General features: G+C 40.4%; 2 protein-coding genes and 1 long non-coding RNA gene across 13 annotated transcripts in view; 1 reads left to right on the top strand and 2 right to left on the bottom strand.

Annotated features, from left to right (window-relative positions):
- Nucleotides 1–13908, bottom strand: part of LOC309868175 — an 18278-nt gene extending 4370 nt beyond the window's left edge. Inside the window, exon 1 of the long non-coding RNA XR_014313548.1 lies at nt 13854–13908. This is a non-coding gene — a long non-coding RNA (uncharacterized lncRNA). The remainder of the gene's footprint in view (nt 1–13853) is intronic.
- Nucleotides 13909–23210: 9302 nt separating this feature from the next.
- On the bottom strand, nt 23211–35151 carry GPR65 (G protein-coupled receptor 65). Of its 9 annotated transcripts, none has more exons than XM_082737705.1 (5): nt 35044–35151; nt 32877–32952; nt 32516–32605; nt 26483–26625; nt 23211–24893 (listed from the first exon to the last, which is right to left on the bottom strand). In XM_082737705.1, exon 5 carries the CDS (start codon nt 24436–24438, stop codon nt 23416–23418), a length of 1023 nt encoding a protein of 340 aa, XP_082593831.1. In that variant the 5' UTR covers nt 24439–24893; nt 26483–26625; nt 32516–32605; nt 32877–32952; nt 35044–35151; the 3' UTR covers nt 23211–23415. The 9 variants fall into 9 exon arrangements, with proteins under 9 accessions (XP_082593831.1, XP_082593834.1, XP_082593836.1 ...); XM_082737708.1 differs by having other exon boundaries at nt 23211–24975; nt 32436–32605; nt 35044–35149; XM_082737710.1 differs by having other exon boundaries at nt 23211–24975; nt 35044–35149.
- A 15667-nt stretch (nt 35152–50818) lies between these two features.
- Nucleotides 50819–118297, top strand: GALC (galactosylceramidase). Of its 3 annotated transcripts, none has more exons than XM_082735623.1 (17): nt 50819–51392; nt 58209–58277; nt 58514–58577; nt 60780–60893; nt 62851–62990; nt 65188–65226; nt 67688–67818; nt 85576–85731; nt 89122–89246; nt 91133–91260; nt 102634–102723; nt 103459–103545; nt 105927–106077; nt 108331–108511; nt 110738–110901; nt 112264–112340; nt 116362–118297. In XM_082735623.1, exons 1-17 carry the CDS (start codon nt 51078–51080, stop codon nt 116506–116508), a joined length of 2178 nt encoding a protein of 725 aa, XP_082591749.1. In that variant the 5' UTR covers nt 50819–51077; the 3' UTR covers nt 116509–118297. The 3 variants fall into 3 exon arrangements, with proteins under 3 accessions (XP_082591749.1, XP_082591750.1, XP_082591751.1); XM_082735624.1 differs by having other exon boundaries at nt 51171–51618; XM_082735625.1 differs by having other exon boundaries at nt 51217–51392; nt 58514–59097; nt 59322–60893.
- The last annotated feature ends 25882 nt before the right edge of the window (nt 118298–144179 follow it).

The raw sequence follows: 144179 nt of genomic DNA, 5'->3' as shown, positions 1-144179 counted from the left end.
AATTGTATGATATTTGTCTTTCTCTGACTTATTTCACTTAATCTAAAACTCTCAGGCTCCATTATGTCATTGCAAAAGACATTCTTTTTGATGGCTGAGTAGAATTCCATTTCTCTCTCTCTCTCTCTCTCTCACACACACACACACACACACACATACACACATCTATTTATATACACTATGTCTTCTTTATCCATTCATCAGTTGTGGACACTTGGGCTCTTCCCATAATTTGGCTATTGTTGATAATGTTTTTACAAACATTGGGGTCTATGTATCCTTTGAATTAGTATTTTTTTATCTTTTGGTCAAATACCTAATAGTACAGTTGCTGGGTCATAGGATAGCTCTATTTTTAACCTTTTGAGGAACCTCCATACTGTTTTCCACAGTGGCTGCACCAGTTTGCATTCCCACTAACAGTGTATGAGGGTTCCCCTTTCTCCACATCCTCGCCAACATCTGTTGTTTCCTGTGTTGTTAGTTTAACCATTCTGACAGGTGTGAGGTGATATTTTATTGTCATTTTGATTAGCTTCTTTGGAAAAGTGTCTTCTGCCCATTTTTATTATTTATAATAAAAATTCTAATTCTAATTCTAATTCAGGCATCAGAAATTTTGTTTGAGAGAGATCACAAGTAGGCATACAGGCAGGCAGAGAGAGAGAGAGAGAGAGAGAGAGAGAAGCAAGTTCCCTGCTGAGCAGAGAGCCCGATGCGGGGCTCAATCCCAGGATCCTGAGATCATGACTTGAGCCAAAGGCAGAGGCTTTATCCCACTGAGCCACCCAGGTGCCCCATATTTTAGATACTAATTCTTAAAGGATGAATTTTTAAAAATACTATTTACAGTATCAAAAACCCGTAATGGCAAAATCTGGAAGTGACCTAATAAATCTATAATGCTTAAGATCTTTACGGAGAATATCATAAAACTTTATTGGGGGCATAAAGGAAGATTCACATGAAATACAAACATGCACTGCATTCTGGATGGAAACTGAGAAATATCTAAAGTTTCCCAAAATTTATCTATAAAATTTAATGAAGTTTGGGAAAGTTTTGGGAAGGGGGTAAAAGAACAAGGTTGAGATTTAATGCAATGTCAGGTCACTTCAGACTATAAAGTTCTTGTGGGCCATGTTATGAGTTTTGGAATCAAAGATCAATGGAAGCCAAGAGAATTTTCAGTGGGATGAATCCTGATCAGGCTTGTAAAAGATCCCTCCCACTGCTATGTGAAGAATGAGTAGGAAGGGGCAGGGATGGACATGGAGAGATCACACTAGAGGTTGTATCAGGTGTCAGGGGATGTATGGTATTATGAAAGAGATATTTTAGCATGAGATATCTATAATGGGGAAAGGCCTCATGAGCAAAAATGTGTTTTGTTACAGCTCTTCCCATAATTTCACACAAGAAGGCTAAAGCTCCGAATGCACTGAAATTTTCAAAGATTGCTAAGGCCAACAAAAGCGGCCTGCCTCTTTATGTTTGGAGCTGGAGGGTCAAGGAAGGACACTGGCTTCAAATTTGGGTAAAAAAGAGTTGAGATGAAAGAGAGAATGCTAGAATCACTCGGGAGAGCTCTGTTCCCATTATATACATTCTGGCCACTCTAACCTTCTAATTCAGGCATCAGAAATTTTGTTTGGAGGACAAGCTTAGGTGAATTATTGAAAATTTAGTATGATAGCATATGAAAATCCAATCATATTATTGTCTTACTATGAATAAGAAAGGGTATGGGGACGCCTGGGTGGCTCAGTTGGTTAAGCAGCTGCCTTCGGCTCAGGTCATGATCCCGGCGTCCTGGGATCGAGTCCCGCATCGGGCTCCTTGCTCAGCGGGGAGCCTGCTTCTCCCTCTGCCTCTGCCTGCCATTCTGTCTGCCTGTGCTCGCTCTCTCCCCCTCTCTCTCTCTCTGATAAATAAATTAAAAAAAAATCTTTAAAGAAAGGGTATGCTGACCATTCTTGGGTGATGGGACAAAGGTTGTTGCACTTGTAAAGGCTGAGCTCTTTGCAACGCCCAGAAAAATTTGCTCTATTATGAGACCTTCAGTCGTCCATGAGGAGGTAACAGGCAGAGGGAAAGAAGGTGGCAAGCTTTAAGTCAGGGACAGCTGCAATTATGCTGGAGAGGACAGAGTAGGCACAAAGGGTGACAGCCTGGGCATCATGGAGTACAGGAGCTTCCTGCCTGGACACCCAAGGGAAGGGCCAGAGCTGGATAACAGCATCATGTGGGACCCAGGGCCTAGACTTCTCACCATTTTTCTAGCATTGTGTGGAGTAAGTGAAGGTGCCCCAAGAATGACTGAAGCTTTTTTAAACTCAGCATCCCTCTATCCTCAACCCCAGGCCCACTGAGAACATTGGCTGTAAAAATTCTGGAGCCTCTTTTTTAAGAACGGATCTTTCCTAAGGAGGACCCTTTTTGTAGGTTCTGAGTTTTAAAGTTTTCTCTAGTAACTTTGGAATGGCTTCCATTTATTACTCAGATACACTGAGATTCAATCTAGAAGAGATCTCCAGGCTCATCAAACCCTCACTTCAGAGATGAGACAGCCCAGTGTTTGGCCAAGGTCACATAACAAGAGTAAGATTTCCCTGGTACTAGAATTCAGGTCTCCTGCTTCCCTCTTCATAACTACATCCATCACATGCTTTCCACTTTAGTAAAGGTAACTTGATCCAGAAGCACAATATATTTCTAACCTCCTGCTATTAAATGTTAACTGCTTCTCAGTTTGCATTCAACTTACAGAATCACATCATGACTGTACAATGGGAGAAATTCAGCCCGATGAATTCTTTGCTTCTGGGCTCCCTATTGTTCTCACATACATTATTACAACCCCCAATGAGGAATTTGAGTTCCAGGGAGCCAGTGAAACAAATCCTGCAGAGTCATTACATCAGGTACAACAACTGGGGGATAAACATTCATAGAATACACGGTGCCTCTGGCAGGCTCACAGCTTGTATGGAAAGAGGCTTGTTCCTAGCAAAAGATATTGAAAGGGAAAATAACTTACTTTTGTTTTTGAATGAGAAAGAAGGCAAATTTAAAATGTGTTAGTGTGTGTCCTTGTGTATTTGTGTCTGGTCATTTCTTGCAAAAACATCCGTGTGTTACAGGTCATCCATATATAGGTCTATAGTAGTATTTCCCAAATGACTCTCATGGAGTTTGGGTCTGAGACACTTCATGAGAACACACACACACAGAGCCATAGCCTGTGCCTCCCTCTTGGAGTGTCACTATGCCCAGTTAGCATACTGAAGATTTTGGAGGTCCTTTCATTTAGTCCATTTGCAAGACTTCTTTGGCTACAGAACCCTTGTTAATTTTTTCCACTTAATATCCTTAGAATCAAGTTTTACAAAACACTCTTTGGATGGTGCTGGTTCATGATTACCCCCAGGAGTTTAACATTCTGGAGAGACATTTTGGGTCATAAAGGCTTTCTGTGGGGTCCCCTAAATACAGCTCTAGCTGTGAGCCCATCACCAAGGTGACCTCTTGACATCAGTAGAGGGCTTGCTTCTGGGCTCCCTACTGTTCTCACATACATTATTACAACCCCCAATGAGGAATTTGAGTTCCAGGGAGCTCTTACATCACAATGCAACAGACCTCAGCAGGCCTCCAGCCCCTGCTTTCATACAGACTCTGTCACCTGAGCAGAAACCTCAGCATTATTCTGTGTCAAGAGGTCCTGACCCTAAGTACCAGGAGTTCAGTCCATGGAAGATTTAGATATTTTACCCTTTATTCTTTTTTATCCCTCTTCATTCTTTTCTCCAGCCCCCCAAAGGCCATCTAATTTCTCTCCTTGTCATAGGCATGCAAAGTGACTTTGTTTTGAGCATGCCTTCAGGAGGACTCCCCCTTTACCCAAGCACCAAATACTTCGAACAAAGTGTTTCTACCAAACTGATGGAATGTTCCTCAAAGAAGAATTCTGATTACATTTCCCCATAACACCATTATTGGAACTACATGTTTATAAAAAGAGAGGGAAGAGGCCAATATAGTGCTTGTTCAGTGAATGCAAGTTCCTCTCTCCCTTCCTCTATCTGTTGGTCTAGAAATGCCATAATCAACTCTGGCTGCACATTAGAACCATGAGAAGACCTTTAAAAATACAGGCATCTGGGCTCAACTTGAGAGATTCTGATTTAAATGATGGATTCCATGCATCAATTTTTAAAGCACCCCAGGCTATTCAATTGTAGACATCAGGGTAGCGTTTTACTGATTTAGAACATGAAACCAATGAAGGTGAAAGATGCCATCACTTACTAAATTATCAGAAGAAACATTGAAATAGTCCACAGGCAACTAATACACCTGGTGACTCACAGCCTCTATTAAGCTATCTATTTGACCAGCCAAGCCTCTTCAGATACAGCTTTCCTACCAGATGCTCAGAAATGTGTGACAACATAGTGAATTATCTCCGCTTTTGCCCATTGAACTCCAACCCAGTGAGAAGAGGAAAATAAATCTAGAGCTTTGGGACACTTTCTTGATAGCTCTCATTAGTATGATTTCATAGTTAAAATTTTACAAACTGGAATGAATATTCAATCAGTTCCCATGCACCCAGTGCAGGGCACTAGTAACTACCACTAGTAATATAGCTTGAAAATCTCATCGTGATGGTTGATTGTTAGGGTTATTCCTTGTACCTACCATTTCAACCTGAGCTTCCTTGGAAGAACAGCTTAAAGCAAAGGGCTTGAGTATAATCCCAGAGATCAGGAGGGAAGGATAAGAAGAAAGTAGAAGGAATGTAAGGCGAGCTCACATGAGGATCTGTTAACAAGCAGGCTACCCCTGGGTGTGACGAATTGCTCAGTTCTTACCCAGTGGGAATGGGCACCAAGTATGCAGATCTTATTGCCCACAGAAAGCATCTGCTGCAGAGGGCTTTTTTGATACCCCCAGAGAAAGGTGGACTCATTTTGGGTATGTCAGCCAGTCCCTCTTGTCGCTTTACGTCTGTGCTGGACAATGGGCCCAACAAAAGTATGGTCATGGGGCAGAGACAGAGGCTTGCACAGGCTCCCTCTGATCCATGCTACTCACTGCATGCCTAATGTGCGAGGCAAGGAAATCAGCCAATCTTTTGGAACAAGCGGACTATAATAAACATCTTCCATTTTTGCGGGGACAGAAACTTGTCCTTACTGGAATTGATAATTTCATACGAACATAAGTCTGCTGTATATAGTATTTACACATAGTTGTATTACAACAACTACGGGCAAACAAAGGCAAGGTAAATAAAGGCCCAGACCACTGGAGATGACGGACAGTATCACCCGTCTCACCCACCAACCCATACCCATGTCCTCTCACCCACCAACCCATACCCATGTCCTCTTGGACACTGAATTTCCTAAAGCATGAATTTGATCATGTCATTCACTTGCTTAAAACTTTTTAATGGCTGCTTCTTGACATTACCATAAAAGTCCAAATTATTTATCTTAGCTGAAAGACTTGTTAAGATTTAACTTCTGCTTCTTTGGACTCTTTATCTTTTGCCACTTCCTTTCTTACAGTCAGTTCCAACAACACTGAACTACTTTCATTTCCTTAAAATGTAGCCAGGACTTTCTATGTGCTGCCCCTCAGCCTGAACCCTCCACCAGTTGATTAATGCCTACTCAGGAGGCAGAAAATGTTCTTGGACGTTTTCCTGCATGTTGCAAGATTGAGCTAGCATCGGTCATGCCCACCCACACTTCTAACTGTTACTGTAACACTCATTATGTCATATTGTGTATCCCCAGATGCCCTCTTAGATGATAAACTTCCCATATTCCCAACACTGAGCAGAAATTAGGCCTTTGGCAAATGTTGAAAGAATTAAAAAAAAAAAAAGAATTAATAGGTGAATTGACCATTTTTCTTTTCTTTCTATTAAATTATTCACTACTCCTTATGATCATTTGAAAAGAGAGTGTATGATCATTTAAAAAGAAAGTGTATTGGGCGCACCTAGATGGCTCAGTGGGTTGGGCCTCTGCCTTCAGCTCAGGTCATGATCTCAGGGTCCTGGGATCAAGCCCCGTATTGGGCTCTCTGCTCAGCGGGGAGCCTGCTTCCTCCTCTCTCTGCCTGCCTCTCTGCCTACTTGTGATCTCTCTGTCAAATAAATAAATAAACTCTTTTAAAAAAATAAAAAGAAAGTGTATTACCATTTAAAAAGATCCTAGCTAATAGGATCCAATAGTACATTAAAAGGATTATCCATCACGACCAGGTGAGATTTATTCCTGGGATGCAAGGGTGGTTCAACATTTGCAATCAATAAGTGTGATAGAACACATAAATAAGAGAAGAGACAAGAATCACACGGTCCTCTCAACTGATGCAGAAAACGCACTTGACAAAATACAGCATCCTTTCCTGATTAAAACTCTTCAGAGTGTAGGGTAGAGGGAACATTCCTCAATTTCATAAAAACTGTCTATGAAAAGCCCCCAGGAATATCATTCTCAATGGGAAAAAGCAGAGTGCCTTTCCACTGAGATCAGGAACAGGGCAAAGAAGCCCAATCTCACCACTATTGTTCAACATAGCACTGGTAGTCCTAGCAACAGCAATCAGACAACAGAAAGAAATAAAAGGACCACATCTTCCTTATCCATTCGTCCGTTGAAGGGCATCTTGGTTCTTTCCACAGTTTGGTGACTGTGGCCATTGCTGCTGTAAACATTGGGGGTACAGATGGCCCTTCTTTTCACACTATGGAATATTATGCCTCCATCAGAAAGAACGAATACCCAACTTTTGTAGCAACATGGACGGGATTGGAAGAGATTATGCTGAGTGAAATAAGTCAAGCAGAGAGAGTCAATCATCATATGGTTTCACTTATTTGTGGAGCATAATAAATAGCATGGAGGACATGGGGTGTTAGAGAGGAGAAGGGAGTTGGGGGAAATTGGAAGGGGAGGTGAACCAGGAGAGACTATGGACTCTGAAAAACAATCTGAGGCTTTTGAAGGGGTGGGGGGTGGGAGGTCGGAGTACCAGGTGGTGGGTATTAGAGAGGGCACGGGTTGCATGGAGCACTGGATGTGGTGCAAAAATAATGAATACTGTTATGCTGAAAATAAATAAAAAATAAATTTAAAAAAATAATAAAAAAAAGAAAGAAAGAAAAGGTATTCAAATTGGCAAAGAAGTAGTCAAACTCTCTTCGCAGATGACATGATACTTTATGTGGAAAACCCAAAAGACTCTATCCCCAAATTACTAGAACTCATACAGCAATTCAGTAATGTGGCAGGATACAAAATCAATGTACAGAAATCAGTTGCTTTTCTATACACTAACAATGTAATTGTAGAAAGAGAAATTAAGGAATTGATTCCATTCACAATAGCACCAAAAACCTTAAGATACCTTGGAATAAACCTAACAGAAGATGTAAAGGATCTGTACTCTAGAAACTACAGAACACTTATGATGGAAATTGAACAAGACACAAAAAGATGGAAAAACATTCCGTGTGCAGGGATCAGAAGAATAAACTTTGTTAAAATGTCTATGTTGCCCAGAGCAATCTATACTTTCAATGCCATCCTGATCAAAATACCAATGGCATTTTTCAAAGTGCTGGAACAAACAATCCTAAAGTTTGTATGGAACCAGAAAAGACCCCAAATCACCAACGAACAAGAAAAAGAAAAAGAAAAAGCTGGGGGCATTACGTTGCCTGATTTCAAGCTACGTTACAAAGCTGTGAACACCAAGACAGCATGGTACTGGCAGAAAAAGAAACATAGATCAGTGGAACAGAATAGAAAGCCCAGATATGGACCCTCAACTCTACGGTCAACTAATCTTCGACAAAACAGGAAAAAATATACAGTGGAAAAAAGACAGTCTCTTGAATAGTGCTGGGGAAATTGGACAGCTATATACAGAAAAATGAAACTCGACCATTCTCTTCCACCACACACAAAGATAAACTCTAAATGGATGAAAGACCTCAGTGTGAGATAGGAAGTCATCAAAATCCTAGAGAAGAACATAGGCAGTAACTTTTTGACATTGGCCACAGCAACTTCTTTCAAAACACATATCCGAAGGCAAGGGAAACAAAAGCAAAAATGAACTTTTGTGACTTCATCAAAATAAAAAGCTTTTGCACAGCAAAAGAAATTGTCAATAAAACAAAGAGACAACCCACAGAATAGGAGAAGATATTTGCAAATGACACTATAGATAAAGTGCTGGTGTCCAAGATCTATAAAGATCTATAAAGATCTCAAACTCAATACCCAAAAAATGAATAATCAAGTCAAAAAATGGGCAGAAAACATGAAAAGATGCTTCTCCAAAGAAGACCTACAAATGGCTGGCAGACACATGAAAAAATGTTCAACATCGTTAGCCACCAGAGAAATTCAAATCCAAACCACATTGAGAAACCACCTTATACTAGGTAGAAAGACAAAAAGAACAACAAATGTTGGAGAGGTTGTGGAGAAAAGGGAACCTTCTTACACTGTTGATGGGAAGGCAATTTGGTACAACCACTTTGGAAAACAGTGTAGAGGTTCCTCAGAAAGTTAAAAGTAGAGCTACTCTAGGACCCAGCAATTGCACTATGAGGTCTTTACCCCAAAGATATAGATATAGTGAAAAGAAGGGCCACATACACTCCAGTATTCATAGCAGCAAAGTCCATAATAGCCAAACTGTGAAAGGAGCTGAGATGCCCTTCAATAGACGGATGGATAAAGAAGATGTGGTTCATATAGACAATGGAATATTACTCAGCCATCAGAAAGGATGAATACCCAACATTTGCATCAACATGGGTAAACTGGAGGAAATCATGCTAAGTGAAATAAGTCAAACAGAGAAAGTCAATTATCCTATGGTTTCACTTATTTGTGGAACATAGGGAATAGCATGGAGGACATTAGGGGATGGAAGGGAAAAGTGAGGGGGGTTGGAATCAGAGAGGGTGACAAACCATGAGGGACTATGGTCTCTGAGAATCAAACTGTGGCTTTTAGAGGGGCTTTGAGGGGTAGGTGGGTTAGCCTGGTGATGGGTATAACAGAAGGCACGGATTGCATGGAGCCCTGGGAGCTATATGCAAACAATGAATTATGGAACACTACATTAAAAACAAGTGATGTACTGTACAGTTACTAACATAACATTATAAAAAATTATAAAAAATAAAAAATTTTTTGAAAAAAGTGTGTATTCTTTTTTCTTCATACACTTCTCCAAAATATTTAAGAAGTTAATGAAAGTATGAACAACATGAAATTGATTGAGAACTTTATGAGGGGTTAATTTTATATCATTGGGATTAATCTCTTATAGTCATTATGCAGGAAAAATAGACTAAATTTCATATATGTACTAAATGCAATAAGTCAGCAAAGAATGACAAATATACGACTTGTGGAATCCAAAAAACAAAACAAACCAATAATTTTTTTAAAAGCAGGCCATGAAAATATTGAGAATGAACTGATTGTTGCCAGAGGGAGAAAGGTGGCGGAGATGGGAAAAATGGGTGAAGGGAAGTGGGGGATATAGGGAGATTCTAGTTATGGAATGAGTAAGTCACAAGCATGAAAGGTACAGCACAGGGAATACAGTTGATGGCATTGTAATAGCAATGCATGGTAACAGAGAGCAGCCACATTTGTAGTAAGCATAGTATAGCATACAGACTTACTGAATCACTATGCTGTGCACCTGAAACTAATGTTACATTCTGTGCCAACTATACCTCGAAAATAAATAAATTTCATATATAGATTCCCAACTGTTTAGCTTTCTTCCTCATTTTTATATTTAAAAAATCCCGTGTTATATTTTTGTCATAATAGTGATTGCAAAGCTGATCACACTACCTCTTGACCATTTATCTCACCAATGGCCTGGCACTTTAAATGATATAATAATTAGAATGTAGACTTCATAGTGACTGATAAGAGAACAGCAATTCAATATGGTTGTTCCTTGCTCCACTGTCAAGACGGGGTCCTTAGGAGATAGTCATAGTTTCTTTCCCAGTAAAGTTATCTGCAATATATCGTAACGCATACACAAGTGTCTCCTGAAATTAGAGGAACAAAACTTCCTCAGTCTCCTGACCCAAGTGAGATCCATTTCTCAAAGCAGATCAGTCAAGTTTACACAAGAGAGAGGGAAGGGGGAAAAAAGCCTGCTTGAACAAAATGGAAACAAACCTTATCCAGTATGGTGGTTAGAGTCATAGACTTTGGACTCAGATATTTGAGTTCAAATCTTGTCCTGCTCTAGCTTCTCCAAACTTCAGTCCTTTTATGTACAATGGAGACAATCTGGCTCATAAGACTGTGGGAGGCATTAAGTAAAATATCAGATGTAGAGGACTCAACACATGGTACACTCTCATCATCTTCAGGGAGGCTATCACTGCTGAATTCCCAAAAACCTGGGACAATAAAGAATTTGATCAAAAGAGTCTCAGGAACCAGAATATTTAGAGAGGGATGAATGGAGTAGGGTGGATGACGAGGGTGAACAGAAGGAGGAACTGAGAGGGGGGTGAGAGAAATGGGGCCATTTTCTCCAGTTTTTATCAAACTGCAGCTTCCAATCTGGGGTTTAGAAATCTAGGTGATCATCCCAGGAGCCAGGAGTGCATAAATGAATTGTGATCAGCTCAGCTGTATTATGGCAAACATTCTCAGCAAACGGCAGAGGACAGATAGCAAAAAGATCCATGGTGAATGCGCTGCTCTTAAAGGACTTTCATAATTCACTGGGACACATGGGGATGTTTCGTGCTTTTGCCTACTCATAAACAGATAATAAGCACAGTGACTCATTTGTCAAGCAGAAAACGTGAACTTTTATAGTAAATCATCTCTTTGCTGCAAGCCTGGAGAAAACTGGAGGTTAATTTATCCTCAATTCATTTCAATGTTTGCATGGTGAAAGATACTGCCATATATGGAAAAGAGTCAAATGGGCTTTGGAACTTTTCCAGAGGTAAGAGTTATAAAAATTCATACCCATAAAGAATGCATATTAATATAGTTCTTATGCTCACATACAAAGGTTGAAATGATCAATATAAAATTAGTACTTCATTTTCCCCCCAAACACTTTTATATCCAATTTTTCATTTGTATCAAATAGCAATTACCATTAGATGGGCAGGGGAGATGCTATCTATCTCCACATTAAAAATGAGGAAATTCTGCTTCTGAGAGGTTATCTGGTTTGTTCAAGGTTTCAGGGAGCTAGTAAATGAAGGAACAAAAACTGTAACCCCAAACCAAGAAGACGCTCCAGTGGATGTCACCGATGCTGCTGTCACGTATGTTCACATCCCATGTGCGTCGAAAGATTTTTATTACAGATGTTTGGCAGGCAATGCTGCAGTATAGAAATTTAGACAAGGACATGTGTTCAGACATCTCATGGATATTCCCATGATTTGGACCTTGAGTAGAGTGCCTGCCTCTGATCTTTCCTGATACCACCTTTCAGGATGGACATTGTGGAAAGTGTCTGCTCTTGATGCAGAGGAGTCCATTTTCTCCCTTTTCAGAAATTAAATAAACCTACATCCCTTTTCATTGAGAATAATGCCAGGTGTGTGTCTGATGTCACAGGTGTATCTGGACCACACCATCTAGAAGGATACAGTCATAGAAACAGACTCTCTTCTCTCCTTCTCTGGATAACAACATTCTGATTTTCCTTTGAGAAGCTGCCCTCTCCTCTCCTTTCAGTCACCAAAATGAGGGTGTGACCACCCTACACTCTAGAAGCTGGCATAGTCTCTGAGAACGGACCATTGTGCACCTCTAACCATAGCGACTGTTCAAAGTGGGGAACAAGGGCAGGGGAACCAGAATCATGACTTTGGCCAAAACTACCAGGAACGAGACTCCATCCATTGGATTTTTTAAGCTGTGGATCCCAAGCCTGGAGGTGCCGGGAGCCCTCTCTGACATGACAGAAAATCTTTAACTACAAAAGGCAGAACAGGAAGATGGCAAAAATGTGCTCCTAGCAACATGAGTTGAGCATTTGATTTCAGCCAGACTTGAAATTGCCCCTGGACTTTTCCTCTCTGGGCCGATAACCTTTTCCCCCCTAGGACTGTGTGATTTGTCGTGGGCCTCCAGAAGAATCTGCAATAAAGGAAAAACTCCTGACCTGGGAGACGTGAAGCCTAGGCCAGTCTCTGTCATTGAAGTTTGGTAAATTATTTTGTGTCGCTGGGCTGAGATCCCTCTATTTATAATATTAGAAATCAGTACTGGATGTCCTTTAAATGCCTTTCTAGAGTTGAATGTGGAAGAGGAGAAACTGTGGTCAATCTTCCACCTTGGGATAGAACTAGGAAGAAAGTTATGTCTTTTCGTGAGCTCTTTCTCTGTTACTGGCACTTTCAGGATAGCAGAGGGGCAGACCTGTCCACCATCCAATAAAGGCTACTGCAGAGGAAGGCCTTGCCCAGACCTTGTTGGCCACACTGATGTTCCAAAGAGATGTCATCTCATCTTCCCCACTTCAATTCACTCAACCAAGTGCACCACATGATTTTCATATCTCTTCAAATCTAATCAGCAGACCAAATGACGGAGTAATTATTCAGTTCCTAACTCTAAGCAAGATGTGGTGTTAGGTACTATGATTATTAGCAGTCTGTTCTTATGTGTTTCCTCCTTGAAAGGACCAGATACATTTTCACCAAATGAATGCCAAAGACACAGATGAGCTTTGGAGTAAAGAGGAAGGAACATCTTGAAGAGTACTTAATCCTCCCTATTATCCACCCACCCATTCTTCTAGCACCCAATGACCAGGATATTGTTTCTGGGCTGTTCGTTGACAGTAGTTCTATTCTCTGCTATTGTTCCCAAGTGGATGAAACAAAGTAATATCTTCTTGGGGCACCTGGGTGTCACAGTCAGATGAGCATCTGCTTTCAGCTCAGGTCATGATCTTGGGGTCCTGGGATTGAGCCCTATGTTGGGCTCCCTGCTCAGTGGGAAGTCTGCTTCTCCCTCTGCCCTTCCCCCTGTTTGTACATGATTTCTCTCAAATAAATAAAATATATATTTTTTTAAAGATTTGAAAGAGAGTGAGAGAACATGCACAGAGGGAAAGGGAGAAGCAGACTTCCTGATGAGCGGGAGCCCTATGTGGAGCTTGATCCCATGACCCCAAGATCATGACCTGAGCTGAAGGTAGACAGTTAACTAACTGAGCCACCCAGGCACTCTAAAATAAAATCTTTTAAAAACAATATTCATTCATGAATTATGACTTTTTGATACCTTCCTCCTTTTTCCTGAGCAATAAACTAAGCTTTAATGAAGGATGGGCATTGAGAGAAGATCACTTATATGGGAATGGAAAGTAAATATTTTGGTATTTTCTAAATAAGATTCCTTTTACATCTAGAATATATAGAACTCTATGCTCATTTCCAGGAAGGGAGCCAAACATGGGCTTGAAGGACATACAGAGATGAATAAAACACGGTTTCTGCTCTCAAATAGCTTTTGACCTACTGGTGAGGATATAGCCACGGGCTTAAGGCATGGCAAAGAACCACATGTGGCCTGTACCACAGTGCTGTGAGCTCCGAGAGGTGAATGGCTATCCAGCTCCCTTAATTTGGCAGCTTTTAGTCTAATTACTTCTCATAAATTCTGCAAGTTAGGGACTACAGCCAGAAACGTGATTGGTCACAGTGTTTGAGCCTTGATGATTTCTGTCTTAGCGAACACAGGGTAGAACTGAACTTGAGAGTGGAAGGGACCCACAACTATACTCCTTACCTGTGGGCTGATTATCCGTGGTATCCTCACTGTGGGAGAAGCTGTCCCTTTATTCTGGGTAGGGGTAATTGATAAAGAAGATAAAGAAGGGGTAATTGATAAAGAAGCCCTGGAATAGGGCTGCATTATATTAGAGCAGGAGTTCTCAAAGTAAGACCCACCCACATTAGTTACTGGGGAACTTATTAGAAAGGTCCCCACTCTACCCCTACTGGATCAGAAGCTCTGGGATTGGGGATATAAAGGGAAAATTTACCCAGTTTTCCCCTATGGTGTATGTCTTATGTGACTTTTGTACTACTCACACAAAACACTCCACTTCTGACACTTTGGTTGCTCAGCATGTGAGCCCCCCCCCCCCCCCCCCCCCCCACCGCACAACCTCAATGGCAACAGGCAATTCTGCAACACCAGCTCCATATCCCACAATTTCACACTTTCTGATGCTTTCTACCTGGGGTAGGGTCAGACCCCGCTGGCGGAGGACTCAGCTCCACACGACTGCCCCCAACCATTTCAGATGCCGACAGCAGGCAGTAGGTCCCAGGTTACCCACAACTTCTGTTCAATTTGGCTAAAAAGGAGGTGCCTATAATCTCTTCTTGGGTTCCATTAATTTTCTAGAGTGGCTCCCATGATGGCTCTGGAGTACAAGAGGCTTACAGGCCCTTGTAGTGACAGGGGTGAGGCCAGGTTAAGCTGCTGAAACAGCATTCTATGAAAGTTAGGGGGAAAAAAAGTGTCTTCCTTAAGACATTTTCTTTCCTGTCACACTGATTTTATTAGAACACTTTGCTGCCAATGCTCTAAAGCTGCCATAATAAATGTACAAATCTATAATGTCTGTGAAATGAATGGTGCCCGTTAGACATAGGTTTCTTGTGCAGTGCTCAACCTGCTCAACTTTATGCTAATCTCTATTTTTGCACCACATTGATATACCTCATTATGAGTATGGGGTTTCTCCCATACTCAGAATGAGTTTCTCCCAGAAGCTTGCAACTGCCTGTAGGGAAAGCAGGTTACCAGCATTGACTATTCTCCCCCACCCACTCTGGAAGATCCTACTGCTCCCCTGGTCATGAAGTTCAACACTTGTCTCTGATGTATTTATTCTAACTCTTCTTTGTCTCCTCCCCACAGTCCATGGGTTCAGGAGGTTAGGCTTTTTAAAATTTCTTGCATAACAAGAGCTTTGTTTATATCTTATGTCCTCCCTTCCCTTGGCTTTTTGAAGACTCCAAGTTTAAGTCACCCAATCTAGTTCTTTATATGAAATGCGAGCTGAAGGAGTTTTAAAAATTCTTTTCTTTCTCCATAATGTCTAGCTTTCGAGACTCTGCTCACTAGTGACTCACAAATAATATTGACTTCCTTTTTCTAGCTAAAGTTCACCCTTTTCCTGAAGCATGAAAACACATCGGTTTTGCCTGGGCCCCTCAGATCAGTGGTATTTACTAGATTTGAAAACATATCAGGAGGGGGCTCCTGGGTGGCTCAGTGGATTAAAGCCTCTGCCTTCAGCTCAGGTCATGATCCCAGGGTCCTGGGATTGAGCCCCACATTGGGCTCTCTGCTCAGCAGGGGGCCTGCTTCCTCCTCTCTCTCTGCCTGCCTCTCTGCCTACTTGTAATCTGTGTCTGTCAAATAAATAAATAAAATCTTTAAAAAAAAAAAAGAAAACATATCAGGAAAGGTCTCAGGAAAATTGAATCATTTTACCTTTCTTTTGCAGAACCTTATCAAAGCCTGAAAAAAGAAGCTCAAAAACTCCAATGTCATGATTTTTTAATTTAATTTTTTTTTTAGCAATTACCTGATATAAGAGCCTTGGTAGGCATTTTTGAGTCCCAGCTTGTAGCAAGAAACAGTTTAAACCGTTATTATTATTATTATTATTATTTCGCCATTTACTAACAAGGGCTGCTAACTTCACGGGCTAGGTGCGTCCCCACTGCCGACTTCTTCTTTCTTCCGTGTGATGGCAAATCCCTAACTGCAAGATGACCATCTAGATTCCAGCACTGCAGCCGTGGGGCACATTATCCAGGGCAGAAGTAAAAGCCTTTGTCCCAGCATTACAAGCAGGTTAGGTAACATGCCCACCACTCAGCCCACCATTGGTCCAGGGCATTGGGCTGCTCTGATTGACTTAACTGAGGTTTGGAGGCCAAGAGCTACATGGATTCTGAAGGGAGTGCCATTTCAGTCAACCTGATGCACAGGCATCTGGGTCATTAGCCAGGATATACTCAATCTTATCAATGAGCCTTATGCCCCAAGATAGGGAGGCAGCAAAAAACCAGCGAGGTGTAAAGGACCATGACAGCTTAGATAACGTCCCTGGTAATTGTTAGCCTCTATTTTCTTAGCCTCCTGTAATCCCTCTCTGATTCTGATATAAACCTGAAAGAGGAGGGCATCCCAGGAATGACGAGGTTGGAATTTCCTATAGCTTGGTGATATCTGGGCTGGGAGTTACAATGAGGTTGACTTAAAGAAAAGGCAGCAATATTTTTCTGTAGCACTGAATCAGTGAACAAACTCATGGCATTGTGGAGTCTTCAATAAGAGCAAGTCAATTTTTTAACATCTTACTAAAAGTTTTAGGCAATGAACATCTTAAAATTTCTTGAGTAAGGGATGATAGATGGAAATCAACATGACACTTCCTGTTTTTATCCATTTAAGATGAGTAAAATGTCATTGATAATATGTGCTTCTGTTTTTTTTTTTAAAAATTGAAAGATTGTATTTATTAGAGACACATAGAGAGTACAGGAGTGGGGGGCGGCAGGCAGGGGGAGAAGCAGTTTCCTCGCCAAGCAGGGAGCCCAATGTTGGGGCTCAATCCCAGGACCCTGGGATCATGATCTGAGCTGAAAGCAGATGCTTGACTGACTTAGCCACCCAGGAGCCTCTATCATTTCTGTTTTAACAAATTTAACACATGTTAATTAAGGCTTTCTTAAAAGGAAACTCTTTCTCTTTAAACTTATTTTCCCGTATAATCTTAAAAAAAGTTTTCAACCCCAAATACAAATTCTTCCAAGGATTTCAGATACTCAACTTCAGGGTTAGGACAAAGGGTGAAATTGTACCATTCTTGGTTCACTCCACTAATTGACTTATTACTTATTCACCCAAAAGGCAATCTTGATCACCAGTGAGAATAACGTTTACAGTAGTTCTTTTAGGGGCCAGAACAAGATCTGTAGAGCAAGGAGAGTCTCTGCCTATCTCAGACACTGCTTTGCTTTGGCAATCGTTTAATCCAGGGAAGATGGGGCAAGTGCTATAATCCAGCAGGTTCTCCTTTCCCGTAGTCCCTTTGAACACAGAAGTCACACTTTCCCTTCTTGGGTGAACTTCCAGGGATGTCACTGAAGGCCTTTCCCTGAAGATTCACAGCAGCATTCCTTAGCATCAGCAACTGTCAATTCCACGAAAGGGTGAATGGCATGAGAAAGGATATTGTTCAGTTATCAATGTTTTTAAAAACACTAATAGAACCTAATAGATCTGGCAGTCATGTTCAGACTTCCAAAGGCTCATGGTACCCTCTCTGAGGCATTTCTACAAAGTCATTTTTAGTCCATTATTTTAATCCTTTGAGGTGATATAATTAACTGTGAAATGAAATCAGGTTTTCCAAGTTAATCCATTTATAAGTAAGTGTCAATAGTCTTGGGACCAAGACCAGAGATTTTATAATAATTTTGAAAAGATTTCTGTTAGAAGGATGTTTATGAGTTCCATTACACATCCAAGAAGGATCAATGCAGTGACGAGAGCTCACGTTAATATTTTTCATAGCACTGGCAAGTCAAATCATTGGAGAGCAAGATTTCCTGATTGTATTTGATTCAAAATTTATTGAGCACACATTCCCTAGATAACAAAATTTATATTTTTATTCTCATACTTACACCAAACAATATGGAGACTTTCTTAGCTCATTTCTTTATTGGCTTGCTTTTTTCAACGCATAATTGCAACATCATTTGAGGAATCATAACCTATTTCTTAAATGTGTAAAAATTCACTGATGTTTCATAAAGGATTTGAGAAAATTATAGGCAGAAGCAGCAGATTGTAGGCCATTACATATTTAATGATATGCAAATACTGTTAAATGATGACTGCATTACTCTTCTTTGGGGAGGAACAGGTTCCACAATTCAACATAATGTACATTTTTAGTGCTGAGATATATCAATAATAAATTTGAAATGGAAAATCATACATATATGGAATTACATCTTGAATTTCGTAGATAATAATTTTATTATAGTAGACAAAATTGCAAACTTCTGATAGCTCAAATATTTTGTTTCTACTTATGTGAAAGGGGATGAGTATTTTCTAACACGGGTAAGATAACCAAACAAATTATCCATGTTGTATCCACATCCTGCAGAAATTACACAGTTAGGTTCTCTTACATGTGGACTGACTAATTCTGAGCAGCTGGAAAAAATGATACTAAAATGATACATGGAGTTTAAACCAAGTGAAATTACCTGACCGATACTAAGGTTGCCGGAAAGCAGGAAGACAAAGAATACAAACTGAATTTCACCATTTCCTCTCCTTCGTTTCTAATGTATAGGGGATATTTCTTGTTTCTTGGGTAGAACATCACCATTACACTACTCTGCCCTTTGGGAGTGACCGTGGGAGGGGTGGAGGGAGTGGAAATACAATGTTCTAAATAGAACATGATCGACATCTAGTGGCCACAGGCAAGGCGTCTGTGTGATTTTTCTTGGCCAGCGACAAATGATGTAGCAAAAAAAGGATCTTTGGAGGAGAAAAACTCTCATCTCCTCCATGGCTTTTTTCTCCCTCACCCAAGTTTGACCCAATTTTGCCACGGTCTGCTTATTCCTGCAAACAAGGGGCATTCAGCAAATGCAACTAAATAACATGAACTTAATCACGTTGTGCTCTATCTTTAAGCTTTACGAAATGCCAAAGAATAAAAGAAATGAATGGTCATTAAAAAAAAAAAAAGTTGAATCCAATCAAGTGTTTATATTATGAACAAAGAACAACACAGGACATTCCTGCTTTCTTTTAAATTAACCTATTATTCTCCCCCATAGGTGTCTGCCCAGAAGATGTAAAAAAAAAAAAAAAAAAAAAAAAATCCCAGTCAGAACTGGATTTTTCCAGAATACCATTTTCCAGAATAGTCCTTGGTAGCCACTTCTGCCTGAGGAAAGAGACGGGAGTAGGGATTGGCAGGGAGGATCTTGACAATGTCTCTCCCCACCCCTGACTTCTGATCTAGTAAACAACAAAATGAAAACACCCACAAGGAGAATTATTTCAGAAATTAAGGAGGTAGTATGTGTTCTCCTCATTGGTACTAGGCATCTTACGCAATAGCACAAACACATGTTCAAAGATCCCGGGAATTTTCGTTGGTTTGTTTTTGTGACACGGGACAGGTTGTTTGTATCTGAGAATAAGTGTTATTCGTGTGTGGGTGTGTCTGTTGGAGGAACAGCCTACCGATTCACCGCAGGGTCACCAGATGGACCTGGACAAAGAAGTCTATTATCACAAAGGCCTTCTTGGGTCAAGGAGTTACAGTAGCCATTGTGTTTCCATAGCAACCTGTGGATGGGCTCAGCCAGGAAGGAACAGAGGCCCCATGCATAAATGACAGAACGATGACAGTAGTGTCTAGACTAAAGGAAACCCAGGGTGAGATAAAAGTGTTGGAAAAAGAAATGCTTATATGCCATGCACCACAGATTCTATCTTACAGTTGGTACTGCGTATTTCTAAATAAGTAAGTCAAGTTCACAAGGTCAACAGAGGCAATTGGCAAATAATTGTTTATCTGATCCTAACATTTAGGAATGAAAACATGTCTTGGGGAGAATTTATGGCTTAAACTGCAAAGAGAAAATGAAATAATTGATGTTGGGGAAGCAGATTTGCTCAGATTGCCCCTATGGAGAGAATGCTGTATCGTTTGGTCCAAGTGAGATGGTTATTTTTGATGTGTTTTCACATCTCCTTCATTCATGAAGCTTCTTCAGATGAGGTGGGAAAAATAGATGTTTTAAAATCTTGTGCTCAGTTTCCTCAGTGGCTTATCTAAGATGTCTGAGTCCATTAGATTAAAAAAATCGGAGTGCCTGGGGGGTGCAGTCAGTTAAGCGTCTGACTCTTGACTTTGGCTCAGGTCATGATTTTGGGGTCGTGAGATCAAGCCCCATGTTGGGCTCCCCATTCTGCAAGGAGTCTGCTTGAGCTTCTCTCTCTCCCTCTGGTCCTCACCCTAGACATGTGCTCTTTTTCTCTCTCTCTAAAATAAATGAGTAAATCTTAAAAAAATAACATTCTGAATAAGGAAATAAAAAGTCTGGAATTTAAACAAATTAAAAATGGATGTCCAACCCTCTGTTCATGGTGACGTCCTCAGTGTGTCTCCTTAGCACTATGAACTCCCAGGAGCAGGCACTACGGAGAAGATGCCACAGAGCCAGGAACAACGAAGGCCCTTCAGTTACCTTGACGGGTGTGTTCAGCTCCCTGGAAGAAGTAACCAGAGCAGAGGTGTACTGGAGCTGGCCCCGGTCAGCTCACATGGCTACATTCCTACCCCAGGGTCCTGGGGACATCTCTATCTCTTGGATAGCTGTCCACTAATCCTGATAAAGATGAGAATAAGTAATAATGAACATCTAGACATCTCATCACCTTCTGCAAAGTTGTTTTCACATCTACTTATTAAAAGCAAGTGTTATTCTTGCCCCTGCAGTGGACAGAAGCTGAGCCTTAGGGAGAACACAAAAATTCTTTAAGGTCAAATGGTGGGTGGTCAGTGGTGCTCCTGTCTGGGTCTTCTGCCAACAAAGTCCCAGGTGATATTAGATGTAGGGTCTTTCTCCTTCCAGACATACTTACAGTTTATTTATTTTTTATTTTTTTACAAGATTTTATTTATTTATTTGACAGATAGTGATCACAAGTAGGCAGAGAGGCAGGCAGATGGGGGTGGGGTGCGGCAAGCAGGCTTCCTACTGAGCAGAGAGCCCTATGTGGGGATCGATCCCAGGACCCTGAGATCATGACCTGAGCTGAAGGCAGAGGCTTAACCCACTGAGCCACCCAGGCACCCCCATACATACAGTTTAGTGGAGGATAGTAATTAGGAACTAAAAAAGCTTCTCAAAACTGAAGCCTAACTTCCCACTGTCAGAACTGTAGAAAATTTTAGATCATATCTAGCATGCTTTGCCTTAATATCTGGACAGCATCCTGCCACTGTGGGTCCTCCAAGACTGGCTCTGCTCGGACAGGATGGATACACTGCTCAAAGATTTTGGCAGCCTGGTTCCTTTTTAACTTATCCTACAGCATTCCAAATCATTGATTCTTTGTTAATCATTAGGTAGGACGTTCTTACTAAGAGTGTCATGAATTTGTATTTGCCACATCTCTTTATATAACCAGCTGAGGTAAAGTCCTAACCAGCTCTCCGTAACAGATGCACTTAGTTACTATCCATATGATTTATTATATTTCCAGAAGTGTTCATTAATAAAATAACCCCTTTAATAAAATAAAATTAAATAAAGCATTCATTAATAAAATAATCTTCCTTATCCTGATCTAAGTCCAATGACTCTCCTGAACAATTCTTCATGCGTATAGACCTTTTGCATCCCTTAAGAAAGAAATGGTAGAAATGTTAAAACAAATAAATATAAAGGAGGAAAAGCAGCTCTGGAGGGAAGTGATTTGGGAGTTCAAGCCTGGCTTTGTTTCCAACTAACTCTGTGATCTTGGACAAGACACTCAATCAACATCAGAGTTTCTAGATATGGGCAAAATTGTTTTTGGAACTCTTAGTTTTATAAGCATTCAGCTTATAGGCTGCCAATAATTTGTCAATAATTAATCAAACAGCTAAACTATTTTAATTACTCTTCATTTTAATGGTGTATATTTAGGTTTTAAGCATATGTAGATGTATCTGTGTGACCAGACAGAATCTATTAATTCTCCAGAAACTTTATGATCCAAAAAATACAAAGAACAGAGGATACACAAGTGACTTCAAAGCGAGGTGGTTTTCTTTTGTGTACCTGAACCATCACAGAAAACCTTAATAGAAAATGTAGTCCATTTGTGAACTCAGTAATTTTACTATTGAAAAGATAGTCTTTCTTCTTCCCAGGATGTTTGTTTTCTAAGGTGAGGGCACTAAATGGGACCAAGACATTTGTTATCAGATCACTTTGTAAGCGGGGGGAGAAGGACCAGAGAGGAAACAAGAAAGAGAAAGAACGAGAGAAGGAGTAGTGTAGGATTAAAAAAAAAAAAAAATCTTTAAAAATCTGGAAAAATACTTTGGTTCATAAAAAGTTTGCTTAAGGAATGCCTACCTAAAACTAGGCAGGGTAATTTCCACAACGAGAAAACATAAACATAAAAGAATATATTTTATCAAGATTCTTTAAATATTCTAAATCCAAAAAGAGTGCCTGACTGTAAGATTTAAAGGAATAAGTGCCTTTGGTGTCTATGTCTTTTTGTGTAGACATTAACTTTCTGGTAATTTCAGCTATGTTGTACTCAAATGTAAATTTTTTTAAAATTATGATTTCAGAGAAATGAAGAAGACCTCTAAGCAGCCGAAAGAGTGTACACATAGCCCATAGCTTTATATTCTGGAAGAGGCCTTCAGACTCCTATTTGCTTTTCTTTAGTAAAAAGTCTTACAAGCTCAATGACTAGGTTTCCAAACTGACATAAGCTTTCATAAGGCTTCGTGAGACCATTTCTTTCTTTCTTTCTTTTTTTTTTTTTTTAAAGATTTTCTTTATGTATTTGACAGAGAGAGATCACAAGTAGGCAGAGAGGCAGGCAGAGAGAGAGAGGAAGGGAATCGGGCTCCCTGCTGAGCAGAGAGCCCGATGCAGGGCTCGATCCCAGGACCCTGGGATCATGACCTGAGCCGAAGGCAGAGGCTTAACCCACTGAGCCACCCAGGCACCCCTCATGAGACCATTTCTTTTGTAACCCCAGTACTTAACACAAAGCCTAGTACATAGAGGGACTCAATCAGTATTTGTTACCTAATGAGAAGATTAGAAGCAGTATTTAGTAGTTGGGGTTGCTGGAGACAGTTACATACAGTTGGGAAAAGTGATAGTTGGTGGTCTGAAATCTATGAAAGAGTGACAAAAGTCATGAAAACTGGACACAAAGCTCACTGAATTAGGGCACAGATTTCCATATATCTAATAACCTCTGAAAGGTTACAGCATAGATAAAACAAAACAAAACAAACCAATTTTTATTGATAATAATGATCTTGAGTCACTAAAATACTATTGAATTTTGTAATACTTTGAATTTTATTTAATATTCAATTTAATAAAAGGGAGCCATACAGTACACTTCCAAAAGATTTCCATTGAATAGAATTAAAATATTCAATTGGAACACTTTGTCCCCTCCTATGCTTAATTTCCTCTTCAGAATGTAACCTTGATGTTATGATACTGTGTACCTTAAAAAAAAGTCTTTGCTTCTATTCCAGGATTTCTAATTCCATGGTGTCTCTTGTAGACATAGAAAGTATGCTTTTTCTTTGTACTTTTGGGTTATTAAGCTTCCCAGTACAGAATTTTAATATACTCCACATATCAGATCTTCCCGTTTCAGTGACAAAACAGTACAGAATGGGATCTGCAACACAGTTTAAACTTGTTAATGCAACCGTGATTCTGTATATTTTGTAAGTCTGCTTCCCAGACTTGTGGTTAAAGGTAAGTTTACCGAAGTTCCCATCGCGCTCTAAGATGCTGCGAATCAGCAGCATCACGTGAAAGGGAGTAAAACACAAGACAAAAGTCAGTGTTATGCTAACAAGAAGTTTTATGATTCTCTTCTTTTCATTGTTTTCAGTGGCTTGGTTATGCTGCACGGCTTGGTAGACCTTCTGGTTGCAAATCATGATAATGACCAAGGGTATTGCATAGCCTGTACACGTCCTAAAGAAGTTGAAGCAGATTTGCCATTTCTCCAGGGGGTACTTGTCGTAGCACAAAGTAAAATTCGACTTTTTGGCATCACAATATTCTATAGTGGTTTCATCTTCCCACAGAATGATACCATTGAACAAGGTTTCCAATACCCAGATGGATAGGCTGACCATGAAGGCAAATCTTCTTGTCCTTAGAAAAGAAAACCTCAAAGGGTAGACCACTGCTAAGTACCGATCAACGGCGATGCAGGTGAGGAAGGCCGTGCTGCTGTAGAAGTTCATGTACATGAAGAAAGCGCTCCCCTTGCACACGGCAGGAGAGAAGGTCCAGTTGTCATTATTCCAAGTGTAATTAATCCATAGAGGGAGAGTTAATGTGTAGAGCAGATCTGAGAGTGATAAACTGAAGAGGTAAATTCCTAGCTCATTCTCCTTCTTTGCTTGTAGAAAAGACACACATAGAGATCCGATGTTGGCTGGGATGCTGACTATGACCACAAAGATGTAAACAATCGGAAACAGATAGTGATCGAGGTCGTGCTGCTCTTCAATACACGTGCTGTTCATTTTCTCGTATCAAGGTGGCAATTGCATTTGTTCTTAGAAGGTACACAGCAAGGTAAGTCTTGCCTCCTTCCAGTTCGCTTTCAGCATCTCCTTCTTTTTTATGAATGTGTGTCCATTTTTCTTTGCTTTCAAAAGTTCTGATTCAATCATTGGTGCTTTTAAGAGGCGGATATAGATCAATTTTCACAAAGATATCAATAGTTGGAGGCCAGAATCCAGCCTCCTGGTGATTAGCCACAATGGTCAGTAAATTTTAACAAGCAGAAGTCCATGTTTTTATTATCACAGGACGCTGATGAAGAACCCCAGCGACCGACCGGGCCATCCCTCAGCATCGGCAGAGTGTCATCGTCATTTTGTTTTCCTTCACAAAACTTGGGAGATTGGTGCATACGTGAATATAGAAGGCTTTGTTTTCACGGAGATTGACATCTGTTTTTAACATGCCTTTGTTTCTGTAACGAAAGATGAACTTGAATAGCTTAGGTCTTTAGCGGGTGCCTCATGCTTTTGAAACAATCTTCTTTTATTTCATTTCTTGGAGATATAAAAAATGTATTAAATGACAATGAAGGTGTTTAAAAAGGTAAATTATTTAATTGACTTCAGTGAATAAAATCAAGCTGAGACATTTTTCTCTATTTCAAATAAGAATTATCCACAAGGTGATAGATGAGAGGGAATTCTATTACTCATTGGACACCATCACAAAACTGAAGTTACATTTTCAGAGCTAATAAAAATGGCAGATGTAATGACTTGTTTGTAATCAGTAAATGCTTTTGAGTTATATGAACTGTATAGTTATACGATTTCAAATGTTTCATTTTGTATGCAATCTAGGTATGAGGTGCTTTCACTATCTGCTCATTAGTCAAGAAAATAGAGTCACAAGAAATTTAATAAACTGAAATATTGTAAAATATAGCGGCTTGATGAAAGTTCATAAATAATTAGACAACACTGCCTCTTTTGTATTCCCATTGCTTCCTTCATGGGTATTTTACCTTTCCTGTACTTTTGTGAAAGAGAGGGCAGAATGTTCTTAATTCTTGGCAAAATCTACCTTTGTCACTGATTATTTATTAGCTTAATTTTTTAAAGGTCTGCTATTATAGATTCACATGGGAACAGAGACCCCATCCCTCTTTTCATAGTGGAGTAGAGAACTATTTTAGTCTCTATATCTTTGCCAGAGAGGCCTATTCCTTCCTTGGATGACTTATGTGGTGGGGAGCTTACACTCTGTAGAGTCACTGTGCAGGGAAAGAAAGATTTGCCTTCTTGTTATGTGCCTGAGGACACCAAAACCACCCCTTTCCAAGTATGAATGAGCCCTGAGCACAACAGAGGCCTTGCCACCACAAGCCACAGGATTCTGGTAGCAGAAAAAACCATATTCAGAGTACCTATTTTTATGTCAGTTTTAAAGTAAAGACCTAAATTCCTCCAAATCTTGTTTTACTACACCTAGAAATATGAACAAAATGTGAAAAAACAACTTTTGAATCAATAGGTGAACTTCCAGAAAGGAAAAAAAAAAAATTGGGATGGAGAAAAAAGAAGTGGGAGCTAAGATCAGGAAGGTATGTGAGCAGAAAGCTCGGGACGTCCTGGAGGCCTCTGTGAGTTGGAAGATGTGACTAGAGCCTCTAATGCAGAGAGCTAGAGGCAGAATGCAGACGTGTGTAGGCAGGAAGTGGTTCTCACCATAGCACATGTGTGGGGTTGCTGGAGCCTCTATCCTCACGCAAAAGGTGAACTAGAAATTAAACATAGGAAACAACAAACTGGATAGCTTCTTGCAGACGGTGGGGAGAGCTGGCAAGTTCCCTGTCTCTGCTGTGTTTCTGTGAGGAGCCAAGATGAAAAATCCCTGAGGATTCATGGCCTCGGGTTGGTCCTTTCTTGGGAATGGGGCCTGAGTCTACACTCTTAGTTTGGTCCTGTGATCTGCACACCAGCCAGGAACTCGTGCTGGATCTCTGTGCTCAACTTTGTCAGTCATCAAGGAAATACAAACGAAAACCACAATGACACCCACCTGAGTGAATAAAATGAAAAAGGCAGAAGTTACCAAGTTGTGGTGAGGCTGTAACGTGCCTGGGACTCTTATTTACCGGTGGTTGGAAAATGGTTTTGACATTTACTTATACCGTGTGGTTCAGCAATTCCATTTCCAGGTATCTGGTCAACAGGAATACATACATGTGTTTACTAAAAAGACGCGGGGTAGAATAAGAATGTTCCCAGTAGCCTTGTTTGTAGCATCCCCCAAGTGGGATGAGCACTTGCAGAATAGAGAAGTAAATAGATAAGTATATATTAACACAGTTGAAATCTATACGTCACTGAAAACGAACAAATTATTGCTGCGGACAATAACACAGTTGAAGCTCAGAAACATAATGCAGAGTGATGGAAAAAGGCAGACACAAAAGAATATCTAGTAGGGGATTAAAAAGTTAATCTACTCTGTCAGAAATCAGAGCAGTGGTCCATTTATTAAAGGCTTTCTATGCGCTAGCACCCTTTAAAATGGCATGCACATTTGTTATAACTTAGGTGTTACTACAGTTCTGTGCCATTTATTATAAACTTATATTACAAATAAAGAATTGAGCCACATATTAAGCCATTAGCCCAGAAACACCTATTTAATCATGGGTGGAACTTGGCCACGATCCTAGGTTGGAATGCTAAATAAAGCTTCTTGGATGTTAAGGGTTTTGCTTTCTACTTTTTACATAAAAATGCCTTAGAAAGCTGAGGTGTTTTTGCAGCAAAGTAGACCAGCTTTGTTGAGAAAGAAAATAATTATTTTCTATTTTCCACCAATAGATTAATACAAGTCTTCTCACCATAATAACAGATCTAATTAAAGGAAATAATTTGTGGGGCGCCTGGGTGGCTCAGTGGGTTAAGCCGCTGCCTTCGGCTCAGGTCATGATCTCAGGGTCCTGGGATCGAGTCCTGCATGGGGCTCTCTGCTGGGGAGGGGGGGAGCCTGCTTCCTTCCTCCTCTCTCTCTGCCTGCCTCTCTGCCTACTTGTGATCTCTCTCTGTCAAATAAATAAATAATATCTTAAAAAAAAAAGAAAGAAAGAAAAAGAAAATAATTTGTGAGTAATCATTTCTGTAAATCAGATGGAAGATGACCGCAGGTTTTCTAGAACACATCACTTTCATGCTGTCTGTTAGACTCTACAGGCGTCAAATACACTTGTAAAAATCATCATCTCACATCGTGTCCTCCCACTTAGTAACAATGTGTTGTTATGTGCCCACGGATTCCTTTTCTATAATGGATCATGTATTGGATTTACTTAGACAGACTAATTTTTCCTGTACTTGATGTGAGAACTAGATGGCTAAAAGGAACATTTATCCTGCTACCACACTCAAAACAATCTCCCAGTTCTTGAAGCTGAGCTTCGAAGGGTCTATTTTGTTGAGTTTGGGAATCCTCTGTGAATTATCTCAAAGCTGAAATTAAGTATCTTTCAGCACTCATAATGTGGTAAGGAAGAAAACGTAGAGAAGACCGATTGTGAGATTGATGTATATGTAACGTGGTATGTTTGCATGGTTGCAAAAATCATGTGGAGTTGTCTTGTCAGTTCAGATGCAAGAGTGAACCCTAGAAGGGTGCCCGGGTGGCTCAGGGCCCTGGGATTGAGCCCCCATCAGGCTCACTGCTCAGCTGGGAGTCTGTTTTTGCTGCTCAGTGGGGAGTTTGCTTCTCCCTCTCCCTTACCCCTCCCTCGCTCACGCACTTCGTCTCTCTCTCTCTCTCTCTCTCGCTCATTCTCTCTCTGAAGTAAATACATAAAATCTTTAAAGAAAAAGAAAAAAAATGAACCCTGGAGGTTATACCACCTGTAGGCATGACTGGACTGGCCAGAGAACCTGTAGGAATGCAATCCCCCTGGCTTACACGTAGTTAATCGGCACTACCTTAAATATATAAGTACTATATGTACCTAATGAAATCTGTAACAGAAGGATTGAAGATATTTTTCAGAATCTAAGTCTCATGAGATGGAAAAGAGCTTCAAGAGGCCAGCTGAAGCAGGATCAGAGTACCTATTAACATGAGCTCATGGGCCTCCTCTCAATAGAGTCCACCTCTGGGATGCCTGGGTGGCTCAGTGGTTAAGCATCTGCCTTCAGCTCAGGTCCTGGGATGGGGCCCCACACTGGGGTCCTGCTCAGCAGGGAGGCTGTTTCTCCCTCTCCCTTTCCTTCCCCTGCCCCACACTCCTCACACACTCTCTCTTCTAAATTAATTAATAAATTCTTATAAAAAACAAAAACAAAAACAGCAACTGCCTTCTCAGGAGACCTTTGGTAGCATGATCTCATGGCCTCCACTCAGTGATGTCCGCTTCCTCAAAGACCTTGTCCCAAATTTTGCCCTTCAGAGCCCTCACTTGCAAGCCATTGGGCAGTTCAGGACTCTAGAGAATGAGCTTCCCATTCTCCTGGGTGGTACCACACCAATACCTAGCCTACCTTTCTTCACTGCAGAAGCTCCATGACAGTTTTAATTGGCTTGCTGCACATTAGGTGGACAACGCCTTGTTTGATTTGGTTGTGGAGTATCACAGTAAACATTTAAATGCCGGAAAAAAAAAAAAAAGAAGTCAGGTAGTGGTTGCCTTGGGGGAGGGGCCGGGTAATGACTGGAAGAGGGCATGAGGGGGACTTCTGAGAATTTGCCATGTTCTGGTTTTGTTCTGAGTGATGACTCCATGAACATGTTCAGTTTGTAGACATTCATCAAACTGTACCCTTAGGACACGTGCATGTTTCTGCATGTATTGTTATCTTGCATTTAAAAAGTTAGAAAGTGGAATCAAAGGCTCTGTGCGATGAGCTTGAAAGAATCTTGAGAGTCAAACAGCATCTATATTACCTGCAGCAGAGCACACAGCCCTTCTTAAGAACTGATACCATTTTACTTCTTTTCTCATATATAAACACAATTCATGGAAACCAAAGCAAACCATAAATCATTTAAGCAAGATGAAAGTGAATTCACCAAAAATGAGAGTTTGCTATATGAAAAAACAAATATCCTAGGCACCTGGAAAAAGTAAATAGAAATCATCCCTTGAGGGACCTTCTCTCCACGTAGGCTTCGAAGAACTCTCTCAGAAGGAATGGGTGGTTGCCAGTAGGGAGGGGGCGCAAGGGTGAGCCAGCTGGGTGAAGGGGAGTGAGAGACACAGGCTTCCAGTTGTGGAATGAATAAGTCACAGGGATGAACAGTACAGAATAGAGACCAGAGCTAGTGTTACTGTGAGAGAGTTGTGTGGTGGTGACAGAGGGCAGCTGAGCTTGTGGTGAGCATAGAGTCAGGTTTAGAGTTATCGAATCACTATGTTGTCCACCTGAAAATAATGTAATATTGTGTGTCAACTCTATTTCAGTAGAGAATATGAAATAAAAAAGAATCCTCTCAGATAAGAGTTTTAACAAATATGAGCTCATGAAAACACACACACGCATACACACACACACATACATTAACCACTATGCCTCAGAGTCATCAAAAATGAGGAAAGTGAGTAGCAGATCCACAAAAGCTTTAGAATAAACTTAATAGATTTACAGCACAAAATAATTATGTTAATAAGAAATAAAGGAAGGGTGCCTGGGTGGCTCAGTCGGTCAAGCATCTGCTGTAGCTCAGGTAGCTCCAGGGGACTGGGATCGAGCCCTGCTCAGCGGGGAGCCTGCTTCTCCCTCTGCTTCTGACCCTTCCCTCTCCCTCTCAAATAAATACAAAAAAAACTTTTGAAAAAATAAGAAATAAATGAAGGGATTTAAACTCATGATCAAGGAACAAGAGACTACAAAAGACGGATTGGCATATTTTTAATAAGATCGAAATAAATTTTCCAAAAATAAAATATGTAATAATTTAAATTTTAAAAAATCAACACAGGGACTAACCCACTGATGAGCTTTAGCTGAAGAGGAAATTAATATACTGCAAGGCAGACCTAAGGAAATAATAAATTATCAGAGTGTTAAAGAGATGGGAAAAAACAAAAAGCCATGGAGAATAAAGCAAACACGTCTGCATATATTTAATTGGAATTCCATAAGGGAAAGAAGAGAGAAAATAGGGAATGTTTGCAAAGATAATGACTGACAGCTGTCTAGGACTGATGAAGGACATGGAATCCTTAGATTTATGAAACCCAGCAAATTCCAACAAGGATTAAACACAAAGATGGAAATCAACATCTGCTTAGACACACTGCAATGAAGCTGTGATTCAAAACAAAGAAAAAATGACCAAAGAGAAAAAATGGAGTACCTACAAAGGACGAACTGTAAAGTGACAAAGGACTTCACAGTAGTAATAACCGAGACCAGGAGACAGTGGGTTGATATTTCCAAATGGCCATGAAAATTTATGTCATCCTATAGTTATATACATGACAGAACCAAATATCAAATCCAGAGCAAAATTAAGGACAATTTAAGATAAACCACCCCTGAGAAAAGTGACCCCCAAAATCCTCATGAAAGAGACCTCTAAAGGATAAAAGTGCAGAAGGAAAATGACACTAGAAAAAAGTCTGAGTGAAGGAGGATGGGACTCTGCTCTGATGGTTGCACAGGGTCCCACCTATCACTAGGCTCATTTGTCTGGGAAGAACACCTCAGCCTTGAAAACATCCTTCCTTGGGACCAGGACTGAGAGGTCAGGGCAGGGATGGGCCAGGACTGGCAGTGGGTGCCCCTTTTTCCTCTGTTCATCTTAAGAAGTATTCATGTTTTCTCTTAAGGAAGAAAAAAGATGGATAAATGGCAAACGTGATTTTAGGAGGATTTGTAAAGTTCTCAATGGACTGAGTTTCTTCCTCTGTAAAAATGTTTCCGCTTTGACTAAAACCACCAGAAGATCAAATAGTTTGATGAAGCAGAATCAGAGTGTCTTCTCTGTGGGATAACAGAGCAGTGGTTGGTTGTGAGGCTTTCGCTAGGCGTGTGGCTCCGGAGACTTTTTGAAAGGTTCTCATAGCCCTTGGGGGATTTATGACCCTGGTGCTTCTTCTTTAAGTTTCAATCTTCATAGGTAAAATTAACACCCACTTTGTAGAGTATCGTGACAATAAAATGAGAACACACATAATATTCCTGGAACATGAGAGGCCTTCATTATGTATTAGATGATAGTACTGTTTGAATGAATGACCCACTGCTAGTCTGTGGGTGTCCTTGTGCTGTCCCCGACATGTCCTGAGTGGAGATCATCTTTTGTCATCTACCTAGAGCATAGCAGAGACACCAGGAGCACTCAGAGTATAATTTGTATAGCAACGTTTCAAATATGATACCAAGCTCTGCAGCTAATAGTTGTTGAATTAACGTGGGTGAACTGAGATTTTTTTTTTTTTTGCTTCTGAGATTTTATTTTATTTTTTAAAAAGATTTTTATTTATTTATTTGAAACAGAGAGGGAGAGGTCACAAGTAGGCAGAGAGTCAGGCAGAGAGAGTGGGGAAGAAGGCACCCCGCTGAGCAGAGAGCCCTATGTGGGGCTTGATCCCAAGACCCTGGGATCGTGACCTGAGCAGAAGGCAGAGAATTAACACACTGAGCCACCCCGGTGCCCTGCTTCTGAGATTTTAATGGAATACATGGTTCTTATTATTTATACCTCTTTTCAGATACATTTTACTACTTTAATACAATTTTGACAAAATTGTTTTTAGAACCAGGGCTGAGAAATTTGCATAAGTTTCTAATTTTGACTTCAATTTTTACCAAATGCCAGAAGGAGATAATCCCCAGTGTATTAAAATATATCTATTTTTAACCAGCTACTCAAATAGTACAAATCATTGATGACAATGTTTTTCTATACATTATAGGAAACACTTCCTGACCTTCATTGATTGGTTTAATAGCTGCTTATTAAGACTACTTTGTGCAAGATACTGATAGCCACTTGTTAAGTAAGAATTATAACTTACTACTTATTAACACTGGAAATCCTATTTCCAAATTTCACATTATTTCTGATGACATAGAAAGTATCACGAGCCCATCCTACCAACTAGGAAATGGTGCGGGATGCCTCTACAGCTGGGAGCTGGTAGACTCCTTCACAAACCCTTAATTCAGTTTGCAAATATGATGCTTCCTGAAAAGAGAATGGAGCATAAATATTCCACTCTTGTATATCGGTAGATTTACCTAACTATTTCTAAACAGCAATTTTGACATCCTTTTACCACTGCCCAGAGAAAGGGAAACCACGTGTCATTTCTCTCTCTCATAAAGTTCTGCTTCATCGCATAAAGTTCTGCTTCATTAGCCTAAATTCGATTAAAGGGTTGTGAACATTACTGATAATCATGTCAAAGTATGTTATCTAATAAAAATCTTTTTTTATTCTTTAATCTTACACTTACCCATGTTTCTTGGGGTGATGATCTTGTCCACCGAGGAGTGGGATAGATCTGCTTGCACCGAGATGAGAAACTAACCCTAGCGAGGGGACAGGAAATTGCATTCATATTTCATCACTAAAGAGGAAGCAGCCTCTTAATGAAGATTTACATTACCCAAGTTTGAACAAAAGAAGTCTCTTAAATATTTTAAAAGATGTTTTTGTTTATTAGTTATGGTGGAATAATTTTTATGATTCACTTTCCTCTTTGCATCTCAATCACAATGTATCCTGATATAGGTGTTTAGGTAATAGAAAACATGCTAGAATTTCACATAATCCCTCGCTCACTCATTCATATATTCTGTCTGCACGTGTATCTGTTATACTCGTAGGGCGTTGTGCTGAGGGTGATGGAGGATCTGGCTGTGGGGCGCGAGGACCTCATCACCCAGTGAGAGAAAGGCATGTTCAGTAATAACCATAATACAAGGCAAAAAAAGATAAGTACTCTAAGAGATGTCCAAAAAAAGAAAGAAGAAAGAAAGAAAGAAAGGATGAATCACTGAATGTGTGACGTAGGAGAGGAGTAGGTCTACTTGGATTCAGCGGGATGAACTTCCTGGGAGAAAAGGAGTTGGGGAAGAATGGACATTGGTTCTGTAATTAACACCTTTCGTTGCTTAATGGTGGCAACTTTGTGAAGACTTTTTCTCTTCTTTCCCTCCTTCCTTCCTTCCTCTTTCTTTCTTTCTCCCTTCCTCTTCCTTCCTTTTCCTTTCTTCCTTTCTCCCTTTCTTTCTTCTCTCTTGACCAGAAGGATTAGCTACATAGTATTTTTTTGTAGACCATTTTCTCCTTTCATTGCACTCTCAGAATAGAGATCAGAGATTGTTTAAAACCAAGCTACAACCAGCTGACCTAACTGGCTTAGACAAATCAATAATTCTTTAAAGCTTGAAAATTTATTTGAGAAAGACAGAATTGTTTTAATAAAAACTTGTGTAGTACTTTAACATGCTGACCTTTGCTGGCAAATCCATAAATGGTTTAATATGAGGTGGAATTAACTCCCAGAACTTCTGAGACATAAAATAGAGACGTCACATTTGAACCTGGCCCTCGTAAACTTTTATTACAAAGGAAGGGGAAACATTATAAGGACAGAATTAATGTGGGTTGGATACATTTGATTTAAATTGAAAAGCTGTAATCAGGACAATCTGAATCTGTTTTTGTAAAAAGAAATCAGAGGATGCTATTGGTAGGGTTTTTGTTTGTTTGTTTGTTTGTTTGTTTTTTAAATTTCAACACAAAAGTAGCAAAGATGATCTAGTGATAGAACCAAGACTTTTAATCTTGGAGTTATTCAGGACGTAACACAAATGTAACAGATTTTCTCTACTTCCTTTGCGGGTTTCTCATGGAGAATACGATAAGTAAGAATGCATATTTATAAAGTACATGAGAGCTTGCAAAATAATTTAGCTTATAGTAACTTAAAAATTTAGAATACTTTATATTTTTCTTGAATAATGAAAAATTTAAGTATAATAAGGAAAACTGATAATAAAATCCTTAAGACTATATAAAATTGAAAAACTGATACCATTTTCCTTGTGATTCTAATCCAAAATTCTCACTTTTGTTTGGTTTTATATATCCATGTATCTGTGCTTTGCTATTTCATGACTCTCACAATCTCTTATTTTGCCTAAATGCTATACTTCTGCTAGGGGAAAGGTATATTCATATCCATAATCAAAATACTTGTGTATTTTACTCTTCAGGAAGAAAAAAAGGACATAGTTACAAGGCACAAGAAGCACAATCAAACTTTCAATTTTGATTAAAAAGGAGAAAAACCTCTGCACTCACCTATGCTAAAACTTGGCCAATTCTACACCATAAGACATTTAACATTCTATAGTAAATTTTAAAAAATATTTTATTTATTTATTTGAGCAACAGAGAGAACAAGCATGGGGGGTGGGGTTGTACACAGGAGAAGGGAGACGCAGACTCCCTGCTGAGCAGGGACCGCCTGAGATCCCAGGACCAGAAGATCATGACCCAAGCCCAAGGCAGACGTTTAACTGACTGAGCTACCCAGGCGCCCCAGTAAATTTCCTTCTCATGTGGTCTAGAATAGACGTCCATACCGTGTTTTCCACCATAGGGCTACCTACCAAACAGCTGGACATTTCAGGGCATTGAGCCTCTGTGATATTTTTAACAGCTCCATGGTGAGAAAAAGCCACTTCGTAGCTATTCAGAGCACTGCCTGAAGGAGCTGAGGTTGCTGATGTGCCAGCTGTTTGCTCTTCTGAGGCCAGCACTAGCCAGTGGCAGGGCACTTGGTCCACCCACAGGGAAAAGGGAAGAGCATGTGGTTCTGCCCAGTTCCAACTTCTCCATGGGGCAGGCAGTGCAACCTGCTGATGGAGGGGCCTCTGTGAGGCCATGTGGCCTGTTCAGTGCAATTTCACTAGTGAAAGCAGCTAGCAGACACGGCAGGGTGTGTTCTGAAACACTGACCAATGTCCTTGTCCCACCCCGACCCAATGCAATTAGCTGTTTTGCATATCTTGCGTCAGAAGAGGAATTCTTGGCAGAAAAGTAGATGGGTAGATGGGAGGGAGAAAACAATCCTTGGGTTTGAGATTCAAAAAATTTCTGTGGGGTGTAGGAGAGTGGAAATTACTGAAGCACAGAATCTGCTGGGGAGTGTACCTGCGGAGACAGGGCAGAGCTTCCCACCCCCAGGAGCAGAAAAAGGGTTTTCCTCTCAGGGTGGTGAGAGAGGAAGTTGTGAGAGCTCAGATGCCACATCTGAGACAGGGCTTGGCATCCTGACTGCTTGCACCTCCCCTTCCCAGCAAGCCCTGTGGGGAGGTGAGGTGGCAGTTACTCCAGATGAGATGTCAGATCTGGGGAGGAGGGGAAACCTGTGGCTCAGGTCCAGGGTCAGACTCAAGGGTGTGGGGGAGAGGCGTGGGACAGCCTCAGCAAGATCCCCCATGCCTAGCACAGCATAGGGGGAGTAGAATCATTTCTGGAAGGCCACAGAAGGCACACAGAAGTGACAGAGGGCCTCAGCCCATGTCACGGTGCTGCCAGTGTCCTGGTGTGTCCCATGAGCTGCCTTGCAACCATTGATGAGAAACAGGTTGGGTGAGTCCTGTAGAGGCTAACGACTGAAGACCAGAGGGAACGAGGGAGGGCATCTCAGGAGAGGCCAGCTTTGATAGAGGGTCAGCTTGAGATCCAAGGATTGAGCTACTACCCTCCAGCATTGAAGACATGAAAACGTCCCAGATCTTTCTTTTTCCATTTTATTTATTTATTTTTAAAATATTTTTACCTTTTGCCCCTAGATTAGGCATTTACATTTTTTTTTCAAGTTTATTTTATTTTTTGGTAATCTCTACACCCAACACGCGTCTTGGATCACAACCCTGAGATGAAGAGTCACATGTTCTTCCAACTGAGCCAGCCAGCTACCTGGCTATTTTCATTTTCTTTTATTTATTTTTCTTTCCTTTCTTTTTTAAACTTAAATTCAATTCGCCAACATATAGTACATTAGTTTCAGAGGTAGAGTTCAATAGTACATCAGTTGAATATAACACCCAGTGCTCATCACATCACATGCCCTCCTTAATGTCCTTCACCCAGTTATCCCATCCCCTACCCCTCTCCTCTCCAGCAGCCCTCAGTTTGTTTCCTATGGTTAAGAGTGTCCCATGGTTTGTCTCCCTCTCTGATGACTTCCCATTCAGTTTTCCCTTTATTACCTTATGATCCTCTGCACTGTTTCTTCAATTTCCCATATGAGTGAGACAATATGATAATTGTCTTTCTCCGAGTGACTTGTTTCGCTCAGCATAATACCCTCCAGTCCCATCCACATCAATGTAAATAGTAAGTATTCATCCTTTCTGATGGCTGAGTAATATTCCATTGTATATATAAACCACATGCTCCTTATCCACTCATCTGTCGATGGACATCTCGACTCCTTCCAGAGTTTGGTTATTGTGGACATTGCTGCTATAAATATTGGGGTGCATGTGCCCCTTGGGATCACTACATTTGTATCTTTGACAACTCCCTGGATCTTAGCTGGTATTGTGGGCTGAATTATGTCCTTTCATCCCTCTTCCAAAACTCACAGGCTGAAGTCCTAACCCCCAGTACCTCAGAATGTGACTGCATTTGGAGATGGAGCCTTTAAAGAGGCTATTAAGTGAAAATGAAGGGGCCTAATCCAACATGACTTATCAGAAGAGGAGATTTGGACACATAGTGACACTGGGTTGCATGTGCACCCAGGAAAGACCATGTGAGGACCCAGGGAGAAGCTGGCCACCTGTGACCCGTGGAGAGAAGCCTCAGAAGAAGCTCACCCTTCCAACACTTTGATGGTAGACTACATAGCCTCCAGAACTGTGAGAAAATTAATTTCTTTTGTTCAACCCCCCAGTCTGGGGTACTTTGTTGTGGTAGCCCTAGCAGGCTAAGACGGGTGGGGCCCAGAAGAAGGTGAGGTTGGACCCCAAATGAACTGCGATTAGGTTTCCACCACCTTGGCAGGTGGAAAGAGATTGAAACACCATTTTAGCTGAGTTACAGAAAGATAAAGAATGTTCTTATTCTTGCATCTGGGGTTCTGGCCCAAGACTGGAATCATTTACATCCGTGGTTCTCCAGGTGTCATCTCGGATTAGCAGCGTTAATGTCCCGTGACTCCTGTCATGTTTGAGGGCTACAGTTACCCATCCCTCCCCAGGCGTAGGGTGTCGGAAGCTCAGGTGGGAGTCCAGCGATGTGTGTGTTCTAACGAGCCCTCTGAGTAATTCTGATGCTTCCAAGTTTGAGAACAGCTCGTGTCTAGGATGGGTGCCTGGGTAAGAGACTGTGAGGAAGAGAATGGAACCTCTGAAAACAGAAGAGTGAGGAAACACCCTCTTTTCGAACTCTTGCCTTTGGTTGCTTTTCCCACTGTCCCTTCATCAGTGATTCGATTCCATTTCGCACCATTATACCTTTAGTTTATGTGGCCCCACATTTTCCAAAAACTAGAGCTGATAGAGCTTGTCATTTCAGACTTGTAAATGCTTTTGACCTCAACATCAAGTCAGATCACCTTAAGTATTGTAACAGTTCAAAGGAAGATATGTTATCAAACTAGACATTAGAAGCTTTAATATGTTAAATACCTTTTTAGGAGAACTAATATGTATTTCTTTTTTTAAATTTTTTATTTTTTATAAACATATATTTTTATCCCCAGGGGTACAGGTCTGTGAATCACCAGGTTTACACACTTCACAGCACTCACCAAAGCACATACCCTCCCCAATGTCCATAATCCCACCCCCTCCTCCCAACCTCCCTCCCCCCAGCAACCCTCAGTTTGTTTTGTGAGATTAAGTCACTTATGGTTTGTCTCCCTTCCAATTCCATCTTGTTTCATTGATTCTTCTTCTACCCACTTAAGCCCCCATGTTGCATCACCATTTCCTCATATCAGGGAGATCATATGATAGTTGCCTTTCTCCGCTTGACTTATTTCGCTAAGCATGATACGCTCTAGTTCCATCCATGTTGTCGCAAATGGCTAGATTTCATTTCTTTTGATGGCTGCATAGTATTCCATTGTGTATATATACCACATCTTCTTGATCCATTCATCTAATAGTATTTCTTAATGTCTATAAATTACATAAATAATTTTAATGGCCTGTATTATGTCCACTAATGTTAAGAAGGGTATTAATTCCAAACCGTTTTCTCTGATGTATTGTACCTATAAAGACTGCTGATTCACTTAACTTTTGAAGTCAGGCTAATAAGGGTATATCCTTGTCATCCTTTGTGGAAGCATCTCTTCTGTTGAGTCTGCTTATGGTAGGGATGGCCAACAAACAATTTAAGATTTAAGATCCAAAAATTATTTCATGAATCCAGGTTTAACTAAAGCAAATATGTTATGATATCTAAGAAAGTTCAAGTGTCTAAAATAAATTTTAAAAAATCTTTAAATAAAAAGAAGTGTCTGCAATTTTTAGTATATGTGCTGCCGAAGCGAGCACAAGAAATGTCTGCAATTTAATAGAAAATAATGCTAGTCTTTATTCTCCTTGGCACTTTTTTCGAGGTTTCTAAAATATTTTGCAAATGTGTGGTAATTGAGCACATTACTTAAGGTGTTTTATAATACTGACTTCTTTAAATTAATTCACCACATATTAGTTACTGCAATATTTAATATTGTATCATATGAGTGGTTTGCTGAAATGTGTTATGAGTATGTGTAATGATTTTAAAACATATTCACACAGTCCTGACACTCTTCCTTTTAAGAGGTAAAGCCTACTTTCCCATCCCTTGAGTGTGGGCTAGACTTGGCAACTCCCTCCTAGTGAAGAGAATAAAGCAGAAGTCATGGTGTGCTATTTTGGAGACAAGGTCAGAAAGATCCCGTGACTTCCTCCTCACTCTCTCTCTTTGGTCTGAGGGAAGCCAGCTGCCGTGCCATGAGAAAAGGTCCACATGGTGAGCCTCTGAGTGTGCCATCTTGGAAGTGGATTGTCAAACCTTCAGATGATCACAGTTCCTTCTCACATCATTATTGTGACCCTATGACAAATCCTGAGCTAGAACCACCCAGCTAAGGTGTTCCTGAATTCCGGACTCAAAGAACCTGAGACACACTAAATATTTGTTGTTTTAAGCTGATTTTTCAGGCCATTTGTTACAAAGCAACAAGTAACTGATTCAGTATATATATTGTTGAGTTCATCTGAATGTTGTGACATGGAAAATGGGTGCCAGTAGTCTGATGTAGGAGGAAATTATGAAATCAGGATTAATTCAGGCAAGTGTCAATATTCAAAAAACTTTCTCTTTTTATTATAGCCTAAGTACGCTGTTAACTCTCCAGATTTATGGCATGTTTTAAGTCATTTGAAACTGAAGTTTCTAATAATCATGGTTACTTATTGCTGATTTTAAAGATTTTTATTTATTTATTTATTTATTTGACAGACAGAGATCACAAGTAGGCAGAGAGAGAGGAAGGGAAGCAGGCTCCCCACTAAGCAGAGAGCCCAATATGGGGCTCAATCCCAGGACCCTGGGATCATGACCTGAGCTGAAGGCAGAGGCTTTAACCCGCTGAGCCACCCAGGCACCCAGTTATTGCTGATTTTAAAAAAGTATCATATGTTGAGAAAAAATAAATTTTGAGTCCATGGTTTGAACACGCAAGAAGTGTAGACGGTAGGTGTTTTAGTCAGCTCAGGCTGCCGCGACAAAGTACCATAGATTAGGAGGCTTAAACTGATTTTCTCAAAGCTCAGAAGGCTGAGAGTCCAAGAGCAAGGTGTCTGCTCTTCAGTTTCTGGTAGGGGCTCTTTTTCTGTCTTGCTCTGTCTTTACCTGGTGGCGTGGGAAATAGAAGAGGGGGTGGCTTGTGTGCATGAGAGTGTGCTGGTGTGAGCACTCTGGTGTCTCTTCTTACTAGGACACTAATCTTACTGTAACAGGGCCCTACTCTTATGATCACATATTACCTTATAGACCCTATCTCTAAGTACAGTCACCATAGGAGGCTAGGGCTTCGACATACGAATTTTAGGGACAACAATTCAGTCTATAGTATTAGGCAATAAAGTCTGAGAGGGAATGGGAAAGCATGCTTGTCCAAAATCTTTCCTGATGTTGGGAAGGGGGGCAGTAAGGGGTAGTAGGAATCCACAGGAATCCTATGTAGCAATCCAACACTTCCATAGAAGTGTTTAAGACTTCTGTGGGGCTTCCATTTTTTCAAACTATTGGTGTCAAAATCAACTAAGCAAAATGGGGGTCCAGGGCCGCTGAAGTGACCTCTAAGTTGAGGTGGAAGGCCAAAAAACAGTATTGACAGCTGGAGTATAGAGCCAGGGATCTAAAATCTAAGGAGCGAGATCAGAGAGCAGGAAGACAGAATGAATGCTGCAGGTAGCTCTTGCAAATTGTCATGAGTACAAATGATTGGTTTATGTTTGCTACAGGCTGGTACATGGGAGGACTGGCTACTACTATGGTCTGTTTCTACCCACATCGAACACTTCTGATACCAAATATGTGGGATTTCCCCTTACAGCAGCAAACAATTGTCCAACACTCCAGACACCAGCTACATGTCCTACAGTATAATTCGATTTTGTTACTAATTACCTGGAGCTAGAATTAGATCCCACAAGCTAAGGGTTCAGTCCCACAAGAGTACTCCCACTTCAGATGTCAGTCAAAAGTCCTGGGCCTCCACTACTTTTGACCAACCAGTAATGAATGGAGGTTCCTACAACCCCTTTCTCAGATTTGATAATTGCCTGGAATGGCTCCCCAAACTCAGGAAAGCATTTTACTCACATCTATTGATTTCTTATGGGGAATATTTATAGAAAAGACTATACAAGGATACTTTCAATGGGTGCGGATGAATGGCTAGATGAAAAGGTACATAGGGGAAGTCTAGAAGTGCCCTGAGCTCAGGAGATTTTGTCCTGTGGAATTGGGGCACTCTATCTTCCCAGTATGTGATTGTATTTACTAACCCAGAAGTTCTCCAAACCCCATAGTTTATGGGTTTTTTTTTTAAATGGAGATTTCATTACATAGGTATAATGATTACATAAATCATTAGCCAATTGGTAACTAACTCTATCTCCATCCCCACTCTCCTTCCAAGAGCTTAGGAAGTTGGACTAAAAGTTCTAATCCTCTAGGGATGTCTTGATCTTTCTAGTGATCACCCCTCATCCTGAATCTCCCTGGGGGCCGTAGCCACCAGTCATCTCATTAGGATAAAAAGGGATACTCATCACTCTACAGGGTCCAGTGGTTCTTTAAGCTCTCTCAGAACCAGGGACTAAGGCCAAATATTGTAACCAAAGATGCTTCTATCACCTTGAGCTCTCATGAAGTGTTGAGGGTTTTAGAAACTCTTAGTCAAGAACTGGGGATCAAATATATATTTCTTACTATATCACAATACCCCACCGCATTAAGTGGGACAGAGATGGGGTGGACAGTTGTGAGTTCCAAGCATTCAAACCATTGAAAGCAGGATTTAAGGTGGCAAGCAGAGAAAGAAGGATCTGGCCTAGTTCCTGGGGAGTAAGCAACAGGTAGGGAACATGCCCTGAGGTTGGGATAAGCTCTAATCCTGGCCCCCAGAACTACAAATAGAAAACAGAGCCAGAAGGCCAAGCCAAGGTCAACCCAGTAGTATTAGACCAGAGTCATTTCCAATAGTTCATTTTTTCATAGGGTCTTTGTTCTGACCAGGGTCCACTCTGAGTACAGTGACAAAACTGGTTAAACCTCTTAGTTCTTTTCTGTTTTCTACTCCTTCCCTGCCTCTCTCAGATGTCCTGGGCCTGCTTGTTTTATTCCTTCCCCCTGCTATCCAAATGTGGTGTCTTGAAAGAATCTGCGGCTAATGCATTTTAACAACATCTGAAACACATGGGTTGAACCCCCCGGGGTGGAGTTTTGGCAGCAGGTTAAAGAAGTATTGGTATTATTTGGAACCTTCAAACCAGCAAACCTTTACCAAGACTAATGAGGAGTCTATCATGAACAAACACTGTCTATGCCATAGCGTAACACGGTGTTGCTCCAACAGAAATTATAATGAATCATACATAAACTTTGTCCATATAATCATAACCTTTGTCCAACTTTAGAGTCATGTAAAGAAGACACATAAGAGATTAGAGGGAGGGGAGGTTGCTTTAAACAGATAAATCAAGGGAAACGTAAGAAGAAGGTAGCATTCAGATGTATCTTTTTTTTTTTTAAGATTTTATTTATTTATTTGACAGAGAGAGATTACAAGTAGGCAGAGAGGCAGGCAGAGAGAGAGGAGGAAGCAGGCTCCCCGCTGAGCAAAGAGCCCGACGCGGGACTCGATCCCAGGACCCTGAGATCATGACCCGAGCCGAAGGCAGCGGCTTAACCCACTGAGCCACCCAGGTGCCCCAGATGTATCTTTAAACATGAGAAGACTTTAGACATTTAGATATGGAAGAAAGGGTATTTCCAACTCACAACAACATGAGGTAAGTCATACAAAAGAGCACCTGTCAGGTATGTCCTGGGAAGAGCAAGTGATTACCTTTCACACAGGCTCTAAGAAGAAATGGGGAACCATTTTTTCCTCCTTCCAGTCTTATGTGACTTATGTGTGCACAGTTGTGAATTCCCAAAACATACAGTGGTATGTTGTCTTTGCAACAGATTTTCCCCTGGACACCAAACTATACATTTAAGTTTTCTGAAGAGAGTTCTAAATTCTCCTGATAACATTTGTTGTTAAGTTTACTGATCAGAGATCAACTATATACTCAATAGTGTGTAATCGTTGAACAATGAGGTGATACTTATGCATGGTTAGAGACTGTACAGGCTGAATTGTGTCCCCCTCAAATCTGCGTATTGAAGCTCCAACACCCAGTGCCTCAGAATGTGACATATTTGCAGACAGGGCCCTTAAGAGGCGATTGAGTTACCAGGAGACTGTTAGTATGGGCACTCGTCCAATCTGACTGATGTCCTTTTAAGAAGAGATTTGGACCCACAAAGAGACGCTATTGCCTTGTAAGCACAGAGAAAACATCATGTGAGGACACAGAGAGATGTAGACACCTGCAACTCAAGGACGGAAGTCTCAGAAGAAACCAAATCTCTGGTCACCTTGATCTTGAACTTGAGAACTGTGAGAAAGTAAATTTCTGTTGTTTAAACCACTGTTTTGTTGTATTTTGTTATGGCAGTTCTAGCAAAGAGTGGGTATTTTTCAGCCTCATCTTTAGCCACAGAGATAGATATTTACTGAGTGTGCCTACCTCAGGGACCAACATCCATGAGATCTAGTGTGTCCAATACAGGAGCTGCTGACCCCATATGGCTATTGTACACTTGAAATGTAGCCAGTACAAATTGATGTGCTGTATATGGCAAATACACTTGAGGTTTTTGAAGATTTAGTATGAAAAAAAGGACACAAAATATTGTATTAATATATTTTATATGGATTACATATTTGGTCATACATGGGTATTTGGGATTTAATAAAATAGACCATTAAAATTGATCTCATCTGCTTTTTAAAAAAATGTGTACTAGAAAATTACAAATTACATATGTGCTTTTCCTTGTATTTGCTGGACAGCATTACACTAGATATTTTTTAAAAAAGTCTTTTGAGTGGTAGAAACCTCTTGCCCTGTCATTTTCTTCGTGCTTAGCATTTGGGATTAGGTAAACTCTAAAATTCGTCCCCTGGCAGCAATGCAGAAAAAGGTGCTGACAGTCCAAAGAACAGACACATCAAGGGTAAAACATAGGAGGAGAGCACAGCTTCCTGGAGTGCTCTTATCAAATCCACATAGTCACAATGACCAAGGGAAGAACAAGAGGTGGTAAAGCATGTTTTAAAGCCAGGGAGTGGAGGCAGAGTGCGGGGTTGGGGTGGAGAATGCAGGCCCAGAAGCTGCACTTTTTTTTTTTTTTAAATTTTTAGTGTTCCAAGATTCATTGTTTATGCAGTACACTCAGTGCTCCATGCAATAAGTGCCCTCCATAATACTCACTACCAGGCTAACCGAAACACCACCCTCCTCCCCTCCAAAACCCTCAGTTTGTTTCTCAGAGTCCACAGTCTCTCACGTTTTGTCTTCCCCCTCCGATTTCCCCCAACTCCCTTCTCTTCTTCTCTCAACATCCTCTGTGTTATTCCCTATGCTTCATGAGTAAGTGAAACCATATGAAAATTGACTCTCTCTGCTTGACTTATTTCACTCAGCGTAATCTCTTCCAGCCCTGTCCATGTTGATACAAAATTTGGGTATTCATCCTTCCTGATGGCTGAGTAATATTCCATTCTGTATATGGACCATATCTTCTTTATCCATTTGTCTGTTGAAGGGCATCTTGGCTCCTTCCACACTTTGGCTATTGTGGACACTGATGCTATGAACACCGGGGTACAGATGGCCCTTCTTTTTACTACATCTGTATCTTCGGGGTAAATATCCAGTAGTGCAATTGCAGGGTCCTAAGGTAGCTCTATTTTTAATTTCTTAAGAAATCTCCACACTCTTTTCCAAAGTGGCTACATCAACTTGCATTCCCACCAACAGTGTAAGAGAGTTCCCCTTTCTCCACATCCTCTCCAGCACTTGTTGTTTACTGTCTTGTTGATTTTGGTCATTCTAAGTGGTGTAAGGTAGTATCTCAATGTGGTTTTGATTTGAATCTCCCTGATGGCTAATGATGATAAACATTTTTTCATGTGTCTGTTAGCCACTTATATGTCTTCTTTGGAGAAGTGTGTGTCCATGTCTTCTGCTCATTTTTTGACACGATTATCTCTTTTTGAGTGTTGATTTTGAGAATTCTTTTGGATGATTGCCTCCTCTCTGGATCGCCATCTGGCGTACTGGTCACTGTTCTTTGCTAAGAACAATAGCACCGCCTGTGGCTAGCTTGGACAGAAAACGAATGACTTAGAAATTTGGATAGGTGGCACCTGGGTGGCTCAGTTGGTTGAGCAACTGCCTTCAGCTCAGGTCATGATCCTGGAGTCTGGGGATCTAGTCCTATATTGGGCTCCCTGCTTGGCAGGGAGCCTGCTTCTCCCTCTGACCACACCCCTTTCATGGTCCCTCTCTCCCATTCTTGCTCTGCCTCTCAAATAAATAAATAAATCTTAAAAAAAAAAAAAAGAAATTAGGATAGGGAAAAAAATAAATCAGGATAGGGCACAGAATTGTTGCTGAAGCTGCTGAACCAGGCTTGTGAAACAGACGAGAGTCAGAGGACCAGAAGGACACTCCAGGTCACCCTACCTGAGCCGTAGGTTAGGATGGCACTTCTGACCCTGCTGTTCCAGGCACTTGGGGCTCCTCTGATGGACCCTTCTGTGTCTGCACTTCCTCTGGACTCTGACATGGCTCCAAGGTGCTTTCTTGGATGTCATACATCTGTCTAGTTACTCCTACACGATCAAAGTCACAGGTTCAAGGAACTGGCTGAAGGAGTCTGATGGCTGCCAGAGCACTTGCTGCTGGGGGAAGGAAGAGGGAAGATCTCTCTCCTTCCCTCCTGAAGGAGTGGAATCTGCCTCTCACCAAGACTTGCACCCTGGGGAATCAGACATACTGGGTTTGAATGACTGTAGAGAACAAAATGGGAAAAAAATTTCCAATTAGTGTGAAGACAGAAATCTTCTTACCCCCCAGAATTGTCTTGGTTTTGAGGAGAGCAGTAAAGCAGGCTGGGACTACAGGGCTCATTCTCACCACTATACCGCACTGCTCTGTGCTACAGTCATTTTTATCTGAGTTCTACTTAAGAAAATGTTTAGTAAGCAATATATCATTTATTCCATTATGTGGGCTCTGTCCTCTGACCTGTTGTTACTGTCTTTATATAAGGTCCTGAATTTAGAGAATTCTGACACATATTTTAGAAGTCATTGAATAGAGTTGACGAAGTTCTAGAACCTAGGTGAGGTTCAGTGGGCTGAGATCCGGAGCCGATGACCAAGAAAGAATTCTTGAGACATCTTTGGTGCAAAATGGTGGTTTATTAAAGCACGGGGACAGGACCCATGGGCAGGAAGAGTTGCTCCCCTGGGTTGTGAGGTTCTGTACCCTGCAGTTGGGGAAGGTGAGGGGAAGAGAGGTTTCAACGGAGTTTTCATATGTTAAAGAGGGCCTAAGAGGTGCCAAGATATCGAAGGCCTTGCCCTTGTGGCTTGATCAATGTTGTCTTTAGGCCAGCCATTAACATCAAGATAGTTGGGTTGTTCTTGGTGGGATGTCACAATCCTGTTATCAATCCTCTTTGTTGAGATTTGTTGAGTGAGATTTAGGTTTAGAAGAGATTTAACTTTATGTAGGGCTGAGGAACTGAGTTATTTGCCTCTGGAAATTTGTGCTATTGAAAAGGCTACACATATTACTGAGGGGGAGCGGATGGAGAGGGGGTGCAAGGTACCAGCTTTTGCTTTGTCCTCAGTCAGCCTCCTGCTCCCTCATCAGAGTGACACTATTAATAACTGTAATCTAACAATGTACACCAAACTCAAAAAAAGTAAGATAAACAGCAGATGTTACAGGATAGTTTATGAAGAGAATATACTTTATACTCTTTTATGCCCCAGGAAATTCTACTTTAAGAAATGTTTCCACTTTTTTTGGTAGACAAACCTTTTCTCTCATCCCCTTATATGATTATTCTATGACTTGTTATTATTTTTAAACATTTTAAAAATATTTTATTGTATTTGACAGAGAGTGCATGTGTGTGCTCCAGTGCACAAGGGGGGGGCGGGGGCAGAAGGAGAGGGAGAAGGAGAATCCCCACTGAGCAGCGAGCCTGACCTCACAGGGTCTTCATAGATCCTAGCACCCTGAGTCCATGACCTGAGCCAGAGGCAGATGCTTAACCGACGAGCCACCCAGGTGCCCCATATTCAGTGATTTTAAAAAAATCAAACTTTCATTTTTTCCTATTGAGATATTAAATCATATTTAGACCCTCAAGTCATACCAGAAATTTACCCATGTTTTGTATTAGAAAATGAAAGTTTTCATATTTTACATTTAGAGCTCTATCCATTTGCAGTTTATGTGTGGTGTGAAGCATAGATCTAAAATTTGATCTTTTTCCAAATAGTTATCCAGATGTCTCTGTATGTTTTAAAAGTTCCATACTTACCCCAGTAATTTGACGCACAATTTTCGCAGCGATTTTTGTTGTTGTTGTTGTTAAGAGTTCAATTCCGCTAATATGTATTGAGAACCTACTGCCGTTTGGACCCTGCACTTAGGAAGTACAAAGAGGAAAATGTCTTGGTGTCTGCTCTTGAATTTGAGGGCTAGATTTAGATTTCTAAAAGTAGAGCCATTTTCTAGAGACAACAGACTACTATCAGACTTTATCAGTAACTTTTCCTTAAAAGACGAGATCTCTCATCTTTCTCAAGAGACCATCTGATTTTAATCACACTTTTCACTTTGGAAAAATGAGAAATTTGCTGTAGGTGAAGCGCAGTTCCTTTAAGACAAAGGCAGTCTTAACTTTCAAAAGGCATCTGAAATTTGAGAACTGAGAGGCACTCCTTCTCTTATTTATCTCAAGCCCCAAACCACAGGACCAAGGGAAGCTGAACACATGATTACTTGTCCGATAACTGCTGTTTTCTTTTATCTCACTTCTTGAGCAAATCTGACTCCTGTGTCCAGCCGTCCATGGGTTTCTCTTTCTTTTATTTAATTGTCTTTTTATTAGACACTTTCTTTTCTAATGGTTTCCCAAACATAGGTTAGATATTTTAAATAAGAAATATTTTCTGTGTTAAGGAATTACTTTGGTGTATGAAGTAGTAAGAACTAGTGATATATCCTAGGAATGAGAACACTTTATTTATAATTTTTTCTTAATTTTTAAAGATTTTATGTATTTATTTGACAGAGAAAGAGAGACAGCAAGAGCAGGAACACAAGTTCGGGGAGCGGGAGGAGGAGAAGAAGGCCCCCACTAAGCAGGGAGCTGATGCAGGCTCCATCTGACTCTGGGATTATGACTCCAGCCAAAGGCAGATGCATAAGGACTGAGCCACCCAGGCACCCTGAGAACACTTTTTTCTTTTAAATATTCCATGTTTCATCTTCTATACAGATCACAAAGTATACAAATATTTGTGGTATGCCTTTCAAATATAGGTGCAATGGTGTGTTACAGGATGATGTATACTGGGTACTGGTTTCAACTTCTCATTTCATGTGTATGGTATTTTCTTCTGTTTTCACCCTGGTACTTCCCCTCTAGTTGCATTATTATGCATATGTTATATATACATCACAGATACAAAGTCTCAGAATTGGTAGGGAGCTTAGCATTCATTTGACTTATCATCTGTGGCTTGCATCCACTGGTGCTCAAATTCTGGTTTAAAATATTGTATTAGAAGGGATGGATCAGAGTGAGTTCAGGGAAGGTATATCTGATATGGGAAAAAGAGGCAGAAGAAAATCATTAAATTTCCTTACCTACTGACAAGCCCTTGAAACAGGCAGAGTGACCCCCACCTTAAGGCTTTGCTATATGGGCAAAGGACAATCCTAGCCTGACCAACCTTCTATCCCCATCCTAGAAGCCTACTCTAACAATTCCTTTTGGAATCTTTATCTCTAAACCTCCAAGATAGTGTTGACAATCATTACCAAGTGTATGGTCCACTGATATACATCTAAAGGGTCTCATGAGAAGGTTTTTTATTTTTTTTAAAGATTTTATTTATTTATTTGACACAGAGAGATGACAAGTAGGCAGAGAGGCAGGCGAAAGAGAGGAGGAAGCAGGCTCCCTGCTGAGCAGAGAGCCTGATGCAGGGCTTGATCCCAGGACCCTGGGACCATGACCTGAGCTGAAGGCAGAGGCTTTAAGCTGCTGAGCCACCCAGGCACCCCATGAGAAGGTTTTATTACTGATAATAAATAACCTTTTCCCCAGACAATAACTCACCCCTCAAGGTCCTAGAAACCTTGCTTCCAAAATTCCTTAGAGACTTACGCCAGCCCTGATTCCCTCCCCAACTTACAAGTATATAAATAGACCACTCCTCACATCCCTGGGGCAGCAGCTCTTCCTGTCCACGCATCCTGTCCCCGTGGTTTAATAAACCACAATTTTGCACCAATGATGTCTCAAGAATTCTTTCTTGGTCATTGGCTCCAGACCTCACCCCATCAAACCTCACCTATGTTCTAGAACTTCATCATATCTATGGAACCTGCATAGATCCTGACTTGTATCATAGAATGGTGGTGGTCGAGAAGGTAGAGTCCAGACATGTGCTGTACTGGGAAAAGAAGAAACAGAAGAAAAAGTGGCTCATATGTAGGGAGCTATGTAACTTAACATCCAAGCCAGAGCACTTTTGAGGGCAAAAGGGGCACTATTAATAATTATACCAGAACAATAGACATAAGCTGGGACTGGTCTTGGTAAACCAAATAGATCTAGAGTAATTTCAGAGAAAAAGCATGCATAGCTATTGTCCAATAAGAATGCAGGGATAGGGGTGCCTGGGTGACTCAGTCCTTAAGAGTCTGGCTTTGGCTCAGGTCATGATCTCAGGGTCCTGGGATCGAGTCCCCCATTGGGCTCCCTGCTCAGTAGGGAGCCTGTTTCTCCCTCTCCCACTTCCCCTGCTTGTATTCCCTTCCTTGCTGTGTCACCATCAAATAAATAAAAATAAATAAAACCTTAAAAAAAAAAAAAGAATGCAGGGATAGCTGAAAGGCCTGACAACTTCATTTTTGGGACTGCATGGGTACTTTTCTTCCTTATAATTGTTGTCCTGAAACTTAAATTTAGGTTTCTAGTTAAGGGGCAAAACAATCTAAATCCAAACAGAACCCTGAAGATAAGGTCTCCTGTGTCCTATAGCCTTTGAGTCTCCTCTTTGCCATTTTGGGGTCTCCAGGGCTTGTGCAGATACTGAAGGTCTCTGCAGACAGACGGTCTACAAAGGGAGATTTTGGGATCAGAAATGCTTTCTCTGTAGCCATCCTCTTTAGTTTGCTCTGATACAAGAAGATTAGAAATCTCAGACTGGCGCTTAATGTAGCAAAATCCCATGACACAATTTCCCTACCAGTTTAGGGTTATCTTCCTGAAACCATGTCAACGGGCAATGCAGGGTAGCTGATGAAGTTGAAAGCTAAATAAACGCAGTGGTTACGAGAATTGAGAAATTTGTCCAAGAAATTTGTTTGCCTAGTGTGTAATGCATTCAGCTGATTTATTGAGGGCCTGTTACCCTGTATTTCATTTAATCACGTGTCCCCTTGTGGCTGCTCTTGTTTTATCTGACACAAAAAGAAACTTAGGCTCAGAAAGCTAAGTGACTCAACCAGGGCCACACCTGAACTGGGACCTCCTTAAGGGATGTAGGTTGGGTGTCGCCCTAAGATGATAAGGGAAATCCAGTTCCCTAGTTGACCTTGGACATCACCTCCCCTGCGATAACGCACTCCAGTAGATGAAGCCGGAAGAGAAGCAGAGAACTGAGTACACTTGAAGGCCCTATCCCGACAAGGTCAGGACCGGAAAGGGCTCGAGCTCCGGAGAACCACAACACTACTGTGGCCCCATGGGCGACCTGTGCCCGCACGCAAGATGGCGACTTTGGCGTCAGCAACCTCCTGCCCTTCTCCATCATGGCGGCGACCGGACCCGCCTCCCTGGGCGCCGGAGTCATGTGACCCACACAATGGCTGAACGCCTACTCCAGGCTTCCCGGCAACGCCGAGTGAAAGCCATGACGGCCGCCGCGGGTTCGGCGGGCCTCGCAGCGCTACCCCTACTGTTGTGCGCGCTGCTGGTGCCGGGCGGCGCGTACGTGCTGGACGACTCCGACGGGCTGGGCCGGGAGTTCGATGGCATCGGCGCGGTCAGCGGCGGTGGGGTGAGCGGCGGGCGGTGGGATGCGCGGGCGTTCCCAGGGGGGCGCCCCACAAGCCCCCGCGGCGCAGCCCGGCGTTTCGACGCACTCCAGTCGCGGCCCCACTGTTGGTCGGTGCCCCTCGGCCCGAGATCCGGGCGGCTACGGTGTTGGAAGCGGCGCTTGTTCGTTTTAGATGACCCTAGAGAGGCGCTTAGTTTTAATAGAGGAGGATGCGGAGGTCCACCGAGTAAGTGACAGGTGTAGGCAGGGACAAGTCTGGGGTTCGTACTCTCATCCCGGGCGATGGAGCCTGGGCTCTCTTTGCTGTAGAGAGGGCATTCCTGAGGGTCTCTCCAGAAATGGCCAGGGAGCCGGGGAGCATTTCTTCCCAAAAGGATGCCCACTGCCAGTCGGGGAGTCGGAAGCCCTGGACCACTAGGGCAGGGTACGGTTGGCTAACTTCAGCGGGGCCAGTGCACAATACGCTTTTGTTTGGAGGTGCGACAAGTGCTTCAGGGTCTCTTTAGGAAGGTTCGAGGCCAATCTGGGACTCCTCCACGTCCCCCCCGCCCCCGTGTTTTGTTTTTAATGGCAGGCTATGCTAGCATCAACTGGTAGTCTAGGATTGTTTACAGTTGCGAGGCTTTGTTTTTTGGGAGTCCTCAAGGTCCAAAGTGGGGTGGGTTGCCCACTGGAAAGGTCAGTGCCTCTGTGTCTCATTGGTGGCAATTTTTGTGTGCAGAAAGGGGAAAACATTGGGTCAACAGCCAAGGTGGCTCGCCACCTTTATGGTGTATAGGAATCACCCGGCATGCTTGTTAGAATGCACTCCCCATTCTGACTATAGTTCTGGATGGGGGCCTGAGAATCTGCATTTTAACACGTACGTAAGTTGATTCTCATACTAAGTAGTGAGAGACCTTTTCTTTTAAGTAAACTTAATTTTAGAATAGTATAAATTTACAGAAAAGTTTCCAAGACAGGACAGAGTTTCATACACCCTGCAGCCATTATTCTGTTATTAGCATCCAAACTTTGGTATGGTACATTCGTCACAACCAGTATTGATAGCATATGAAAATCCACACTTCGTATTTCTTTAGTACTTACCTAATTCCTATTTTCTGTTCTAGGATCCCATCCAGAATACCAATTGCATTTAATTGGCATGTGTTAGTCCTTTCTTGGCTGTGACAGTTGGGATGAATGAGTTCCTGTTACCCTGATATTCCATAACATTTACGTGTTGGCAGACAGGAGCGCCATTCCAGCCTTGTGTAAAATAGTGTGGGCATAGCTGGTAATTGTCTTAGTTTCCTGGTCATATTGACAGGTGACCTCTAGGCCTGGGAACTTGCTTTAATAGCATGATTCTTCATGGTTCTAAAGAAATTTACTTGCTTCTATCATAAGCCCTCTAACTTTCTTCCTGTCTTTGTTTTATCCCCTTCCATTGTACCCTAAATCACAACTAGAGCTAATTTTATTTGATGTTAAGGCCTAACTCTTGAATGGGTGGTTGGTTGGGTTGAGTCAGATGGAGCTTGTATATTCAGATGCATTTCAGAACTAGCTGGACTGCTTGCTTGCTGAATGGATGTTTTGTGTTGATCTCCGCCTACTGATAGCCAGTGTTGTGGCTAGACTGGCCCTTATGGTTCTTATTATGATTGTAAGATGTCCTCAGTAATAACCATCAGTAAATGTTGGAAAAAAAAAAAAAGGCTTCTTATTCACAGATCCTGGCAGACACATAGCATACCTGGGGCCACAGAGCAAGGGTGTGGGTTGGGGGGGAGAGCATGAGAGAGTGGGTGCGGGAGCCCCTGGGGTCCTGTTTTATTGCAGGCTCACTCATTGTTTGGATTTAAAAGTTAGGAGGGGGAATTTAAAGTGCAGTAAGAGACTAACCAAGCTGCCTAAATGGTCAGTTATGGAAATCAATCAAGATCTTTAAAACAAAGAAGGCTAGGGTCGCCCCTCTGGGCAGCCTGTCTCCTTATCCAGGTGTGTGGCTGACAAAGTGTTTCTTTGAAAAGGCCATATTTGAGGTAGATGCCTCTTTGAGGAGGATGCCCTCAGGCACTTGCCTTAACAGAAAAGAAAAAAACTGTCTGGATTTACGCTACAGTCTACCTTGATGCTGAGGCATCCCTCAGGTGACCCTGGATAGCTGATAGGTTAAAAGCCAGGGGTAGAGCATGTTGTAACCCAGAAAGTACACATCTAAGTAGGTTTATATAGCACTTCTATAATAATTATACAGATAGTAGTCTGAAATCCAGGCTGTAGCCATTGTTACAAGCTTTAAATTTCCTGCCATGAAACCAGGTCAGTGATCCTGGGGCTCAGGAATGTGTTCACAAATTTGGGTAATATTGTGAAATATTTAAACATCTTTGGCCATCTCATGTAAGTAGCAATCAAATAGGCCTTTTTAAGTGTGCTTTCCTGGATTTTTTTTTTTTTTCCACAAGGAATCTCAGCTTGGACTCAGGACAGGGCAATCAAGCCAAGGACTTGCCTTTAGACTTCGTCTAAAATACCTGTAGATTTGGGTGAATTCCTCTCCTCTCAATACCCCCAAATATCCTGATGTTTTTGGGCTTCCCAAGTGGCCTTCTTAATTACTTGGTGAGGCTGCAGGAACACTTAAAGGCTTAAAAATAGCCATGTTAAATACCTGATGGGAGTTCATTACAATGCATTTGGCAAAGAACTTTGGTTATTTCTGTGATGTATAAAATTCTAAGATGATAACTAGAATTATAAGTGAGAGAATCATACCAGGACATAGCAGATGTCTAGGAATTTCATGATTTCTGGAACACTTAAATCAATCACATATTCCATATAAATTTAACATAAAGAAGATTTCTCATTACTTTTTGACAATGCTTTCCATGTAGTTCAACATCTCTCTTTTTATAAGGAAAAAGAACAGAACATTTGAGATGTTCCAGGACCGTTGGGAAAAATCTCAAAATTAGTTCAAAGTTTAAAAAGACTTCATTTAGAATTTGATTCTGGGAAATTTGTGAGAAATAGCAAAAGGTTTTAAAACACTTGATTACAATGGATCATAGACTGCTGTGAAATATTAGTAATCCATTTAAACTTTAACCAAAGTTACAATTAAAGACTTTATAGGCAAATACAGAAAGCTACATAGTTTATTAAAAAAAAAAAAAAAGAACCTTAGCTCTTTAAGTAGAGACTTGTTTTCTTAAGTAATCAAAGACATGATAAAGACAACTTGAAACACAGGAAGTTATTTTGATAAAATACAGAATCTTTATTTCCTAAGCAGATTACTTAAAAGGTAAAGAAAGACCTTGCGCAGTCTTATCAAGAACTAACCAATAGTCCAAGAAAACTGTCCTTTTAGCAGGTGAAAGTAAAATTAAGCTAGTTTTCAGAAGTACACTATTTATTAAAGCTTATTTAAAAATCTTTATAATAAATTATTTTATTTTTGCCAGCTTGTCTACACAAGATAAAATTCTCACTTCTCTTTTTTTTCTTTCTTTCTCCTACTTTCTACATCCATTTAGTTTGTATACTTTAGGACAAAATTGCTTTCAATTGCCTTAACAAAAATGCATCTCCATGCCTCATACCTTAACTAAAATACATCTACTTTCCTTGCCTAGAACTCTCTTATTTATTGCACTTCTAATTACATTATTGTTAGAATTTTTAACTCTTAGAAACCTTCATTTCTAGTGAAACCAGTGAGTAATTAGTTGTGAGCTGTTTACTAGCATTCTGTATACTGAAAAATTTATGAATACATTTCATAATTTCTAGAGGCATATGCCTCTTTTTAGAAAAAAATAGTAATTTTTCACTATAGCACAGGACATGTTTACTAAGAGATCTAGATATCTTTAGCTTCTCTATTACAAGAAACCAAAAGTAGATAAACTTGTGTTCAGTAATTAGTGTTGCAATATTTCATATTTGGCAATGTGCTATATATTTAATATATTTAATGAATTTTCATCATTGAACTTTGCAAAACACTAAGGTTTTGTGTTACCAAAAAGCTCTGGGTAATGTTTTAAGTACACATATTGTAAAACACAATTATTGTTGAAAAGTGGATGCCTTGACCATTGAAGCTTAAGTTAAACATTTGCAATACGAAAAGAAAAAAGCCAACCTTTGTGGCTTACACTAGAATGAATGACCTGGTTTTTAGCTGATCTGACCTGCTTTGTGTGTGGGGGTGGGGATGTGGGAGTTGTTGGAATGGGGAGAGACAAACCTTTGCCTTAACACAACTTACTCTTCTTGATTTTTTTGTTTTTGTTTCCTGATGTTGCAACCTTACTCCTAGGTGCTGGAGCGTATTTCAGGGTAACACAGACTAACGGGTCATTGTGTGTTTTTTACTACAGTCATTCTTCTTTTGATTTTTGTGGTTTAAACCTTCAACAGCCAGTATTTCATTAAATGATGACCCATCTGTTCTCACGTCTTCACTTGTGGCATTAAATCCAGTATTTGAACTTGCGGAAAAACGGATGCCTTCATTATTTTATATTTATTAACTCAGTTTAAGATTATTAAAATGGGAAGAATGTTGCATAACTCAGAGTAGGATACTCTTTATCTATTTGATAATGTCCCTGTGTATAGTGCATTTCTCATCTAAGAAGTTTAATAGATACTGATTGAAGGAAAATGGTTGCAACGCTACTTTAGATTTCTGTGTGGAGTCCCTGGTACGTAGCAAAGTTTGTGGCAGGGTTGCGGCAAATCTGAAGCGACTTAGGAAACTCCAGTGGCACACGGAAATCAGGGAGAACTCAGATTTATTATCGCTGGCGGGTTCAGCAGGATCCTTTCCCAAAGGCTGAGCACCTGACAGGTTTAGGGGTGAGTTTTTATGGTTACGGGTGATGGGGGATTGTAATGGCATGTTTCCATGATCTCAGGGCCCATTGGCCTTCTTCATAATCTATACAGAGGCATCTCAGGAGAGTGCTAAATCATCCTGCTGGACTTGTTTCTTTTCTTAACCAAACAGGACGGCCATTGGTCTTTTCTTCTGCTTCAGCAGGATCAATGGAGAGCAGCGGACAGGAAGGGGCTAGGGTCCGGGGGTCTCTGTCTGCCTTAGCAGTAGTGTTTGGAATGTTCTCACTTGCTCTCCCAGTCCGGTGGGGAAGGCAGTGCGGGGCAGTAGTTAAGAACATGGGTTTAAGAGCAGATTGTCAGGGGTCCATTCTGGGCCCTGCCATTCACTGTACTGCCATGGGCAGGTTAAGTAACCTCCCAGTGTCTCAGTTTCTTTTCTGCGGAGACTTTGAAACCTGGTGGGCGCATCGTGAGGACAGATGTGTAGTGCTTAGGATGGCATCTGGCACATGATTATTCTGGTTAATATCATCCTGTTTCAGGGATTGGGAAGGAGGAAGTTACATGAAAAACTTATTTGGGTATAAAATGTCTGCCATTTATTGAGAGCAATAAATGCTTCTCTCTTGTGAGAAGGCTTCTTCCCCAGCTGATTGGAAACAGCTCCAGGCCTTTCTCAGGGAGTGTGACTGGTAATTTGTTATTCTTTGATTGTGCATTTCAACATTTGGCTATTGTGCACTGAACTGGCTTTTGCCATTGACTAATGCTTTTGCATTGAGAATGACCTCGGCTTTGAGATAGCGTAATGATGTGTGTTTGCTTAAAGTTGGCATTTTCTGTGTTACGGATAGGATTGCATAGAGGCAAAATAATGCCCAAACAGCCAAACACACTGTTCTAATGACATAATTCAGGGTTGGAAGCATTGTTTTCCCTTTGATCAGGGCTGGGTTTTCAGGCATATACAGTGTTCATTCACTTAAAGAGTGCCTATTTCAATACGGGAGCCTCCACCAGTCTGTAAGCTCTTTGAGAAGGGTGTGTTTTTAAGAACGCTTTGTACAATGCTTGCCATTTATTGAGTGCTAACTGTGTGCCAGCTGCTTGGCTATGTCCTTTACATACATCTTGTTTTCACCTTAGTACAGCTGAAGGAGTTCTAAGGAGTAAGATAGCCTACTTTACAACAGAGTGCCCTTGGTCTCATAGCTTGTAACCAGGGTGCAGGCTCCTGACTCAGAGCCTCCTGTATGATGTTGCCTGTGCCAGCACAACCAACAATACCATAAAAGATATTAAATGTTTACTGAATAAGAGAATAAGTGGGGATATGAACTTGAGTAAGACACAGTCCCTGTCCTCAAGGAGCTCAGAGGTGAGACAGAAGTACGGCGATGAGGGTGCAGGGTTAGACCAGTTAGAGTAGAAATGTGGACCTGAGGCCAGAGGAGCCCACAGAACTACATCAGATTACTACTACCTACATCAAACTAGTAGGGGGGAGCAGAAGGGGACCTTCCCTGAAGAGGATGCATTGGAGGTGGCCAAATGCGGGTGTGAAATTCATTCCAGACAGAAGAAAGAGAAAAAGTAGTTTGATAAGACTAGATAGAAAGCACAAGAGTGATACCAGCTGAAGTGTCACAGTTAAATAGTTAAGAGATTTGGGTATAAAACTGACCAATTTGAACTTTATCCTGAAAGCTCTGGGCAGAGGGGAGGTCTTGGAAGGTTCAAACAGAATATTTTCATGGTTGGGTTTGTGTTTTGGGAAGATTAATGTGGCAAGTAGTGTGGAGAATAGAATACAGGGAGACTGATGGAGGAGGCCCTGGGAAATGACTTTCCACCACTCAACTTTCCCCAAGAACTGGCTACACATGGGCTGCCGGGTGGCATGCGTCAGCACTATGAAATATGTTCCTGATTGGATTTGTTTAATTTATACTTTTGAAATTTTTTTTTTAGGCAACCTCCCGACTTCTAGTAAATTATCCAGAGCCCTATCGTTCTCAAATACTGGATTATCTCTTTAAGGTAATGAGAAAATAATTATTTAATGGCATCTGTGGTATTTTTTGAAACGATGGTGAATTTTAATGATAGAATTGATCGCCTTCACAATTCTAACTTTAAAAAAAAAAACCAGAAAATTACTTTTTGGAATAAGTTGCTATTTATTTGAAATGGGTTTTCGCATCAGTAATTGTCTTAAGGTACTTTGTCCTTCTCGCAGTGAATCATGGTATTAATACTCCTACTTCTTTCCCCAGCCAAACTTCGGTGCCTCTTTGCATATTCTAAAAGTCGAAATAGGTGGTGATGGGCAGACAACAGGTAGGAGATTTGGGAGATGGGATTGATTTCCTTCAACATTTTAATCTATACTTAAACTTAGGAACTGTGAATTCGAATATAAATGATACCAACGTTATTGATGTTGATTATTGCTTATAGATTGTTTCTTATTGGTCCTTTTTTATCCTGTTAAAATACATGATAATACTCATTTTTTTCTCATAAAAAATAGCATTTGGACTTTAGATTGCTTATTTAGTTGGATTAATCGGTAGTAAACAAACCCACAATTTTTTCAAAAAACTATATCACTAGACAGAGCATAGAGACAATTTTAAGTTTTTATTGAGAAGTTCAAAAAAGAAAACTCTTTTTTGTTTTTAAAGATTTTATTTATTTATTTGACAGAGAGAAATCACAAGTAGATGGAGAGGCAGGCAGAAAGAGAGGAGGAAGCAGGCTCCCTGCTGAGCAGAGAGCCTGATGTGGGACTTGATCCCAGGACCCTGAGATCATGACCTGAGCTGAAGGTAGCGGCTTAACCCACTGAGCCACCCAGGTGCCCCCAAAAAGAAAACTCTTTTTTTTTTTTTTTTTTTTTAAAGATTTTATTTATTTATTTAACAGACAGAGAGAGATCGCAAGTAGGTAGAGAGGCAGGCAGAGAGAGAGAGGGAAGCAGGCTCCCTGCTAAGCAGAGAGCCTGATGCGGGCCTCGATCCCAGGATCCTGAGACCATGACCTGAGCCGAAGGCAGAGGCTTTAACCCACCGAGCCATCCAGGCGCCCCCAAAAAGAAAACTCTTAATGTGGAAAACATGTAGAATGTTATTATGTTATTAGCTTTAAATAAAATAATGTGGCAAACATAAAAGTCATTAGTATTTCAGAGATACAGCTTTTTTCTCTTTTAAAAACAAAATTATATTTTTTAAAAGATTTTTAAAATTTATTTATTTGACAGAGAGAGACAGAGATCACAAGTAGGCAAGAGGCAGGCAGAGAGAAAGGGGGAAGCAGGCTCCCTGCTGGGCAGAGAGCCTGATGCAGGGCTCAATCTCAGGATCCCCTGGGATCATGACCTGATCCGAAGGCAGAGGCTTAACCCATTGAGCCACCTAGGCGCCCAAAAACAAAATTATTTTTTAACCATTAAATTTTTAATCTTCATTGTTACCCTTTTGATTGGCTTTGTGTAGTCCATGTAGTCAATTAATGTACAGGAAGAAGAAAATTCTCTTTGTGATAATGTAGCTTATTATTTATAGGCCAGATTCCATTAGAGTAAACTTTACAGTATCGTCTGTATACACGTGTTCCTACTGGTGACTTGGGAATAATTTTTGTTAAAGAGATATGTCTGTGTGGTGGTATTAGTGTTTAATTAATATTGAAAGAAAAACAAAGAAAAAACAAAAGAAACCTCTGTAACACAAACTTCCTCAAGCTACCATAAGAGGAGGTGTATTTCCTTGTCCACTCCTTTTATGCAGAATTGGTAATGGCTGGCCTTCTACATTTGCTGAAGTGAAATTAGAGGTAGAGATATAGAAGTGGGTAGCTCTTGTGAATCTGATGTTTATCTTTGAGAAGAAAAGGGCCAGGCCATTCTCCTTATGAGACCCTTCCTAGCATGGGCAGATGTTTGTGAAATGTAACGTTATGAGGACTGATATCAGCTACTTACCTTGTCAAACCACAGAAGTTAGGTAGAATTTTCTTATAGAGGGGAAATACAGATGTATACTCTTTTTTCTGTCAAAGCTCTGTTGTCTTGGTGTCACACGGCATGCTATAGGCTCAAGTCCTGGGGTATGAGAATGGGGCTTAGGAGCCTGGAGATTTACATCAAGGACTGAGAAACCAGAAGTTGAGCTGATCTAACTCAGTGTCAAACATGGGGATTTGAAAACCCCAGAAAGACCAGACCAAAGCCTGGGAGAATGTAGTCCTAGGACTTCTCAATTACGTGAATTGACAACACTTCTCTCAAAGCTGCTTATATAATAGAAAGTTGTGGCTTTGTTTTTCAAGACTTTTATGATACTAAGAGTAATGAAAAAATATGAAATAATATGCTTTGATCATTCATCCTCAAGTTGTCTAAGATCATTCTTACTTGCCCCATGTCAGGATTGGAACCAGAATATGTCTTCTCTGAAATGTGTGTACGTATAGGGGAGAGGGACCCTCTGAAAACAGTGCTTCTGGTTTCCTTTCTCTTTTGCTTCTCCCCTGCAGATGGTACTGAACCCTCCCACATGCACTACGCGTTAGATGAGAATTATTTCCGAGGATATGAGTGGTGGTTAATGAAGGAAGCTAAGAAGCGGAACCCTGATATTATACTCATGGGTAAGAAGTGAAGTTTGCCATGCTTTTGCAGCCTCTTTGACTTTCAGATTCTGAATTCTGTGTGTGGAGTCATTGTTAATACTGAAGTACTAATAATGTTGTCAATACTACCATTATCGTACTAGCAGCAAAACATGAGTCAGACTTGATCCTTTCTTTGCCCTTAGATGCTATGTCTGCTCTGTATGTGTAATACCTCAGCAGTGAGGCATTACTCTTCCCATCTACAAAAGCAGTGGAGGCTTAGGTTATGCCCCTGACTTAAGGTCAGGTAATTAGTAAATGGCAAAATCAGATATAGAAGCTAATTCCATTCTGGTTGTTTTTGCAATGCTCAACTCTTATCCTCAACAAAATTTCTTACAAAAATTTGTAAAAGGGCAATACTATCTAGAAAATTATGTATTAGGTACAGTAGTATATACCAACTATTTGTAAAATTATGCATTACATACAGTAGTAGACCCCATTTCTAGAAGAGGTACACATAAAAGTTTGTTCTGAACCTCAGCAACGTGATGGTCACTGTTCAAGGCATTGCGGGTACCAAGCAATCCAGCCCCTAATTCCCGCCCTGTGGAGCTTAAGTTCTAGTAGCAGGATCATTGGATTTCTCAAATAGGACTTTTGTATTTATTTTACAGTTCTCATATATTAATGCACAGACCTGTAAGATGTTGTAAACATACCCAGTGATGGCATACAGTCATCATTTGAAATGAATTTGATTTTTTGAAACAGGCTTCCATATCCAGTCTGTGTCAGACCAGTGAGATACATTTTTTAGGGTTTAATTTCAGGTTATTTTAAAAATCATTTCAACAATCGAATTAAAGGACAAGCATAAGTTTTTCAAAATTAAAAAAATGAGGAGTTGGTGTATTCTTTCAAAATGGTCTTTTGTAAGAGATTCCAGAAATGTTTGGAGCAGTTAAAAAAAAAAAAGAAGCATTATTGACTTCAGCACCATTGGGCTGCTTTCAAAGTCAGTTCTCATTTAAATGTAGAAAATCTGGCATGCTGAACCATGTTCTAACAAAGACTTACACATGCTGGGCCTTTTGAATGTATTTGGCATTTCATTGTTCTAAAATGTTCCAGTATTTTAGTGTCACATTTCTTATGGAATCTACATACACAGAGGCGTTCCTCCTGAGTTTAGAAAAATAAGCATTTTGTTCTTTTGTTCATTTTGATTTTTTTCAGTGGTGTACTGAATTGGTGATATAAATAGTTGAGGAACTTAACTGTTGAGCTTATTTTGATATGTTGTAACAGAATTAGGATTTAGAATTGTAATTAGTGCTTCTTGACTATTCTCATTTTCTTAAAAATAATAATTAAGGCATTGGAAGAATGTGGGTTATTTCATCTAAATCATACCACAAAGGCATACTTTCCTATTGAGTCATTGGCATTTATACAGATATGATGACAAACTAGTTTTGCTGAATTTGATTATCTGACTAATTAATTAATTTAAGGATGCTTAAATTTTTAGAAGTTGTACTAATGAATGAGGAATTTGTATTATACTTAACCTGTAGGAATGGTTAGGCATAAGCCTAACCTCCGATTTGACTTCAGAGGAAAGAAATGGAATATTAAATATCCCTATAGCAGGTGGTGGGCATGTTAAATTAAATTGTATGTTACATTTCTTTCTATTGATAAGTGTCTTTGAGAAAGTGTTTTTATTTCTTTTTCTTGAAAGAGCATTTGGAGTTATGGAAGCAATTCTAGGGATCAGTAAGGAGTTGCTGAGTTGATAAACTGGAAGGGATTTTGAGAATTTTTGCACAGTATATAATCTTTAAGAAGATCTGTATTAAAAAAGAAAAAAAAGCTCAGTATTGGCTTTTTGCTTATCCTGTGTTCATCTAGGTTTCTTTTGCTTTGTTTCTAGTGGGGCCAGCACGGGTATGCCCACTCTACCTTTACCTTTTCCTGTCTGCAGGGTTGCCGTGGTCGTTCCCCGGATGGCTGGGAAAACATTACAACTGGCCTTATGTAAATCTTCAGCTGACTGCCTACTATGTCATGACCTGGATTGTGGGTGCCAAGCATTATCATGACTTAGATATTGATTACATTGGGGTTAGTAATGTTTTTAAAAGTCGATTAACTTTTGAACATTTATTTGTAATTTTTTTTTTCTTTAAAGATTTTATTTGTTTATTTGACAGATAGAGATCACAAGTAGGCAGAGAGGCAGGCAGGCAGAGAGAGAGAGAGGGGAGGAAGCAGGCTCCCTGCTGAGCAGAGATCCTGATGCAGGGCTAAATCCCAGGACCCTGGGATCATGACCCGAGCCGAAGGCAGAGGCCTTAACCCACTAAGCCACCCAGGCGCCCTATTTGTAATTTTTTAAAGTAATTTGATTCTGTGGCATTTTGTTGACTGACCATTTTGTGTCACGAGACTAATTTGTTTTATTGGCATCTGATAATGAATTAACTACGTGTGACCTTTTATTTCTCCTCTTTGCCCATCTAAATTTTGACCCCTTTTGAAAACTACTAAGTATATAATACCTTCTCTGAACTACCTTTCTTTTTTATTTTTAATTTTGATTTTGGTATCACCCCAGCTCACGTTCTCCTTCTTAAAACGCTTTCCCTAGTTTTTTTAGTCATATAAAAATACTATATTTACCATACAGTTTAATGATTAATCTCATTTTGCTGAATCTTTTATTGTCCTAAACCAGGGGGTGGCAAACTTTTTCTTAGTGTATCAAAGAGTAAATATTTTATGTTTTGTGGGCCAAAGGCAGTATTAAGGCTATTATGTAGGTAATTATACAGCCATTTAAAATGTAGCCATTTAAAACTGTAAAAACCACTTTTAGCTCTCAGGTTGTAAAAAATACAAATGGTGGGTGGGCTGGATTTGGCAGGCTGGCTAAAATCTGCCTACCCTAATCTTAAACTGTTATTTAACACCTTTTAATGATTGAAAAAATGTAGAAATAACGTCTTTCCAACTGGTCTCTTGGCAGGCTGAAGGCATCGTACCTCACAGAGCCTCACATGTACACACAGTGGTCTCCATACTTGTTTGGTATTAATACATCATCTGTTAAAACTGATTTTAAAAGCATTCATGCAATTTGGCAAGCAATTATTGAGCTCCTGCTATGTTTCAGGCACTGTGACTGTTACGTTCTAGGGATACTAAGATGAGTAAGCCCTTAAGGAGGTTAGTGAGAGAGGTAGAAACTGGGACAGATAAACTGTAATATTACAGGAGGAGAGAGAACATGAGGGTGGGCTAAGGGCTGTAGGGAGCCAGAAGCAAGAATATACTTGTTTTTTGGTTGTCTTTCTCCAAATTATAATTGAAAATTAGTTTGAGAACTTTCAAATGTTAGGGTATTTTTAATCTGTAGTGAAACTCAATGTAGGTTTAGATCTAAATAACATTTTATTTTATGGTGAAGTCACACTTAGAAAATGTTTCTGGTAAAGAATGGGTAATTCACATGTCTTTTAGACTCACAGGCTGTGGTGAGGAGCTTCCTTCATAAGAAGTACTTTACTGTATCGCAAGAGTAAAATGAGTTATATATAGTGCCTAGACGCAAGGCCATCTCTGTTATTAACAGTTTTCTTAGCCCCAAAACAAATGTCATGGAAATTCTTTCTCAGCTCTAAAGCTTCATTCTTCCTGATTCTAAACCAACGAAAGCTGTGCATCTTCCTTTTATCTATTCTTGTTAAGAATTTGCCTTTGTGATGTAGCACATCATATGGGCTAAAAAAAAAAAAAATCACTTCTACTGTGTACTTATTAATACTTGGGTTTAGGTGTGCTGGTAAGATTTGTAAGAATTATTACAACATTCCTTGTGTCTGCTAGGTCTCCAGTGCCTAATAAGAGTCCCTGCACACATTACACTGGCAATGTTTGTTGAATGATTGAATGGGTATTCCCATTTTAGAAATCCTTAGAATGGGCCACGTGGACGACTCAGTCACTTAAGCCTCCAGCTCTTGGTTTCAGCTCACATGATCTCAGGGCCCTGGGATTGAGCTCCATGTCAGGCTCCATGCTTAGCAGGAAGTCTGCCTGAGGATTTCTCTCTCTCCCCTCTTCCTCTGCTTGCCCTCTCTCTCTCTCTCAAAGAAATAAAGAGTAAAAAAAAAAAAAAAAAAAAAAAAAAGAAATCACTGAAATAAGTGACTATTTAAAAATACACACCAAATATTCAAGGTTTTAAAAGGTAATATTTTAATTTTAACTTTCTGACCTTTAACTTTCAATTCGGACCGTTTGACTCTCTGTTTTGCAGATCTGGAATGAGAGGTCATTTGACATCAATTATATCAAGGTCTGTACAACTATAAAATCTTTTTATCTTAAAGTTATTGGTAAATAATTCTCTATGGTTCCATGGAAATTAGTAGAAACACTGTTTTTTACAGCCTAGATATTTGTTTTGCTAATTGTTATATAAAATTCATGCAAAAGCTTAATCATATTTAAATTCCTGATTAAAGCATAGATAACTCCTTGTGAACCCCAAATTTCCTGTCTCAAGACTTGTGTTGAGTTTTCCTATTTTAAAGTTTATTATTTGTGGAATTATGATAATCATTATAAAAACAATGCATCATGGTAGACTTTGAGGACTTAAAGAAATGTAGCTTTTTTTTTTCATTATCAACTGAGAAAAGGAGGCAAACCTGAAAAAGAACAAAGACCTTTATTTGGGGTGGGAATTGCAACTTGGGAGCACAGATTCTGGAGTAACCAGAAGAGTGTCCTGCCCTGGTGGGGCGGGTAAGGGGTTTTTATGACTAAGAAGGAAGAGGTAATTCCATGATGTAGATAAAGAAGAGAAAACACTGCTAATTCGGGGCTGACTGGTTGAGCCATTTCTGGTAACTCTCTCATCAGTTATTTTATTGGTGCTATCACAAACAAAACTGTCACTGGAATGTATTAATTAACTTTATTGTCCTCATATGTTCCGAATGCTAGTTGTTCTGTTGAAATGTTATGAGGAATTGCCTGTAACACTCTTGCCACTTCTGGCCTAGGTCAAGAGTTCATTTCTCGGAAAGGAAGTCTCTTCTGGCCAGAAATTTTATACAGTTCCACATCGTACATCAAAATTTCTCATATATAGTCTCATGGTTATTTTCTTTGGCATGCTTGTTACATTGGAATGTTCCATATGTTTCTCTCTATGATTAGCAAATAGGTAGCAAATCGGTAACATTTGCCAAGTGTGTTTTTTAGGGTCGCTTTTCCTAGTTATTTATCTCCATTTCGTTCTTACTAGCTTCTTTATTAGGTAATTATTTGCTGTTTTTCAGGAAAGGAAAAACTGAGAATAATAATTCCTCTGTCACTGGGAAACTAATGCCAGTTTAACTTTTTCAGGTGGAAGTAGTCTCTGGTTTGCTTTCCAGTTCTTTTTGTCTTGTGTTTGCTCCAAAAAACATGGTTTTGTGGTTACATTTTGTTTGGGTTTAAAAAATTTTTTTTTTCTTTAAGTGTGTTGTGTGTTTAAGTAGGTAATACCCACTAAATTCCTTTCGATTTATTTATTCATTTATTCCATCAGCAAGCATTGACTCAGCACTGGGGGGCGTCAGGCATTCCGCACATGCTTACAAGACAAGGACACAAAATACTGTTGCTGCCCAAAAGGAGTTCACATTTGAGGGCTATAGTCCTGGATGGGCAATGAAAATTCAGCCATAATTTCTCTAGCAGAATAATGCCTGAGCAGGGTTGTCAGAAGGTACAGGGTGGTCATTGAAGCTTCTGCCTAGGCAGATTAGGGAATGCTGTTAGAGAAGGTGATGTGTGGTTGGAATCTTCAAGGTGGGATGCATAGGAACTCCCCTGGTTGCTAGGGTGGGGGCAGGATGCCCCCAAGAAATGATGATTGAGAGTAAAGGGATTTGGGGGAAGCGCCAGGGTGAAAGAGTAGACACGCGGGAACTCTGAGGCTCCCGTAGGCTTCGGTGATCACCAGGGGACTGGCACGCTTTAATCTGGGGCTGTGGAGTTCGATGGGGTGGCTTGCAGCCAGGTCCGTGTAAGTCAGGGTCACCTCCAGGCTGCAGGCATGATCAGGGAAGTGAGATGTGGTGGAGGGGGCATTGTGGGGCTGTGGGAGGTGGGGCAGTGGAGCGGGGATAAGGTGGAAGCACAGGGTTGTTCCTGCAAAGTCATGGCTTCTGTGAGCGCAGGGCTAATGAGAGAATCAAGAGCCCAGAGTGGAAGCCATATTCCTGCGTGTGTGCTGTTTGACTCTGCAGTTGAGGGCGGCGTCATGACAGGGTCCCAATAGTGAAGGTGGGGAACTTTTTTATCTACCCAGGTTTGACATTTCACAGCCTGTGTTTTTCCTCGTGATTATACAAGTGCTTCTCTAGTTCATTTCATTTGAAGGAAGCATTGGAAACAGTAGAATCTGGTTTCCTTTTTTTTTTTTAAACTAATGATCTGCATATATGGTGGTGGTTTACTTAATTTTTTTTTTTTTTTTTTGCTATTATGAGTTTGTTGTTGATTCCATTAAAGTCAGAGGGAGAATTCCTCTAAAGCATTTTTACCTCTTATTATTTTTTTTTTTTTTTACAGTCCCATGAAGTAGGTTATCTTAATGATAATGCTTTATATTTTCCATAGGAGCCATGTTTCTATTGAGAAATAATATTGATACTATTATCCAGGATGCTGATTTTCCAAGGTACTTCAGCTATTGTGGTTGTAATTCAACAGCTGAAAACTCATTTGTAAACTTTCCTGTGTTCTCTTTCTCTCTCCGAAAGGTGTTAAGAAGAATGCTCAACTATCAAGGTCTCCATCGAGTGAAAATCATAGCGAGTGACAATCTCTGGGAGCCCATTTCTGCTTCTATGTTGCTCGACCCTGAGCTCCTGGAGGTGATTGATGTTATAGGGTAAGGAAGGTTTTGCTTTGAAAGCTTATCAGTTCCTGATTGCTTGCTTTCCATACTTGACTGTACCTTTGTTTTTGCTTTTCCTTCCCCCTTGACTACATGTTTGGAGGGAGCTTTCTTGTATTTACTTAACTAAAACACCTGTGACTGGTGTTTCATTCCTTTCCGTTTGAAATGTATGCACGGTTGGCCCTTGAACAGCTCAGGTATGAACTGAGCCAGTCCACTGATGTGTGGAATTTTTACATTACTATAAATGTATTTTCTCTTCCTTGTGATTTTCTTTTTTTAATTTTTTATTTTTTTATAAACATATATTTTTATCCCCAGGGGTACAGGTCTGTGAATCACCAAGTTTACACACTTCACAGCACTCACCAAAGCACATACCCTCCCCAATGTCCATAATCCCACCCCCTTCTCCCAACCCCCCTCCCCCCAGCAACCCTCAGTTTGTTTTGTGAGATTAAGAGTCACTTATGGTTTGTCTCCCTCCCAATTCCATTTTGTTTCATTGATTCTTCTTCTACCCAATTAAGCCCCCATGTTGCATCACCACTTCCTCATATCAGGGAGATCATATGATAGTTGTCTTTCTCTGCTTGACTTATTTCGCTAAGCATGATACGCTCTAGTTCCATCCATGTTGTCGCAAATGGCAAGATTTCATTTCTTTTGATGGCTGCATAGTATTCCATTGTGTATATATACCACATCTTCTTGATCCATTCATCTGTTGATGGACATCTAGGTTCTTTCCATAGTTTGGCTATTGTGGACATTGCTGCTATAAACATTCGGGTGCACGTGCCCCTTTGGATCACTACGTTTGTATCTTTAGGGTAAATACCCAGTAGTGCAATTGCTGGGTCATAGGGCAGTTCTATTTTCAACATTTTGAGGAACCTCCATGCTGTTTTCCAGAATGGCTGCACCAGCTTCCATTCCCACCAACAGTGTAGGAGGGTTCCCCTTTCTCCGCATCCTCGCCAGCATCTGTCATTTCCTGACTTGTTGATCTTATCCATTCTGACTGGTGTGAGGTGATATCTCATTGTGGTTTTGATTTGTATTTCCCTGATGCCGAGTGATATGGAGCACTTTTTCATGTGTCTGTTGGCCATCTGGATGTCTTCTTTGCAGAAATGTCTGTTCATGTCCTCTGCCCATTTCTTGATTGGATTATTTGTTCTTGGGTGTTGAGTTTGCTAAGTTCTTTATAGATTTTGGACACTAGTCCTTTATCTGATATGTCGTTTGCAAATATCTTCTCCCATTCTGTCAGTTGTCTTTTGTTTTGTTAACTGTTTCCTTTGCTGTGCAAAAGCTTTTGATCTTGATGAAATCCCAATAGTTCATTTTTGCCCTTGCTTCCCTTGCCTTTGGCGATGTTCCTAGGAAGATGTTGCTGCGGCTGAGGTTGAAGAGGTTGCTGCCTGTGTTCTCCTCAAGGATTTTGATGGATTCCTTTCGCACATTGAGGTCCTTCATCCATTTTGAGTCTCTTTTTGTGTGTGGTGTAAGGAAATGGTCCAATTTCATTTTTCTGCATGTGGCTGTCCAATTTTCCCAGCACCATTTATTGAAGAGGCTGTCTTTTTTCCATTGGACATTCTTTCCTGCTTTATCGAAGATTAGTTGACTGTAGAGTTGAGGGTCTATTTCTGGGCTCTCTATTCTGTTCCATTGATCTATGTGTCTGTTTTTGTGCCAGTACCATGCTGTCTTGATGATGACAGCTTTGTAATGGAGCTTGAAGTCCGGAATTGTGATGCCACCAACTTTGGCTTTCTTTTTCAATATCCCTTTGGCTATTCGAGGTCTTTTCTGGTTCCATGTAAATTTTATAATTATTTGTTCCATTTCTTTGAAAAAGATGGATGGTACTTTGATAGGAATTGCATTAAATGTGTAGATTGCTTTAGGTAGCATAGACATTTTCACAATATTGATTCTTCCAATCCAGGAGCATGGAACATTTTTCCATTTCTTTGTGTCTTCCTCAATTTCTTTCATGAGTACTTTATAGTTTTCTGAGTATAGATTCTGTGCCTCTTTGGTTAGGTTTATTCCTAGGTATCTTATGGTTTTGGGTGCAATTGTAAATGGGATTGACCCCTTAATTTCTCTTTCTTCTGTCTTGTTGTTGGTGTAGAGAAATGCAACTGATTTCTGTGCATTGATTTTATATCCTGACACTTTACTGAATTCCTGTACAAGTTCTAGCAGTTTTGGAGTGGAGTCTTTTGGGTTTTCCACATACAGTATCATATCATCTGCGAAGAGTGATAATTTGACTTCCTCTTTGCCGTTTTGGATGCCTTTAATTTCCTTTTGTTGTCTGATTGCTGAGGCTAGGACCTCTAGTACTATGTTGAATAGCAGTGGTGATAATGGACATCCCTGCCGTGTTCCTGACCTTAGCGGAAAAGCTTTCAGTTTTTCTCCATTGAGAATGATATTTGCGGTGGGTTTTTCATAGATGGCTTTGATGGTATTGAGGTATGTGCCCTCTATCCCTACACTTTGAAGAGTTTTGATTAGGAAGGGGTGCTGTACTTTGTCAAATGCTTTTTCAGCATCTATTGAGAGTATCATATGGTTCTTGTTCTTTCTTTTATTGATGTGTTGTATCACATTGACTGATTTGCAGATGTTGAACCAACCTTGCAGCCCTGGAATAAATCCCACTTGGTCGTGGTGAATAATCCTTTTAATGTACTGTTGAATTCTATTGGCTAGTATTTTGGTGAGAATTTTCGCATCTGTGTTCATCAAGGATATTGGTCTACAGCTCTCTTTTTTGATGGGATCCTTGTCTGGTTTGGGGATCAAGGTGATGCTGGCCTCATAAAATGAGTTTGGAAGTTTTCCTTCCATTTCTATTTTTTGGAACAGTTTCAGGAGAATAGGAATTAGTTCTTCTTTAAATGTTTGGTAGAATTCCCCGGGGAAGCCGTCTGGCCCTGGGCTTTTGTTTGTTTGGAGATTTTTAATGACTGTTTCAATCTCCTTACTGGTTATGGGTTTGTTCAGGCTTTCTATTTCTTCCTGGTTCAGTTGTGGTAGTTTATATGTTTCTAGGAATGCATCCGTTTCTTCCAGATTTTCAAATTTGTTGGCGTAGAGTTGCTCATAGTATGTTCTTATAATAGTTTGTATTTCTTTGGTGTTAGTTGTGATCTCTCCTCTTTCATTCATGATTTTATTTATTTGGGTCCTTTCTTTTTTCTTTTTGATAAGTCTGGCCAGGGGTTTATCAATCTTATAAATTCTTTCAAAGAACCAGCTCCTAGTTTTGTTGATTTGCTCTATTGTTTTTTTTGGCTTCTATTTCATTGGTTTCTGCTCTGATCTTTATGATTTCTCTTCTCCTGCTGGGCTTAGGGTTTCTTTCTTGTTCTTTCTCCAGCTCTTTTAGGTGTAGGGTTAGGTTGTGTACCTGAGACCTCCTTGTTTCTTGAGAAAGGCTTGTACCGCTATATATTTTCCTCTCAGATCTGCCTTTCTGTGTCCCACAGATTTTGGACCGTTGTATTTTCATTATCATTTGTTTCCATGATTTTTTTCAATTCTTCTTTAATTTCCCGGTTGACCCATTCATTCTTTAGAAGGATGCTGTTTAGTCTCCATGTATTTGGGTTCTTTCCAAACTTCCTTTTGTGGTTGAGTTCTAGCTTTAGAGCATTGTGGTCTGAAAATATGCAGGGAATGATCCCAATCTTTTGATACCGGTTGAGTCCTGATTTAGGACCGAGGATGTGATCTATTCTGGAGAATGTTCCATGTGCACTAGAGAAGAATGTGTATTCTGTTGCTTTGGGATGAAATGTTCTGAATATATCTGTGATGTCCATCTGGTCCAGTGTGTCGTTTAAGGCCTTTATTTTCTGGCTGATCTTTTGCTGGGATGATCTGTCCATTTCAGTCAGGGGAGTGTTAAAGTCCACTACTATTATTGTATTATTTTTGATGTGTTTCTTTGATTTTGTTATTAATTGGTTTATATAGTTAGCTGCTCCCACGTTGGGGGCATAGATATTTAAAATTGTTAGATCTTCCTGTTGGACAGACCCTTTGAGTATGATATAGTGTCCTTCCTCATCTCTTATTATAGTCTTTGGCTTAAAATATAATTGATCTGATATAAGGATTGCTACTCCTGCTTTCTTCTGATGTCCATTAGCATGGTAAATTCTTTTCCACCCCCTCACTTTAAATCTGGAGGTGTCTTCGGGCTTAAAATGTGTTTCTTGGAGGCAACATATAGATGGGTTTTGTTTTTTTATCCATTCTGATACCCTGTGTCTTTTGACAGGGGCATTTAGCCCATTAACATTCAGGGTAACTATTGAGAGATATGAATTTAGTGCCATTGTATTGCCTGTAAGGTGACTGTTACTGTATATGATCTCTGTTCCTTTCTGATCTACCACTTGTAGGCTCTCTCTTTGCTTAGAGGACCCCTTTCAATATTTCCTGTAGAGCTGGTTTGGTGTTTGCAAATTCTTTCAGTTTTTGTTTGTCCTGGAAGCTTTTAATCTCTCCTTCTATTTTCAATGATAGCCTAGCTGGATATAGTATTCTTGGCTGCATGTTTTTCTCGTTTAGTGCTCTGAAAATATCATGCCAGCTCTTTCTGGCCTGCCAGGTCTCTGTGGATAAGTCAGCTGCCAATATAATATTTTTACCATTGTATATTACAGACTTCTTTTCACGGGCTGCTTTCAGGATTTTCTCTTTGTCACTGAGACTTGTAAATTTTACTATTAGGTGACGGGGTGTGGGCCTATTCTTATTGATTTTGAGGGGCATTCTCTGAACCTCCTGAATTTTGATGCTCGTTCCCTTTGCCATATTGGGGACATTCTCCCCAATAATTCTCTCCAGTATACCTTCTGCTCCCCTCTCTCTTTCTTCTTCTTCTGGAATCCCAATTATTCTAATGTTGTTTCGTCTTATGGTGTCACTTATCTCTCGAATTCTCCCCTCATGGTCCAGTAGCTGTTTGTACCTCTTTTGCTCAGCTTTTTTATTCTCTGTCATTTGGTCTTCTATATCACTAATTCTTTCTTCTGCCTCATTTATCCTAGCAGTGAGAGCCTCCATTTTTGATTGCACCTCATTAATAGCTTTATTGATTTCAACTTGGTTAGATTTTAGTTCTTTTATTTCTCCAGAAAGGGCTTTTATATCTCTCGATAGGGTTTCTCTAATATCTTCCATGCCTTTTTCGAACCCGGCTAGAACCTTGAGAATTGTCATTCTGAACTCTAGATCTGACATATTACCAATGTCTGTATTGATTAGGTCCCTAGCCTTCGGTACTGCCTCTTGTTCTTTTTTTGGTGGTGAATTTTTCCGTCTTGTCATTTTGTCCAGATAAGAGTATATGAAGGAGCAAGTAAAATACTAAAAGGGTGGCAACAACCCCAGGAAAATATGCTTTAACCAAATCAGAAGAGATCCCAAATCATGAGGGGGGAGAAAGGGGATAAAAAGAGGTTCAAAAAGGAAGAAAGAAAAAAAAAAGAAAAAAAAAAGAAAACGAATAAAGAAAAAAATAAAAAAGAAAATATATATATATATTAGATAAACTAGTTTAAAAATGTTAAAAAAGAGAACGGTAAAAGTTAAAAAAAAATTTTTACCAGAAGGCGAGAAAAAAAAAAAGAAAAAAAAAATGAAAAAGAAAAAACTAAATTAACTGCAAGACTAAAAAAAATCACAGGGAGAAAGCCATGAGTTCCGTGCTTTGCTTTCTCCTCCTCTGGAATTCTGCTGCTCTCCATGGTATTGAAACCGCACTCCTTGGTAGGCGAACTTCCTCTTGGCTGGATTTCTTGTTGATCTTCTGGGGGAGGGGCGTGGTGTAGTGATTCTCAAGTGTCTTTGCCCCAGGCGGAATTGCACCGCCCTTACCAGGGGCCGGGCTGAGTAATCCGCTCAGGTTTGCTTTCAGGAGCTTTTGTTCCCTGAGTGCTTTCCGTAGAGATCTGGAGGACGGGAATACAAATGGCGGCCTCCTGGTCTCCAGCCCGGAGGAGCTGAGAGCCTGGGGCCCCACTCCTCAGTGCGCCCTCAGAGAACAGCGCCCAGTTACTCCCGTCTGCCTGACCTCCGGCTGCGCTCCGAGCTCACTGATCCTGCGACCGGTTCAAGGTAACACCGAGCTGTGAGCTTACTGTCGGCTCTGTCTCTGTAGCCGGTTTTCCCGTTCCAATACCTGCAAGCTCTGCGACACTCAGACACCCCCGATCCTTCTGTGACCCTGCGGGACCTGAGGCCATACTGACCCCGCATGGGCTTCACCCTGGTTTAGCCTCTGGAGCGATGTCCCTCAGTGGAACAGACTTTTAAGAGTCCTGATTTTGTGCTGCGTTGCTCTGCCGCTTGCCGGGAGCCGGCCCCTCCCCCCGGGGTCTATCTTCCTGTTGCTTTGGATTCACTTCTCGGCCAGTCCTACCTTTCAGAAAGTGGTTGTTTTTCTGTTTCCAGAATTGCTGTTCTTCTTCTCTTCGATCTGCCGATGGATTTGCAGGTGTTTGCAATCTTTAGATAAGCTATCTAGCTGATCTCCTGCTAGCTGAAATAGTCTCAGCCTGCTACTTCTCCGCCATCTTGACTCCTCCTTGTGATTTTCTTAATAACATTTTCTTTTCTCTAGCTTCCTTTACTGTAAGGATACAGTATGTAACACATAGAGCATACAAAATATGTGTTAATCAACTATATATGTTATTGGTCTTCTGGTCAACAGGCTATTGGCAATTATGTTTTTGGGGAGTCCAAGATTATATTTGGATTTTCAGATGCACATGAAAATCATGCACATTATTGTCATGCACATTATTCGAGGGTCACCTGTAGTTTGAGATCTTTCTATGACAATGGAATGTATTGGTACTTTGAAGAAATGTGTTAACGTTTGGAGTAATGAAACATGGCTTTGTTTCAATTAAGGGACAGAGTAGTATTTAAATTTTAGAAATTACAACAGACAGACTTCCTGTGTTGGGCGTTCTTCCATGAATGAAGACTTCATGTAAATGGCACGGCTAATCACCGGCCATGGCTCTTGTCATGTTTCCTTAGCAGGCTGGCTTTGACCCTGCTCTTTAGTCTAGTTTGCCAGTCAGTCCTTTGGGCCTTGGCCTTCCTGAGTGCTAGTAATTTTTTTCTGTCTTATTTTTTCCAGTTTTATTGACAAATAATTGACATACATCACTGTATAACTTTAAGGTATAGGGCATAATGATTTGATTTACATATATATGAGATAATTACCATGATAGGTTTAGTTAACATCCATTATCTCATACAGATACAGTCAAAAGAAGAGGAAAGATGATTTCTCTTTATGATGAGAGCTCCCAGTATCTACTTTTTAACAACTTTACTATTTGTCCCACAGCATTATTCATTATAGGACTCATGCCATATAGCACATCCCTAGTACTTATTTATTTGTTCCTTTTGACCATCCTCCTCCAATTCCCTCTTCTTCTACCCTTCATCTACCAGTATTTTTTTAAGTGAATTTGAATTTTGTCTGTTGTGATGTATATAAACATTTGAAAAATAGAATACACATATGTATGGAATTTAGTCTTCATTCACTCTGAAGACTGCTTGATCTACATGTCCCTATTTTTTTTAAATGAAGTACTTTGAATGTATGTATATGACATAGGCAGAATAAGATAATGAATCTCCTGGTTCCTGTAACTCAGCCTCCATAACTGTGACCCCATGGCTAGTTCTCTCCCCATATCCTGTCCATTCTGTTACCTGAAACTAGGTTTGCATCTTTTGATGTGTGTGGAGCCAAAAAGACACACCAATCCAAAGGATAAAAAAAGAAGGGTTTTACTTGCAACAAGTAAAGGAGAGCACCAGGAATATTTCCAAAGCAGGGTCTCCTTGAACCACAAAACTGAGGAAGTTTTAGGTGATGGGCTTACTCAGTGGGGCATTCAGGATGTAATGGGGGCAGAAGTCATCTTAAAGTGACAGAGCCCAAGTCATGAGGGTCAGCATCACCAGTTCCTGGTATCTGAGCACTCAAAACGGTCCAGATCCTGCAAAGATAGCTCAAGAATGTGTATCAGGTCCGTCTTTATTTTTAAACCAGCACTGGAAGATTTACCACTGATTTATTGTTCCTGATATGATTAGTTTTTCTCCTGGCCTGATAGTCGCTGTTCGTGTTTACATTTTATGGTTTCCTTGAAATTGTTATCTACCAGGATCTGTTGTTCTGCAATTTCAACATATCTCAGGAAGTTCTGCAAGAAATGTGCTTTGGGTAAGAGGTGCCAGTTAGGCATAGATGGCAAGATGGCTGGGGGCCCAAGATGACATTTCTCATGTCAAGAAAGCTTGTCTTTCTGTTTCTGGGGGTGCCTAGCTCTTTCTGCTTATAGTTTCTCTTCTTCCTCCCACATTATTCTGAAGCAAATCCCACACATTACGTTATTTCTTTCACAAAAATTCTACCATGCATCTTTAAAGATTTCTTTTTTTTTTTTTACCATAAACGATAACAATATTACATCCAAAAATGTAACAGTCTCTTGATATTATCAAGTATTTGTTCCTGTTATTTTATAGCTTTAATTGAATCTGGATCCAGTTTAGTTTCATACATTGTGACTGGTTGATGTTTAAGTCTCTTCTGATTTTTTCGGTTCCTGCCCCATCTTCTTCTTTTTTTTTTTTTTAAGATTTTATTTATTTATTTGACAAAGAAAGTACAAGCAGGGGGAGTGACAGGGAGAGGGAGAAGCAGGCTCCCTGCTGAGCAGAGAGCCCAGCATCGGGCTCAATCCCAGGATCCTGGGATCATGACCTGAGCTGAAGGCAGAGACTTAACCAACTGAGCCACCCAGGTGCCCCACTGCCCCATCTTTTTATTCCCTTTCATTTGTCAAACTGGATTGTTTGTCCTATAAAGTATCTCACAGTCTGGGACTTAATAGTTTCATCCTTACAGTTTAGTTTAACCTGCCCATCTGTTCTGTTTCTAATTGGAAATTGACTGAAGCATTATTAGGTCAGATTTAGGATTATTTATTTATTTATTTATTTATTTTGGACAAGAAAAGGAAGATGTATTTGACATTGCATTCATTGAAATTAGAATATAGTTTTTTGCCTTTATTGTTAAAACTTTCATAAGCAGCTCAAGTCTTGAGGGGGAAAACAAAGTTGTGTTGATTTTTGAATATATTTGTCTAGGAAGAAATACTTGAATGAAGCTATGGGTTTTGCTGTGTCTCAGGAAAAAGTTAGTTGTTTAATTCATTGTATCTTTATTGATATGGCCAACTGACAAAGCAAATATTCCTTTGAGGACTGCTTTAGCTCTGTTTTATTTTCTCATTTCATTGCACTGTCATTTAATGCTGAATGCATTTAAAAACTTTTTTTTCAAAAACTTTCCCAGAAGCTTCTTTTTGTCTTATTATATTAAGATTTATTTTTTTTTTAATCAGGATATAAAGGTTGAGTGTATATTATCTACCTTAGTGATTGCATTGTTTAGGTATTCTGTATCCGGATTATTTTGTTCACTTCAACTATCCAGGGTTACCCAGAGTGTTAGTTTCCTCTCACTTGTGGGTTTCAGTTTCTTGCAGTTGATGCTTCTGAAAGTTGCTCTGTGTTATGTTACGGGTATTAATGTCTTACCTTATCATCTTATCTTTGAACTGTTGACATTAGAAAATGACATTCTTTGGGGTACCTTGCTGGCTCAGGAGGAAGAACATGCGACTTTTGATTTGGGGATCATGAGTTTGAGCCCTACATTGGGAGAGGTGGTGACCAAAAAAAAAAAAAAAACAAAACAAAACCCGAAAAGGAAAGAAAATGTCATTTTTTGCCTCATTATGTTTCTTGGTATGAATTTTGCTTTTCCTCTGACTAAGAAGGAGACCTCTGCTTTCTTTTCATTTATATTTGCCTGAAATATCTTTGCCCATACTTTCATCCTTCACCTCTTGACGTTATTTCTTTTTATGTGTGTGGCTTGCATAAAGCATAGATTTAAATTTTGTTTTTTTCGCTGCCCTAAAAATCTTCTGATATTAATGCTTGGTTTAAACTCGTTTGTACTTAAAGATAAAATTGAAACTATATATAATTAATGATATAATGATATACTCTATATTGTCTTATTAATTATTTACACTGTGTATATACTAAAATAAAATCTTGCTATGTGATTTGTTTTCTTTTTTTTTTTTAAGATTTTATTTATTTATTTGACAGACAGAGATCATAAGCAGGGAGAGAGTCAGGCAGAGAGAGAGAGAGGAGGAAGCAGACAGAAAGCCCGATGTAGGGCTCGATCCCAGGACTCTGAGACTATGACCTGAGCCAAAGGCAGAGGCTTTAACTCACTGAGCCACCCAGGCGCCCCTTCTTTTTGCTCTTTTTGAAGAAAGTATCTTTTTTGTTACTTAGCAAGGTTTGATTTTTTTGATTCTATGGATTGCATTTATACTGATACCTTTATGCCAGTGGTTCTTAGCTGGGGATAATGTGCCTCCCAGGGAACATTTGGTAATGCCTGGAAATATCTGTGATTGTACTGGCGTGATGGGTGGAGGTCAGAGACGTTTCGAAGTATCCTCCCAAGCATAGGATAAATTCCCCACAACAAAGAATTATCCTGCCAAAATATCAATAGTGCTGCAGTTGAGAAAATGTTCACACTAATACTCTTAGTTCCTTTTCTATGTGGTTATTATGTGTTGGTTTACTATAAGCAGTGCGAAACTTATTTCATAACTTCCTCTTTTTTGCCTTCTCACTCCTACAGTGGAATTTTAATTACCAGAATTTCTTAATCTTTGTACTCTTACATGACCTTAAGCTTTACTGTCTTGATTTGTCAGCTGCAAGCTGTAGCCTTCAATTCTCAGCCAGTTGGCAGACTTCATTTACATTTCATTTTCTTTCCTCCTCCTCCTATTTTGCATCTGCTGTATTAGTTACACATTATCAGAACATGTAACATTTGGGCACCTGGTGGCTCAGTAGGTTAAGCGTCGCCTTCAGCTCGGGTTGTGATCTCAGGACTCTGGGTTGGAGTCCCATGCCAGGCTCGCTGCTCAGTGGGGAGTCTGCTTCTCTGTGCCTCCCTTGGCTCATGCATTCCCTCTCTCTCTCAGATAAATTAAAAAAAAAAAAAGAACATGTAATATTTATGTACTAAATTACTCTTTCTTTTAGTCTAGTTCTACCATTAAGCATATGCAGTGTCCACCTTCAGGTCTTTTGCTGAAGTTTTTTCCTTAGATTCTTAGGTGTCAGAAGCTTACTATTTGTCATATTTTTCAGGAAGTGCTAATGGAAACAATATTTCTTGATCTCTTACGTGTTTTTTAGCTCATCGTTTGTGGTCTTTATACTTGAAGGACAGTTTGGCTAGATATAAACTCCCTGACTCACATTTTCTTAATCCGTGAATGCCATAAAATTTACGCTGTTGGTTACTCACATAAAACGTTGCTGTTCAGAATTCTGATGCTAGACTTCTTTCTTTCTTTCTTTCTTTCTTTCTTTCTTTCTTTCTTTCTTTCTTTCTCTCTCTCTCTCTCTCTCTTTCTTTCTTTCTTTCTTTCTTTCTTTCTTTCTTTCCTTCTTTCTTTCTTTTTTGGTTGTTGTTTCCCCCCTCTCTTGGACCTCTCATTTACCCTAAAGCAGAAGCAGCTGCTAGTGGTTTGCCAAAACCTATCCTGTTCTTCCTGGGCCCAAGGCAAGACTCTCAGCATTCTTTACAGTTAAGATAGGACAATAGGATTAAGTTTCTGGTGATGAAATGAGAGCACAATTGATAAGTAACACCTGATGGTTTATACTGTAGGATATTGGGTACACTCTTCTTCTACCTCTTTTCCTTCCTACTGGCTGGAATCTGAGGCAACGATTTGACCAAGAAGAAGATAGAAGTGCTTCTTCCACCAACCTTGATTCTCAACTTGGAATGATTATATGGAAGTAAAATATACTTTTTTCTTTATGCCACTACATTCTTTGTAGTCTGAGGCCTCTAAACAGTATTTCCTATTTTTTTGTGTGAGCATTCTATTTTGCTCCTTATCTTTGTTGAGTCGAAATAATAGAAAAAGCCTCATATTAGTTAATGAAACTGTCTCCAACAATAGCAAATATCCTTTTGTAGGTATGCTTATCTTATATTCCAGTAAAAGGACTTAGTTCTATTTCCATGGGGGGATAATTGAAACTATATCCTGGCTTCTTGGATTACTGAACTATGTCAGACATCTACATCTCTAGCTTCCATGTATTAGGGTATTATTTAAATTGTTTTAAATTGTTTTCATAGACCAAAACAGAACGTGGTTTAAGCAAGATAGTTGTTTATTTCTTAAGTAAAAGTACAAAACAGTATATAGGAAGATTGAGCAACTTTGTTCTATAAGGTGCCCTTTGATCTTAGGTTCTGCCATTTTCAAGTGTGTTATCATTGATGAAACTTATTTTTTCTTCCTTATAAATGACTTGACACAATTCCTGTATATTCAAAGAATATTTTTCCTTAACTTTTAAATCTAGTAGTTATATGCTCTTTAACATTTCCAGTACATATTATATGCCTTTTCACTGTCTGTATTTAAGTGTTTTCTTATTTCAATAAAATTTACTTAAATATTTAAAAAGAATTTTTATTTATTTGACAGAGATCACAAGTAGGCAGAGAGGCAGGCAGAGAGAGAAGGGAAGGCAGGCTCCCTGCTGAGCAGAGAGCCTGATGCAGGGCTCGATCCCGGACCCCGGGATAGTGACCTGAGCCGAAGGCAGAGGCTTTAACCCACTGAGCCACCCAGGTGCCCCAAGATTTACTTAAATCTTAATTTAAGTAATTATCCTGCTCCATTGCTTTGGTTTTCCTTTTAGAATACCCAGTAATGCATTTTGGATCTTGTTTGCATATTACCTTTGTTCTCTATTTCTTTCAAACCATTGTTATCTCTTTATTTCTGTTTGATTCTCTATAATTTTATCCTTGCTACCCTCTATTTTTCTTATTGTGTTTTCCACAAGGTCTATTCTGTCTTGTGTTTCTTTTTCCTTTCTTCATTTCTAAAATGTGTTTTTTTTATAATAATTCTAGAATTCTCTCATTTTAGTTTCCTATACTTCTGTTGTCTAACAATCATCTCCTTAACAAAGGATAACATGCATATATACACATACCAACATGCATATATAAAAGTATATAAGTCATAAGAATATGGAATAATGAATTGTCACAAAGTGAACATAACTGCATCACCACCACCCAGGTCAAGAAATAGAAAATTATCAGTATCTGAGCAACTCTTCCCTTGGAAAGCTTTCTAATCATTGGCCTCTCCTCTGGTCCCAAAGGCAACTACTAATGTTAGCCCTAAAACTGTAGACTAATTTTCCTTGTTTAAAACTTTATTTAGAGGGCATGTGATGTGATGAGAACTGGGTGTTATATGCAACTGATGAACTACTGAGCTCTACATCTGAAAGTAATGATGTACTATATGTTGGCTAATTGATTTTATTTTATTTTTATTTTTTTATTATGTTACATTAGTCACCATACAGTACGTCATTAGTTTTTGACATAGTGTTCCATGACTCATTGTTTTTCTATACACGCAAGTGCTCCACGCAATACGTGTCCTCCTTAATACCTGTCACCGGCGTACCTCTTCCCCCCACTCTCCTCCCCTCTAAAACCCTCAGTTTGTTTCTTGGAGTCCATAGCCTCTCATGGTCTTTCCCTCTGATTCCACCCCCACCCCCCTTCATTTTTCCCTTCCTTCTCCTAATGTCCTTCGTGCTATTCCTATGTTCCACAAATAAGTGAAACCATATGATAATTAACTTTCTCAGCTTGCCTTATTTCACTTAGCATATTTTTCTCCAGTCTCGACTATGTTGATGCAAAAGTTAGGTATTCATCCTTTCTGATGGCTGAGTAATATTCCATTGTATGTATGGACCACATCTTTATCCATTCATCTGTTGAAAGACATCTTGGCTCCTTTCACACTTTGGCTTTTGTGGACATTGCTGCTATGAATGTTGGGGTGCATGTGGCCCTTCTTTTCACTGCATCTGTATCTTTGGGGTAAATACCTATTGGTGCAATTGCTGGGTCATAGAGTAGCTCTATTTTTAACTTTTTGAGGAACCCCCCTCAACCCCCTTTGGAACTGTTTTCCAAAGTGGAAAAACTGTGCCAACTTGCATCCCCACCAGCAGTGTAAGAGAGTTCCCCTTTCTCCACAACCTCTCCAACATTTGTTGTTTCTTGTCTTGTCAATATTTGCCATTCTGCTGGTGTAAGGTGGTATCTCAATATGGTTTTGATTTGAATTTCTCTGATGGCTAATTGTGATGAGCCGTTTTTCATGTGTCTGTTGAGCTAATTGATTTTATTTTTTAGTTTAAAAATTTAAAAAAGATTTTATGTATATATTTGACAGAGAGAGTGACAAGAGAGAGGGAACACAAGCAGGGAGAGCGTGAGAGGGAAGAGTGGGCTTCCCGCTGGGCAGGGAGCCCAGTATGGGCTCTATCCCAGGGTCCTGGGATCATGACCTGAGCAAAGGCAGGTGCTTAATGACTGAGCCACGCAGGCACCCCTGGCTAATTGATTTGAAATAAAAAAAACTTTATTTACGTGGCATCATAGAGGGACACCTGGGTGGCTCAGTCAGTTGAGCATCTGCCTTCGACTCAGGGTCCTGGGATGGAGCCCCGCATCACGCTCCCTGCTCAGTGGGGGGTCTGCTCTGCCTCTCCCTGCTGGCTTGTGCTCTCTCTCACTCATTCTCTTTCAAATAAATAAATAAAATCTTAAAAGAAAATGGCATCATTGAGTATCTATTATTTTGGTCAACATTGTAGTTTTGAGATTAACTTTTATTGCCAAGTATAGACATGATACCTTTTAATTCCTGTTTTGCCTTCAGTTGTAGGAATAAGTCACAATTTATCCCTCTCTTCTTTGTTAGTGGTCATTTGGATCATTTCCAAATTCAGGTTATTGTGGAATAATAAGATTTTGTTCAGGAGTTCTTCATTCTCCTGCTGCCCCCTCCCTAGGAAGGGTAGGTCTCCTTGCCATCTTCACGTTGTACTTGGCCTAACTGCGGAAGCTCCTGTTTTGTAGTCACAGCGCCTTCTGGGGTCTGCTCCTTCTGGGCCTGATGCTCCTTATTACCTAACTATTGTTCTCCCTAACCCTGAGTATGCCCGTCTTCATCAATGTGGACTTTGGTCAGGCAGCTTCTCCTACCCACGAGGCTCTACCATTCCCGATAGGATTGTTGGCTATGTTTTTCTGAAACCGTGAAGAGTTTACACCTGTATGGTCTAATTCGGTAGCCACTAGCCACAGTTAGCTAAGGGGCACTTGAAACGTGACGTGTCTGAATTTAGGTGTGTTGTAATTGTAAAGTAGACACTGGCTTTTAAAGATTTGATATTTTAAAAATGTTAAATGTTATTAGTTTTTTATGTTGACTACATGTTGAATGATAATATTTTGGATACATTGAGTTAAGCAAAATATATCAGGAGAATTTCCCTTTTCCTTTGTTTAAATGCAGCTGCTACAAAATTTAAAATTATACACGTGTTGCTCACCTCATATTTCTGTTGGCTTAAACTGTCAACAGTATATTGTACTTGGATCTCTTAGTTATCTGGAACTTTAAGAGAGATACTTTTTTAGATTATAAAAATAATTCATGAAAGAAAATGAAAATTTGGAAAAGGTAGAAACCTTGTAAAGATAGAACTTACTCAGAATCCTAAAATCTGGAGATCATTAGTAACACAATATAGCATATCACTTTCCAGGCTTTCACTTTATTTCCTCTTTTTTTTTTTTCTTTTTAAGATTTATTAATTTGAGAGAAAGTGAGAGCGAGCATGGCAAGGCGGGGCAGAGGGAGAGGGAGAGAGTCTCAAGCCAACTCTGAACTCGGTGCAGAGCCCTTTGTGGGGCTCAATCCCACAACCCTGAGATAGAGATCATAACCTGAGGTGAAACCAAGAGTTGATGCTTAACTGACTGTGCCGCCCAGGTGCCCCCAGGCTTTTACTTTTTTCTGCAAGTATATTTGACCAGAGATAAACCAAGCATACATTTGGCTGAGTAACATTGGGATGAATCTTAATACTAGTATGTGGCTGAATATCATGATCATAGAATGAAGTTCTAGGATATTTGGTTCTGAGATACTTCAGCTTCATTCTTATGAAACTAAAATGTAAACATTTGTTAAAATTGTTCCAAAGATTGGTAACAGACTTCATGTTTTGGGCATTGCAGTGTCAGAATAATAATTTCTTAACCCTGTTAGGTGCTAGCCTACCCTTGAGGTCTCTGTAGGTAGTGTGTATTTACACTGCTGAATCAAATGCCTGTTTTCAGTGGAGTTCGCTGATGCGGCAACATCTTGCTGTTACCTAATTTTTCTCGAATCCTTCTTCTTAGTCCTCTCTTGTTTGTTTCATGTTCTTTTCTTCCTCATGAAATCCTGAAGTGCCAAACTGATGCTGTGCCCTAATTCATCTTCATGAGGTAGAATGAATTCCCAAATGGGAATTTTTCTTGAAAGATTCATGACCTAAGTGGAATTAAATAACTACAAACCAAAACAGGTCTTCATTTCTTTAATGTAAAGAATACTGCAACACCAAACTACAAAGTTTAGAATTATGCTTTAATTCTGTCCCCATTATTCTGCTCATATTATTTAGTTTTCTGTAAATAATTGTTGTCCTAGAAAGTGTACACTCATGTGCCTAAAGTCACTTAGCTGATGTGCTCTTGTTCTTCTGTCATTTTCTATTTCTATTTCTATTTGAAATTCCTTAACTGTTTTTATTCAGTAATCAGTAACTTCCAAAATCATCATTAAGTCAGTTTTTACTCAGAATAATAAATACACATTTATACTTTGACTGACTTTTCTTAAATGGTGGAATAAGGGAGGGGTTCTCATCCTCTGTACTTTTGATATGTTCCCTGGGTAGTTCTTTGTTGTGAGGACCTGCCCTGTGCACCTTAGGATGGGAGTAGCAAATCCTGCTTGGCCCTCCCTTCTCCACCAGCAGAAGCACCAGGGTTAAGAACCACCACTGCTTTGGGGTGATAGTTTCTAGCTTATCCAAGGTAGTGTCTTCTTTTTATTCAAGAAATAACTCTCTGGGCTTTGGTTGTTTTTGACTTCTTGTTTTTGCCTGGGAAAATACCAAGCTCTTTTTTTCTCTCTCTACTCAGGGGTAGGTATACAGAAGTCTCATTAGTCTTATTTTTGGTTTCCTTCATATTCCTTTCTTCTGTTCTGAGCTCTCTGCTTCCCCTGGGAAGTCTGAATACTCTCTCCATCTGATTAATCTCTTGGAGTGTTCTAGGCTGTGACCTCCTCTGCTGTCTCTGTCTGTCAGTGGGTTTCCATCCATTTTATGGTTTCTAGAAACAGAAATCTCTCATCCACTGGTGATCTTCCTTCCTATTCTGTGTGTGAGTATAGGCTTATCACATTTTCAGGGCATCCGGAGACAAAAGAATGGGAAGCAGAAGCTTCTAGTTGGTGTGACCTCTACCCACAAGCTGCCCATTGTTTTAAAATAGAAAACAGTGGTGAGGACGTGTTTTTATTCTTTCAACAAATAGATATAAGTGGCATGTTCTGCCTTTTCCCATTTCCATGCTTTCTTTTCTAGAGCTCATTATCCTGGGACCCACACAGTAAAGGATGCGAAGTTGACTAAGAAGAAGCTTTGGTCTTCTGAAGATTTTAGCACCTTAAATAATGATGTGGGTGCAGGCTGCTTGGGCCGCATATTGAATCAGAATTATATCAATGGCTACATGACTGCGTAAGTTATTGAAAACTTTTAAAGGTTTTTATTATGAAAAATTTCAAAAACACAATAAGTAGAAAAAGGTACAATAGGCTTCCATATTGTCACAACCTAGATTCAATGATTGTAAACATTTTGGTTTATTAGCTTTATCTGTACCTCTATCTATACCTAAGGTTATGTATTTTTTTATATTTGAATATTGCCTGTATTGAATAGTCAGGCTTATTGAGATATAATTTATAGTAAAATTTATGCAGTTCTATGATTTTTGATGTTATGTATATCTTTTAATGAACAGTTATAAATTACAGATGTCATAACACTTCGCCCCAAAAGATTTTAGCATGTGGTCCCAAAACATAAAGGATATTCTCCTACATGATCAGTATATCATTTTGATACATAAGAGCATAAGAGCCCTTTAAAAAAATATCTGCTACTTAGTGTATGTTAAAATTTTCCCAGTTATTCCTCAAGGTATCACCTATAGCCTTTTTAAAAAAAAACTAAGAGCCAATCAAGCTTGCATTGCATTTAGATGTCCTGCCCTACAATCTCTTTTAATCTAGAATGGTTTCCTTCCTTACCTAATTTTATTTTATTTTATTTTTTTTAAAGATTTTATTTATTTATTTGACAGACAGAGATCACAAGTAGGCAGAGAGGCAGGCAGAGAGAGAGGAGGAAGCAGGCTCCCTGCTGAGCAGAGAGCCCGATGCGGGACTCGATCCCAGGACCCTGAGATCATGACCTGAGCCGAAGGCAGCGGCTTAACCCACTGAGCCACCCAGGCGCCCATCCCTAATTTTATTTTTAAGAATTTATTTATTTGAGAGGGAGCGAGAGAGCATGAGTGGGGGAGTACACATAGGAAGATGGAGAAGCAGAGTCCACACTGAGCAGGGAGCTTGACTGACATGGTGCTCGATCCCAGGTCCCTGGGGTCTTGACCTGAGCCAAAGGCAGAAGTTTAACTGATTGAGCCACCCAGGTGCCCCTCTTTCCTTCCCTATTTTTTATGTCTGCAACCTTTTGAGAAGACCAGGCAAGTGGTCTTATGGACTATCCACTTCCCAATCTGCCTGACTGATTCCTCATAGAATCACTTAATTTGTATAGCTGTCTCTTAAGAGAGAACACAATGTTCTTTTTGGTGCGGGGGGAGAGAGGAAGCATCGCACATGCATGCTTACGGGGCAGGGAGGTGCAGAGAGAGAGGGTAAAGAGAGAATGTTAAGCAGGCTCCATGCTCATAACCCTGAGATCGTAGGGCTTGCTGTCACAACCCTGAAATCATGACCTGAGTCAAAATGAAGAGTCTGATGCTTAACCCACTGAGCCACCCCAGCATCCCAGAATACAGCTCTTTTTATTTCTCAGAGTAACATTTCTTAAATGCTTTAAGAAGCATTAACTGTAATTAGATTCAAATTTGCTTTCTAAAACAATAATAAATAGAACAGAAGTAAGCCAGTACATATTTTTGTGATGTTAATGTGAGCTGATATGTTCTTTTTACAGCCTTTGTTCTTTTTCTTCCCTTTCTAAAAGAAAAGATGCTTATCATGAAGAGTTTGGTTCTAATAACATAATTTGGTATTAAGAGTAATGCACACTCATGACAGAGAATTTAGTAACTGCATATAAGTACAAAGAAGGAAACAAAATCACCCCTATTTTTGCCATCTAGAGGGAACCATCCTTAAAAATGTTGGTGTATATCCTCCCATTTATATTTATATGTATGAAATTTTAATATAGAATTAAGACCATACTGTATGTTTAGTATTAAGCTGCTCATTTAAAAAGGCATTATGACCTTTTTTTCCGTATTTGAGTGTACTTCTGTTTCGTCATTTTTAATGCTTATGTACATTCTGTTACATAGAACATGGTTCCCCAAACTTGCCTTGTCTCGAGAAGCACCTGATGCCAAGATGTCTTGGCAGCTGCCTAGGTGTGCTGACTCATAATCTCCCCAGAAGGCGTTGGAGACTCTGCTTGTGTCATCAGTGCCCCAGCCAATTCTGATGCCCCACAAGTTTGGGAAGCACTGATGTAGACAGTGTCTTATACCTCACTGAAGGGTCTTCTCTTCCAGAAACGGAAGTTGTTTTTATTTTAAGTTGACAGCTTTGTGCTCATTGAAATGATCAATTGTATACAGATATCTTTGTACACATCTATAATTATTTCCTTAGGGTATATTTTTAGAAAGGGGAGGTATATAGATTTTAAAGACTTTTGTGTATATAATAAAATGCTAGTCAGGTAGTTTTTGGTTTATGTATCTATCACTAGTCAGAGAAGATACTATGCATCTTGTAATCCAGGGGTAAAATCATGAGAACTCTTAGTTTTTGCTGGTAGTAAGGATTTTTGAAAATTGGGGCTATTATTTCTACTTTGTGTTGACAGAATTAGAAGGCTTTGATTTCCTAAAAAAGTCATTTTATGATGGGTGAGGACTTGGTAAGAAAAAAGGGAAATTCTGAGGGTAAGCTCTGGGTTTCTTATTATTGTTACTATTTTTTTGTTGTTGTTGTTTCATTTTGTTATTTTTAAAATTTTATTTATTTATTTAGTTTTTGAGCTGTGAGAAACCCAGCAGTACCAGGAGCCAGAGCTTCCCTTTTCCCCTTGGATTTTCCTGAAAACTACGGAGTCACTATTTCAGGGTTCAGTACCAGCTATAGAATTCCGAAATGGGCCAAAATGCAGACCACCAAGCTGACCCATCTTGTAGATGAGACAGACTCATCGTAGTATTAGACATCAGACTTTGTTCTAGACACTTTACAGGCATTAATACAGTGACTCCTTGCAATGATCACGTGAGCTAGATATGGTTATTATCCTCATTTTACAGACGATGAAACTGAGGTCCAGAGAGGTTAGTGGTGGAACCATGATTTGAACCCAGGCAGTCTGACTCTAAGAGTTCTCAGTTGTAAAACTTTGCAGCAGCTCAGAGTCAAGTTCATAAAATTATGTCATGAAACTGGGGCATTAAGAAGGCTGACTGTCGAAGGGAAAGCAGGTATGGATAAGCCTTTATTTGTATTTGAATCAAATCTGTGACATGTCTGGTACTGGTAGAGCATATTCATCTTCTGGCTATACCACTGTTCAGCAAAAATTATATATCCCATATAAATTTGTGTTTTTAAATTATGCATTTCACCATTAAAAATACCTAGATGGATCCAGCGCTGAAGTTTTCAAAATGTGAATGAACTTAGGTGACTTCTATTTTCTTGTTTTGGGTGGTCATTTTTGCTCCTTTTCATATATTTATATAAATTCTAATAAGGTTTTTTTTAAAAAATACAGTTTTCTTGACATTTACCTTTTGATCACAAGCTATTTTGGCCTTTCTCTTTTATCAAATAAACCTTTTAGCACAATTGCTTGGAATTTGGTGGCTAGTTACTATGAACAGTTGCCTTATGGACGATGTGGGTTGATGACCGCTCAGGAGCCATGGAGTGGGCACTATGTAGTAGAGTCTCCTATCTGGGTATCAGGTATGGTTCAGATTCCATCTCTCATGCCTCAGATTTCTCTCTAAGGAGAAAAAGTAGAAAACAGAAGGGATTACACTAATTATATGTGTGCGTGCGTGTGTGTGTGTGTGTGTGTGTGTATGTGTGTCATGTGTAAGTTCTAAGTTTTCGTCTCTGTTGTAAGTAAGATTTGCCATAGTATTCTCTAAGAGCCTTTTGGATAATTACTTTTTGTATTCCAGTCTTGGCTATCCTCAGACCAGGCTCTTAGAAAAGAGGAAGAAAGGGGAAAGAGAGGAGGGAAAAGGCTTATCATCTGGTGATGGAGACAAATACATGAAATAGCTGATAAATGTATAATTATAAATTATGATAATTTCTAATGAAATGATGTATTTGTAAAGATTCATTGCAACTCAGAAGTATCTAGAAGTCTTAAAATTAGTCTTGGAGACATTTTGTTGCTTTGTATTAATATAGTTAGTTGGTGAGAATAGTGTGCTAACAAAATCAAATGAATTACTAAAGGAATAAGTAGATGTAAAGGTTCTATGAGATATTGTGGCTTTATACTGATGAGTATTGTTATAGATAATTTAAGAAAAATGTAAAATCATGACTCACATGCACATAAAAATGAACACATGTTAAAGACTTTTCTCATGCTATGTAGAAACCAGGCAGATGAATCAATCAATTCAAAGGAGAAGTCAAAAACAGTACACATTTATTTAGAGTAAAAGAATTTGAGATAAATCGCAAAAGGAGACAGGTTGGATTTCCCATAGCAGGGATGGGAGGAAATCAATTCAGTCCTTGCCAGATAGGAGACACTTTACACATCCATCAGTTATCTACACTTAACGTAAGTTTCAAAATAGTTTAAAGACAATCAGCAGGACTGTAGCAACAAAATTTTTGTTGCAGTATCAGTTATTAGTCACAAGGGACGTTGAGATCACGCAGACAGTGGTTGACAATTACCACTTTTTCATGAATGATATAACCATGCTAAAATTGAATATAATTTAAACAGAATAAAAATCCTGTTGTTGAATAATATTCAGGTTCTTTCTATAATTTTTTTTAGTAAAAAATTAAAGCATTTATGACCTTTTGTTTTAACATCATAACTGCAGTCTTTAAAAAATCCATTTCTTCAAAGGCAGGATGCTTTCATAGGAAAAATCTGAGTTTGAAGTGAAGTTGTTTTCTTTTAAACCTTTATTTTGGGGATTTTATTTTTTATTTGATGTATTTTCCTCAGAAGGATTTGTAGTCATGATATTAGTCATGAAATCGTAACATTATTCTAAACTCTAAATTACATTTTAAAAAATATGCTTGTATGTATGTCCTCATTGCTTGACTCCTTAAATTTGTAATTGTTTGTCCCACATTATCTAGGTGAACTAATGTACTCTGCTAATATTGTCACTGTCTTGGGGGTAGGAAGGCGACATGAAATATTGCTCAGTACATTTTCAGAGCCAGCTTTGGAGGTACCCAGTAAATATATATTCTGCAAATAAAACTTGTTTGAAATCTTAAAGCTTAGTTTTTGAAGTGTAATATTAACTATTTTTAGTCTTTTTTTTGTATTTATATTAGGATGAGTTAAATAGAGAGGCACAATAGTTCAGAAGAGATTATTTTATTCTTGGGAAAAAAAGACAATACTCTTGAATTAATGGTGTAGTTCATTTATGTTTAGCAGTAATTCTAACTATAGTTATTCTTACTACAATGGTACCATTTAACTGGCTTAATTCTTCAAAAGTTGAAACATGACATTGGCATGTATTTTCTTCTAAAATAAAAAAGAGCTTGTTAGACTCAATCGGTTTTATTTTTTAAAGAAACTCTTCCATCACTATTTTATTGGGTCTTTCTCTGCTTTTCTATAGCTCATACCACTCAGTTTACTCGACCAGGTTGGTATTACCTGAAGACAGTTGGTCACTTAGAGAAAGGAGGAAGCTACGTGGCCCTAACTGATGGTCAAGGTAACCTCACCATCATCATTGAAACTATGGTAATTCTTTGTTGTTTTTATGGAATTAACTGACTCTCTTAGAATTAGAAAAACAGTAGAAAACACAATGAAACACTTCCTTTTTAAAAAACCCCAGCTCTACCAAAGTATAATTGACATATGACAAATAACATGTAGGGAGGAAGAAGCTACTTCCTATACCCTTTTAGTTTCAGAAACTGAGGCCCCACCTATTAAACTGTCAAAAAAATGCCAGATTCACAGGAGAAAAGTTTATTTGTACAAGCAACATGCATACACATGGGAGATGCTTAGTGATGAGTAACCCTGAGGGGTGGTTAGAATTTGGGTTTATATACCTAGAGAAATAAGGGAAAAGGGGAGAAAGGGCACTTAATGGAAAATAAATGACTTTTTGGGAAGATAAGTGGGTTTTCAGGAGAACAAACAAGAATGATTGGGACACTGTATGTCTATACTGGAGAGCAGTCTTCCCTCTTGAGGGCTGTAAAAAACCCTCTGTAGAAGGGATTTGGGGGTAGGTTTTATTCCCATTTTCCTTCCTGGGAGTAAATCCATCCTACAGAGTAGATCCATTTGTGGCAGTCTTACTTCCCAGAAGTTGCTGCTCTGAGTAAACTAAGGGAAGCTCAGAGAAGACTTTGTCCTGGCATATTTTGAATCTCAAATACCTTTAACTTTAAATAATATTTATACCAACGTGGCCTATTCTTTGGTGGCATATTCTGGTTCACTTCAAACACATAATTAACGTGCACAATTTTATGACTTACAATAGGTAAATGCTCAATAAACCATCGTCACAATCTAGATAAACCCCCCAAAGAGTACTCATGTCCCTTGTTAAATATTCCCTCTGTCCCGCTTTTCCTCACACCCTGTGACTTCCCTGATTATTACTTTTTGGCACTATAGATTAGTTCACATTTTCTAGAGTTTTGTCTCCATGGAACCAATTCAGTATGTAGTTTTTTGTCTTGCTGCTTTCACTCAGGGTAATTATTTTAAGATTCATCCACATTGTGATACACCTGTTGCTAAGTAGTATTCCATTGTAAGGACACACCATAGATTTTTTGTTTATCTATGCACGTGTGGGTAGATGTTTGGCTTGTTTCTACTTTCTGGCTACTACACAGAAAGCTAGGAACATTTGTGCACAGGCTTTCCATGGGAATCTATGTCTTTTCTTTTGGGTAAAGACATAGGAATGGATTGGCTGGATAATAAATGATATGCTTCTGTTTAGCTTTTTAGGAAGCTGCCAAACTCTTCTCCAAAACAGTTTTCCTGTTTTAAATCTCCATCAGCAGCATAATGGGAGTTCTAGTTTTTCTTTATCATTGTGAACACTTGCTGTGATCAGTTATAAAAATTGCAGCTCGTAGTATAGATGATATAGCACTTTATTTTTGGCTTCAGCTTGCGTATCCCTAATGACTGATGATGTTGAGCTTTTCATGTGCTTGGGCTTCATGTGTCTTCTTTGGTGAAGTGTGTGTTCTTTTGCCTATTTTTTATTGACTTTTTCTTATCGTTGGATTTTGAGAGTTCTTTATGTGTTACATATTCTGGGTCAGTCACAGATACATGGTTTGTAAAGATAATTTCCCAGTCTGTAGCTTTTCTTTTCATTTTGTTAACAGTGTCTGTGGAGGAGCAGGAGTTTTTAATTTTTATGAAGTCCAGTTTATTCGTTTGTACTTTCATGGAACATGCTTTTGCTGTGGTATCCGAGAAGTTTTTGCGTATGGGTCTCTGTCTCTTCTAGCACCATTTGCTGGAAAGTCTATATTTCCTATTGCATTGCCTTTGCACCTTTGTAGAAAATCAGTTAGTATATGTAGGATTATTTCTGGACTCTGTTCTATTTCTTTGACATATTTACATATCTTTACACCACTACTGTGATTACTCTCTGTGTGTGTGTATGTGTGTGTATAAAACAGTTCCTAGAAATAGGTAGTGTTTGCTCTTCAGATTTGTTCTTTTCCAAAGTTGTTGTGGCTCTTCTAGGTTGCTTGTACTTCCATGTGAATTTTATTTTATTACTTTTTTATTTTTTCATTTTTAAAAGATCTTTATTTATTTATTACACAGATGGAGATCACAAGTAGGCAGAGAGGCAGGCAGAGAGAGAGGAAGGGAAGCAGGTTTCCCGCTGAGCAGAGAGCCCGATGCGGGGCTCCATCCCAGGACCCTGGGATCATGACCTGAGCTGAAGGCAGAGGCTTAACCCACTGAGCCACCCAGGTGCCCCCTCCCATGTGAATTTTAGAATCAGCTTGTCAGTTTCAACCAAAAAAAAAAAAAAAAAAAAAAAGCCTGCTCAGATATCTATAGATTAAGTAAAGGAGAATTAATATTTGAATAATATCAAGCCTTGCAGCCCTTTAGCAAGACATAGCCTCAAGTTTATTTAGGTTTTCTTTAATTTCTCTGAATAGTATTTATAGTTTTCCATGTACAGGTATTTCATATCATTTATCAAATTTTGGCTAAGTATTTCACATTTTCAATTTTATTGTAAATAGTAGTTTTTAAATTTTGCATTCAAGTAGTAACTAGTAATAGTAATGTAGTAGATTTTTGTATGAAGATCTTGTTTTCTGCAACAGCACTGAACTCACCTATAGTTCTAGTATAGTTTTTTGTGGATTCCATTGCATTTTCTTTGTAAATGATTGGCAAATAGAAATAACTTTTCATCTTCCTGGCCAACGGTAGTTGGTTATCAGTTGTTATTGCCTGTCTCTTGGTTATAGCCATTCTGGAGACGTGAAGTGGTATCTTATTTTAGTTTTAGTTTTGTTTTATGTTTTACTAGTGACTAATGATGTTGGGCATCCTTTCATGTGTGTATTGGCCATCTGTATTTCTTCTTTGGAGAAATGCCCATATAGACAGACCCTTTGCCCATTTTTAAATTGGGATGTTTGAAATTGAAATGTAAGAGTTTTATTATTTTTTTTATTATTGAAATGTAAGAGTTCTTCACATATTCTAGGTAAAAGTCCCTTATCAGATGTATGACTTGCAGGCATTTTCTCCCATTCTGTAGGTGGTTTTTCACTTCCTTTTTAAAACTTAAACTTTATTTTAAAATTACAGTATAGTTGACATACAATATTATATTAGTTGTTTTTCACTTTTTAATGATGTCATTTCAAGTATAAAAGTTTTAAATTTTGATGAAATCAAATATATATATATTTTTCTTTTTTTGGTATGTTTTTGTGTCATATTTAAGAAATTATTGCTTAATCCAAGGTCATGAAATTTATACCTATACTTTCTTCTAAGAGTTTTATAGTTTTAGTTCTCACATTTAGTTCTTTGATCCATTTAAATTTTTTAATAGAGGGTTAGATATGTGTCCAACTTTATCATTTGCAGGTGGGTATCATCTCATTGTTCCTACACCATATGTTGACTGTTCATTCCTTATTGAATTGTCTTGGCTTCCTTGTTGAAAATCAGTTGGCAATAAATACGAGGTTTTTTATTTTTATTTTTTCCTGGACTCTCAATTCTATTGCATTGACCTCTGTATCTATCCTTATGGGAGCGTTATGGTGCCCTAATTACTAGAGCTCTTTATTTTGAAGTTAGGAAGCATGGATCCTCCAACTTTGTTTGTTTTTTTTTTTTTCAATGCTGTGTGGCTATTAGGGGTCCCTTGCATTTTCATAGATATTTTAGGATCGGTTTGTCAATTTCTGCAGTGAGGCCAGTTTGGGTTTTGATAGAGATTATGTTTAATTTGTAGATCATTTGGGAGTATTGCCATTATAACAATAGTAAATCTTCTAGTGTGTGAAGATGGATGCCTTTTCATATATTTATATTTTTGCCTTTTTTTTTTTAAAGATTTTATTTATTTATTTGACAGAGATCACATGCAGAGAGGCAGGCAGAGAGAGAGAAGGGAAAACAGGCTCCCTGCTGAGCAGAGTGCCCGATGCGGGGCTTGATCCCAGGACCCTGAGATCATGACCTGAGCCAAAAGCAGAGGCTTTAATCCACTGAGCCACCCAGGCACCCCTATTTTTGCTTCTTTTAAAGATATTTATAGTTTGCAGGGTATAAGTCTTGCCCTTCTTTTTGTTACAGTTGCTATTTCTGAGTATTATTTCAGCATAACTCTCAATGAATTGTGTTTTTAATAGCATTTTTAGATTTTTCATTGCTAATATATAGAAATAAAATTAATTTTTACATACTGATCTTGTATCCCACAAGCTTTCTGTACTTATTTCTTAGTTCTAGTAGTTTTTTAGTTGATTCTTAGAGGATTTTCCATATACAAGATTATGTCATCTGCAAATAGAGATAGTTTTGCTTCTTTCTTTTCAATTTAGATACCTTTCCTTTTTTTCCTTGGTTAATTGTGCTTCAGTAAATATGGAATAGAAATGGTGAGAATGTACATTCTTATCCTGTACCTGATCTCAGGGGAAACAATTTCAATCTTAAGTGTAATGTTAGCTGTGGTTTTTTGGTAAATAGTTTTTATGACTGAAGAACTTCCCTTCTATTCTTAGTTTTTGGCGTGCTTTAATTATGAAAGGGTACTAGATTTTATCCAATACTTTCTGGATCTATTGACATGATCATGTAGTTTTGTTTTTTATTTTATTTATATGGTGTATTACATTGATTGATTTTTGTCTGCTAAGCTAGCTTTGCATTTCTGGGATAAATTCCATTTCATCATCATGTATAATCCTTCTTATTTGTTGCTGGATTTGATTTGCTAGTATTTTGTTGAGGATTTTTGTGTCCAGATTTGTAAGAAATACTGGTGCATAGTTTTCTTTTCTTGTAACATCTTTGTTTTTTATATTTTATTTTATTTTTTTACTGAAATTCAGTTAGCCAATATATAGTATATCATTAGTTTTGATATAATGTTCAATGATTATTAGTTGCATGTAATACCCAGTGCTCATCACATCCTGTGCCCTCCTAAATGCCCATCACCCATTAATGCCATCCTCCTACCCACCTCCCCTTCAGCAACCCTCAGTTTGTTCCCTGTAATCAAGAGTCTCTCATGGTTTGTCTCCCTCTCTGATTTCTTCCCATTCCGTTTTCCCTCCCTTCCCGCATTGTTCTCTGCACTATTATTTATATTCCACATATGAGTGAAACCCTATGATAATTGTCTTTCTCTGATTGATGTATTTCACCCAATACTGACCTCATAAACTGAGTTGGGAAATGTTCCTTCCTCTTCTGTTTAAGATAATTAGCGAAGGATTGGTATTAATTCTTCATATGTGTGGTAGAATTAATCAGTGAAGCTATCTGATTTTGTGATTTTCCTACCAGAAAGTTTTAGTTTATGGACTCAACCTCTTCTTATAGGTATATTCAGATTTTATGTTACTTTTTGAGTCAGCTTTGGTAGTTTGTGTTTTTCAGGGCACTTGTCTCTTTTATCTGTGTTACCTAATTTGTTTGCATATGTTTATGTATAGTATTCTCTTACGTATTACATTTTAACTTCTGTAAGTTTAGTAGAATGTTCCTCTTTTATTCCTGATTTTAGTAATTTGTCTTCCCTTTTTTTCTTGGTTAGGAAACCTAAAGGTTTGTCAGTTTTGTTCATCTCAAATAAACAACTTTTGTTGATTTTTCTGTTTTCTTCTTTATTTCAGTAATTTCCACTCTAATCTTTATTCCCTTCTGTTAACTTTGAGTTTAGTTTGCTCTTTAAAGATTGTAGGTAGAAGATTAGGTTATTTTTTGAGATACTTCTTTCTTTAAATTTTTTATTTAAATTCAGTTTAGTTAACATGTAGTGTATTATTAATTTCAGGGGTAGAATTTAGTGATTCATCTGTTGCATATAACACCCAGTGCTCATCATTACATCTAGTGCCTTCCTAAAGGCCCATCCCACCTCCCCTCCAACATCCCTCTGTTTGTTTCCTACAGTTAATAGTCTCTCATGGTTTGCCTCCCTCTGTTTTTTATTTTTTTTAATCTTACTGTATTTTTCCTTCCATTCCCATATGTTTCATCTGTTTTGTTTTTTAAATTCCATGTATGAGTGAAATTGTATGATATTTGCTTTTCTCTGACTGATTTACTTCGCTTAGCATAGAGGTATTTCTTTTTTTTTATGTGGGTATTGATAGTTATGAATTACTCTGTAAGTGGTACTTCAGCTGTATTGTATCTCTTTAAGTTTTGTTATGTTGTATTTTCATTTTTATTCTGTTATTTTTTTTTTAATTTTATTTTTTTTTATTTGACGGAGAGAGACAGCAAGAACAGGAACACAAGCAGAGGGAGTGGGAGAGGGAAAGCAGGCTTCCTACTGAGCAGCAAGCCTGATATGGGGCTCAGTCCCAGGACCATCATGGCCTGAGCCAAAGGCAGACGCTTAATGACTGAGCCACCCAGACACCCCAATTCTGTTATATTTTCATTATTGTTCACTTTATTTTCTAATTTCTTTTGTGATTTTTTCTTTGACCCATTGCTTATTTAGGAGGGAATTATTTGATTGGTACATTTTTATGAGCTTTTGCAATTTTTTGTTATTGATTTTTAATTTCATTCTATTAAGATTGGAGAATATGCTTTGATTTTAATCCTTTTAAATTTATGGAGTTGTATTTTATTTCCTTGTATTTGATCTATCCTGGAGAGCATTATATATGTACTTGAGGAGAATGTATGTTCTGTTATTGTTATTCTATTCTGTAGCTGTTTGTGAGATCTTATTGGTTTATAGCATTCAAGTCTTCTGTTTCCTTGTTCTCTCTGTTGTTGATAGCAGCTAATTGAAGTCTTTAACTACTATTGTTGAGTCATCTGGCCTTTTTTCTCTTATTCTGTTTTATGTATTTAGAGTCCTTCTTATTAGGTGCATATGTGTTTATAATTTTTATATTTTCTGATGGATTTATCTTTATATAATTATAAAATGTCTCTACCTTAGTAACAATTTTTTGTTTGTTTTAAAGTCTGTTTATTGTTACTTTAGTTATTCTTGTGGTTTCTGTTAATATATGTTTTTCCCTCCATTTACTTTCCATCTGTTTATATCTTTGAATCTAAAATATGTCTTCTTTTGACAGCATATAGTTAGATCTTGCTTTTAAAAATGTAATTGGTTGTTATGTAATTAGTTGATTGAGTTGTTTATTCCATACATATTTAATGTTAATATTGATATAGTTGGATTTATATGTCAACTTTTTTTCTGTATGTCTCATTTTGTTTTTTATCTATTTTTTCTTTACTGTCTTCTGCATTAAGTGAATATTCTCTGATAGAACATTTTAATTCCTTTAATTTTTTCCACTGTATTTTAGTGAATTATTTATTTTGTGGTGGTTCTAGGGTTGTATATCTTGACTTAATTGAATCTACTCCAGATTCATATTACCTGAATTCTAGTGAGATATAAAAACATTATTCCTGGGTTACCTGGGTGGCTCAGTTGGTTAAGCATCTGCCTTCAACTTGGGTCGTGAGTCCAGGGTCCTGGAATTGAGCCCTGCAGTGGGCTTCCTGCTTGACAGAGAGCCTGCTTCTTCTTCTCCTTCTGACTGCTGCTCCCCCTGCTTATGCTTTTTGTCAAATAAATAAATAAAATCTTTAAAAAAAAGAAAAAAAGAAACATTATTCCTATATAGCTTTATTCTCTCTCCCACTTTTTGTTGTTATTATATATGTTAAACCTTTATCTGTTATAAACCTAACAAGACCTGTTATAATTACAACTTAATATATAATTTTAAGTCTTCTAAAAAATCTGAGAGAATAAAGGAGAGAAATTATGTATTTATAATATTTATGTTATTTTTACTTACTATTTTTGGTTGTTTTTATTTATTCCTGTGGATTTGAGTTATTATTTGGTAACATTTCCTTATTCTAATACAGTTTTTTCCTCACCTGGCTATTTTATGCTATTATTGGCAGTTGTATCACATTTCTATATTTTATAAGGCCAACAATATGATTATTTACATATTATTTTATGTCATTGCTTTTAAAATCAGTTATGGGAAGAAAGAAGGAATAGGCATTTTTACTATCTTTTATAATTACTAATTATATTTGCCTATACATTTGTTTATGGATTTGAATTACTGTGTGTGATCATTTACTTTCAGCTTGAAATTCTCATTTTGATATTTTATGACAGTTGTGTCTGGTATAAACACATTCTCTCAGTTTTTTTAAATGTGGAAGTACATTTTGCCTTCATTTTTTGAAGAATTTTGCTGGATATAGGATTCTTGATTGACATTGGATTTTTTTTTTTTTTTTGAGCATTTTGAATGTGTTACTTTTTGTTATTTCTGATGAAGAATCCACTTTTAATCTTACTGAAGATCTCTTGTTTCTCTCTTAATAACACCTCTGATTTAGGAGCACAGGTTGATAGATGGAGGTTTGGGACCCCATTAATCTCAGTATTCCAAGGTGAACCAGTCAATGGGAGCTGGGCAGAGGAAGGGAGCCCTCAGCTTCCTAGCCATACTTGCTGCTACTTAACCTTGACCTCAGATATCTGACCGGGGGTGGGTGGTGAGAAACGCTGACCTCCTGCTTCCCCCAGTAAGCTACTGTAGCCTTCAGCTGCGATTTGGGAGGAGGGAGCCCTCTGTTTTTGGCTGCACCTACTCAGCATGCATTTTTCTTCCGCTTGGGTAAGAGAGGGACAGGGACAGAATAGATCGTGGTTTAAATGTCACAGGTTCTTATTCTTTTTACTGAGTTTTTGTAGATTTTCTTGAATAAATGTTTATTTGTTGCATGCCCATAGGATCATTTCCATTTTCTTTTAAAGATTATGTTTATTTATTTATTTATTTGAGACAGAGAGAGAAGATGTTGGGGGAGGAACAGAGTGGTAGGAATAGGGAGAAAGAATCTCAAGCAGACTCTGTGTTGAGCATGGAGCCCAATGTGGAACTTGCTTTCAGGACCCTGAGATCGTGACCTGAACCAAAATCAAGAGTTGGTTGCTTAACTGACTGAGCCACCAAGGAACTCTGAATCATTTCCATTTAAAAAAATATTTTTCACCAGTTTTAAGGGACACAGCTTCATGGAGCTCCTAAACTGTCATTCTGGAAGTACAACTCTATTTCAGTTTTTTAGATGTGGTTTCCTTTGAATGTATTTAAATACCCAGTTTAATGTCTTTGTCTAGTAAGTCCAGTATGTGGCAAGCAATGCCTGGGCTTTATCAGGCATGGTTTCTGTTGACTGCTTTTATTCTGTGTATGGGCCACTTTCCTTTTTGTTGTTTTTGTTGTTTGTTTTGTTTTCAAATCTCATAATTATTTGTTGAATATTAGACATATTACATAATATATTGTGGCAACTCTGGAGGTCAGATATCTCCCCTGTCTAGCAATTGTGGTTGTTATTCTTTATTGTTGTTGCTTTTTATTTGCTTAGTGACTTTCTTGAACAAATTCTGTACTTTGTCAGCTTTATTATATGTGGCCCCGAAGCCTCTGCTTAGTTACCTTAGTGGTCAGCACATGACTGTACAGAGGTTTCCTTATGTTTGGAGCTAGCAAGTCTCCTGGCCTTGGCTGGTAGGCTCTGTGTGCATGCGGTATATGTCAGTGCTCAAGCAGGCAGTGTACAACTTTGTAGTAGCTTTACTTCATGTTTGAGCAAAGCTTCAGGGTTGACCATAATTTCCCAGTACAGCCATCAGGGCTATTTGGGTTATCTGTATCTTTTTCAGTAAGCTTTGGGTTTTTGTATCTTTCTTTTTCTCTTTCTTTTTTCTTTCTTTCTTTCTTTCTTTCTTTCTTTCTTTCTTGAGTGGGAGGGAGGGAGGTAGGAATGGGACAGAGGGAGAGGGCGGGTGCCATACCCAGTGTGGAGCCTGATATGGGGCTCAGTCTCACAACCCTGAGATCATGATCTGAGCTGAAATCAAGAATTCGGTGCATAACTGAACCACCTAGGTGCCCCTGGTTTTTGTGTCTTTCACAAATTTTTCCAGTTTCATTCAATTTTTGGACATACAGTTATTGGTGTTAGTCCGTATTATTTTGCATATATCTATAGAATTTCTACTGATGTCACCTTTCTTACTGTTGACAAAGGCAAATTGTGTTTTCTTTCTGTCTTGATTTCCTGACTAGTCCAGCTAGAAATTACTCAGTTTTATTGATCTCAAAGAATCAGCTTGTGGTTTCTTAATTATTCTCTCATTTTTCTGGGTTTTGTTTAATTGATTTCTCCTTTGATCTTTAATGTTTTCCTTCTGCTTACTTTGGTTTTTAAATTTGCTCTTCTTGTCCTAGGATCTCCAGGTGGAAGCTGAAGTCTCACATCCTTCTTCTCTTATCAGTGTTAAGTGCTATAAATTTGCTTCTCAGTACTGCTTTTGTGGCATCCCACAAATCGTACATTGTATTTTTATTTTGATAAACTCAAAATTCTTCATTTCCCTTTTTATTTCTACTTATTCTTTGAGACATGGATTGTTTAGAAATTTGTTAATTAGTTTCTAAACATTTTGGAGTTTTTCTAGAGGTTTTTCTATTATTTATCTCTGATTTAATTTATCTCGTGGACAGACAACATACATTGTGTGATTTGAATCTTTTGGAATGTATTAAAAGTTCTTTTATGGCTAAGAATATAGTGTTCCTTGGTGAATGTTGCTTGTGCATCTCTGTTGCTGGGTGAGGTGATCTATAGATCTCGATCCAGGCAAGCTATGTGATAGCATTGTGCCAATTACCTCTATCCTTTCGATTTTCTCTCTAGTTGTACATCATTTACTGAAGATGAGGTGTCACAATCTCTAACTACAATTATAATTTTTTTACTGTCCATGAAGCCTGGCCCAAAACCTTTTGCTTAAGTGCTCTGGGATCGTTGAATTCCCTGAAGTAGGGATTATGTCTCATAATTCTTTTGATCCCAATCTGTAGTATGACTGTTTAGTAAAAAATGACGTCAGTGTGAGAACTATTTGTTATACGTACGTACTGACTTTAGTTGTATAGGAAGGTTCTATTTAGATGAGATGCCTTTTCAGTGAAAACATACAAGTATTTGTGTTTTATTTGATGTATGTTACTTGGAAAAGAAATATAATGTAAAAATTAATCTGTGTGCCACAAAATAACTCTGTAGTTTAGCCATGGATTCAGTTTAATTCAGTCGAAATGCCATCGAGCTTTACTTTGACGAGGCATCCACAGTAGACTTTCAGTGTAGGTTATATTAGAAAAAAAGTCTTTAGAAATTTGAAATAAACTCATATTTATCACCTAATATGTGCCATTTTTGTTAATCTTAGGGCAATGAATGTTAAATTTTCTTTTCCTAAGGTGGCTTGTATATCATTTGGATAACTTACGTGATTTTTTTTTTTCCTCCTAGAGCCATAGACATTCTAAGTGTATACGGCCCTTTCTGCCTTACTTCAATGTGTCACATCAGTTTGCTACCTTTGTTCTTAAAGGGTCCTTTGTAAGTATGTGGGACTTTTATTTTGGTTTTGATTTGAGAAGTTATATATTTTATCACAGGCTAGCAGTTTATAAGTGAAGTCTTCTATTAGGAGCTATTAAGTGTTTGCATATGAATGGATACAGGCACTGGTGTCTTCTATCTGCTGAATGGTCTTAGTCAAACAGTACAGAAGCCTAAGAGGCAAAACTCCCTGTGGCTAAAACTCTCTGTCACTTTGAAGAACACTTAACAAAAGTCAGTTTGTAACAAAATTGTTCTTGTTGGTAGAAGCATCAGTAGTCTAAGGAACTTTCAAGCATTCATCTTTTTATTACTCTGTACAAAAACCCAACAACATAAAAAGACACCAGATTCTTGCTGTTTCTACCTGTTGTTAATTTTGAACACAGAAAATACTGTGCTTTTTCTGACTACTAATTGCATAAAAATTGTTTTTAATACTAGAAAATTCCTAAAAAGTGTTTTACACAGGTATAAAAGGCACTAAAATATTTTTATTTAAACATTTGCCAAAAGTCTGTGCTATTTATAAGAAATAAAGTATTTGCTTGAACAATATCTTCCTACTTTCAGAACATGAACTATTTAAGATTTGCCAAAGATTTCCTCTTTGGCAAATAGGAATAGACTGCACATTATCAGGGTTCATTCTTGCTGGTATTAATTTTGGAAAGCCTCAGAAGATATGATGAACCACTCAACCATGCCTTTTTGTGTGTGTTTTTTCCTCAGAGTGAAATACCAGAGCTACAGGTGTGGTATACAAAACTTGGACGACCGTCTACGAGATTTCTTTTTAAACAACTGGATTCTCTATGGGTAGTTTAAAAAATAAATTCCTGTATTTTGAGCTTTGCAACTAGTAAAAGGGGACAGATATTTAATTAATGAATTAAGAAATTTCAATTTTATAATTGATTTTATAACTGAAGTATAATAGAGCTAAAGATGTCCCCAGCTGTTTTTGTTTTTGTTTTTTTAAATAGAAGTCCTCCCCAAGGCATAATGGAATATAAGTGTGTTTGGTCTTAGCATTTAGTTTGTTGTGGTAAATGGTACCGCCATCCCTTGGCTGCCCAAATCAGAAAATTGAGTCTTATCTGAGACCATCTTTCCCATCCACCCTATCTTTGTATACCACCATCGGTCAAGTCCAGAGCATTCTATCACTGACATGTTCTTCTTGCGCAGTCCTCATTCTCCATTCCCACTGCTACTGCTTATTTCCATTCCTGGATTTTGGAAACTCTTTCCTGTTTTTCCAGCCTCCAGCCACCCATCACACTGCTACCACAATGATGTGTCTAAAATGCAGATCCAAGTTTTGTCACTCCATTGCTCAAAGTCTCTCAGTGATTTTTCTTGTGAGTTCACATCCCTCAGCATTGCACACGACTCTTGTGACCACCTCATAAGATAAAAGATGGCTTTCCTTTCTTGATGCCTGTTCTACTAACATGGCCTGTACTCACAGACCAAACTTCTTGCCCTTTTCAGAGCGCGGTGTGCCACTTTACTCCCCTCTGTGACTTTGTATTTGCTTCTTCCTCCTCCTAGAATGCCTTCTCCTCATGTCTTTGTTGTCCTTCAAGACTCAGCTCAGGTGCTGCTTCCGCTGAAGCTTTCCCCACCAGTCCCAGCTCACAGCCACCAGCATAGCACCATAGGAGCAGGTGCTTACCTAGTTAAACACTTTTGCCATTACATTGGGCCCTTTGAGGACTGGGGCCCTGCTTCATTTAGCTTTTTACTCTGGGTCCCTACCATCATACTTATTAGCACATGGTAGTTCCTCAGGAAACATTTCAAAGAATGTGAATTGGTCCAAGTGAACACATTACTTCACCTAATTGACACAAATCTACTTTTCCTGGAAATTATTAAAGTTTTCTGAATTAACTAGTCACTATCAATGATTGAACACCATTTCTGCATTAAATTCTAAAAAAAAGAGCAGTTTGCTTTTTGCACAACAAATTGATAGATATAGCATATTAAAATCAATTTTCCTCACAGGAAAAATAATATCATTTGGGTTATTACCTGAACCAGAATGTGGTATTAGGTATTTCATGGATCTGACCAATAAGTTATTATTAAAGCAAAGATATGGTATAAGCCCTTTGAAGTCAAAGTAGAAAAAAAAACCCCTCATATTTCCTGAAATGGGCATACATGTAATGCCTACGTTAATTATGCAAAGCATTCTGGTGTCTTCAGAGGTCTGCATGCAGCACAGGACACCTCCATATAGGGAGTGTTTCTCTAGGGAAGGTCATGCACTGAGTGAAGCAGTTTGTAAACAGTTTGTTGTTAAATCCTGCAGCAACCTTAGGAGGTGTGTATTCCCCCCCTCATTTTGTGGCGAAGTGGCTTAAAAAGATTAAGCTGCCAAAAGCATAAATGTGACATAAACCTAACTTGCTAATTGAAATGTATATTGAACATGTCAAAAGTAGGACCTTTTTTTTTTTTTTTAAGAGTTTATTTATTTATTTGACAGGCAGAGATCACAAGTAGGCAGAGAGGCAGGCAGAGAGAAGGGGGGGAAGCAGGCTTTCCACTGAGCAGAGAGCCAAATGCGGGCTCGATCCCTGGACCCTGAGATCATGACCTGAGCTGAAGGCAGAGGCTTAAACCACTGAGCCACCCAGGCGCCCCAGATCCTTTTTTTCTTAATAATTAAAGGTTTTCTCTGATTAACAGATGAGTCATCAGTGAAGGGTTTTTTTGTTTTTGTTTTTTTTTTTTTTTGCATTTTTCTCCCTTAGTAAAGTCCTAAAAAGTAAGTAAGCAGATCTCTTATTTATGTGATTTGAATATACACGGGTTCTGAGGAGCTTACAGTGTAATAGCAAAGAATAGACAAATAGAAATTTTGGTGTCATCTAGTCTTGCTTCCTCCATGGAGGGAAATTCTTTTGTTTTGGTTTTTTTTTTTTCTCCACATCTTTAATGTCACTTTCAAGAGAAATTCTTTTAAAATCCTATCTACAAAGTATAATTTTATAAGGTCTTCTAAATAATTAAAGAAAAATATCTCAAGGCCTTGATTTTGGGTGTGGCCTTCCTGAGTGGTTATGAAGTTTTAGCAGAAGTGAGTCTGGCTTTCCTTTAAGTTGACTTTTCAAAAAGTTGATTTTGCCCAAATGAGATGAGCCAAAGCACCTGGCCTTGACCTCTGCATTTTCATTTTCCAGCTTCTCGACAGCGGCGGCACTTTCACCCTGGAGCTGCAGGAGGACGAACTCTTCACGCTCACCACTCTCACCACAGGGACCAAGGGCAGCTACCCACTGCCTCCAAAGTCCATGCCCTTCCCACAGGTTTATAAAGATGATTTTGATGTTGGTAAGTTTTTTTTGTTTGTTTTTATTAAAACTTAACATGTTTTCCCTTTTTAGCACTAGTGGATAGATTTCTACCTGTCAGACGGCTACGTGATAGAACTCCTGTAAAGTGTAGCTCTCAGTGTCCACGCAGTAACTGAGACCTTGTTTCTGTGTTACCTCAAGGTGACTCAGCTTGCGAGCCCTGCATTTTTCAGTGCCAGAAAAAACGGAGAGGTCATTGTGAGAATGAAAGCTATAATCCTAACTTGGTTTTGGGGAAGCTTAAGATTTGTGACCCTGCCAATGCCCTGTTATTCACACCTCATGAAAGCCATTGAATGAGTTTCCTCAATGATTGTGGAGGTCAAGGTCCTTCACTTTCCGCAGGGCTAGTGGACTGAATGCTGAGGGGAGTTAGGCTCCCCGTGGGTGCTTCATCTTATTATCTACCTGGGAATTTTATGTTTACACCCTCCAGGTTTTCTAGGAAGATCTGTCCTAAAACTGTTAGAAAAGCTTTTGATTTTAGGTAACATAAGAAAGCTGCTTGAAAAGTTGGAAGGCACAGTCATTGTGGGTATAGTCCCAGATTGCTCAGTAAGTGACAGAACTTGGTGAGCAGGAAATGTACAGCTTCTGGATCTCAAAGACAGGGTCAGGTAGCTCTCTTCTTTGCTCCTAAAATCCATAGCTGTAGGAGAGAAACAGGGAAGGGGACTGCCATTGAGAGAGCATCTTGAACCTCCTGTCTGCAGGGCTGCTCTTTGCAGCACGGCTGGTTGGAGACTTCTGCTACCCGCTCCTGGTCAGTCACTGGCCGCAGGTCTCAGCAGCCTTTCCCAGGAAGAGATATGTGGGTTAATTGCAGTACGAGGCCCCTTGGACTGTGTATTGGAGTCCTCTCAGTTATTTGCAGAATGGAGACAACAGGGACCCTTGGAGGCTCTGTGCTTCGTTTCCTGCCAGTTCTCTGAAGTGGCCTCTTAGAGAATGCATGAATAGGCCACCAGAAATGGCTTTGCAGTCTGTTGCTCACTTATGTCGTGGCCAGAGTAACTCCTCTGGTCTTCAGTAAAGGAGTCTGTGTGGGATACGGCCTCATGAATAAGAGAGAAGTTCCCCCAACACCAGAATTACTTATTCTATGACCTGAAAACCGAAAAGCAATTCTAAACCTTCAAATCTAAAATGTAATGCTTTATTGACTGCAAAATAAACTAAAAACTATAAGTCAGGCTGTAGCGCTCGTTTATGTGTTTCTTAATTTCTCAAATGATGAATAGGAAAACATTTAGAAAAGCATGAAGTGTGAAATTAGCTGTAAGATTATGACTAAATTTGCTCTTCTCTAGCCTTTGTCATTGTAAAAGTGTAATTTAATTAAACCAAAAAAAAAAATTGAAAGATAGCTGAGGCCCAACTGCTTCTGCTCCATTTTAGAAATAGAAAAGAAAATTTGGAATATTTAAATTCTGTGATTGACATAGTGAGCCATTCCTAATCTTCTGTCAGCTGATGACTGTGACCAGGGACTTAGAACCTTGTTTGGCAGACACTAGAAATAACAAAACTAGCTCTTATTGAGCCCTTGCTAGGTGCTGCTTTATGTACACGCTTGACGTGCTTTCTTTTTTTTTTTTTTTTTTTTAAAGATTTTATTTATTTATTTGACAGAAATCACAAGTAGATGGAGAGGCAGGCAGAGAGAGAGAGAGAGGGAAGCAGGCTCCCCGCTGAGCAGAGAGCCCGACGCGGGACTCGATCCCAGGACCCCGAGATCATGACCTGAGCCGAAGGCAGCGGCTTAACCCACTGAGCCACCCAGGCGCCCCTTTGATGTGCTTTCTTTCATTTAATTCTCTTATCCTCATGCCCACGTAGAGAGGGGGGTGCTTGAGACACAGGACAGTTAAACAAGTTGGCCGGGAGGACAGACTGAGCAAGAATTTAAATCTTGGGTCTGCCCTTCTCTAAAACTTATGATCTTTCCACTTATGCAGTTGCATGGATTAAATATGTAAAGTCTGTCTATCAAACTGATCGTATTGGTATTGAATAATAATGATGATATACTTTATTAACTTAACCCTTAACTGCTTTATTGACTGCAAAATAAACTAAAAACTATAAGTCAGGCTGTTGCTTGTTCTAAGTATCATTTACTTATTTAGGACTTCTCAAAGTGTTTAAAAAATGTGCCATAAAATATCAGAGAAGAGAGATTCTGTAAGAATTTTATACTAACCAGAGAATTTAATTGTGTTCTGAACAGATTACCCGTTTTTTAGCGAAGCTCCGAATTTCGCTGATCAGACTGGCGTCTTTGAATACTTTACGAACATCGAAGACCCTGGGGAGCATCGCTTCACACTACGCCAAGTTCTCAATCAGCGGCCCATTACTTGGGCTGCTGATGCGTACAACACCATCAGTATTATAGGAGATTACAAATGGTATATTAAACTGGTGTCCTTAATGTAGATCTAGCCGAAATAACCTTGTAATGTTGTCCGGTACATTCTGAAGCAAAGACTGTTCAGTGGTCTTCCTTGTACAAGAACCTAATGGGTGTGTGGTAATTGTTGAATATGAAAGCCACAAGCCAGCATGTGGTTTTGCCGCCTCAGTGTCCTTCCCTCATATTTGCCAGTTTAATAGTGATTGTTGCAGGAACAGATTGCTTTTAATGTAAAAATTAAGGACTTTTGGATCCACTTGTAGTTTATTTATTTATAAACAGATCTAGTGATTTATGCATTTTTGGTTTTGCTGGGGAGTTGATTTGTTGATCTGGTGTTGCCACCTGCTGGATCCATTGTAGACTTACACTGTTTTAGCCTTCGTGGAAAATCTGTTCACCGGCTGACAGTAGATGGCAATAGTGAAAAGCAAATCAGCTTTTACTTGCTGGGTGAGTTCAACTCTTTTCTTTAGGTATTTGTTAAAGACACAATTTATATTTATTCTACACTTCAAACGTAGTGACCGAACCAAAACTTCACCTTCATTATTAAAGTCATTTGTGGGATTCTAATGTACTGATTTATACCTGTTTTAGGTGTTTCTTTTCTGCTTTTTCTTTTAACTAGTATAATTCCGTGAAACAAAACTCACACATTCCAGGTTTTGTGATAGTAGCTGTTAATGCAAAGTCACCAAGCAGCCGTATTATTACTTGGAAGTTGGAGCAGGCAGGGATGATAAATCTGAAAAGAGCCTTGACTTGTTTATCTGTGGCATGCTGCTGAAAGTCCTTATCCCTTCTCTGTTGCCTTACTCTCTATTAGAAATCCCAATTCTAGGGGTGCCTGGGTGGCTCAGTGGGTTAAAGCCTCTGCCTTCAGCTCAGGTCATGATCCCAGGGTCCTGGGATCGAGCCCCGCATAGGGTTCTCTGCTCAGCAGGGAGCCTGCTTCCTCCCCTCTCTCTCTGCCTACTTGTGATCTCTGTCTGTCAAATAAATAAAATCTTAAAAAAAAAAAAAAAGAAATCCCAATTCTAGTTCCAAACTCTGCTGTAAGTCTTGAGAAATTTTTAGTTACCTGGTTTCTAGAACCCAGAGTTATTGGGGTACAATGAAGAATGCTTGCCTAACTTAGGATAACCCTGCAAGGCCTGTCTTTTTATACAACAAAAATGCCATTTATCCCACATCTCTGTAGTAGACACTGTATCTCGATTTTCTGAACATGCTAGCTCACTAGCACGTGTGACTTTTTTCATTTGCTACCCGTGGTCTTATTATGAAGCAGGTAGCTGGGTTTCCTTTTCTAAGGGATGGGCCCCATTATTTTGATTGCCAGTTTGGAAGCCAGCCACCATCGAAAACCTTTAACTTTCTGCAACAACTGTTATCCTCCTTGCTGTGAGTGCTACAGAAGAGTGGCTCTCCCCGAACCCAGACTTCTGTCTGGCAGGGACTCTAGAAAAACCAAGGCTCTTCAACTGTCGTAGAGATGGGATAGCGCACCATCTAGAGAGTAACCAAACATCTTCATAACTTTGAAGATTTTGCAGTATTGAAATAGCAGTGGTCATCTTCACTGCTGCAGTGGGCAAGGAGGTGGGAAGAGAGGGAAGCGGCCGGGGAGGGGGAGAGTGACAGAGTTTGAATGAGAAAGAATGAGGAAAGGGCAGTGACGCCCTTCGAGAAGGGACTGTTTTCATCCTTCTTAGCCCTGCTTTCGTGATGCAGCCCTCTGCTCAGGAATATGCAGTGACTCTCGCCAGCAGCCTTTCAGATTTAGGCTCTTCCTATTTATTATGTGCCGTTTCCCAATATTTCCTCCTGGATTCGAGGTAGCCTTCTTCTAATGTTATAGTCTTAGGAGGAGAAGTTGTTTTATTATAGAGAGATAAGAGATGCATTAAGAGACTTAAAAGCAATAAGTACTATTTTTTCCAGTTACATTAAAAGAGGCAATGAAATGACTTAACTTCAGTCACATAAAACTTAAAACTGTCATCGATGAGATTTTTTTTTTTCCTGAATCAAGATTCTTTTTTTTTTTTTTCTGAATCAAGATTCTTGAAGCCCATCCCTGCTACACGCACAGACTAAGCAAAGCACATACTCACCTCAATTAGAAGTCTGGCAGCATGTGGCTGTGAAGGGACACGTTTGTGCGGCATTCGGAGAGGCATAATTAAGAGCGCTAACGAACAGTTTCATTCTGCAGGTCCAATCTGACTGTAACGTGTGATGTTTACATAGAGACTCCTGAGAAGGGAGGCGTGTTCATTGCCGGAAGAGTAAACAAAGGTGGTATCTTGATTAGAGGCGCCAGAGGAGTTTTCTTCTGGATTTTTGCAAATGGAACCTACAGAGTTACAGGTGATCTAGGTAAGTGACTTCTGTAGCACATGACTTGCTATGACATATGCCACGGTGAGCTTGTCACTTACTGTGTAATGAGAGAGCTTTACCTCAAGGGGCTTGGACGTCTAACTGGGAAGAGATTCAGCACATGGAAGCAAAAACCAAATGATTCAAAATTGGAGAGTTAATTAGAGAGGCAGCAATGTAAAAGGAAACAGTGCCCAGCTTTTTCAGGTAGAGCTGAGTGAGGCTGTCAGGGTAGGATTCGCATAGACTGGGGTGAGGTGGACGTAGTAGGGAGAGAATGACCCGGAAACCCCATAAATAAAAAGCAAGACTACAAGAGCGTGCTGGTGTGCTTATGGAAATATAAGGAGAGGGGTTGGTCTGCTTAAAATGGAGAAATCCTGTTTCCCAAATTATTGGATAATTTGAAAACAGCTTGACTTTTTTACATTCATCTTGAACAGCCCTTGTCTTTGTAGAATAGTATTTTATCCAGGATAGGTGCTTAAAATATGTCCGTGTTGAATTCTAATTCACTTTGGTGTTGGTACATCCACTCTGTTGAAAAAGACCGTATTGGTGCTGTGTCTTCCTGATTGCTTGCCTCTTGACTTCCCCTGCATTTGTGAAAAACCTTCTCTCCTATGCCACTCTTCGCCTCTGCCTAAGGTGGAAAGGGCTCCACAAGTGAAAAAGAAAGAGTGGGTTATAAGGACAGTAGAGTAGGACTGCAGAGTCATAGCATGACCCATCTGGAACGTTCCTTGCTGACTGTCCAGTCCAAACCAGAGAGGTTAATTGATTTGCCCGAAGTCTCAAAATGAGCTCGTAGCAGAGCTGGAACTAGCAATTTACATCCAGGTCTTTAGTCCCCACTGTTCTTATGTTTTAAACTGCCCACTCAACATCTTATTCTGGTTTCTCTCAGGCATTCAAGTATAACCTATCCCCAAATTAACTCATTGTTTTCTAATTCTTAGTTCATGCTATCCTCATGTAACCAGTTAGGCCAGCTAGAAATCTTGTGGTGACCTTTGACCACTGCTCCTTATTTTTATCCAGTCCAGTTGAGTATAAATCTGTGCCTGAACTGTAGAAGCTGACACATTATACTGTGGTTGGTTTGTGAGTTTAGTTCACTGGTTCTCCTGTGAACTCACATAGAATATGTGGCCCAGAGGAGGATCCCAGAACATGCTTGTGGATTGCATGCCTGAAGGAAGGATTTTTTGTTTTAAATCAGTGGTAGATCTGGAAATGTAGTTCTTTATTAAGGCTTACTTTGTTACATATAAATGCTGCCTGAGAACCCTAACTGAGCTCTGTGATTCTGTGCTTTTGATTTTAAAAATATATCAGGATAATCTTTCTGTGTTGCAGCTGGATGGATCTTATATGCTTTAGGACATGTTGACGTTACAGCAAAAAAATGGTATACACTCACGCTAATTATTAACGTAAGTAATGCTGACCAGCATGCCTGGAGGTAAAATATTTTCTTGTGCCTTTCTGGCATTTTTTTGTTACCAGGTAAGAGGGGAAAACTGTGATAAATGTAGTAATGGAAACAGGCAGGGAATCTGCTAGGAAGCCAGCAAACCAGCAGACCCTAGGGTGATAGTGTGTGTCAGGGTAAGCCTGCAGGAGAACCGCCAGCTGTTGAATTTATCACTCTGCAGTTTTTTAAAATTTTGGTTCTGTTTTTTAAACTCAGGGGTAATTGGTAGATAGTCAATAATTGAATCAATTTTTTTCCAAGTTGGCTGAACCAGGATTATAAATTGGAGCCTATAAATTTATTTTTGGTAGTTGAGAATAATTTGGTTTTTAGTGGTAAGTACAATTTTTTAGAAGTTGGTTTCCATGAAGACCCTTGTCAAAGGAGATACCAGATTAATTGTAGGATCACAGCATCAAAACATACTTGTCCAGATCCCTGGGTGATCATGAGTTATTGCTGGACGTGCTGTGTGGAAACTTCTGTGTCACACAGGGCTGCTCTCTGGCTATTGGGTTCTGCCCTAAGTTGGTTTAGGTTAGAGCAGCAGCTAAATTATGGAAATCAGATACTGTTTTCAGGTTGTTCGTGTCTCTACTTTAACCACCCAAAATGACTACACGTTTTTCAGGTGTAGCACCTGGTTTGGGAACAGCATTGTGTGTTGAACTCTGCCACCCTCGATGGGCACAGCTTTGTTCCCAGTTCTTCCCTCTCGTGGTGAATGGAGGCATCTGGGCTGGCTTGATATGCACGTGGAGGGGAGGGTCTGCTAGCTGCCTCCGGGACCGTGTATGCTGCTGTTTGATTAGGCAGATATTTAGAAATGTAATTGTGTTTTGAATTTAGACAGGTATTGCCCTATTGCTAGCCAAGCTGTATTCAGTTTTATAGCAGTTATAATAATATTTGATATTCCCTATTTTTAAGGATTGTTTTTCAAACTAATTGATATGATTTATATTTCCATGGTAATTAGGGAACTTTACCCCTTACTATGTTTATTGGCTGTTTGTATTTTTCTCTCTTCTCTGAAGTTACCCTTTTGCATTCTTTCCTCATTTTCTTACTGTATTTTCTTTTTCTGATGGATTCATATGAACTTATTATATATTCTGAGTGATGACCTGTTGTCTGTTATGTGTGTCACAGATAGTTTTCTTCCGTCCTGTTGTGTGTATTTTTTGCTTACGGTATGTTTCATGAATAGAAGTTTTAAATTTTGATTCTGCCAAATATTTCACTTTTGTTCATGGATTTTGTGTTTTATTTAAGAAGACCTTCATCTTTCTCAAGGTGAGGAACCTTTTTTTTTTCCTAAAATAAAGTTTAGGATTTTTTTATGTTGAAGTCTTTTTTTTTTTTTTTTTTAAGATTTTATTTATTTCAGGGGGGAAGGGGCAGAGGCGGAGGGAAAGAGAGACTCCCAAGCAGACTCCTGCTGAGCAAGGAGCCCCGCATGGGCCTGGATCCCAGCTGAGATCATGACCTGAGCTGAAATCAAGAGTCGGATGCTTAACTGACTGAGCCACACAGGCACCTCCCCGCCGTGTTGAAGTCTTTAATACATCTGGAATTTACTTGTAATCATAAGGGATCCGGATGAGCCCAATATAATTTTTTTTCATAACAAATGGATGGCCATCATCATTCATTACATAGACTGTCCTTTTGCCTATGATTTGAAGGCCACCTTTTTGATGTAACAAATCATCACATGTGGATAGGTTATTTCTGAACTTTGTTCTTTATATTGGTTTGTCTTTTATTATCCAGTATCACACTTTAAAGTGTGTTGACTTTCCAAAATCTTGGATTACATAGTTTCCTCCCTTGTTCCCTTCAGGTTCTTTCCTGACCACCTTGTATAAAACAGCTCACATCTTCATTTCTGTCCCTCCTCCCTTAGGGAATGAAGTGAGCATCCTTTATTTATTTTATTGTTTTTATTACTTATTTGAGAGAGAGAGAGAGAATGAGCAGAGGGGAGAGGCAGAGGGCCATGGAGAAGCAGATTACCCACTGAGCAGAGAGCCCAATGTGGGGCTTGATCCCAGGACCCTGAGATCATGACCTGAGCCGAAGGCAGATGCTTAACCCATGGAGCCACCCGGGTGGCCCTTAAGTGAGTGTTGGTAGCCGCAGGCATGTTTGGACCAGGCAGATCCATGTGCCGACTGCCTTGCTGACACCTGCTGACTCCCTGCAAGTTCTTCACCTCTTTGAGCTTCTGTTTCCTTATCTGTAGAAGGAGGATAGCTTCTGTAGGTTGTCTTAGGGTTAGATCGTGTTTTCTTCTTTTTTTTAATACATGTCTGTTAGGCACCTTTTATATGTACTTTCCTAGATGCTAGGGATGCAGCAGTATTGAATAAGACACACAAGGTTCCTGCTCTCGAGAGCCTGTATTCTTCTAGGACACGCGTTGGCAAAGTCTTTCTGTAAAGGGCCACACAGTAAATATTTTAGGCTTTGTGAGCCATCTGGTTTGTACAGCTTTGCTCAACTTTGCTTGTATCGTGAGAAAGCAGCCACGGACAGTAGGTAAAGGAATGCATGTGACTGTGATTCCAATAACGTTTTATTGATAAAAATAGGTGGCTGGCCTATGGACCAGAATGGCTGCCTCTTGCTCTAAAACAGTAAGAAAATCAAACGAATCAATCAGTCAGTTAATTTGTGAAGAAAAAAAACAAAAACAAAAATGAAACGGGACAATGAGATAAGGTAGCTCCCCTGTCAGGATTCGCCAGGTGCAGAGACCAGGGAAGGACTCTGAGAGTTGGTGCTCTTTGAGCTGGGGCATGCCTGGTGGGAAGAGTGTTCTGGGCAGAGCATGCTGCTCGTGACTGGGCTGGTGTGAGGAGCAGCCTGGAGGCCAGCGGCGGGCGTGGGGAGGGGGTGCAGGGCACCTGGGCCGTATGACTGTGTGTTGGCTCTGGGTTAGTAGTCCCTGGTGGCCACTTTGAGGGCTGCGGAGAGCTGTGCACGTGTGTGACAGCAGGAGTGTGGGTTCCCTGAGCGTAGAGTTGGACAACTGAGATTCGGGTTGCAGCTCTGCTGGTGAGCTGTGATTTTGACTTAGAGTCTCATGTCTCCCTATCTTTCGCCGTAAGATCAAAGAAGAAAATGAAGGCCCAGCGCATTGTAATTCTCTGACTTAAAAACAGATCTTATTTTGGTCCTCAGTCTCGTGCTTTGGATCTTTATTTAGCTCTTCGCCCTTTGAAATTAGCCACTTTTACATGTTTAGCTGCAATTGATATTCTGGGACTATATGCTCCTAAATGTGCTGTAATAATGATAATGAGCGCTAGTGTTTACTATCCGCTGTCTGCCGGGCACTTGGCTCTGTAGGAATGGCAGCTGTCTGAGGAAATTATTTTATCTTTCTCCGTCAGTGACCAGTGAGTCATTTCTATGGATATGTCCCTTCTTACCCTCTGATCTCCCCGACTGCAGTCATCAGTTTAACTGATGGTTACTATTTTTCTAACCTAAGGGTGGGCTCTTCATGTGACTTTGAAGTGGTATTCTGTACATGGGGTCAAAAGGACTTAACTAGATGGATGGTTTGGCTCCAGTAGCCGTGTCGAAAGAGCTGGTGCCTGTTGGACAATGTGTGTGCGTGCAAGTACTGGTACATTACAAATATTTGTTTATTTTAGTGGGCTTTTGTCCAAAATTTTATGATGCTATGGAAAGTTGTACATTTCTGTAGGTTTTACAGCATCTTGGTGGGGTACAAGGAAATCCTCCTCGTGCCTTGGAAACTCTTTACATACGTAGATAAGAATTTCCTCTGAGAGAGTTTTTCCTGTGTTTCCAACTTTTGCTCAGACTGTGGAATTAGGTTTTGCCATGGTCTGAAGTGAGAAGGATGTTAGCTCCACTGACTAGATTGGCTGTACACATTATGAAACAGACCTCAGAGAATCGTTTGCATGTGTCTTCAAGGGGTGCATTTGTTTTTCCTCCAGGGCCGGTTCTCCTCTGGCATGCTGAACGGCCAGTATGTCTGGACGGGCATCCCTGTGAGTTTCCCGAAGAACGGCTGGGCCGCCATTGGAACTTACTCCTTTGAATTTGCACAGTTTGACAACTTTCATGTGGAAGCCTCAAGCTGATATTCATGGAGCACCATAGAACCACTCTTTGGATTTTCTTTCTTTTGTTTTTGGTTTTGGTCGAGAGCCAATTCTTTGGATGGATCAATATTGAGCCTCTTGGAGGCTAACAATAGTGAAGAGTAAACGGGGAGAGAAATGCATGTTTACTTGATCTTCTGGAAGATATTTTTAGAACTAGTGCCCAGGGGAAACCGATGAATCTTGAACATGACCTGATACGTCCCCTAAAATCCAAGCTGTGCAGCGGTCCTGTTGTGAGGAGTGGTTTGGGTGGTTCACACCTCAAAGCCTTGGCATTGACGCTGAGGTGGCCGTCTTCACTGAATGAGCAAGGGATGACGTGGATGGCGGTAACTCGATCATCACAGAAACGGACCGTGTGTCTGAGTGAGCGGATGGCCTCGTCCAGAGGTCACACCCCACCGCAGGGAACTGAAGAACACTGCAAGTGCTGCTTTTTGGAAACTACTTCAACACATTAATCTTAACACTCTAAAGAGTATTTTTTTCTTTTCCTTTTTACGATGATGCTTTTGAATTATAGATATGATGAGTGGATCATTTGAAAAACGCCTCACTAATAAACTACCTCTAAAGCTAGTCCTGCAGTAATCAATGTGAGCAGATTAACTGGGCTGTCCGCAGTTTTTAATTCTTTTAAATCCAACCTTTAGTCTTGTAACCCGTAAAGCTCTCTGTGAACATTTTCCCAAGTGGCTGGAAGGAGGACAGAAATCCCACGTGGACACGTGGACCGTGCTGTTCGCGAGTCTACAGGCGAAGCTGTAGCAGCTCTCTGGTGTGTCATTTCATGGTGCCTTTCGCGGCCTGTCGTCTTGTGTGCCACGGGTGAAGGACTAACACAGCTCATGACTTCTCCCTGTGTGTGGAAGAAGGGGAACACTGAGCTTCTGCCAGTTCATAGAATTGGATCATCCTCTAATAGTTGTGTGATTAGATGCATTTATTTCACGAAAGTACAAATGTGTTTATGTTGAAGTGTGGGGAGCAAATTTCTCATGCAGTATAATTTATATGTAAGCATTAATGAACCTCCTAGAAATACGTCCATTGTTCATGTCAATAAAGTAAATTCTAGAATTCTCTAAAGTGAAAGTTCAAAACTTCACTGGACTAATTCTATGATTTTGGAATTTGTAACGGATTAACATAGGCTAAACTGACATGAAGTTTCATATTTCTGTTAAAGACAAGAAGCTAAATATTAGAATATATCTAATAGAGATATATTCTCTTATAGAGAAAAAGTTTTAATTAAAACGAACTCTAAGTGATTTCCACTTCTCGACTACATATTTTTTTAAGTTAACTTTATTGTGGTATAATTTACATACAATAAAGTGTCCCCGTTTTAAGTATACTGCTCAGTGAGCCTAGACAAGTGGATACACCCACAAAGCTAACACCCCAGCCAATAAGGAATATTACCATTACCCATGACCCATTACCCTAGAAAGTTCTCGTGCGCACCTATGCAGTAATACCCTCTCACCTGCCCCCATCTCAGGCAACTGTCGATCAGGTTTCTGTTGATACTGATAAGTTTTCCTTGTTCCAAAACGTTATAGAAGTGATAGACACTATGTACCTTTTTGCGAAGGGTTTCTTTCATTCAGCATAATGCTGCTGAGATTTGTCCATGCTGCTATGTATATCAATGGTTTGCTCCTTATTTCGAAGAAGATTCCATTGTATGGTTAAACCACAGTTTGTCGTTCTCCTCCCTCACCTTTTGGAATTACAAATAAACCTGTTCTAAACATTCGCTTACAAGTCTTTGTGTGGACATCTGTTACCATTTCTTTTTTTTAAGTATTTATTTTAGAGAGAGCAGGCAGAGGAGCAGAGGGAGAGGGAGAGAAAGAGTATGAAGCAGACTCCCCACTGAGCACAGACCCTGCCTCGGGGCTCAATCTCCTGACCTCCAGATACGACCTCAGTCGGACACTTAAGCAACTGTACCACCCAAGTGCCCCTATTTTCATTTCTTAATCAATTCCAGAGTGAAACTGCTGTATCTTTAGGGAAATGTATGTATAGTTTTATAAGAAACTGCCAAACTGTTCTCCAAAATGCTTGTATGATTTTACACTCCCATCAGCAGTGTTGGAGAGTTCTGGTTGCTCCATGTTCTCCGCAATGCTTCATGTTGTTAGTCTTTCTAATTTCAGGTGCGTGGGTGTGTAGTAGGTACATGACATGTTGAGCATCTTTTCGTGGACTTAGTCATTATTCATATATTTTCTTTTGTGAAATGTCTGTTCAGATCTTTTGCTAAAAAATAGGGTTTTCTCTCTTATTGAGTTGTAAGAGTTCTTTATATAATTTCAGATGCAATTTTTTAAAAGGTTTTATTTATTTGAAAAAAAATGCATGAGTGGGGGCCGTGGAGAGGAAGAGGTAGGGACTCCCAAGCATACTCCCTGCTAAGCATGGAGCCTGATGCGGGGTTCAGTGTCATGACCCTGAGACCATGACCTGAACTGAAACCAGGAGTTGGAGGCTTAAATGACTGAGACCCCTGGGTTTACCCAGATGGAATTTTAAATCAGATATTTTATAAATAGTTTTCTCCTAACCCATATCTTTTTAAGAATACAAAATTTTGACTTGGAAGTACAGTTTATACTTTTTTTTTTTTCCTTTTAGGGTAGGTGTTTTTTTGGTGTCCTAAGAAATTTTTGTCTATCCTAAATTCACAAAGATCTTTTTCTTTGTTTTCTTCCAGAAGTGTTATATTTTTAGCTTTTAAATTCAGGTCTGTGAACTATTTTGCATTACTTTTTGTATATGCTGGGAGGTGAGATTTGAGGTTCATTTTTTTTCCTTTTTGGATAGTGAAGTTTTTTTGAGTATCATTTGTTGAAGAGACCATCCTTTGTGAAAAATCAATTGACTATCTATGTATACATCCAGAAGAAAACACTGTATTCTGTTCTGTTGACTTGTATGTCTGTCCTTAGGCAAATACCACACTGTCTTTATTTCTGTAGCTTTATAGTCCATGTCAAACTCAGTTTAAGTCCTCTCAACTTGTTCTTCAGAATTTTTTTTGCTACTAGAGGTAAATGTAAAGTTTCCGTATAAATTATAGACTCACCTTATATATTTCTGCAAAGGGCTTGGGGAGTTATTATTTAGGGTTACAATAAAATTACAGTTCAATTTGGAGAGAATGGATTTCTTACTTCTATCGACCCTTCAATCCATGAACATGTTCCACCTTCCACATGTTTAGGCTTTCCATACTTTTAGCCATTTCTGTAGTTTTCTGTAGAGACCAAGTTTTGCATGTATTTTAAATTTATCATTAAATATTTTATGGTTTTTCGATGCTGTTGTAAATGATTTTTTAAATTTCCTTTTTCAATTATTTGTTGCACATACCTTGAAATACAGTTTGTTTGACCTGTAAATACCACTGCTTGTCCCAGCCTTCCTGGGAGGGGTGCAACATGGAGTGTACCAAATGCCTCCAGTGGCCACCCACCACTGGAGCAGGCAGGAAGAGCACCCTGGCCCGAGGATGGTAAGCACCTCTGCCCTGCAACGCCCCTGCAGTATCTCTGTGCTGCCTGGCAAAAGAAAGAGGTCTGCGGATCCCAGCTCCACTATCACAGAGCAGATCAAAATGGGCCTAGGGCCTGGGGAACCCTAATAGAAGCAGCACTATTCCAATTTCTACATTTCTTGTGTTAGTTCTGGCCATTTGTGTCTTACAAGGAATTTGTCCACATAAATTGTCTAATTTATGGGCATAAGCTTGTTCATAATATTTCTTTGTTATTATCTGTAAGATGTTCCTAATATGGCCAACTTGTGCTTTCTTTGTTTCTTTTGATCTTTATTAGTAAGAGTTTTTTCAGTTTTATTTATCTTTCAGAGAACCTGCTTTTGGTTTCTTATATTTTTTCCCCTATTGTTTCTTCATTTTTTTGGTTTCATCCATTGCTGCTTGTACCTTTATTTTCTTGTACTGACTTTGGGTTTAATTTGCTCATTTTCTAGCTTAAGATGTAATCTTAGATGATTAGGTTGTGATTTTTTTTTTTTTTAATGTAGACATTTAACACTGTAAAATGTGTAGAACACCAAGCAGCATCTCACATATTTTGATATGTTACATGTCTCATTTTTATTCATTTGAAAATGTTCTTTAATATCCTTTTTATTTTTATTTTTTGACTTTTGTGCTAATTAGAAGTGTTTAATTTCCAAATACTTAAGGATTTCCCAGTTTTTTTTTTTTTTTAATCAATACTTCCATTGTGGTCAGAGAGTATGCTTTCTAGGATTTCAATTATTTTAAATGTATCTAGGCTTGTTTTATGACCCAATCTATCTTAGTCAGTGTACCCTTCAAAAGAGTACACATTCTGCACTGATTGGCTGTAATGTTTTACAAATACTAATTAAGTCATGTTGGCTGATTATGTTGTGTAAGAGTTCTATGTGTTTACTGATTTTCCGTCTACTTGTTCTATCAATTACCAAGAGAGGAGTATTGAAGTCTCCAGATAAAATTTTATGTTTTCTCTTTCTTCTTCAGCTTTGACAGCTGGACTCTTCCAGGGCTTTGCGAGCTTTGCCAGAGGCCGCCTGGGTGGCTCAGTCGGTTGGGTGTCTGCCTTTAGCTCAGGTCATGATCCCGGGGTCCCAGATCGGGCTCCCCTGCTCAGTGGGAATCCTGCTTTTCTCTCTGCACACCCCACCCCCTACCCACACCCCCCGCCACTTGTTTTCTCTCTTTCTCAAAAAAAGAAATAAAAATACTTTAGAGCTTTGCTAGGGCAGGAGCAGTAGCCTTGTAGCCTTTCCTCCAGGGAATGTATGGCCTTATTCCCAAGGCGAGGAATTCTCTCGGGGTGGAACGAGCATTCTGCACTGGAGCTGTTCTGATCTTGACCATCCCCAAGCCCTGTGAGAATCCTGATCATTGTACAGCTAACGGGACCCTGGTAACCATTCTTTTCTTTGTGGATCCTTTGCCTAGCTCACAGAGTTTCATGCTGTGAATACATAGCTTAGTCTAGAGCCAGACACGAAGGGAGCCCTCGGCACATGTCCGGACCTCCTTTTCTGCAGAGCTCCCTTCTCTCCGGTGCTCTGCATTGCATGTGTCAGCCTCCTCGAACTCGGATTTTATCTTCACAGCTCTGTGTTTACCCGTGTGTACTGGAATCTAGTAAATGCCTCCAGACAGAAATTGGGGGTCTCAGGGATCACCTCTTTTGTTTCCCTTCTTTGAGGCCTCACAGCCCTGGGGTGCTTGCTGTCTAACAACCTGAAACAGTTCCCATTGTTATTCTATCATCGCTTGAGGTGGAGCTCTCAACCCATCCAGTTTAATATTTAGTCTTCGTGGACCTTTTCCAAAATCCTCTAATGCTAACACATTGAGCCCTATGCCATTATGACTTTGATGATGTTTCATGTGGAATCTTACTCTTCTGAAGTAGTGTGTAGCTCTTTGGGTATAAAGAATGTATCTCATGCCTCTACATACCGTGTTTCGGGGCTCAGTGGGGACCTGACTTCTGCTCAGGTTGATTTGAAACACTGGATTTATATTGTGGTGACAGATAACCATGAATTGTACCTACCGAAGCGGATCCAGCAGAGCCTCTAGGTGAAAGCGCTTTGTAAATTGCCAGACTGTCTCGGCGATTTGTCTTGACGACTCTGAACACTGTCTTGGTCCTTTTAGGCTGTTGTAATGAACTACCACAGACCGCGTAACTCATCAACAACAGAAACTTCTCAATGTGTCCTCACACAGTGGAGGGGGCTAGGGAGATGTCTGACTCCTCCAAGAGCACTTGTCCTAGTCATGCAGACTCAACCCTCATAGCCGAAGCCCCTCCAAAGGCCCCGTATCAATCCCCTTCCCATCCCAACGAGCATTAGGATTTCAACCCAGAATCTGGACACAAACATTCAGAACACAGTACATACCACAAAGTGTGGGGGGTGCCATGGTGAGAGTATGGAATTTGAGTCCTAAGGTTTGAGTTCAATGCCAACTCTGCCATTAATTTAACTTGGGCTTCATCACTTAAGCCCTCCAGTTGGAAGCTGCTGTGTGCAAAGCAAAGATCCCAGACTGGTCACTGAGACCCCTTCCAGTCCTTACTCTCCAATTCTTTAACTTGTAAAGCTGCATTTCTTCATTTCCGTCTAATCTTGCTTACCTGAAGAGGTAACTTTTCCCCCTCTAAATCCGTAATGTTTGCCACTAATTGTTTCCCAGACTTGAAGATGATCATACAATGCCCTGTACATTTTCATTCTGGCAAAATGGCTTCATCAAGTGAAATCATGGTGCAAACGGCATTTTACCTCGTTTTAAACTAATACAGATAAACCATATTGCAGGTTCCATTCCAAAGGTATGTGATCTGCATAAAAAGGACCATCTTTATCACTCTCACAGAACTGTTCATAATATACTTAAGCTGTCACGGTGTCCAAACAAGAGATAATCAAGAGGCGTGATTTAGAAACCACAGTGTCCTGGTTTGTGCTTATACGTAGATTTTTCCTAACACTTGATTTTTCTCTTGTTAATATTTAATTTTACTTGAAAGAAAGCTTGCTTTTCTTTGTATGTCAGAAGTATTACAATTTGATCATATTATTCTAAAAATCGCCTTTTGGCTTAATTCAAGCCTGTGACTGATTTGAAACAGTTCTAAAATGTGTTCTCCTTCTCCCCTCCCTTATTCTTCCCCCTCTTTCTTCCCTCCTCCCCAGCCCCTCCTCCCCCACCTTCTCTCCTCCACTCCCCCCTCCTTCACCAATAAAGGAGAACTGGATGCTCCGGAGAACCGATAATTGTTACTGAACCAGGAAAAATGCAAACACTTTGAGGGATTGTAGGGGGTTGTTGGACAAGGAATTTGAAATGATTTTGCTCCGACAAGATATTTATAGTTATCACATTCCTGGGGGTGGAAAACATTATAGAAATAAGTGGTTGGAAGATTATACTGAAAAGGCAGTTTATTGCTCTCTGCATCTGTTTAACAGATTGCACTGATTAATGTTTTTGAATTGTGTGGTATGTATTTAACACAACGTGGGAAGTGTTTTTAAGCCCGCATTAAAGATTTTATGTGCAAGGTGGCACCGTGTGCTTTGGGAATCGTCATGGACTTTGGGAGCTGTGGTGTTGCTGCCGTGGATTTACTGATCTGTTTGATAACAAACAGGCTGTCAGCCTCACAATTGGAAGACCCCACTAGACACAGGCAGAGGATACAAATTCCTTCAATGAGGCAAATGGCACTAAATCTTAGCTGTGTACGGGTAACTCAGCGTGGGGCACATGGGGCCATCCTGCCAGGTGGGGTGTATAATTTCTGTCCTGAAGGCTCACAAGATTTCTCACCGGCTTCTGACAGGGGTGGGACTTGGTCAGGTTGTTTGCAAATGGGAAGATTCAGGATGTCTCTACGCACCTGTCTCTTCCCAATTGTTTGCTAGCTATGTGCGAGGCTACTCCCCAGGTATAACTGGTAACAATCTCAGAACAATCTGAGAATTTACTACTGCAGAACTAGATGAGTAGAAGGCCAGTTCCTTCGGTATGGACTCCTCCTGTCTGTCCAGGTCACAGAACCTCCAGAGGTCTCTTTCCACATACGCACTGTGATAGATTTATGTAGACTTATTATTTTTGCAAATAAAACTACTTAAGATGCTATGAAACTTAATTTTATGTGTCAACTTGGATGGGCTGTGTACTCAGATATTTGGTCAAACACTATTCTAAATGTTTTCATGAAACTATTTTTGTAAATGAGATAGACATTTAAGTCAGTAAATGGAGCAAAGGGGATCACCCTCCATAATGTGGGTGGGCCGTATCCAATCAGTTGAAGGCTTCCATTTAAAAAATGACCAACCTCACTGGAAGAGGGAATTCTGCTAGCAGACTGCCTTTGGACTCAAAATGCAACTCTTTCTTGGGTCTCTGTCCTGCCAGCCTACTCAGCAGATTTTGGACTTGCCAAACCTCTATCATGCTGTGAGCCAATTCCTTAAAATAAATCTCTCTATATGTATATCGCCTACTGGTTCTGCATCTCTGGAGAGCCCTGACTAATACAGATGGTCTTATTTTGGAAGTTCATCTTGGAAATCTTAACTGAAAGTAGATAAAATTTTCTATTCGGGATACTGCATTACATTTTCTAATAAAAATGTCACCTAGAACACGAGGATTTTGGTCTGTTTTTCATAGGGGATGGAAGAGAATATGAGAAACCTTCAATAATCACGAACATTTGTGAATGAATGTTGAATTGAAAACTTACAATTAGTCTAACTGTGATGACATTTTTCCCTCTGGCAGGTGTAAAGGATGTAAGAGCCATTAACTGAATCCTCTAAAAAGAATGCATATGGCTTGCTTGCTGGATTATGGTGATATTTAAGTAAAAAGTTTGTTGAAACATTGACTTTTGAAAATTCCTCTTTTGCATGTTTCGGTAGCATTTTACTCCCACCTATTCCTTTTGCTTATTGCTGTTCAGGAGAGGAACAAAAAGCACCTGACACTTTCCTTTCCAGAAGATGTGCTGGAAAGACCAGTTTACATGCTATTGACCGGAATTCAGTAAAATTCTAACTGGAGTCACAAGGCAGGCTAGGAAGCAGGTCTTCTTGCTGGGCACCTTGAGACTTCAAATGAACTTGGGGTTTAGTTACTAAGAATAAAAGGGCACATGACCGTCCAGGCAGGTAAGAAACAGCCTTTGCCACAGGGGCCTAGTTTTACTAATGTTATCTGGTGGAGCCTGGGTAGCTCAGCCTGTTAAGCTCCAGACTCTTGGTTCTGCTCAGGTCGTGATCTCAGGGTTGTGAGATGGAGTCCCATGTTGGGTTGAGTTGGACTTGAGGTGGGCTCCGAGTTGGGCTGGCCTTGGGCTCAAGGTGGGCTCCGGGCTCAGTGGGGAGTCTGCTTGGGATTCTCTCTCCCTCTTCCCCTGCCCCTACGCCTGCTCTTTCTCTCTCTTTCAAAAAATTAAAAAAAAAAAAAAAAAAGAGTTTAAAAGCTCAATCTGTGGAAGAACATTTTGCCTAGTTATTTTCAAGGCTACTATCTTAAAGCCGGTGGACCAGATTCATCCTTTTAGGAGGGACCTCCCCCAACTCCCACATTTGTTTCTACGGGAAAAAGCACTGGCCGGCAGAGACATCACCTGCCACAGCTTTGTCCTTTTGCAGAGGAAGACAGCAGAGCCCAGGGAGGTGAGTTTGACCTGCCTGAAGCAACACCGCCCTGGGAAGGCTTCCTGGAGGAGGCAGTGGGCCATCTCAGGCTGTGTCTCTGCACCTCGATCCCCGTCGTTGCAAGTTTAATTGAAGTCAGAAAGTCTTCTGGCCCTTCTTCGGTGCTGCCTGGATTGCAGCAAACCTAACTGCACATACCTGCCCTTTGGGAATCGCCCCGGGAAAAGGCTGCAGGCCTGCACTCTACCACTCACACTATTCATTTTTCAGCAGTGCAAGGATCATTCCCATTCTCAGCATCTTGAAATAACAGCTGGCATCTACTGAGAATTAGTTTGTAAGCCCCATGAAAGCGGGGATCAGTTTTGATTTCACGCACTGCTGTATCCACAGTGCCTCGCGTAGTCCTCGATGCGGATTATAATACAAGAAATCAACAGCAGCCGCGTGGGTAGAGGTCGTGTTTACGCAGCGGCAGACACTGCGTTAAGCGCTTTGCACCCGGTATCTCCTTGCATCCCTGTTGCAATCCCATGAGGTAGGCAATACTTGAAACTAAAACTTGAAAATGTGCCCTAGGATACAAACATAGAACGCGGCAGGGTCCTGGCTGGTCCGTCTGACTCCATGCAGAATTACTAGGGAAGCTGGAGATATTGGGGTTGCCACTGATTATCACAGAGATGTATCAAACTGTCAGATTAACTACGAGGAATTTGAAAGCCCGCTTAGTTGACATGTTATCCAGCACTAGAGAAAAGTTATTTTAACCTTATTTAAAAAATAGCAGAATAAAATAGGAAAAGGCCAACCAATGGGACAGCGAAAGATAATTGGGCATATTTCTGGGGAACAGTGAGGTGGAGTGGAGGATGGTTATCGACTAAGCTTCTGTCGTGTTGGAGATGTCAAGAGACTTTCTCCTGAGCCATACATTCTGTTTGAAAATGCCACCCTGTGGTGTAATCACATCTAGAGCAGAGATGAAAGGCTCAGAGATCTTACTCCCAGGATTCATTTCCGGGACACTCTTTCAAAGGCCGTGGGACGTCTGCGGGGAGGAGAGCCAGGAGCTCTAGGAGCCATCTCTCCGACGTATCTATGTCTTAGGCCTTGCTTCTCCACCTCATGGGGAAAGAATTTTTCTGTTTTTGTGTATGAGGTTTTTTTGTTAGTTTGTTTGTTTGTTTTCCTTTCTGTTTGGCTTGAGGCATTTTGAATACCAGAAACCTGTGTTGGGTGAACACAGGATCCTGTTTCTCAGACCCATTCGGAAAGACTTAAGCTGTTGTGTTTGGAACAGAGAATCCTTGATGGAGACCCATGGGACTGACGTGGTCTAGGGGTCGGGTGTTCGAGGGGTGGGTGTGGGTTAGAGGCCACGTGGCTGCACACCTTCAAAGGTTTTGTGTCTCTCTCCCTCCATTTTCTGGAGCCTAGTTCTCATCCGTGGGGACATTTCGTCTGAAGAGACGGAAGCTACTGATGCCCAGGTTCCACCCCAAAGGTTTGGGGGAGGAGTCCGACACTGGTACTTACTTTAGAAGTGTGCACTCGCTGTGTGTGGTCCAGGCTGAGTCCTTCCTGTGGCCTCCCAAGGCTCCTGCCCTGGCAACCATTGTCTTCTTTGCCTTGTCCCCCTTCCTGTGTTCTGACTCTTCTAGCATGCGGGCTGCCGGTTATACTGGATGGCGTTTCCAAGACGGTCAAAGGAGTGTGTTTGATTGGGGTTGAGGGAGGGCGGGCAGGGCGCCTTCTACAAAAAGCCCGGAGTGAGGTGTATGTTATAAGAGACTGTTTTTCTTTTTAATTAGAAATGAATGAATGAATCTCAGGGAGGAAAACAAAACAAAACAAAACAAAACAAAACCCAAACAAGTGTGAACTAGGAGGGTTTTATAGTTTTTCTCTAACCAGTAAATCTGAGGGCAGTTTATCTCCTAACAATTGGAAAAATTAGGCCCAATGAATGCTTTTCTAAGAAAAGACTTTCATAAAGCAGACTCAAGAGGAACTGAAAACAGGAGAATGACCAATGATCGTGATGGAAATTGAGCTATTTGCCATGAAATGTCAGGTACAAACAGTTTCCAGTTGATAATTTTAAATTCTTGAGGATCTGATGGTTCTTAGGCTCATTTAAGAGTGTTCTAGAGCGGGGCACCTGGGCGGCTCAGTTGGTTAAGCGACTGCCTTCGGCTCAGGTCATGATCTCAGAGTCCCGGGATCGAGTCCCACATCGGACTCCTAGCTCCATGGGGAGTCTGCTTCTCCCTCTGACCTTCTCCCCTCTCATGCTCTCTCTCTCTCTCACTCTCTCTCTCAAATAAATAAATAAATAATCTTAAAAAAAAAAAGAGTGTTCTAGAGCAAAGAAAACAGAAGTAAATCTTCTGAATTATCTTTAGGAAGCAAGAACAACATTGGTATAAAAGAATGGGACAGGATGGTACTTAAAAACAGCCAAGAATCTAACATTCCCCAAGAACATTGATAAGATAATTCCAGCTAAAGTTTAAGCACATAGAATCCAGCAAGGCGGAAAAGGAGAGGCCCATGGCCGAGTGAGGTTCGCTTAAACCTCAAAGATCAAAGATGGATCAGTAGTGGAAATCTGCTAATGTCTCTTTTGATGGGTAAAGGACAGGAAAAGGATGTTGATTTCAGTAGACGTGGTGAGGACGTTTGATGTAAGTTCATAATGTTCCAGATACACAAAACAGTAAAGTGGTAATAGATCATATTAGGGAAATTTCCATGAGTTATTTCCATGACGCTTAGTGGTAAAATAGTTCAGAACCAGTTTCTGAAGTTAGCAGTGCACGGGATGCCCGCAGCAACAACCAGTCTGATTTAACAGATGTAGCAGGAAGTTTAGAGCACCGAGTGAGCAGCGTTTCCTCTGTGTTCCAGGGAAGTCATCCCATCCTCCCAAAACCCTGCAGGAAAGATCCTGTTCTTCCCATTTTCCTGATGAGAATATAGAAGTACAGAGAAGTAACTTGCCCAAAGTCACCCTGCCTGGAGGTGACAGAGCTGAGATTCAAATCTGTGTCAAAGTTCTTGACAACAGGAGACTTGCCTACATGGAGATTGGAAGATAATTTTGTAAAGATGGCATTCCCTTTACATTCATTAGTGAATAAAGCTATACTCCAATTATAATTCCAATATGGTTTTCTTAACTTGAGGAAGCAATTCTAAAGTAGAGTACCATCCCCCAGCCCATTCTTTTATACCAATGTTGTTCTTGCTTCCTAAAGATAATTCAGAAGCTTTACTTCTGTTTTCTTTGCTCTAGAACACTCTGGATGCATAGGTACTCCAGCACAGCCAGAAAAAAGCCAGTCTGTAAAGAAGAATAATGAGAAAGGAGTTTAAATTGTACTAAGACAGTGAGCACAGTAATGGCCCGGAAACAGATGAATGGAGGATATGGGACAGGAGGCCGGGGCACCGAGGCTATGCCATGCCCATGACTGTACATCTTATCTACAGTTGCTTTCATGGTTCAAGGGCAGAGCTGACCAGTTGGCACAGAGACCTTGGGCCAGAGGAGCCCAAAATACTTACTGTCTGTCCTTTCCAGAGAAAGTTTTCCACCCATTGGCATGGAATAAAGTGCACATTCAAGTGTTTATGAAAGGCTTTTAAAAATCTATGGGACTGTTTGATTATGGCCATTGTCTTATTTCTAGTGTCTCTCCCTCCCCCCATACACATTGTAAGGAGGAAGTAGTAATTGTATGAATGAAAGAAAAGATCCTTTTTCTTTTCTTGAAGTGGGAAGAGGCCTCATGCCACCAGAAAGTCAGACAACCTTTATAAAGGGTGGGTGACTCAGCAATCTCACTTCAAGACGTATCAGCCAGGGAGTGCCTGGGTGGCTCAGTCGGTTAAGCATCTCCCTTCAGCTCAGGGCTAATCCCGGGGTCCTGGGATGGAGTCCCGCAAGGGGCTCCCTGCTCAGCGGGAGTCTGCTTCTCCTTCTCTCTGCCTGCAACTCCCCCTGGTTGTACTCTCTCTCTTTCTCTGTCAGATAAATAATTAAAATCTTAAAAAATAGATATGTCAGCCAAGGAAAGAGACGATGATCTCATGAAGTTAGCAAGAGACATATTCAAGCATCAGAGTGTTGCTTTCAAGGTGTGGCTCCTAATTGCAAAACATTGCAAATCTCAGTGCCCAGCAGACAGGGAGTAAGGATGTAAGTGATGGTACAGTTTCACCATGAAATACACACCACCTCTGAGGAAGAGGGGCCTTGCTCAGGGACAGTATCATGTGCCGAGTAAGTCCACAGGCTTTGAAGCTAGAGTGCATGGGTCCGAACCCTGACGCTTAGCAGGCTGTGTGATCCTGGAGCGCAGTTTGCCATTTGTGAAACAACTAATAACAGTCAAGTAGGCATAGCACATAATAACCTTGGTGGCTGCGGTTTTATGAGAATTAAATGAGTTAATACGACGGCTTCTTTTCCGCTCTCAGTGAATATTCGATGTTATGTTTGTTGCTCAAGATCAATGACCATGGCATGGCATTTTAAGTGATAAATTAAGGTTTGGAAAGATCAAGTACATTACGATCTATTTTATATAAAAAGCAGCCTACGCGTGAGCACACGCACATAAAGGAGAGAAGCAACCACAGAATTTTCCAGCGTGTTGAAGATACTAACAGAAGTCCTCTTTGAATGAGATCTCAGTGATTTGACTTTATGTGCACGGTCTTATTTGTGTGTGTGTGTGTGTGTGTGTGTGTGTGTGTGTGTGTATGCATGTTTCTAATGTACCACAGAGCAATTTTCAGAAACTTATTTAAAAAACCCAGAAGGCCAGGGTCTAAATTCCCTCCTTTTATTATCTTGCCTAAAATAAGACACAACAAGCCCACTCCTGGCAGACAGGGTGCCAGGGTCCCCAAGAGAAGATGGGGGTATCGCATGCTTGGAGACATACTGGACCACAGCAGGGAGCTGGGGGCTCCTAGCAGGAGGCTCCCATCACCATGGCAACCACAATGGAAAGTTGAAACAGTACTTTGGAGAGAAGAAAGCACCTTTCTTTATTATTAGGGTCATAAAAATAAGAAGCTTATAATTTTTATATTTTTTAGCAGAAACCTTCTTTCCTCCATCAATAAAGGCCCAGAACAAAAAGTCTAGTCCTCCGACGTAGGCTCAGACAACTGGTGAATGATCTGGCCTGTGAGCTCTTCTCACTAGCGGTCTTCTTTGGCAGACTTTGCCTGTTCTGATGACCTGTGGACTCTGGAGATTATTGTTTAATAAACATGTTGGAAATGAAGATCTAAATGGATGGGACTCTCTTTAAGATAGAATTAGCAAATGTTCACGACATTTGGAAGGTGCTTTGGAGTCTGGGGGGGAGGGCACCCCTGCTTCTGCAACTCTGACCCATGATGGCCCCTCTGCTGGCAGGTGTCCCTACGTGTCTAGAGAGATGTCTTTATTGCAGGAGAGTTATAATCACCAGAAATGAGTTGTTTTGAGCCCCAGGCATGCCTCTTTTGAACTTCTGCCTATTGATTCTAATTCTAGGTCAGAATGAACTCCCCGAAAGTCCACTACTTGTCCCACTTCAAAACTCTTCAGGTAGATAGAGGTCACTGTCATGTACTGCTCTGGAAACTGGTGTTTATTTTCTCGGGTAGGGTACTTCAGAAGTTTGTCGGTTTTAGGGGTGTGACGATAAAGCAGCCACACATCCCTTCACCATTGTGTTTGAAAAGCTGATGTGGTTTCTCCTTGTCGCCCCAACATGTTCCTTTTTATCGAGTTTTGCTTCAAAACCCAGGACCCATGTTAGACCTTTGAGAAGGTTTCCCCATTCTCTGGGGGAGTTGCCCCTCTCTGCTGCTGCTCCTTGCCCCACAGGGAGCAGGTTTGTATTCAGATCTGTCTCCTTCATTAGACCGACAGCCCCAGAGACCATCTCTGGTTCCCAAGTACTCGTCCTTGTCTGGGATGAACTCACGGTGTGGCTGGTGCTGAGGACAGGGAAACCAAGCCCCGTGCACCGGGTGCTCCTGCTGGTGCAGCCGAAGACGGCACTCGGCTCCTGCGCTGCTCGTGGTTAGTGAGCGTGTGGTTCAGCGGCTGGCAGACAATTTGTCCTCTTCCACCACCGAGGTGTCCTGGAGTCCTGAGAGCTCCAGCTGGGCGAGACGAGAGCCCTCCCTTGGGCCTCACCCATCCTCTCAGTGAGACAGTGTTGAATTCTCATGCTCTCACCCAGTTTGGTCTTGAGCAATTAAACTGATGTTAACAGGTTGCGGTCAGGTGTGCCCCAGATCATCTTTCCTTAGAATGGCCTGCAAAGCCCCCCAGCTGAGACCCAGAGATGCTAAGACCCCATGTCCTGAGCTCAGAGAACTACCAGCAGATGCAGCCCAGCTCCACTCTGCAGGGCTTGCTGAAAGATACCAGCCAGAGAACGGGCCTGATCCTGCTGGAGGAGGGCTGGGGCGAGGGACACAGGTATTATTAGCCTCTTGGTGTGTTCGTGTGTCTGTGCGTGCGTGTGTGTGTGTGTGTGTGTTTAGAGAGAGAGAGAGAGAGAGAGAGAGAGAGAGACTGTTGATAAAGAGAGGTTTCCTTTTTCTCTTCTCTTCAAAATAAGGGATGGGAGACTCCCACAGCCACAGAGAGTCTGCACCATCCCTCTTCCCTCCAGTGTAGGAGCTGGTGGTCCCTGGGTCTGGTCTGTCCAAGCCCCAGGGCTGTTGGAGTGTAGAGGCAGGGCCCCTGCACAGCCCAGTGATGCTGCCCATACGTCCCCTGTGGGCGTGGGAGGGACAGACACATATACCGTGGATCTAGAGCGTGCCCAGGACAGGTAGCGTGCCCGGCAAGAGAGTTACCTTCTGGGAGAGGGGCCCCTGCAGTCTCCTCTGGGGGTGCTGAAGGAGGTGGGTGCAGGATACGCCCAGCAGGACCTCTCCATGGACAGGGACCGTAAAGACCGCTGTCCCTTCTGAGACTCCACGAACGCGCTCCTGAGAGTCCATCCTGAAGCCTCATCCGGTGAAGGGGACAGATGTCCAACAAGCTCACACGGAGGAGCAGAGGCCACCAAGAGATAGGAGCTGGCACAGGGTCCCAGGCAGCCGGTGGTCACCTGGGGCTCCTGGCCAGCTTCCTGCCCTGACCCCACGGCTGAAGGGGGCGGACGGCAAGAGGCTGGAGGGAGCGTGTCGGAGTTGGACGTATTGTGTCTTCAAGCACTGGAACTCTGCTGTTCTAATCATTGCTAGTGATCAGAAAGGGAGAGAACTGGGCTGAGATATTACTAAAATCCTCTTCTCTTCAGCGGAAGGAGGCCGCAGAGCGGATCCTTTGGGCAGGGCAGTTACCGGCCAGAAGGAGTATATCCTGCGTTTATACCTCCCTGAGTGACACCGCCAGGGAATGGCTCCGCTCCTCCCTCTTATAGACAGCTGGTGTTTACTATACCACCATGAGGCTGCTGGGGGGTTGGGTCACCTTTCCATTTTCAGAAAGTCACCCAGAAGTCCCCTGGCCTGGGGCATGAGGGCGGGAAGAGACAGGTGTCTCCGTGCTGGGGGCGTATGGTACAGCGAGTGTGTGGGACAGGCCTGAGGGCTTGCAACGAGTGGGGTCCATTTCCTGACCCAAGGAAGGATATTCTTAGGAATGTCAGCTCGAGTCACCCCACCAGCCCACTGGGAATGACACGTGTCTTTTAGGCCAGCAAATCACAACGGATTGGATGATTTGGGGAGGATGGGAAGTTGGAAAACCCGTTCTTCCTCCCTCCCTCCTTTTATTTTCTTTCTCTCTTCCTTTCTCTGTTTCCCTTCCCGTGCTTCTCCTTTGTGGGGTTGATAACAAGTGCATGCTTGTTTCTTTTCTGGTTATTGTCTGCCTCTTCCACTTGTCCCTGGGATTCTGAGAATGCAGCTACATCGGTTATGCTCAGCATTCTGTCTCCATTACCAGCCCAATGACGGGCACATGGCAGGCACTCAATCAATATTTACCAAATGAAGGAGTACATGAACACTCATCGGTGGTCATTAAAATAATGTTCTTTAAATTGCTGATTTTATTGTAAGCTACATGTCCCGGTCTTCCTAGGCTGCGATCCAGAGTAAGATCACGATTCCTTTGGAAGTATCCACATTGTCATGTTCTGCACTGTCTTGACCACAGGAGTCCCCTCCTCAGTGGAATTTTGGGAGTTTTCGGAGGGACTGTCTATCACCGGTGCTCAGGACAACTGGCCGCAGCATTCTCCCCAGTGATGACTGTCCCAGTTCCTGGTGACCCTTTCCAGTGGGCACAGCGCCCTGGGTTGGTGTCCCTCTGCCGCATCCCCATTCTGGCTTCAGGAGAGCAGGGACTGCCCTCTCCCCTTTGCTTTTCCATGTTTGGGCCAAGCTCTTCTTGTAATTCCCAGGAGCACATGAGAGACCCAGCAACCGCAGAGACCAACTTAAAGCCACCACTGGTGTTGGTGCGCACAAACTGTCTGGCCCAGACCTGCCCTCAGATTGTTCCTCTCAGGGAGACTTTCCTGCCTCCCTCCCCACCAGTCTCTGCACAGCAGGGGCGGCACCCAGCGCTGCACTGGGAAGGCCGCAGGCATCTCCCCTCCTCAGGGTTAATGACAAGCTTCCTTGGCATCTAAAGAGAAAAGGAATCATTTGGTTGTTTGCCTTCCTCTCATCTAATATCCCCGCTGAAAGACACAACTTATTTGCGTTATTAAATACAGCGGTCCTGAACATTGTTTGCTTTACCCCAATGTACAAACATCTCTCTCAGGGGCAACAGGCGGGAACCCGCTAATCTGTATTTTTCTAAACCAAACATCATCTTTCTTGAAAGTAAATTCAAAACTCCATTTGCAGCATCCAAAAATTTTTTATTTATTTTCAGTGAGTTCTACACCCATGACCTTATTATTACAATTATTATTATTATTATTATTTTTGCAAGATGACACTCATTTGGATATCACATTCTGATCCTTTGTTGGAACTCTGGGCACTACCATGCCCTTCTATTGGTTTATTATTTATCTACCAAATATTGATGGAACATTTACAAAATCCCTGCTCCTGTGGGTTGTATGTTCTTAGAGCAGGGATCAGCATATTTTTTCTGTAGATGGTCAGATAGCAAATTTTGTAGGGCATGTGAGCCCTTTTAGCACTAAGGCGCTGTAGACAAGATAATAAGTAAATAGACATGGCTTTCGCTGATAGAAGTTTATTTACAAAACAGGTGTCTGGCCTGGGTACCATAGTTTGCTGACTCCTATTCTAAGCAATAAAACAGATATATACCATGGCAAGTATGACTAAGTGTCAAAAATAAAGATAAGACATTCGGTGAACAGCAGGGGACAGATCATGTAGGAATTTATGCTGAGTAAGATTGGGAATCCTTGGAAGATTTGAGCAGAGAAATGGTCTGATCTGACTCCCAGCTCTGGGGGAGCACATTGAGGAAAGGATAGAAACATAAGGACTGGCTGGAGGTTACTGCAACGGTCCAGACTCAAAGAGATGGCGGTTGGTACCAGGACAGGAATGACGAGGGGGTCAGAGTTGGTTGCATTCTAGACAGATGTAGAAGGTCTGAGAAAAAAGAATGTCAAGGACAAGGCTAAGACTTTAGTTCGAGTAGTTGGAAGAATGGCCTTTCCATTGATTGAGCTGAATAAGAGAGAAGGAGGGACAGATTTAGGGCAGAAGACAGAGAATCCTGTTTGGGACGTGTTTTATTTGAGGTACCTGTCTAACACCCAAGTGAACTTGGGTAGGTTGTTGGATATCCATATCTGAGGCGAGGGGAAGGACCTGGGATTACAAATTTGAGAGTCAGCAGCATGTGAGTGGTCTTTGCAGGGTCAGTGAGAGCATGAGAATTGATGTAAAAGACAGGTCCACAGATTGAGCCCTAGCTTGTTCATGCTTGGAGGTCAGGAGGAGGAGAGAGCAGCCCAGGAGACAGCAGGAGTGGGCAGCGTGGCTGGAGAGAGGCAGCGAGAATGGGCTCAGGTGGAGAGTGTGATGGGCCAGCGGGATGCTACTGCTGGGGCCACAGGGGTATGGGCTGAGAGCTGCCCTTGATTAGATGCTGGGGCTCCGCAGGAGAGCTGATTCCCTACCATGCTTTGCATCTCCCTCGGTGGATCCCTGCTGCAGCTGGGGGAGAACTCCGAGACCATCACTCTTTCCTGGACCCTTTATTGCCAGACAAGTTGCATTTTCTTAGCGACTTGGCAACTTGGCAGGCAAATTGCACCTCTCATAATCCTTGGCTAAGCTGCTCTCTTTGTACTGTAAAAAGAAGCCAGCGGAGGCAGAGAGTGATTTCGGGAATGAAGAGGAAAAAAATTTTGACCAAAATATAAGCACATCATACTGCCCCCCCCCACCTCCTGTCCTCCTGTCCTGGGGTAGGATGGAACCTTCATGCCAAGATAGCGTTATCCTTTCAACAAGGTGAAAATGCAGCTGCCCCAGAGGGGTATGGACAATGTTCTGCTTTTCCCATGAAGGCAAAAGCCCCAGGAATCCTCTTTCATGTGTGGGCCAGGGCGTGGGTTTCAGGGCAAATACAGGGGAGAAAGAGGATGGGCAGGGAGGTTAAAGAATCTCCTGCGGGTCTGAAAAGGCTGGTGGAAGGGGCAAGTCCAGTGCAGAACTGGTGGGAAAGGAGGGGTGGGCTTCTTGAGGGTCTTTGACCGAGAACTGGCCCCACGTGTAAAGTCATGGATCCAAGAAATTGGTCCCTTCCTTCCTCTCCATTTTTTTTTTTTTTTTTTTTTTGTTTGGTCATGGCCAAGATGACACCTGACACTCTGGGTTCGCATCTGCTCATGCCTTTGTTCTATTTTTTCCTATTCTGTTCAATTTGGGCATTTGGCATGATGGTCGGAGGTTTGAAAGCAACACTCCAGCTGTCCTCTCCATGCTCACTCCTACTGAATTATCTTGAAATCCCTTCTGCTTGGCACGGCTTTCTTTAGTTCCCGTTAAGCAGAGTCTTGGGCAAGCCTCTGTTTTGACATGGAATCATGCACTTGGCGCCTCCCCCCAACCATCTTGTTGGATTATTAAACATCTGTCTTCTAGGCTTCAACTCTTGTGGTTGACGGATGACCAGCTGTCCCTGAATAGAGCTGAGAGCCACGGAACTGATGGGGCCTCTGCCTGATTAGGATCCCAAGTCAAGAAATATACAGGTCTGCCCTCTGGCCAGGAAGGTCCTTCCGATTAGTGGGATGTCCGTAACAATGAGGGTATTTTTAAGTTATTTAATGGTTCTTTTTCTTAGCAGACTTTATCAAATCCAGAACACCACGTTTGAATATTGTCCTTGCTACCAGGCAGCAAGTCACGAAAAAAGCAGGCAGAGGAGACAGAAGTACATATGTAGGTGGTAGAAGAGTGCACTATTTTAACATCTGCTACCAGAAACACTCCCAGGAAGGGAGTTCCTTTAAGGAACGATCTTGACAAGTCATTTGTGGGTGGAAAGGGAACCCTGAGGGCTTTGAGGAGTCCAGACAACCAAAGGAATTTTGAAAGTGCTTTGCACATGATATTAAGATGATGGGGAGAAGGACAGGAGAGGAAGCAGTGGGAGAGGGGGCCAGAGGCCTGTGGAGTGTGAACGCCTTTCTTGTATCATCAGGGTTCTCCAGAGACTCAGAACCAAGAGGATATGGACATATACATAAATGTATGTGTATGCATCTCTCTCTCCTTATTTATCTATCTACCTATCTATTGACTTACTTACCTATGTACCTCCACGAAGAGATTTATTACAAGGAACAGGCTCTTCTAATTATGGAGGTGAGCAGCCCCATCATCTGCTGTCTGCTGGCTGGAGACCCAAAAAAGCAGATATTGATAGAGTTCAAAGGTCTGAGAGCCAAAGAGCTGATGGTACAGATTCCAAGTCTGAAAGTTAAAAACCAGGAGCACCAAATGCAGGGGAAGACCAAAATCTCAGCTCAAACAGTCAAGCTGAATGAATTCAACCTTCTTCCACTCTTTGTTGGACTGAGGCCCTCCCGATGGGGAGGCCAATCCCTGCACTCAGTCCACTGATTCAAAGCCCCCTCACAGACACAGCCAAGAGTAATGTGTAACTAGAAATCTGAACATCTCCTGGCCCAATCAGGTGGACAGACAAGACTGATCATCCCAGTCCCCCTGTTGGGAAGAAGCTCAAGGAATTTTCTGCACAGGGATGGCAAACACTCACTTGGAAGGGGCTGCACTTTGGTCATGCTGACCTCCCAGTTTGCTGAAATCCTTACTCAAGTGTGTTGTGCACACGAGTGCATGTCTTTTCTTAGTGGGGTGCTTGTGTGTGTAATATGTATGAGAGCTTGTGTGTGCATATGTGAGAGGGAGAGACAGAGACAGGGCATTTGTGTAGGTAGAAGGACCTGAAGCTCCAGGGACAGTGGCTGCTGTGCAGAGCAGGGTTGGGTGAGGAGAGAATCCAGAGATTAGTGAATTCGGCAGAAGCAGGACCTTAAGTCAGAGACAGTAGAAAGGCATGAACAGCCAGGAAACTTCTGGATGGTTGAAATGAAATGGGAGCCAGGGCCACCCTAGTCTAGATCATAGGGAGCATGGTGGCGTCGAGGGGTATGCTCCGGATATGTTCTGGGGGTTCCATGAACTCTTGCTAAAAGAGCAAAGCCTGAGGCCAAGAGATTCAAAGTCTCACCGTCACCACCCTCTACTCTCAACAGAGCAGAAAATCTGGATTGTGCTTCTACCTAATTCTTCTCTTTACTGGTCATCCTGTAAGAGAATCAAGGTGAGTTTGCTCTTCCGTGAGTCACAGGTAGAAACCACACCAGGTGAGCTGTCCCACAAAAGAAACTTTATTTGCAGCAAAAAGATATGATGAGGAATATTCCATGAGTGGGTTCCTTTGGTTTAGGGTTAGGATGAATATTTAGGTAGGGAAACATTGTCATGGTGTGTAGAGGCGGGCATAAGGGTACACATGAGCCTTTCGGACACATGCGTATACATACATTGAATATTATGTAAATGAGGTTTGTGCTCCTGCGTAGGCAGGATTTTGGTATTATAATGAGAAAAGGGTCACCGTTGGTCACTCCAGGGTCCACCAGCGTAGGCGTGTGTTGGCAGTTATGTTCAAGCTGGGCTGGGTGGTCTAGGCCAATGAGAACTCTCTATCTGGGTAGGACAGTCATTCTTGTTTGAAAGGTATTTCGGGTTTCCAGCCTGGGGTGATATGCCCCATGGGTCTTTTCCCTGAGTTAAGAGATAAGTGGAAAAGAAGAGCTTAGGAAAAAATGTGGGACAATAGGTCAGTGGGTATAAGCAGGTGAGCAATAAAGATCAGGTCCTGGGGTCTAGCTGGTGACAGTCTTTTGATAGCTTTCTATCTCCTTCATCCAAGGCGCTTCTGTTGCTTTTTCATCAGACAAAATTGCAAAGGTGAAGGTATAATTTTTTTCAGTGGCTTGGGATAGAGGGCCCTTCCAACAGGATTTTTATTCAGGGGGTTAAAGGAATAATTCAGTAAAGGCTGCGTGGTTTGCCTAGCATTTCTAGGACACTGGCTGCATAAGACGAATGATATTTTCATGCACGTTTCTGAATGGCTAAGTGTTTTCCGGAAGCCTTAAATGGCTTTGCAGATGTGAATTGATCGGTCGGATCACAAAGTACTGTCTTTGGTGTGGGTTGGCCCTAAGCCCTTCCCTCGTGTTCCCTGGTGGACAGCATCCTTACTATGTGTCAGCTGCTAAGCTGGAGTCATCAAACACTAATCAGATAAGAAATGTATTAGTGAGGAATCATAGAAATCATATTTTCAGAGTAGGAAAAGAAAAAAAGACAGTGCAAATTTTAAATTCACCACGAAGCTGTCACAGCTGTTTAAGATGCTGTGAAAGTCCATTTTAATAAGTATCACAGTTTACCTATTAAGTGTATTTCAGAGGCAGGCAAAGTAAAAAGTGTAATCTGCTTTTAAGCATTTTTCACTAATATAAATTAACCAAATAAAGGATCTGGGCGTGCTTGCCCTGCTAAACGAGGCTGAAGACTTTACCAAACTTGATGTTATTAAGACCTCTTACGTGTTCCGCTCTGTCAGGAATGAATCACACAGCGTAAGTGGAAATCCTCCCACAGGGTTTGGAGGCCAAACAGACCTCCCTTACCTCTGTCTCCTGTTAGTTCTCTGTTCCTGGGCAACCATTTCCCTATTCTGGGCTGCAGGTTCCTTGGGTGTAAACAAACTAGGTTAATTAATCCTCTGAGTATTGTTGTTCTGGTTAAATAAGATAATACAAACAAAGAACTTAGCTCCAGAATGCATATACCCAGTACTTCATAAATGATTGTTATTTTTATTATAAATTTATAGTATTTAACTCAGTGCTGTTATTTTTGGAGTCCAAAGTTCTATTAATTTTAAACATTTAAGATGGAGATTTTAATTAAATTTTGAGCTTCCTGCCTGTTAGACTGAATTTTATTGTTGTAAGAACACATTATAACAATGGAAAAGAATACATTACAACAATGAAAACTTAAAAAATGAAGTAATTTATTCATTGACATCATATTTTAACAAAACATGGCTTTTCCTATTTTTTGGATCTCCTTGGCTGTGTATAGGCACATTTTAACGTTATTATAATCAGTGTTCATAGCCCTATTCCACAGTTCGCATTTTCATAAAAGGTGCTGCATCATTTTTTTATGTTCTCTATAATTGTAATTTTTGGTGGCCAGATAGCATTCGGTTGGGTTTGTGGACCCTAATTTCATAGTCCCTTTTTAAAATCACTTTGGTAGATCAGTATGCTTTGTAAAAGGAGCCAACGGATTCTAGAGGTAGAGACTGAGAAGAGGTGAGCCCTTTTGTTTGGGGAGGTGTTTCATAGCTGAGGTGCGTTGGGACAGATGATTGGTTCCCATGGCTCTGGAGAACCAGAGAACCAGCAGTGGTGGGGGTCAAGTGGGTGGGGTTCTCAGGACAAAACATGGCCCAGCTGGCTGCAGTCGAAGGCTGGCTGGGTCTGTAAGGAGTGAGGTAGAGGGGACCTTGAGGCTAATCCAGAGGGATTGGTCGGCTCAGTTCGGCAGCCAAGGGAAGGATGAGGCAAGGTCAGGAGTTTCTTCGAGCAGGCAGAAGAGGGGGTCAGTGTGTTGAAGGCTATGTCTGCGTTGATGAGATTTATAATAAGAAATACGTATTTGGTGTCTGGTCCGTTTCTGGCACAGAGCTCCTAAAACCTTGGAATTTTTGAAGGAATGAGAGTGATCAAGGTCTCTTTTGCTATGTTAATGAGACAACTTTTGGAAAGCCCCTCAGTCACCCAAGAAAGTGGTTGGTTACCAGAAGAACCAAGGATTGGAACTTTCAGTCCCACACCCCTGGCCTCCAGGAATGGGAGAGAGGCTGGAGACTGGACAGATTGTCAATGGCCAAAGATCTAATCTGTCATGCATATATAATAAAGCCTCCCTAGAATCCCAACAGGGTAGGATTGGGAGAGCTTCTGGGTTGATGGACACATAGAAATAGGGGGAAGATGTCCCCCAGGAGAGCATGGAAACTCCGAGTCCTTTCCCCTGTGCCCATCTTTACATCTGGCTGCTGATGCACATCCTGTAAAGCTTCTGCAATAGCGGATAATCTTGTGAGTGAACTGGTTTCCTGAGTTCTGTGAGCTGCTCTAGCAAGTTAATTGAACCCAAGGAAGGGGTCATGGGAACGCTGATCTACAGTCAGGTGGTCAGCACAGGTGACAACCTTCCAGTTGGCATCTAAAGTGGAGAACAGCCTTATGGACTGAGCCCTTATGGGATCTGACACCATCTCAGGTAGCGAGTGTCAGAACTGATTTGTAGGACACCTGGCTGGGGTCTGAGAATTGCCTGGGGGTAGAGGGAACACCCCTCCCCCACCACATTGATATTGGCACCAGAATTGTACTCTGCTTTTGCTGTTTTCCACGAGCTCATTTAATCTTATAAAGCACTATGGACCTATAAGATCACTTAATATCCCAGTTCAACAGATGGGGAAACTGAGGCCTAGGGAGGTGGGGTGTAAGTCGCCCAAGGCCACAGCTGGCTGCTCGTTGGCATGCCCTGCTCAGCGGGACTTCCTTGAGCTGAGAGCAGCTGAACCCTCCCTGGTGTTTCTCTGGGACTCCTGTTAGACCAGTGAAGGACCAGTTCTGCTCTACAGCTAAAACAAAAAGCTTGTCTTTCCTGCTGGGTAAATTGGGGTACTACAGAGCAAACAGAGAGAAAATGGCTGCCACCGGCTCCATGGGGGCTGATGGTATTCTCAGGAGTGTTTCCCTTGAGTGTGGAGCATCTTTTTTTTTTTTAATTTTTTTTTTTAAAGATTTTATTTATTTATTTTTGACAGAGAGAGATCACAAGCAGGCAGAGAGGCAGACAGAGAGAGAAGGGGAAGCAGGCTCCTTGCTGAGCAGAGAGCCCGATGCAGGGCTCCATCCCAGGGTCCTAGGATCATGACCTGACCTGAAGGCAAAGGCTTTAACCCACTGAGCTGCCCAGGCGCCCCGAGTGTGGAGATTCTAAGAACATAACAATGCTGTGAGTGCCTGTGAAACATTTCTACCTGGGGAGGATTCTGGACCCTGCACTTTGTGGTGGTTTGTGATCAGGAACCCATCTTAGCCGCCATTTTCAAGGACCAAATCAATTGTTTTGATGATGACTATGTAGTTCATAGGAGGTTTTATGAAAATGGGTAGTTTAATTAAATAAAACAGTCTTTTTTTAACCTCTTATATTGGCAAATACATATCTAAATATTTATTATAAATGCTGTTTTATATATAATAGGTAATGGGTAAAACAACATATTGTGTCTTATGTATTTATAAATATTATTGTATGTTTATATATGTTTAAAATATAGCTTTAGGTACAAAAATGTGTGTGTAAGGGTATTTGTTACAGCATTCTTTAAGTCCATGAGAATTGACTTAAATGTCTAGTGATAGAAGCATGGGTAAAGAAGTTAGGTATACTTGTACAATGGGGTCAAAGCCTTAAAAAAAAAACACGCTTGCAGAAAGATGTTTAGTGACAGGGGACACTGCTTATGATATAACATTAAGTTTTTGGAGACAGTATATGAAGTATAATTTACACATTATGTTTCCAGTTTTGCAAAGACAATAAAAAATTTATAAAAAACCAGCTATAAATAAATGCATAAAAATATCAAAGTGAAAATGGTGATTATTTCTCAGAGGTCCAAATAGGGGGGCTCTTATTTTCTTTTTTTTGTATTTTGTTGTAAAGTTTATACAGTCTCTTCAATGAACATAACAAACACACACACAAGACATTTGTGTGTATGAAGCCACTGGAGATAAACAACACCATGTTTTCCCAGTTTATCACAATTTCCAAATTTTGCCCTGTTGTCAGATTATGAAATTTCACTCTGTCTGGGAAATAAGATGCTGTAGGGATTTGGGGACGAGAAAAGTCAAGGTTTTTGTAACGTAGGTTTCTAACAAGACTGGGAGGATGAGCTGGTGTATAGAATTAAGAATTCAGGTCCAGCAGGTGGACAAATGGAGGGCAGTCGAGGTGTGGTGGTGGGATGGCCCTGAGGCTTCAGGTCTGACCTGGCTACTTGGAGCTCTGGAACCAGGATTTTGCCTGGTATGGGAGCTGGGGGGTCCAGGTTCAAGTCCATGTCCAAAGTTACCTATGTGACTTAATCTCATGAAATCTCAACATAATTGTAACATGACCACCGTATTGATCTGTAGTGAAGCATTAATGGTAAAGCCTACATAGCAGCAGGAGCGAGGAGTCTACCTGTTCCAAGGGCATATAAGCAATGCCTGGCTCATGATCTCCCCTGGTCTGCACCTTTGCCTGCCACATCAAGGAATTAGAATAGATCATCTCTAAATTACCCTTTCTCTTTAAAATGTCTATGGTGCTTAAAAAGCCTTAGGCAAAGAGAATTGAATATTCCCTTAACTTTTATTTTATCCTCCTTTGGTGAAGAGAGTTATGGCAATGCGTGCATATACATCAATGAGCCAACCAGCAGGGTATGGAATTCGGCAGTGTGAGAGGGGGTTTTCAAGGAAGCCAGAGTGGGCTGTAGTTTTTTTAAGGTAATGGATGACAAGGGATGGGGTGACTGGGTACAGATATAAGTCTCCTGCCCTTTCTTGCAAAGATGCATATCAAAGGGCTCTGTGTTTTGTTTTCTCTGGAGCAGTGGTTCCCAAGCTTTATTGCACATGACAGTCACCTGGAGAGCTGTAAGGTCATCTTGTGGCCCCAGGAGCCCCTCACACCAATGAAATCTGGAGAGAACTCAGGCATCA

This window comes from Mustela nivalis, assembly GCF_964662115.1.
Source record: "Mustela nivalis genome assembly, chromosome: 6".
Taxonomy (NCBI): Eukaryota; Metazoa; Chordata; class Mammalia; order Carnivora; family Mustelidae; genus Mustela; species Mustela nivalis.
This window is presented reverse-complemented; position numbering and strand designations above follow the sequence as displayed.

Excerpts from the sequence above, each read along its gene's own strand:
- GALC (XM_082735623.1), top strand. The coding sequence starts at position 51,078 with ATGGGCGACCTGTGCCCGCACGCAAGATGGCGACTTTGGCGTCAGCAA. Across the intron at positions 60,894-62,850 it reads CCCTGATATTATACTCATGG|GGTTGCCGTGGTCGTTCCCC; the intron begins GTAAGAAGTGAA and ends TCCTGTCTGCAG. Across the intron at positions 85,732-89,121 it reads ATCAATGGCTACATGACTGC|CACAATTGCTTGGAATTTGG; the intron begins GTAAGTTATTGA and ends TAAACCTTTTAG.
- GPR65 (XM_082737705.1), bottom strand. The coding sequence starts at position 24,438 with ATGAACAGCACGTGTATTGAAGAGCAGCACGACCTCGATCACTATCTG.